This window comes from Simochromis diagramma, unplaced genomic scaffold (genome assembly GCF_900408965.1).
Source record: "Simochromis diagramma unplaced genomic scaffold, fSimDia1.1 OVJJ01000753.1, whole genome shotgun sequence".
NCBI lineage: Eukaryota > Metazoa > Chordata > Actinopteri > Cichliformes > Cichlidae > Simochromis > Simochromis diagramma.
Window position 1 is genome coordinate 9,454,433 of NW_024387523.1, and position 104,166 is coordinate 9,558,598.

At 40.2% G+C, this 104,166-nt stretch overlaps 5 protein-coding genes and 1 long non-coding RNA gene across 13 annotated transcripts; 3 read left to right on the forward strand and 3 right to left on the reverse strand.

Annotated features, from left to right (window-relative positions):
* Positions 1–574: 574 nt before the first annotated feature.
* On the forward strand, positions 575–7,442 carry LOC120727222 (relaxin-3 receptor 1-like). The gene is made up of 2 exons (XM_040021428.1): positions 575–828; positions 2,917–7,442. Exon 2 carries the CDS (start codon positions 3,044–3,046, stop codon positions 4,247–4,249), a length of 1,206 nt encoding a protein of 401 aa, XP_039877362.1. The 5' UTR covers positions 575–828; positions 2,917–3,043; the 3' UTR covers positions 4,250–7,442.
* A 3,865-nt stretch (positions 7,443–11,307) lies between these two features.
* On the reverse strand, positions 11,308–68,081 carry LOC120727218 (ras/Rap GTPase-activating protein SynGAP-like). 8 transcript variants are annotated; one of them, XM_040021421.1, is made up of 20 exons: positions 66,591–68,081; positions 61,114–61,220; positions 50,870–50,958; positions 50,595–50,716; positions 45,776–45,929; positions 44,079–44,177; positions 43,699–43,959; positions 43,267–43,602; positions 39,916–40,060; positions 38,961–39,105; positions 38,338–38,574; positions 34,120–34,321; positions 33,100–33,290; positions 30,836–31,049; positions 29,861–30,439; positions 25,961–26,479; positions 25,706–25,867; positions 22,077–22,288; positions 17,340–17,412; positions 11,308–14,469 (listed from the first exon to the last, which is right to left on the reverse strand). In XM_040021421.1, exons 2-20 carry the CDS (start codon positions 61,214–61,216, stop codon positions 14,443–14,445), a joined length of 3,870 nt encoding a protein of 1,289 aa, XP_039877355.1. In that variant the 5' UTR covers positions 61,217–61,220; positions 66,591–68,081; the 3' UTR covers positions 11,308–14,442. The 8 variants fall into 8 exon arrangements, with proteins under 8 accessions (XP_039877355.1, XP_039877357.1, XP_039877349.1 ...); XM_040021423.1 differs by lacking the exon at positions 61,114–61,220 and having other exon boundaries at positions 66,591–68,080; XM_040021415.1 differs by lacking the exon at positions 66,591–68,081 and having other exon boundaries at positions 61,114–62,919.
* Positions 68,082–76,090: 8,009 nt separating this feature from the next.
* Positions 76,091–81,674, reverse strand: vps72a (vacuolar protein sorting 72 homolog a). The gene is made up of 6 exons (XM_040021429.1): positions 81,315–81,674; positions 78,941–79,093; positions 77,856–77,973; positions 77,475–77,651; positions 76,962–77,106; positions 76,091–76,637 (listed from the first exon to the last, which is right to left on the reverse strand). Exons 1-6 carry the CDS (start codon positions 81,429–81,431, stop codon positions 76,247–76,249), a joined length of 1,101 nt encoding a protein of 366 aa, XP_039877363.1. The 5' UTR covers positions 81,432–81,674; the 3' UTR covers positions 76,091–76,246.
* A 149-nt stretch (positions 81,675–81,823) lies between these two features.
* On the forward strand, positions 81,824–82,339 carry LOC120727224. Its single transcript, XR_005694462.1, has 2 exons — positions 81,824–82,060; positions 82,138–82,339. It is a non-coding gene; the product is annotated as an uncharacterized LOC120727224 (long non-coding RNA).
* A 35-nt stretch (positions 82,340–82,374) lies between these two features.
* On the reverse strand, positions 82,375–88,217 carry LOC120727220 (leucine-rich repeat and immunoglobulin-like domain-containing nogo receptor-interacting protein 1). The gene is made up of 2 exons (XM_040021425.1): positions 87,961–88,217; positions 82,375–84,572 (listed from the first exon to the last, which is right to left on the reverse strand). The coding sequence occupies exon 2, from the start codon at positions 84,562–84,564 to the stop codon at positions 82,735–82,737; it is 1,830 nt and encodes a 609-aa protein (XP_039877359.1). The 5' UTR covers positions 84,565–84,572; positions 87,961–88,217; the 3' UTR covers positions 82,375–82,734.
* Positions 88,218–92,960: 4,743 nt separating this feature from the next.
* Positions 92,961–102,121, forward strand: LOC120726472. Its single transcript, XM_040020073.1, has 15 exons — positions 92,961–93,041; positions 94,212–94,332; positions 94,415–94,537; positions 96,868–97,020; positions 97,107–97,331; positions 97,438–97,603; positions 97,939–98,044; positions 98,124–98,220; positions 99,633–99,863; positions 100,111–100,233; positions 100,301–100,450; positions 100,541–100,762; positions 100,842–101,007; positions 101,085–101,187; positions 101,273–102,121. Exons 2-15 carry the CDS (start codon positions 94,213–94,215, stop codon positions 101,370–101,372), a joined length of 2,085 nt encoding a protein of 694 aa, XP_039876007.1. The 5' UTR covers positions 92,961–93,041; position 94,212; the 3' UTR covers positions 101,373–102,121.
* Positions 102,122–104,166: the final 2,045 nt, after the last annotated feature.

The window sequence follows — 104,166 nt, forward strand, 5'->3', positions numbered from 1 at the left end:
CTTGTGCTCATAATCAATATGTCAAACACATTGTTACCTGTAGCCGCCTGGCAAAGATCCTTAGAGGAAGATTAATCATTCAAAGTTATAGGATTCTGTGGGAGAAATTTACAGGAAAATTGTAGCCTTTGGAGCTAAATCAAGAACTACCGTATGGTCTATATACTGTTGCTTTAGAAAAGAATAGCAAGTAAGAAATGTCTAAATGCTAAAATGTAGTAAAGCAAGAACTGAATAATTGAAATGTTATTACTTTTTTTCTCAAGAAATCTAAATGTGGATTTTATGTTTTATAAAATCAGAAGTTTTTGTAGTAAAATTAATAAATCAATTTACAAATTAAAAGACAGTGTAAGAAAAAAATAATTCAAGTTTATAAGCATGTCTCAGTTCTTGCTTCTTTACTTTACAATCAATGTCTTTTGAAACCAGTCAAAGAACAATTACTCAATAAGTAAGTACTATAAATACTAAAGTGTAAGTGTATCTACTATGATACACTTGCATATATATGCAAGTCGGTGAAGACTCAGTGGTTTATCCTATCATCTTAAAGAATATTCCTTGCTCCAAATTAGCACCTAGAATCAGGGTCATTTATGTCCATTTAGGTATATGTGGAGCTTCTGCAGTGTGACTTCGCGTGGAAGGGACGTTTCTTAGTGTTTCGAACTTTTTAGCTGATTCTGAATATGCAAACTGAAAAACAGAATGGGGTGGAGCTTCATGCACTCAGAGTGGGTTGCATGGACATTCTTGCTGTTGTCTGACACGATGCAACAGAGGCTACAAAAACCTGCTGAAGACCTGCCACCTTTTGATAGTCGGGTAAGATATAATTATGTAAATTTTATTTCTATTTATGAAGTCGTGGGTAGAAACTTTATAACAAGCTAAAGTGGATTATTACCGTAATCAAAGACACAGTCTTTGTGTTTTATTATACCCTTTTCAGTTGCAAGGTAAGCTTGGCACTGTGCCAGTGTTTCTAACTTTTCTTTAAAAGTAAAGTCCTCACAAGAACAGGGAAACGCGTTACATCTGTCTGCTTCTCTCCTGCTTACTCACATCAGCCAGCTGATTACAAATCCCCGTTCACACACGTTAAAGGATGGCTGTGCTGTGGCTTCGGCTATGTTCACATGTAAAACCAACGCTCATGGAGAAAGACCGAAGCTACAGTCACACTGTTAAACGTTAGTTATCGGTAAGGTAACTAACTTTTCCTCGTTTTCGACTTGATAACCTTCCAGTGTTGTGCCAAAAAGTATTTCCCGGCATTTCCCCCCAAAACTTAATGAATTTAAACGCTTGATTGAACAAAAATCTTTCAAACAAATCTCTTATGAATGATGTCGTGTCATTTTGAGCAAGAAGGACCATTCCTATCAAAAAGTGAAAGCTTTTTCTGGGCAAAGTGGCTGTTAGATATTATTTATGTATCCATCAAAAGTCTCACTGACATTAAAAGTTTATTTTTAAAGACAGATTTAGCCAAGAGGGCGACAGAAACTGTAGCAACTAAAACTCACAGTTCAATGATCATATTTTAATCGACAAAAAGCAAATCCAAGTTGATTATAATGTAAGTAAAATCATTTTTTGTATGTATATATATATATATATATATATATATATATATAGCGAACACTTTCATTAATTCTTCACACTATTTACCAATATGATTATCTACCCTGATATAACATATTAGATCGAATGTAACACATAGAAAGATTGGAAATCAGGTGTTGGCAGACAAAAAATGGAAAGAGGAGAATGAAGAGATGTCGTGTAGCAATACACACATTACAAAAAAAGGATAATGTTTTAAAAAGCATAGAAACACGTTGTGTTCGCCCCGCAGCTTGTAAATGGGACAGTTTAAAAGATGGCAGATGTTTTTGTTTTTAAAGTCCCCTGTGGTGAAAAATGTTCTGGTTATCAAGAAAACTTAAAAAAAATAAAATAAACTTATGTTTTTAAAATGTTTAAATGCAAATGTGAAAATATTTATTTTACCCCGTATAACACTGATAGCGATGCTCTGTAATGTTTGCCAACACAGATCACATGCTACAGCCTGTAGATTAGTGTGAAATCAAGCTACACAGAACATACGTTTCTGAACTTGGAAAAAACCCCTGTGCATGCGAGACAGTTTACCTCTGCAGGTTGATGCCATGATTTTTCAAGTGAAAATGTTTTTAGATGATAATGTACTCGTATATATGTCTATGTAATTAAAGTACTCGTACAATTAATTCCTCTAAAGCTATAAGAAATTCACTCTAAAACTAAACAACAACAACAAATTAAATCCAGGAGTGTATTTTAATGTAAAAAAACATTTCGATTCTTATGTTTTCCTTTTCGCTCACAAATAACAGGTCTCCAGGAGATCTGTTGATCTGTTACATAACGAAATGAAAAAAATTACTGCGCTTGAAAAGTTGAAAAGAAATTTTATTAAAAAAATTAGAACTTATTTTTGTTTAAAAAGAAATCCTTGTTCATCCGAGGGGCTTTTCCGGCTTTGACCGTCTCAGGGTCCCAGTATATTCACATATTGAGGTCATCTCATGCTGCAGCTTAAAACTTGTAAAATTCAAAAGAAATATTTCTTCATCAAGCAACACTTGCAACACATCTGTTATCTCCAAGATAACTGATAAGTGATTTACTAATAAATCGAGCACTTATCGGGAATATAAGCAATGTGAATCTATTTGGCTGTTGTCAAAAAGAACTTTTATTTCATACAAGAATAACTGCGCCATTACAAACTAATTCTGGGGCTTTTCTGAACTCTGTGGCTAACACTTTAGTGTAATTTGTTTATCTGACAGAGCTAATCTACTTATTTGCTCATAAACTCCAGCGCCTATTATGCAGTAATAACTTCCTCTTTCCTTGCAGGGACCGATGATTGTCATCTAATAAACAGACTGCCAAGACTTACATTTTTAATTTATTGTAGTTAAAAAGAGGACAAGCGGACACATCTCGCCATCTTCAGGACAAACTTCACCTTCACTTTGACAAAATGTCAAACATTGACTTGCACAGACTTGAGCTCTACAAAAGCATCATGAGCAGTTGCGGTTCAGGCACATTCTGTAACAACTCTGAGCTGATTTTTCAAAATATGAGTATTTACAACTGGCTGGAGTTTCCTAATCCTCCCCACTGGCTAAGGATTGTCATCTCTGTGGTCTACTTTATTGTGGCTACAGCTGGAATACTGGGGAACTTGTTAGTAATGTTTCTCCTCTACTCTACTCACACCATCACCACAGGCAATATCAATTTCTTTGTTTTTAACTTAGCTGTGGCTCAGCTAATGTTTTCGCTGGCGTTACCATTTTGGGCTGTTGATACTGCGCTGGACTATAGCTGGCCCTTTGGCTTGGGCACATGTAAGGCCGTGTCCCTATTCACTGGGCTGAATGTGTTTGCTAGTTGCTTTTTCCTCACAGCTATGAGTTTGACTCGTTACTGCTATGTGGCAACTGCTCTCAAACCAGGCGCTTCCTTCTGCAGCAGATCCTGGACTTTCCCGCTGGCCACAGCTTTTATTTGGGCCGGAGCGCTCATTTTGGCCGTACCCCGAGCTGTGTTCGCAGAACTGAAAAATGTGGGCCTTGGCAACGACACAATATGCCTGCTCCGTTTCCCTGTTACAACATGGCTCGAAGTAAACCACCTCCTGCGAGTTGTGCTGGGATTTCTGCTGCCCTACACCATTATCATCCTCTCCTACCTGCTTCTGATGCGCTTCCTCTGTCGGCATAAACTGAAAGGCGGCAACTCTCGGCGAAAGACTGATATTTCAAAGTCGGTGGCAGTGGTGGTGTTCTCCTTCTGGGCCTGCTGGTTCCCATACAACATCCTCACGGTTTGGAGAGCCCTGATTCATTTTGACGTGGTTGATATCAGCCCCTCGTTCTACTCGGCTCAAGCGTACTTTTTCCCTCTCGCCAACTGTCTGGCTTTCACCAGCAGCTGCTTCAACCCCATCATCTACTGCCTGGTTAGAAAAGAGTACCGTGCGGCTCTCCTTAATGTGCTTTTCAAATTAAGTTTAGCCATTACGTCCAAGGTGCCCTATGGTATAAATTCTGAGGCGGGGTCAGGGCAAGCAGGCCAGCTGGGTATTCCAGTCAACAGCATTTTCAGCCACACGTCCCAAACTGACACGAGGAGATACGTCCCTCTGTCAACACTGCCAACTGTAACCTCCACGCTGTGAGGTCACAGAAACACTTACACCTTTATGAAACACGATGGAACAAGGATGGATGCTTTCCGAGGTTTCAGTGTGCAATATGAAGGTTTCCCATCTAAGATTGTGCAAGATACATATTTGAGATATGCTGTGATACTAAAGCTGCACCGAAGCTTTTGTGTCTGCATGAAGCTTTGTGCTTTAGTCTGTAACACTTTGTAAAAATGTATTCACTAATTCAGTATAAATCTAATTAAAAGAGGTCCTGGTAGAGTGCACGCCCCATGTGTGGGGGCTGGGTCCTTCCCGGCTTCCGCCACCAGACCATTTGCAGCCTGTAACCTGTGTACTGTCTCCCCACTTTCCTGTCATGTAACTATCACTATGTAATTAAGGCAAAAAGGGAGGAGATCCTTCCACTGCCTACATTGCTTTGCCAGGTTGATTGCTTAATCTACTAAAATGAAAACTGCTCAGCTGTATATGCAACTACACTCTCATATACCAAAGGGTTGAGACGTGATTCCTCGCTTAAAATGTCAAGCAACTCTTGCCCTTTTTTAGCATGTAAAACCGCCACCTGCAACAGCTTTCAGCAATCACACGGTAATTGCTCTAAGAATGGCTCTTTCTAGTGTCTTGTCCAATTTCTTTTCACTTGCATCTTCCAGTTGCTTGTACTATTTCTTAAAACACTATACAATAGTTTAAATCTTATGTGTAGATGTATTTGGAACAGTTAGTCAAAATTGTGATTGTGTTGGTTTTACACTGTGCGAGTCATTTGTTTGAATACAAATAAAAAATAAAATCCATCTTAATCTTAAACTCGTGAGTTTGTATTGTGTGTTTGCTCTTCACTCAAGTGGTCCAAATGATGAGGTGGGGAAACGAAATATTGAGCACATCACCAGTTTTCTAGGTTTTCTAATATATTTCTAAATATGAGATTTACATCAAATTCACACCAGTTGTCAGTAACAACCCATCCATTCCACACATGCAAAGAAATCACTCATGGCAGATCTTGTAAGGTGATGGGAGCAGGCTTGTTTTTCCAGCACATCCTATACTCAAAAACTGACACACTACTGACTGTAGTGTGGGGGAATTTGTAGGCCAATCATCTTGGCCATTTTTGCACATTCTGTGATTTGTTTCTGGGTGAAATGTGTATATCCCAGGAGAAATTTGCTCTGTTGTTTTTCAGTTCACCTGTCAAATATGGCTGATTTCTGTGTCTCACTTCCTCACTCTCTCAAAAGAAGGATAAAAATGAATATATGTGATTAGTGGTCATAAAGCAGTCTGACACTGGAGTACGCCACTAGATGGCACTATTGTTTTATCTTTAAAACCAGATGAGGCCCAAACTCACAGCATACTAACATTCACATTTCAGAGGAGGCTGTTATCCAGTGAAAATATAAATTTAGTATTTTTTTAAAAAAATACTTTTTTTCAAAGATAGGAAAATATGTTAATTTACTGTCTTGTCTCTTTAACATGTAACAGGTTAGCTTAATAAAAGTAACGGCCTGTTTTACTAATGAAGAAAAGTGTTGATTAAACAAGTAAGGAATAATGCAGTAATAGTGTTACAGTCACTCTGTGGAAGACAGCAGTTGAACAATGCAGCATGACAACAATGTTTGCAACCATGTGCAGTGTACTTGCTTTCAAAGATGGGGACTAGGTGCATGACCAGTTGCAGACAGTTGGCTCTTTAAAGCAACTTTGGTGTTCAACATGTTGATAAAGGGGGTAGTAAGACCGATTCATGTCTGATATCACTTTGCAATTAAATGGGCCAAATGGGGTCAAGTTGGCATCTACGTGCAATCTGTTTGTGATAATGTGGTGATTAAGTGAGATAAATCTGCAAAAATCAGAAATCTGTTGCCATCTGTCGATGTCTACATAGCGAAATATACCTTTAACAGAAATTCACATTAACTGCTGCCACTCAGAGCCAGACCCTCAAGCTCAAAAGGGGAGCTTGGATTGAAAGTGACTGGACTTGTTTAAGTTAAAGAAGTCTTCGCAAGCTCCTTAGAGTACTATGACCTGGATGACAGAGAACCTGCACAGACATGTCCTCCACAAATAGTGACTTAGTTGTTACAAGATGGCAATTTAAAAGCAAAATGGGGCAACTGTTGTTGGGATTTGGTGCTATATAAATAAAACTGAACTGAATTGAAGTTATTGGAAAACCTTTGTCAATCTGTCTGACAGTGATTTTGGTCAGTCTGAGTTGGACCATGGCCTCACTTCACGATTCCTTGGAAACAAGTTGCCTGACACCAGGTGAAATGTGCAATCGCTAGGCAACCAACACTTTATTTTTTCTCTCAGTTGCGAGGAAGTTACCATCCTTTTTTTGTTTTTACTTTAATGTGACTGAGGCATTAGAGGTGTGGATTTTATTTATTTCAGACTGAGCCTGGCTAGCTGCATTTCTCCTCCTCCTAATTGTCCACTTTCTCCTGATTTACGTTTAACACACAGACACGAGAGTGATTTTAATGTAAGGACAAGAAAGCAGGAGAATACTGAAATATCGAGCTATTCCCTTAAGATGCTACATTGAGTCCATTACCTTCTGCATTTAGCTAATCCTCAAGAATGGCCTCAGAAATCCTCATGGTTTTAATTGTATTTTATAAAGCAAGTTACCCCGATAAGTAGCTTATGCACGAATTATTTCTGTCAGTTTTTAACGATGCATAGAGAAGTCATCATAAAAAAGGGAGATCTCTCGGTGTTTTCACATTTAAATGAGCTTTATTGACATTGAAAAACATGACTCAATTCACCATGAAGGTGTGGGCTTCTGCAGACATATAAGTGTGGCAATAATTAGCATAAATATATTACAAGCCTACGGGACTTGTGAAGGAGTTGCTGAGAGGAAACCGAAAGAGCAGCAGAAGCTGTGAAACTGATTCACCTTCATTTTTTTGCAGGGTACCAGACATTTGGTTATCTGCAGTCCTTTGGCATCATGCAGATCTCTGATGGAGAGCAGCTGACATCCCATTACCCACTCAGCCATTGAAATGACAAGGGAAAATGCTAAGCCAGGTTGTTACTTGAGGGGATGGATTATGATTAGCCTAGTTGTGACAGAAGGAATCTGCGGGTTTGCAGAGGACAAGTTCTGTTGTAGTGCATTTTGACTGAAAATAATTTGGTCTTTATTCCTTTGTAATGACAAAGAAGCTGGCGAAGCTTCTGGCAGTATATCTGAAAGTTTAAAGCATTAAGAGGTATACATTTGGGAGGTATTATAGCAGCTTGAGTAGCATCAGTAAATATAGATCGACTTTGAAGCCAAGCTTGTCAACATTGTAAGATTTTATGACTGTGCTGAATGCGAAACTAAAATGTTGTTATTGTGGTATTGCACCAAATAAAACACTGAACTCTCATTGTAATTATCTTATACTGTGTCATACCACAGCTGCAGGCAGTTGGCTTAGCACAAAGACTGAAAATAAAAAGCAGCAGCTGGGTCTGCCTAGTACCTCCTTCAGCTGAAAAGCTAATTGATATGTTATATTTGTTTAATTCATACAAAAATTCATTTGTAAAATACTATTTTTCATTTTTTTAGAACTTCATTGATTGCCTGGCAGCACCAGTCTTTGTGTTGTATAAAAGAACCCAGTTTTCCCATTAACTGAATAAGTGCGCTTCCTAATTTGTAACACTTTTTCTTTAAAAGAAGCATTTGTTTATTCATTTAGCTCCTTACTTGACTACTTTAGGGCATCAAAACAAGATGAAACCATCTGGAATTTTATCGCCCTCTAAAGATGCCACAAAAAACATGTTTAGCACACACATTCAGCAGCATCCAAAATTATCAGGGGTTTGATATCGTTTTTCTTATGTTTATATTAATTCTCCATTTAACTCTGTGTTTGGACTCTCCTGGTGAAATATTTGGCTCTTTTTAGAAGCAACACGGCTGCTGAGAGTGAACCAAAACAGTAAAGCTGTTCAATAGAGTAGAGCTATTGGTTGATATTCTCTGTGGGCTTGTCCTTCTGGATGACCTCTTTCACATTTCACTTAGACATTTCGCCTGTTTTTACTATGAAATATTGATTGGTACAGCTGTTAAGTTCATTTAGTGAATCTTAATTTTGCTTATTTAAGACAAGAAATGGATTCAGACAGAGGACTGGCACCTCCTCCACAATGAGTGGGAGACTAAGAATGATCTGGGGCTGTGCGTGTGGATTTTTAATCAACTGCTTTACTGAAAAGCTCAGAAAATGTACCCCAGGCTGTCCCCATAAAAGTCTCACAGTGACTTTTCTGTCTTTTTAAATGTGCTTTTATGGTTCTTAGATATTGAATCTTACAATTCTCCAAACTGAGCGCACAGTCAATTTCAGTATACATATCAGACATGAATTCAGGGTTTTTTTATGTAGCACCAAACAACAACAACAGTTGCCTCAATAAATTTTCTAAAGTAAAAACTCTGCAGTTTTGGAGAGAAAACCCCAAAAATCAGACAATCTCCTAGGAGAAACACTTGGTGACAGTGAGAAAGAAAAACTCATCAACAGAAAGAAACTTCTGGTAGAACCAGGTTCAGGGAAAAGAGAAGAGAGAGAGAAAAAAAGCACGGGGAGACTGAATAAAACATCCACAGAGAAGATACCGCTTAATGACATGCAGCAGTGGTATATAAACCACCATGTTTATGAAGTTTTTAGGGTCAAATATCGTAACCTCGTTTTTGTCTAAATTTAGAAGTAGGAAATTAGTGGCCATCCAGGCCTTTACATTTTCAAGACACCATAATTTAATTAACCAATTTGCGTTATCTGCCTTAACAGATAAATAAAATTGGGTATCATCTGACTAGCAAAGAAAATATATGCAACATTCCAGATAATACTGCCTAAGGAAAGTATGCATAATGTAAAAAGGAGTGGTCCCAGCATAGAACCATGTGGAACTCCATGGGCAACTTTCATGTGTTAAGAAGATTCCCCATTAAGGTGGTTGGGATCAATCGTGTTACAGTTCAGTTTAAAAGTAACTTACTCAAGTACTTTAAATAACAGATTCTTGATTAGGGATTTAATAATTTATTTAAATCACTCAGAAAAATCACCTGAAAAATGAATACATTCCCTTTGTTCAAACAAAACAAATCATATCAATCAAGTATACTTACACTAATAATAATAATAATTACAAGCGCAATCATACCTACAATAACTACCATTATAAATAAAACTACCAACATTAAACATCCACCACACAACATCAGGGGACTGGAGGGTATGGCTTATCAATGGGGCATGGCTTATTTCAAAAGAAATGTCAAGTAAATTAAGGTATTACATCCACTAGGCCTAATTCAAGTCAGAAATCCCACTGACTCTATATTTGTGACACATTAGGTCAATTGTGCAGAATAATAGCTGCCAAGAAAAATATTTTGCTTCATTCTAAAATGCTATACATCCATTTTAGAAACATAAATATGTTGATGTTAAGTACCCTTATTTAAAATATACAACATATATAATCTCATTTATTATCATTTATTATCTTGTGTAGCTGCAGCAAAGCGGCAGTTATTCTCCCTTGGGTCAACAAAGGTTCATACGACGTCTAAAATATGTCATGATTATGTAAAGATAAAGCACTTCTTCAGTAGCATCTTATATAATATTCCTCATCAAGTCTTGTTACAGTGGGGCATTTGTCACATTTTTTTTATTTGGACCAAGAAAATAAACTCCTCTTCCTCTTATGTAACAAACGCTAAAAGGGAAGGTGTAAATTAAACTATTTGTAAGAATGAGATGAGAGCAGAGAGCCAGCCCAGATAAAAGCAGAGCGGTTGCTTTAGCGTTAGCACAAACCCCTCATTTAATGCGCTCTTTGAACTTTGTGTTGCTTCGGCGTTGAAATTTGTGGTTCGCTATTCTGTGCGTCAAATCTCTGTGTTCCTCATAACACCTGAGAGTCAAATATTTGGAACACGCTCAATCTCATCCCACGATTCAAAAAACATTAATATGACTGCAATGCTAATGGCACTTAAATACAATAGCAAACAGGACAGACTTTAGAAACGGTCCTGCGATGGCAACGGTTTCATACAGGAAATCCAAAAATAGAATTAAGCAATTAAACAAGCAAAATTATAACTAGTTTGTTAGCAGTAGCTTTAAAATAAAAGGAGGATTTTTAGCTTAATGGAATAAAGTACCCTCTCAGGTAACGTTACGAAACAGAAAAACAACCTTAAATTTCAAAGGGAGATGAGGGGAGGATTTCAGAGGTAGCACACTGTACCACTGCAGCTAATACAGAGAAAGTTTTCAATAATACATGGGTATACCATTTTATATATATATATTATATATATATATATATATATATTCTTTAAAAACATTTTTCGTAGATTATGGATTGCAGCTTCTTGTAAAGTGAAAACAGAAGTGCAGTATAACATTTCAAAATACTGTATTGCAATGCAGGCCAGATAAATAAACGTATATTTCCAAAAGAAGACTGCTTAAAACTGCAATCCAGCATTTGTTGAAAGCACCACTGCTAGTTTGGTTACACAAAGTAGGCGAGCTATTAAGACGAATCTCTTGTCGTATTTCATCTGGAGCAAAAATGAACTTAATCAGCTGTCGTCCCACGAACGCAGCCGCAGCGCTGCAGTTTCTGGATTGCAGCATTAAGAGTTAGAATAATATAAGAATCAAATTCTTTTTTTAAACCACAACTTCAACATGCCTGAAGGCCTACCCTTGATTCGAATACATTTTACATATAAGAATAGATATACATGAAGCTATTTTATACAGTTCTGGTAACATAAACATTTAACTTTGTATCATTGATATTTATCTTGAAATAAAATGTCTTTTTAAAGGCAAAGAGGTTAGGATAAATGATATCAACCATGAAATTTGTAATGTAAATGTTTCTAACATACAGAGTTAACCAACACACTGCTTATTAATTCATCACCTGACTACAAAAAGAAAAAGACATTTAATATACAAAGTTTACAGCTTTTTGTATTGGCATTGTTATTTTGGGCCCTGTGGCACAGACTGTAAGGCAGTCAAATCCTATGCACATATACTACATATCCCTGCTTGTAAACGTCTTATTGTTCAGTTGGTTTCACTGTGTCCTCTCTCGTTTCTCGGATTTCTGACCATTTCTCACTATACTCCCATGTTGTATAATGCAAAAGGCTGAATGCCACACTCTTCTGGAAAAAAGCAGAAGAGTCAGCAGGTTGGATTAAAAAAGATGCCTTCCAATTAGAAAGCCGTGTCAAAGTAGTTTTCTTTTTTTTGTAAATTTTGTTTTTTGTACATCAGTATATCTGACAGCAAACCGACTTGCTCGTCCTTGCATTTAAAAAGCACATGCAGAACTGTTGCACACCTATGCTTCAGAGACATTAAACACAACAGATGAGTAACTCACTACTTGTTATATAAGATTTGCGTCCGGGTGCACGTCTCGTTTTAAGACCATGTTTGTTAAATTTTCTTTATTTATATTTCACTTTTCAAACCAGGGTTACAAAGTGTCAAGCAGCAAAATCAACACAAAAAAAAAACACATTAAAAAAAAGATACACATAAAAAAAAATACCAGGCGTGATAGGCTGGTTTAGGCCAAGTTAGAACCACTACGCTCAATGAAATATTCCTAAAGCCTAAGGTGATGCTTTCAAATGGACATTTTGCATCGCTAAGAGCAAAAAGAAAAACCCAAAATAAATCCAGTTTAATTTGTAAGAGAAGCATCAGCCTAACACTGTTTGATAATCTCATCATGAAAACGGTTGCTGGTTAATTTTGTTAGTTCACTGAATTGCTCATTATTGCAGTTCTACTTGAAAAGAGCACACAGGCAATTAAGGTAACCAATTAAGCTCCTATGAGGTCAGGAAAACTGTGACGAGCTGTGTTAGTGTTATCTTTTCAAGACATTTCTGAAAACATATCATAAACAACAAGAAATTAAGTAGTAACATGACTTAGGATCCGCTGGAAGTTAGCACAACAAACGTCCCAGACCTTTAGGCTGTTTCCATCTTTATTAAACGTGGGGAGAGGTTAACCTTTGGACCATTAAGTTATAGATCACTTTCTTTAAAATGGTAAACTAAGGCATCGGCCTTGGCCAGGGGAGTTAGGTAGTTATTAGGAAGGAAAAACTGTCATGTCTCCAAAACTCCCCAGTCCCAGTTTGTAGCACAAACCATGGGAGTCTTCAAAGACCTGTGTTTCAAAGCAGGATTTAGCCTCATCCAGGTAACTTGAGGCTTTGCCCTGGATTTCATTATTACAAAAGGCGCTAGACTTTTAACCCGTGTACATCACCTTGGCAACTTCTGCTGCTGACCTGCAGTCCAGAGCAGGTTATCTTTGAGATCAGAGATCAACAAATACAAAATCAGTAAAGTATCAACCAATTCACTATTCCTGGAAGATCCCTCAGAGCGCCTATTTGTACTTGTGGACTTTATACTAAATTATATTTTAATATTTGTTGCTCTTAGACCCTTGAACACCAGCTGCAGGAATAAAAGCTAAAACCATCCCGTAAGCAACAATATTGATTTAATGGCGTAACTATCAGATTTCCCTGTGACTCAGTGACAGAGCACTGATACTGCTTCAGATAGGTTCAACTTTCTAAATACAGCAGGTCTTTCCAGCCTCACTGAAAAAAGCACTTAAAGTGTACACACATTCATGCACCGCTTTTAACACTACTCTACAGCGCCTTTCTACTGTTTTGTCTGCAGCAGCTCTGTTGCTTTACATCTGTATTGTGTTTAGCTCTTCATATTTTTCTAATATTACAGTTTTGCTTACTTTTGTAAAATCAGTCGCTCTGCTGCTAGTGGTCTCATGAATGGCTGCTAATGCCACCCCTTTAACGTAAACGTAGCTAAACGGATAAACTCTGGGTGAACTTATTAAGTTGGTAACCACCTTGATGTGACCGCTGAGCCTGACTGCAAATGTTAGGGTAAGTGAAGCCAGATATCCTGGGTATGCTTAACTTGCTCCGTAGCACAGGACTTGGTTCAAGCACAGATGGCATCACTGACAGGATCACTTTCTCTGATCAGCCAAAGCCCCTCCAGACACACCAAGAAGGCTAACTAGTTCTCTCACACTGTATAAAACTGGTGAAGTGCATCTTTAAACCAAATGTTTACATTCTCCCATAATTTTTCTTTAATGCTGCGTTGAAACACTTTGTAGCACTGTTTTGAAATGTTAGATTTACTGTAGTTTATCACAATTATCACTATTAATAATACTATAAAGTTAATTTAAGCTTATTTTTGTAAAGTATTCTCCATTATTGCAAAGATTTTAGTAGCTTTACGAAATAATTTTTCTGTACACTGAAAGTCAAGGCTTTACACTGCGTGCCAGGACAAAGTAAACCAACGAGAAGATTCAGATTGTACTTAAACACTTAAGGTGACTGTAGGACTTGTTTGGCATCTTTTTAGATGGAATGCATGGACTAAAAAGGATGCAAAAAATCATGATAACCACCTTTTCTTTTTTTTTAGTGAAAATACTTTTGCAATGACAATATGTTACTATATGATTTCACCAGAGCCAAATAGTAAAATATGTCTTTGCTTGGGCCCTGCATCAGAGGATAACAGCTGGCAAATGATTCGACGCCTGTCGCTCGTCACAGGCGTCACCATGAAGGGATATTGTGCTTATAAAAAGCCTATTTTACATTTTGTCTGCAGCCACCTTAGCGAGAAGAAACCGTGCTGCGCGTAGGAGGGAACACCGTGAGCACATCTTTATCCCCCAGAGTTTTGCACACCTCTTCTTACTTTTTTCCCGATTAAATAAAGAAACTCAGTAGGTACAGTATTGCCATTGTTGTGGCACTGGCTCATAAGAAGATTCACTTCCCACATTGGTCCTCGTGCTAAGCTGATTGTCAAGTTCTGGTACAGGCTAAGTTTGAATATGTGCAAGATTTTTTTTTTTTTGTCATTATTTATTTAAGAATGTGAGTTGACGCCTCCAGTAGTCCTGCTGGATCCACTGCAGAGCTTTGTCTTGATGGGGGTTGTTAGAGAAGGGTCTGAGTCAGTCTTCTTACACTGAAGTGACCATCATGAACTCTGGTCACTTTGGAACTGGCAGTCAGGATCCATATCCCTGGCTGATAGACTAAAGGGAGAGAAAAAGGGTCAAATTACTACTTTTCTTCATTTAAATCTTCATGAGGGTGGGAAATAGGATTTCCAGCTGAGAGTTAGATGACAAAACTGATACCACACATGTTTGTATAGCATATAAAAAGCTGATTAGCTTTGTTTAGCACAAAGACTGGTAACAGCTACTGTGGTTCTGTCAAAATCTGTTAGCTGGTAGGCAGTAGGTGCTTTCACAGTGCAGAGACTTTTTCAGAGTCGCTGTCAGTCTTTATAACTCAATGTACTCGATTATTATTAGGTCGTTACCACAAAGTAAGTACTTATATTTAATGCACAAGAGTTGCCAAAGCAAAATATAAAATGTTGGTTAGCAATTACCCCTAACTTGCTACTGGCCATCTGCTATAACAAGAGGTTATGTTATGGTATCAGCTGCTCTCAAGTCATTACAGCACTTCAGACCTCCTATTAGTGGTGAGAATGCAAATACAGGGAAAAAGACTTCCAGGCTATTTAGTTCACAGGTTGCACTCCACAGTTGGCAGTCACAGTCAGGTGCAGTACTGTGCAAACACGTCTTGAGCCACCATTCATTTCTTTATATTTTGCTAGAAAAATTGAGAAAAGGTGCAAACTTATTAAACTTATTAAATGGACAGAAACCAAAAACAGAATGTACAGTTCTAATGATCTTTAAAGTCAACACTTGGTAATGACCACCTTCATTTTTCAGCACAGCCTGAACTCTTGTAGTCAGCTATCTTGTAGTTTCTTAAGTAGTCTTCAGGAACTGTTCTCCAGCCTGCGTGAAGGACATTCAAAGATCTTTTTGGGATGTTGGCTGACTTTTGTTCTGTTCATCTTCAAGATGATCTCACATTGCTTCAGTGATGTTGAGGTTCAAGCTCTGTGGAGGCCAGTCAGTGACTGAGGGTGTTTTATTGTTGTTCTATCCAGGTATGAATTTACTGCATTGGCAGTGCTGAAAAATAAAGCCGCTGCCAATCAGATGACTTCCAGATGATATTGCACGGTAGATCAAAATTAGTATTTTTCTGCACTAATGATTCCATCAAATTTGAAAAGATCCCCAACACAACTAGCTGTAGACACAGACTGTTGTACCTCTCTTCTGACCGCCTCTGTAAACATTGATGATTACTTTCAGTCCAGTTCTTGTGTAATTTGGCATACCTCAGTCTTTTCTACCCATTTCCCTTCCTTAAGAATGGCCTCTTGGGTGGCCATCCTTCCATAGACATCATTTCTAATAAGGCTTCAAATGCCTGATGAATCAGCTGAAGGGCCAGATGCATCTCTCAGGTCTTGTCAGGTCTTTGCTGGATTTTTCCTGTTTCTTCAAGACATGACTTACTGTTCATCTGCTGTAGGTAGGTTGTTTTTTTTAGGCCTGACACTTGTTTTTTCCCCCTCCACACTACACATCATGCCAAGATTTCAGCTAATAGCTCTTTTGCAATCACCTTGTTGGTATAAAAATACTGTTTTATGCCCATCAAACTGTGTTTTCATTGGCATTTTTTGTAGATTTAACTGAAGAAATTGGCACAAATTGTGTATGTAAAAAAAAAACCCCATAAAGAACTGAGGGGTGACTCAAGATTTTGCACAAGACTGTAGCCACCAGAGAGGTTTGGACTGAAAGCAACTATTGCAAAACAACCAGCAGAGGTTCCAGACCAACACATAACCTACTCTTCACTTTTAATCTAGAGTAAACCAAAACAATGCAGGGTCAGTTTCATAGATTTTTTTTAGTTTGATATTAGCTTTAATCCAAATCTGCTGTTAATACATCAATGATGAAGCCTCTGAGGTGCATGAAAGACACCTTGGAAAAGGCCAGAGTAGCTTTTTTTCCCCCCAGTTTCCAGTCTTGGTGTTAAGCTAAGCTAACGTTTGCTAGCAGCAGTTTCAAATCTTCTATAAAGATTTTTTTCCATCTAATTCCTTTGAAGAAGGCAGACAAACATGTCTTAAACCATTTGTTTAAATTTCAGTTTCGGTCATGAGGAGGCTCATCGTAATTAGCACAACTCCCCCGATCTGAAGGAATAACATTTCTCAACACATTTATTCTTCTTCAGCGAGTATTTACCCCATGACAGCACTTTGAGCTAAAAGACTAATCCTACTTAGCGCTTAGCCCAAATGAAACTGTTTTACTAGGGTCTAAATTTGGTTGCAAGGTTTGATTGTTTTTCCTCATCACTCACTCACATTTGTTTGAGAAGTCTGGTGTAAAAACATTTACAATCTCACAGCAGGCCCATTGAAGCTTTCTATGTGTGGTCTGTATTTTCGAGAGGCTATTTTTACTGTTTGCTCCTGACACCGAGAGCTTCAAAAGAAGGTGACAGTATATTTTTAAGTACAGCACATTTCGGCACTAACTCAGCAGCCGCGCGCAGCCTCTTCACCTGCGTCACCATTCAGCCCACATGGTGCATTCATGAAACCAAGCCCTGAAGGATTACTGTGATGCTGCTGGTGAGTCACAGTCAAGGTTTTCTAATGATGAATGCGTGTTTTTGTGGTAAATAACATTCGGTTTCTGTGTTGAAGACGTGCTATTCCTTCACATAGACACACTCAGTACATAAACCCCAGGTGTTGATTTTGAGAATCAGCGCCATTCCCCCTTCAGGCGTGTGCAGTAAATGGTAAGATGTGATTTCAGATGTGACATATGTACTTTTGAAAGATGGGGATAAGCGGCGTGTATGACAGCTGCAAACTTTTCCCCTGCACTGGCTTTGCGGCAAATGCTCTGGATGTGATGCAAGAATGAAGCAAAAGTGTTTTAGGACATGACTGGATTAGCGAATAGGGATGATAAAAGAGGTAGACACAGGCACAAACCTGGTCTGTGAGGATTCGAGGCTTAATATCAGGAATGGCACCCCCTCTCAGCTCATCTTCCACAGCCATGAGTCTGACAACAGGGAAATAGAAACAAACATACCGGTTGACAAAAATAGAATAATGAAGCCGGTGTTCTTCATTTTTACTGTAGGATTATGCGGCCATATGATGATATTAAGGTCTTGACATGTTTGTGGGCACATTCAGCTATCCTCAGAGCTGCCTGAAGCTGAATCAGAGCCTCCCGAGGCTCTGATTCAGCTACTGAGGAAGTTCACATTCAACTGCGGAGATAGAGAATTTGTGAAATGAGTGTGTTTAAGACGGTTAAGTGTACACCCATCTTTTCATATGGTTTCAACCCAATGAGATGACATGTTAGCTTTGTGCATTTTGTAAAAATGTAGCTTTCAGAAAGGAATTTATTGTGGTACACCAGCATCTCATTAGTTATAAACTCAACTTCATTCCAAGTAGTATTTGCCCCAAAGCTATCATCTTTGTTATTCTGGCCTGGTTTCCTCCTCCTTTTAATACTTACTACAGTAAAATCAATGAGTGTTAAATAACTTGACACATAACCACACCAGAGGTGTTTACATTGATATTCTAGTTTAATGGGTGTGAAGTTTCTGGCATTAGTTATATTTAAATGTACCACATTTGGGAATTATGCCTAATTTGCTTTCTGTTTGAAGGTTTGAGATTATCTCGACTCTACTCAGCAAGTAAACGGTACCCTGTGGGAACAAAAGTCTGATGCCATTTAACCAATGTGGAGAAAGGAGAAAAACAAAAATAAAACAAGAACAATAATGATGCTTTGTATGCGAGTCACATCTCAAATGGTGGAAAACTGCAAAAACAAAATTAAAGAAAATACTGGCAGCTCCCAGTGCTTCTCCTCAGCCCCCTGGTAGATGCAATTATGATATCAATTTCAAAATCCTACCTTTTTCTTCATCAAACTCACAAGATTATTAGAAAACTTGACCTCTGTCCTTAAATTTGAGAACACTGAGAATCAAACTCAGAATAATAATGAGTTTTAGTAGATGCACCTATGGTATCAGTTTTAAACTCTAATGTCACCTCGTTCTGTAGTTATGGCATTCACCAATACCCCATCAGTCTTTTACTGCTGATATATAGCAGCCGGATAGATGTAGTCATACTAAGTGTTAGCAACATCAGGAAGAAGGAACATGAGAAGCCTGAGAAATACCAAGGGCTGAGAGAGGAGCTTGAGAAGATGTGGAGGGTGAAAGTAACAGTGGTCCTAGTAGTAATCGGAGCACTCGGTGTAGTGACTCCCAAACTGGGCGAGTGGCTCCAGCAGATCCCAGGAACAACATCCGAGATCTCTGTCCAGAAGAGCGCAGTCCTAGGAACAGCTAAGATACTGCGCAGGCCTCTGGTAGAGGATAAAAGCTTGAAAGATACTAGGCCACCCACAGGACAAGTGTGTAATTTTTACATATATGCATATATTTTTTTTTCTTTTTTTAGTACTACACTCTTCATACCCTTTCTTGGACTTATTAAACAGAGCCAGCTGCTGATTGGTGAATAAACCTCCGATTACAGGTTATGCACAGCCAATATGAACGGTCTCCCTCGCTGTTAGTTTTTTTAATTTTCCTGCAGTTTTTGTGACGAATGACACATTAGGTGGGAACGGACCATTAAAGTCTAACCACTCGCACAGATGGGATGTTTTAGTCTAATGCACTAGTGGCACATCTATAATAAATCTGTTTCCTTCGTTCTTTAATGCATTTTGTTTCATGCAGTGCTCCCAAAATTTCAGCCTTGCATACTTGTGAATATACAGCATGTATGTATAAGAGTGGCGTGTACATAGGTGGACTACATCTTATGCAGAAGGTGCAATGTGAAACAGATACGACTCTGCAAGGTGGTGTCAGGGGAGCATCGAATGGCAGTGTGTAGGTTGACACACAATCGAGAAGAGGAAGTGAGTAAAGACAAAGATTAAGTGATGGAAGTTGAAGAAGGAAGAATCCTGCACAGTGTTGGATGAAGAGTACAAAGGTGGTTGACATATTTGATGTGGAGATATCTAGGAGAGAGGGCAGAGCATTTATTGACCAGAGTGGTTAACTCGATTTTAGCACATGAGATGTCTAAGGAATGTAGAAGACATGCACTAGAACCAGTTTTAAAGAACAAGGGCGATGAGAAGAGATGTAATAACTACAGGGGGTGGAATAAAGCTCATGAGCCATAGCATGAAGATATGGGAAAGAGTTGTTGAAGTTAGGCTGAGAGGAGGCTTGGAGTTGGTGGCACTAACTATAAGACAAGTGGTGGAGGTGGAACAGCTGAAGATAAGATTTTCATTGGAAAGGACCAGAATGGACAAGATTGGAAATGACTACTTCAGAAGGATAGCTCGGGTTGAGCTTTCCAAAGAGGCAAGACTGACATGGTTGGACATGTGCAGAGGGAGGATTGTAGATCCATCGGATAAGAGACGCTGAATATGGAGATGCCAGGCAGGAGGAAAAGAGGAAGACCACAGAGGAAGTTCATGGATGTAGCTGAGGAGGACATGCAGAGTGCTGGGATGAGATGGAGGCAGATGTTCCACTGTGGCTAATCCTAATGGGAGCAGCTAAAAGAAGAATACTTGTGATTATGCCATACTGTGCATAAGGCTTGAGTGAACCCTCATTTCTTTATCTTTCGCTTTGAAGGAGGCCGACTTTCTTGATTTTTTAAAAAGTGATCTTTATTCAAGCATAACTGAAACATAGAAACTCAAGGGATGAATGAGTGTTGTGTCTACACATCATAGACAACTTATCAAAGAACCAATTTGAAATGGTTTCTTCAGGAACGTTGTTACTAGCAGTGTGTTCTCATTTTTTTCTGTTGAATTTATGAAAAATGCCAAAGATTGCACCTTTTGAGAGGCATAGAATATTATCGTTGAACCACAATGGTGATTCCTAAAAGAGCTTTGAGGAAAATCTCTCCTTGATATCTCCTTGACAAAAAAAAAAAGAGACGTCAGGCCTAAAAAACATCAACAGCAGATGAACAGTATCTGAAAGTCTCATCCTTAAGACATACGGGGAAAAAAATCCAGCAAAAAACTGACACAGGAAGTGAGAGATGCATCTGGACCTTTGGTCAGTCTATTGTTTGTTCACTCAAGCCTCATCATAAATAATCTGAATAGAAGAGTGGCTGTCAAGAAGCCATTCTTAAGGAAGGTAAGCAGGAAGAAAAGGCTGAGGTATGGCAACAGGTCTTAAGGAGTGATGAATGTAAATTTCAAATTTGAGATAAATGTCTACAGTCATCTATAAATATTCAGAATTTAAGATAGCGTTATTAGAGATCGCATGAAAACTGAGATAGGTAATATTAGTTTTGAGGTGCCATGCAATACTATCTGGACATCATAACAGCAACAGCTTCATTTATTAGCATGACAATGATCCCAAACACACTGCCAATGCAGTAAAAGCCTACCTGGATAGAAAAACACACAGTGGAATGCTATCAGTCATGGATGGGCCTCCCCAGAGCCTGGACCTTAACATTATAAAGCAGTGTGGGATCATGTTGACAGAAAACAGAACAAAAAAAGCAGCCAACATCCAAAGAAGAGCTCTGAATGTCCTTCAAGAAGACTGTAGAACTATTCATGAAGACTACTTAAAGAAAGGACATGAAAGCTGCATCAAGGGGTTCAGGCTGTGTTGAAGAATAAAGGGGCAGGGGGGTTAAAATTATATTAACTCTGTTAATTGCTACATCTATTTACCATTTTTCCAGGCAAAATATAAAGAAATGAGCAGCGCCTCAAAACATTTGCACAGTGCAGTATCCACTGTATGTGCTGTGTAACATGCGTAAAAATAGGTGGATGAATACACAAAAGGTGACGATCAGTTGATTTTACACAAAAATTCCACAGAGTCAAAGCAGAGGGCGTTTGGCTTGGTGTAAAGAGTTTTCAAAAGTAAGTGAGTAAGTAAGAAATACATAGTGAAATCCTCTGAATCCTATAAAAAAAAAAAAAAACCAACAGAAATCTAAAAACTAATGCTAACGCTACGGTTAAGCTAATGCTAACTCTCTCCAATCTTCTCTCTAAACTCTCTACAAGAAAGAAAGAGAACATGTTTCCCAAAATGCTGAACAATGATACATGTGGCATGACGCAAGCTGCATTTCAGTACTTAATGTTTAGTCATAGTTTGTGAAGGTCTTTGAGTTTAGTTTCGAATGGCATTTAATGCTGCTTCCTCCACTCAGCCGAGCGGTGTTATTCTGAGCTTCAGAACAGCTAGAGGCAATTTCTGGAAACCTAGAGAAGCTGGTGACCATCTTTTAACCACCTTTTAGAGCTTCAGTCTACAGCTCGCAGTGCTTTTAAACAAAATGGACTGCTAATGACAGAAGTCTTTATCTGACCAGGTCCAATGAGTGTTGAGTGTAACCCATGCTAAAAGCACCATTTCTGTTTCATCGCACTCCACTTTACAGTTAGATATTTTATTGTGATGTTGGGCATTATTTTGAAACTTAGTGTTGACTTAAAGTTTTGGTTATTTCATGAATTTAATAACAACGTGTGCGAGCCAACTAAAAAAAAATGTATATCAGTGTGATAAATCTCATTAGCGCGATGAAGCCCAGCAGTAACTGGCACAGCCTCACGTCTACCAGCCTGAGCTTGAACGCCACACTAATCACCTGTTGATGATGCCTTTGATTTGAGAGTCCTTCTCCATTTGCTGCTGCTTCAGGCGGCGCTCGCTGTCTTCCAGGCGGTTCTGATACTGCTGCAGGATCTTGTTGGTCTGTTGTTCCTGCGACAGAAGTCGCTGCTCGTATTCTTCAAGTTTGCGATGAGACATCTTCAGTCGCTCCTTTAACGAGTGAATTTCTTCTTCGTATTCTCTAACCTGAAAGAATGAATGAAATAATTGCACTTCACTCATGTCATTATTGGTATTCAGGAAAAAAAAATCCTGAATGATGAGTGATTTTATCCATGGAGACGACACTTTGTTGTTCAGTTCTCTTTTATGCTGAGCAACAAGTGGGATAAATGTGAAGTGGAGTAGTGTTGGGCTTTAATGTGCACCAGTTTCAATCTCTTAAGCACTGCATTGTTTCTAAAATAGGCGCAAGTGTGGGAGTTATTCATTATACAAAATGCTTTCTGCCAATACCCCTGCATAATTGTGTTAAAGCTCCAATCTGGAGGCAAGAGAAGCATGCATATGTATAAAAATCAACTGCACTCTTTTTATATTTAGCCAATCTTCCATTTGAGGTCATCTCCTTGTGCACCTCTGGGCTGCTTCCAGCGTGGCTGCTATTTTTACAAGTCCTGTTCTGACCATTTGTGCATATGTGCGATTTCACAAGGGAACTCAAACTTGTGCACAGAGCAAATATCAAATTCTGCATCAGTCTGATTCAACCGATCCACACAGAAATGAAAGATCCTCACACACCAGTTTGTCTTTTTGTTGATTTTCACTGTGTTGTACAATTTGTACCCTCAGGGCCAATCTGTCAGCGCAGTATCCTAAACATTATGAGGCATCTGAGGGAGAACATTTGGTTGACGACCTCAGCTGTGACAGATGCCAGCATACAACAGTCCTCCCGCATTCATTGACTTTAAAAAAATATTGCATTTTTTGTGATTGTTTTATTTTTTAAACACAGAAACACAATATTCAGTCATCACCATGCTTTATAATAATAATAATAATAATAATAATAATAATAATAATAATAATAATAATAATAATAATAATGGATTGGATAGCGCTTTTCAAGGCACCCAAAGCGCTTTACAATGCCACTATTCATTCACTCTTGCATTCACACACTGGTGGAGGCAGCTACGGTTGTAGCCACAGCTGCCCTGGGGCAGACTAACAGAGGTGAGGCTGCCATATCGTGCCATCGGCCCCTCTGGCCAACACCAGTGGGGAGTAGGGTAAAGCGTCTTGCCCAAGGACACAACGACCAGGACAGAGAGCCCGGCGACCTTCCGGTTACAGATGCGCTTCCCAACCCCCTGAGCCACGGTCGCCCCAAAATTTCTTTATAAGAAATTTGAATCTGCACAGCTGCTTCTTCTAAATTAAACTTCAGTTAAAGGGTCCTGATCAGACACACAATGAAGGAGATCCAACACACATCGCAGATGCACAAGTGGTCAGAATGTGACAGCAGTGATCAAAGTGATTCATGGCTACACAAGGATGACACCTTTACAGCCCTATAAAAAACTAAGTACATCTTTAAAGCTTCTATAGGAACTAAGAGGGTAAGCAGAGGGCAGGTGCTGCTAATCAAATGCACTTGATTAACTAATCTTCAACAACTGTGAGCTCTTCTAGAAAAGCAGAAGTTCTGGCAGTTTGCTGGTCTGGTGCATTCAGGTATTAGTTAACACAATGCCAAAATCTTCCTCCGAGTGGATGTCCCAGCTATTTCATCCCAAGGTCAAATGGCAAAATGCTCAGTGAAATGACAAAAAACCCAAGAGATACATCTCAGACTTTACAGGCCGCAGTTATCCTGTTAGATGTTAAAGTTTATGACAATAAAATTTGAAAACGACTGAACAAGTACGGTTTGTTTGGAAGGGTTGCCAGAAGAAAGCCTGTTTTCTCTAGAAAGAATAAACCACAATACTTTCACAACAAAACCCTTTGGACAGACCAGACCAAAGTGCAGATGTCTGGCCATAATGACCAGCACCACGTTTCGCAGGAACCAAACACCAGCACAAAACACCTCATACCAGCTGTCAAGTATGGTGGTGGAAGGGTGATAATTTGTGCTGGTTTGCAGCCACAGAGCCTAAACACATTGCATTAACTGAGGCTACGTCCACACGTACACGGGTATTTTTGAAAACGGAGATTTTCCGTTTTCGTTTTAAAAAATAATCCCGTCCACACGTAAACGCAGAAATGAAGGAAAACGCTGCTAGGAACATGCCAAAGCAACAGGTGGCGATATATTCCTAACCGTGTAGAAATGTTGGCCAATCAGAAGTCTAGAAGCCTTGGTGGGAAATAGTAAACAAGGATGGAGCATAGAAGCAGAACCGAGTGGTATGTGTGGAGGGACAGTAACTATGTGTGTATATGTAAGCATGTAAAAACTACAGAGAGTACAATTAACAGTAACAGTATTGTAGAAATTCATTTCACCGAAACAATAACGTGGCGCACAGTGTGACGTCAAAAAAGGCGCACACCTTTGACGCTGTGTTTTCTGCGTTTTCTGTTTTTCTCATCCACACGTAAATGCAAAAACTGAGTTTTCAAAAATATCCACCCCGGCCGGAGTTTTTAAAAATCTCCGTTTTCAGTGACCGAAAACGCCGTTTACGTGTGGACGAAAGGTGCAAACGCATAGAAAAATCTGCGTTTTCAAAAATACCCGGGTACGTGTGGACGTAGCCTGTGTCAACCATGAACTCCTCTGTACACCAAAGTATTCTGGAGTCACGTATGAGATTATCTATCTGACAGCTACAGCTTGGCCCACATTGGGTCATGCAGCAGGACAATGATCCCAAACACAGCAAATCTACAACAGAACCAACAGCCAAAAAACGGAAGAATCCAGGTTTGTCAAGCTGAATCAACTGAAGCAATGCTGTAAAGAAACAAACAATCTTAAAATGTGTCAAATGACTGAAATTTCAATAAATGACTACAGTGAGCATATGAGTGTGCTTGGTGTTGGGGACAACACCAAGCACTGGGGACACAGTGACCAGCATTTTATTTGTTGTGTATAAAAGCTGAAGTGGTTTTCAAGGCCAAAATGTTGTTTTCAGGAAGTCCTTCTGAGTCCTTTAGAAAATGTGTTATGAAACAGTATACAACAGCATACAGGTTGTTCAAACAACCTTAAAACTAAGCTTTTATTCCCATAAGCCACACATTGAGCTAGATGTGTACTATAAAAAAAAATGAAAAACAGGGTTACGGGGCTATAGGTAAGGTTAGGGTTATGGGGTTAGAGGCACAATTTGGTGTGACGGTGCTTCCACATCGCAAAACTATGACATCACTACAATGTGATCAGCAATGTCAAACCTGGACAAGCACTGGTTTTGTCAATGATATTAGATCAAACTCTATCAATCTATCCTTATTAAACTCCACAACACCTTAAATTTTCTTTATTTACCAAATGGAAATGAAGATTAACAAACACCCAACACTTCACAGAAAACTATGATGACCCCAGTTTCACACTTTTAGCTTCCAGTAATCAGAACATGTGAGATATGTATATTATTTGAAGAGGTGTAGGGGGGGGGAAAAATTGCTAACCCTTTCCAGCCGTGACTCATCCATACTCTTTGAGTACTCTTTGAGTTGGCCCTCACGGTCCGGCCGCAGGCTCTCGATGTCAGCAGAGAGATGTGGCATGTTGGACACCCAGGCAACCGTCCGCTCATTCAGGGACGGGGTGTTCAAAGTGGACTGAGAACCCTGAAACAAGCACGTATTGGTCTAAGTAGTTAGATTCTGTCCCATGACATTTAACAGTGATTCTTGTGTATATTTTTTTGTTTTGAAACTCACCTGCTTATTGACGACTGGCTTGAGCAGATGCTGCTGTGGCGGCTGCAGCTGTGACTGCTGAGGCTTCTTGGTGCTTTTTGTGGGCGTGTCCGTTGCCTCCTCTGCGCCTGCCGGCGGGACTTGGTTCTCTTTGGCGGAGCTCGTCTGGTACGGGAGCCCAGGAGCCGGACTGTCTGTCACTGACAGCTGCCCGTCCTGCTGCGTCTGCACCGTCGGCTGCTGCGTCTGCTGCTGCTGCTGTTGTGGCTGCTGCTGAGCCTGCCGGGATTTTGGCTGACTGCCGCTCGAGTTTGTTTCAGAAGAGTTAAGGAGGAGGTTTCTGCTCTGAGGACGGACCTTTGGAGGCGTGGAAGTGGCCGGGGTGTTAATGGACCGCTGGGACTTGAGGTGCTGGGCGGCGATGGATGTCTGGCGGACAGGATGGACTGTGGTGGGAGGCGTGGCCAAAGATGCAGGCGTGCCTGTGCCTGTGGGTGTCTGAGATGTGACGCCCATCAGGTGCTGCTGCTGAAGAGACTCCTAAGAGAAGAGGAGAAATAAAGGCAAATAATTAATAATACTCACTCAACCTTTCTGACTTGTTGAACAGAGGTGCATGTGAAAACACAAAAGCAGCTGATTGGACATCAGCCTGTCTTTAACCTTTACTTTGCTCTGTATTTAATGGCTACTACCTCAGTGCCACACATATTAATTGAAACCCAGGGTTTCTGGGTTCGGCCTTCAGGTGAGTATATAACCACCAAAAGCTGATGTTTCGTTCTGACACTGGAGACATAAACACACCCGCCCCAGTTAACCCGAGAGGTGTGGATGGTCATGAATAGCCATTTAGTGTTAAAACATCAGACGTATGCATATGAATAAACAGATAGATGGATAGAACGAAAGGTAATGAATTCATAAAGCACTCTCCTGATTACACCATCTGCATTAATACGCAGGAGGCTTGTGATGTTTGTTCCATTAAAACCCACGCATCAGGACAGAAATAGCTCAACTACATGACACCGTCATTAAACGCTATCATTTTACACAGATGTCATAGTAAACTTGTCACTGTGATGGATCAACAGCCCCAAAAAGCCAAAAAGTTCACTACAAGCCGTTTCATTTACATTTTTTGTAAAATGCGAGAATCTCTAAACTCTATTAAACAAATGGCAGTTTAACTTAATTGCTTCAACTCAAGTTTTCAATCTTACGACACAGACTGATTAATAACTACCCGCGTAGTATCTGCATTTCAACACTTTTTCCTGCCCTATTGACCGACCGCGAGTATCCAGCTAGTGTCGAAATGAGGACACAGTGTGTGATGGATGTCAAGCGCTCTATAAAGTTCAGCAGAGCAGGCGAGTGAATGATACTTCAGTGCGTTGTCTGTAGCCTGTCAAGTACCCTTAGGTTTCTGTCACATTTGCATATCATGCAGCTCAGGAAAGGGCCATTTAAAAAAACAAAACAAAAAAACATTTGAGCTTTATATGCAATCTGACAACCAGTCTCAACACAGCGAAAACAAAAGTGCAAGGAGGACCTAATGGACTCCAACTGCTAATCTGAATTCAGTGACTCAGTCGAGGTGTTAAACTCACACTAAGAATAAATGGCAAGCCTCTAAGTATGTTAGGCAATTTGGCTGGGAATTACAAAAAAAACAACCAAAACAATACAGATCTTTTTTAACAGAGCTTGGCTGTGGCCGTCCTCATCACAACATGCAAAAGACGCAGTAGTGATATTTTAAATCATATATTTAGGGAATTAAAAAAAACAAAAAACTTGTGCAACTGTTCTGAATCACCTCCTGTTGCTCTATATTTGCTAGGAAAGTGGGAAATTGGCGAAGCATTTATTCAAACATGGAAATACATGGAAATGCAATATATGAGGTAAAAATTGCTATATAATTCTAATGAGCTTAAAAGTCAGTGTTCGGTATGACCATGGTTATTCTTTAATGCAGCCTTAACTAATTGACAAAGCTTTATTATAATTTCTTTAAGTAATCGGCATGAATAGTTCTCCAGGTTTCTTGATGGACATTCACGGCTCTTTTTGGATATCTGCTGCCTTTTATTCTGTTTTATGCCAAGATCCATGACTGACAGTGTGCCATTGTGAGTTTTTCTATCCAGGTATGCTTTTACTGCATTGGCAGTGCATTTGGGATCATGCTGAAAAATAAGGCTGGTTTCCAGATAACATTGCATGTCTATCAATTTTAACCAAATCTGCAACACCAGTGGCAGAAATGTAGCCTCAAACCATGACAGAGCCTCCACCATGTTTTACAGATGACTGTAGACCCTCATGGTTGTCACTCCCCTGAGCTCGTCCATATATAATGACGATAACTTGAACCAAAAAATTACAAATTCTTTACTCAATCGGACCTGTTGTCATTGATTTTCAGTCCAGTTGTGTAATCTGGCATACCGAAGTCTTTTCTCCATGTTTCCTTTCTTTAATAATGGCTTCTTCACAGTCACCCTTCCACCGAAACTATTTCTGATGAACAGTAGTTAAACTGAAGGCCCAGATACTTCCTTCAGGTCCTGTGTTAGCTCTCTGCTGGATATTTTCCCCGTTTCTTCAGATACTGTTCATTTTTTGCAAATAATTTTTTAGGCCTACCGCTTCTTTTTCTGTTTTCCTCTTGTTCAGTTTCCTCAGATTTTTTAAGGACGCACTGCACACCAAGCTAAGATATGCCAAGGTTACAGCTAATCAGTCTTTGGGAATCACCTTGTTGTTGCAAAAATATTTTGCTTTTGGGCCTGACAAATTGCGTTATCTTTGGCATTTTTCACTGATTTAAATACAGGGAACAAATGATGTGTCTATAAAAACAAAGTAACAAAATGGCAAAATATAACATTTAAATTATTTTTTTGCTAAGTTATATGTTGTGTGTAGAAAACACTGGTTTATCCCTTGAGTAAGGTGCCTTTTTATGCCTTAATGATTCATAGTTTAGAGTTAAGTGAATCACAAAAACCAAACAAAACACTCCTCCGGTTTCTTTTTCACTCATTTTCAGTTCAGTCCTTGTACCTGACCATTTTCAAAGTCCAAAGAAAGCCTGATGAAGTACCACTCAAGACCATTTTTGAGAAAAAGTGAAAAAAAAAAAAGAAAGTCTGGCTCCTTGGAAGCAAAAATATAAAGAAACAAAGTGTTACTCCAGACATTTGCACATTGCTGTATTACAACACAAAATGATACCCGTTTTAACAAAAATAGCCAGCACAAATGCATTGTTTATGTAACTTTTATAATATATTTTTTTAAATTAATATATTCTTTTAAGAAACAGAGGGGTGCAGTACTATTTAATGCTTTAAATCCACTCTGACATCTCCAAGAAGAGCAGACGCAAAACATGCATGTAAAACAATGAAAACACTGATGACAACAGATAAAGGTGGCATGAAAGGAGGAGGTTGCAAAGTGGCTTGCAAATACAACTGTTGTCAGGCTAAAGCAGCTTAAATAGTAAGTCCTCTAAGAGATTTGCTTCATATGAGATCAGAAAAATCAAAAAGCATCAGATGAGCCACCATATAATCTTTGAAAACTCAAAAAAATCCTCATATTTAAAAATTTTCCAGTCTAATTTTTTTGATGTATAGAAATGGCTGCAAATTCCTAAACAGTTAATGACATACATTTGTTAAATCCCTTGAATTAAAGCCCAAACTCTGGACTTAAATCACGTATTATGGATTATTTAATTTAAAATCCACTGTAGCTGTCTTCAGAAGCAAACTGCAAAAATGTAGTCACTGTCCCTATACTTATGAGCCTAACTGTATATGTTTTGCTGTTATTTATGAAAGCCAAAGAAACATCAAACTTTCTTATTCTATGTGTCAGGAAAAATTAGACTCCTACCTGAACCTGCAGCGACAGCTGGTGCCAGGCATAGTCATTGCTCTGATTCTGCCGGGTGAAATCATCACTGTAGCTGTGTGAGTGGACGATGCTCGGCTGTACCAGACTGCTCTGTGACCGCAGGGCGGACAAGTCCTCGCTGCGAGAGAAAGCACTGTTGCCAAAGGCCGGTGGGTAGTCGTGATGGCCATTCTCAGGCTCAGGGGCGAGGAGAAGAGGAGGGGGAGGCTGGGCCGACTGAGCCGGGGAGTTCTGGGCGGCCAGATGGAATAGTGGGTTCTGGAAAGACAGGGGGAAGTGCATAGCTGCTGCCGCCTGCTGCTGTTGCTGAGAGATGGATTCGGTCGGGCCCCCTACATGACCCATCTGGCTTATTCTCAGACCAGAGCCCGCTGAACCACTCGGCAAATGCCCGCCCATACGAAGAGGACCGCCGAGGTTCCCAAAGCTGTGGCCGAGACCTGCGATGGAGGCCTGAGAGGAGGTGAGCATGTCTCCCACAGAGTTCAGGTTGGAAATGCTGTTCATACGAGAGTCCTGAAGGTCCATCATAGACACACTTTTGTTTACACTGTGGACCTGAGAGACAGAAGAAAACAATACAGCACCAAAGAGAAGCATAGATACTAATAAATAGCTTTTTTTGGCTCATGGCAAAGAAAATATATGCCTATATGTTGTTTTTAGGATGACCATCTGTCAAGACCTATAGATGGGAAAAACAGCTCTGGGACCAATCTGAAGCTCATAGATATGGTTACTAATGTGGACTGTCCCTTTTAAATAACGAACAACCAACCAATTTGTTGTCCGACATGGGACACCACTGACTGTTAACAGGTCTGAATTTCTCAGACTCTAATAGAGTCATTAGCAGTTTGTTGTTTCTCCTGGGTGGTATGAACAAGTGTGGCAGTCTGGCATCCATGAAAAAAAAAGATTTTTGAAATTTATCACACATGCAAGGTGACTGACCCACAGTACCTTCGGATCAGGTTCTGTGATGTCCGAGCTGCTCGTGCAGTACGCAGGGCTTGATCGAGCCAGGGGTGGGCGGGTCACATAGAACACTTCCCTCGACGAGCGAAGGTCGCGTTCAGCGTGCCGCCTCATGTTCAGGTTAGACGTGAGGGATTCTACAGCTGACACTCCAGTAGTGGGGGACGGCAGGCGAGAGATGTCTATTGAACTAAAGAAAAAATTAAACAGACACCTTACCAAAGAGCTCCATCAAGATATTTCTGCTCATTATCTTCGATTATCCCATTTGATTGTCATGTGGCTTTGGCTCAGGTGGTAGAGCAGTTCAGCAGTCCAGCAACTGCAGAGCTGGCAAATTTTTTTCCTTGATACAAAGGAGGTATTTTAATATTGTAACCCCTGTTTGATTTAAACTGATATATATATATATAAATCTGAATAATCAGATAAATAGCTTAAATTTTTTCCAAAGTGTAGCAGTCGAATTTGAAATCTCACATTTGAAACTAAATAAAAGTGAGTTTTTCAGTAGTCAGTGATCCAGCAGGGTAGAATGGGTGACACACAAAATGAACTCTAGAACCATAATTTCCACACCCCATCTGAAGTACAAAAAAAATAAATAAATAAAAACTGTATACGTAGGGAGTATTTATGGGAAAAGTCTTAGTTTTCGATTTTGGCGGACTGATTTTATTTTCCTACTAGACACTAGAGGTCTTGTAGCAAGTCATGCATTACAACTATGAGAGTACAGTATATACTATAGAAAAAAAAAAACAATTATCTAATCCGACGAATGATTTCTGTCAGTGTGATACCTCTTGGGGTTAACGCCGGCAGGTATGTCATTCCTGATGTTGACTTTCCAGGTGTTTCATCACTGTCCTCTTAAATTTGCAATGAGCAGATTTTAAATGAATTTTTACAGTTTTAGTTCTGGTCTCCTCCCTAACAAATAAAATGTTTGGTAAGGTGAATTTAAATGCAGTCATTGTGGAGGATTTTGGGCCCACTGGTTTTTTTTTTTCTGGTTTTTTTTTACGATGCTGCATTGAAGTTTGCAGGCATTTCTTCATGCACGGCTCTTTTAAGGTCTCATCACAGCATTTCAGTCTGATTAAGGTCTGGACTCTCTTAGAGATTCACTGCTCTGCTTAGTGTTCATTGTTATGTTGCATGACCCAATTTCGTTTTCAAATCTAGAATATTTTGGTATACAGACGAGTTCATGGTTGATTCACTGACTGCAAGGTGCCCAGGACATGTGTCCACAGGACAAACCCAAATCATCACCACTCCACTGTCGTGCTTAACAGTTGGTATGAGGTTCTTTTTGCAGAGATGCTGTGTTTGGTTTTCTCCAAATGTGGGGCTGTGCATTACATTTAAACATCTCATTCTGGTCTCATCAGTCAAAAGGACATTTTCTTGTTCTTGCTCAATCTTTTTCTAATTGTACTGTCATGAATTTTAACATTTGACATGCTAACTGAGGCCTGTAGACACTAAGATGTAACTTTTTGTTTTGTTCTTTGTGCAGAGAAACTAAAAATAAGTTTCCAGCATTGCGTTTAACACACACCTGAATGCTCCAGACCAACAAACTTTCATAAAGCTGATCACACTTGCTGATAATCAGTCAATCAGGTACCTTTGATTAGCAGCAGCTGACTGCTACTTACCCTCCTGTGTAAGCAGTAAGGGTGTACTTATTGCACAGTCGTGTGTAAATGTTCTTTTCACATGACTGCACTTTGCGTTTAACAAACACAAAATATGCGCCACAAAATGTAATCACTGTTATTCACGTTAAAGGGCCATTTAGACAGGCAGTCATGGCACAACAGTCTCTTGACAATCTGACAGCGCTAGCATGAATGAAAGCACACAGGGAAAAAAGCTTAGGCAGGAGAGTCTGGGAACAGATGGTGCCCACATTTACTGATTGATAAAATACTTTAAAAGCCTGAAGAGGTGCATTAGCATTAGCATTAGAGGCTCTTAGAAATACACCCGTGTAGTCCTGAGCTAATAAAAACTCTCTTATTATGTATTCTTGGCCTTTTTATGTGTTGTTGCTAATTACACCCTTGTGAAACTGTCTTTATGTGGGTTGAGTGAGCATAATATATATTGTCTTGATAGAGTCACAGCGGGGACTGATCCTGCTGTGGCTTTGTTCCCTTTGGGTGTATGCAAATATATTTTCATGTCCAGAATCGCTGACAAGAAAAAACACAAACACAAGAAGGTACCTGTTTAAGTCACGCATCATAAGACTTTGGAAATCAGAGGACATAAGACGATTGAAGGACGGGCGGGAGAAGAGTCTGTCCTTCGGTCGATCCGGCTGGTGATTTGTCGGCATGTGAAGCTGCGGGTTCCTCAGAGCGACGCTGATGTCGTTCAGCAGTCGAGGCAGGGGTCCAAGTTTGAGTATAGCATCCTGCAGAACGGACAGGTTTTCAAAATCAAGAATAGACAAAAAGCTCAAATGGTTGCAAACAGCAGTTCCCACACTCTTTTTTATTTTCCCGCTGCAGGCTATTTTATTGACCATGTTTTAGCAGCACTGCCAACTGGAAGAAAGATCCAACTGGAAAAAAGACGAGATAAAAAGGTAAAAGGAATTATCTTGTGTATTGATGAGCTAGGTTTTAATTCATTATACTGCTGGTGAAGGCTTGACAGGGAGTGATTTTAAAAAGGGCGCAGAGACAGGAAATTGCCATACAAATATCTTAAAGCTATAATAAATATTTATTAGAGATTCAATGAAACTGACTCATATTCTACTTTATTAAACATGCAGCCAGTCCACACATCACATCAGTCTTTTGGGGGGTTTTAATTGTGTGTTCCAGCTTTCATTTATAACTTGCATCCTTTCACTCAGGGGTCTTATTGACAGCTCCATTCAGCTAGCTAACTATCAGGAAATTGAGCATTGCACAATTCCTGACATGTTTACGGATTCAGAGGGCCACCACAGGGCGAGAGGTGGACAGATGACAAGTCTTGTAGGGCTAACACACAAAGATAGACAACAATTCATGCTCATATTCACACATATGGCCAGTTCACTTAACCCGATGCATGTCTGTGGACTGTGAGAGGAAGTTGGAGTTTAATTATAAAAACCAATTATATCTCAGTTTTTAGAACGCTGATTGCTCTCCTGTGTTTGTCAGAAAACTATGGTTCACTTTCCACTAACAACAACTTTCAAACAGACACTAAATGTTTATTTGAACTCATCGAGTTATTCCACCTACCTTGCTAAGCTGGCCCATGACTTCCCACAGTAAGCTGTGGAGCATGGATAACTCTCTTCCGAGGTCAATGTAGCCCTCGAACCCTCCTGCGTTTCCTCCAGTGTCCAAATTGGAAATCTCATAGAGAAACTGCTGCATGGAGCCCCACTCCATTTCCAGGAACTCATTCATGAAATACATGTATTCCTCCTTGGGTCCAAATCTGCACACACATCACAGGCAACATTTGTAGGACACGTGAAGACAAGAGAAGAATTTGGAAACACGCTGTGCGCTCTGTTAGCGGATCTAAAGCGTAGGGTTTGAGCTGTTACAGTTTTATATGAAATACACTCAAAAGGCTCGTTGACTTTCTTGTTGTTCTGTAATTCTGATATTAGTGAGTGTGTTACAGCACGCTGCACCAAATAATGCGCAAATCACTTAACTCTAATGTTTAAATAAATGCAAATGTTGTATTTTATGTTTGCAACATGTGTCAAAAGAGCCAGGACAGGGGTATGTTTACCACTACATTGCATCACTTTTTCTTATAACGGCACACTGTGAGCATTTGCTAACCATTTTCCTATTCTTGCTTGATGTAGGAATTCAGCTGCTCAGCAAGTCAGAGCTCCTTTGTGGCATTTTTCATTTTGAAATGCATCAAATGTTCTCAGTGGGTGACGAGTCTGGACTGCAATCACCGGTTTTGCAACTGGATTCTTGTACTACAGAGCCATGCTGCTCTAAATGCTCTAATACATGCTTAATGTGTTTTGTCATTGTCTTATTGTAAAAAAAAATAAATTAATAATATTCAAACAAACAAAAACTAGACCTTCCCTAAAAAGATTATATCTGAATGGTAGCATGGGTTTGCTCCCAAAATCTGCATGTAGCATGCAGGAAGCTTTTACAGAAGTGTACTATTTCACCCACATACCATCACGGATGCTGGCTTTTTAACTTTATACCAAAACCAAGACTCTCTCTTTTGGCTTCTTTCATAGTTTCCAAAAAAAAGTTTTTAATCAGACCACATGACAGTTTTCTTCTTTGTCTCATTTATGTTTTCCCTTTAATTGGTGCAGTTAATGACGGATTAAGACACCTCAACATGTGTATCAATAAAGATGTGGTTTAACGACCATTGCAATTGGTTCCGAGTTTTTCCGAGCGTAGCTTCAGTAAGTAAACTGGAAGTTCTGGAAGTGGGCCGGAAACAAGACGGAAACCCCTCCCTTCAGGAAAGAAAAAAAAGGGTTACCCTTAATAGGCAACCAAGCGGGAAAGAGCTAACATGTGTTTGTGGATGCATAGATGTTTAGAGCAGGGGTATCAAACATAAGGCCCGAGGGCCAGAATTGGCCCAGCAAAGACTGAAATCCAGCCCACTGGGCACCAGTGTTGGGAAGGTTACTTTTAAAATGTATTCCATTACAGATTACAGAATACATGCCCCAAAATGTATTCTGTAACGTATTCCGTTACGTTACTCAATGACAGTAACGTGTTCTGAATATTTTGGATTACTCAATATATTATCATGCTTTTTACAACTACGTGAATGTACCATTGCTGTGTGATTTATTACCATTACTGAAGGTCCGCGGCTCCGAACCTTAGTAAAGGGACCTCTGACTAATACAGACTGCTCGTACCTTTCCATTATCCTTTTTTCTCCCTCCTCTTGCTCACAGACACATAACGTGTATGGCAGTCCATTCTCCCTGCAACACGGACTACACTGCCCATGAGGCTACATTCTTTCGAGCTACGTTTGTAGCATTCTGCCTGTTAGCTTAGCACAACAACAACAACAAAGGTGATCTCTCACCCAGGAAACACACAGTTGCGAGAGAGAGAGAGCGTCGCCCTGTAACCATGGCAACCGTAACGCTGCCGCCTGGAACAACAGAACGTAGCTGTCAAACAAAACCCAAACAGTTCTGACCCGCCACAATATGAAACAGGAAAGTACCGCAGTGTAATCCATTTATTTCAACAAAGTAACTGTATTCTAAATACCACCTTTTTAAACGGTAACTGTAACGGAATACAGTTACTCATATTTTGTATTTTAAATACGTAACGGCGGTACATGTATTCCGTTACTCCCCAACACTGCTGGGCACCTATGGAAAATGTCAAGGAAAGCATAAATTTTGGACTTTTACATGTATTTTAATAGGTTTTACAGCTTTATCCACTGATAGAGACCATCCCAGGGTCTCAGAGTGATTTAGTAGAGGTAAAAAATTAAATGAGAGAAAAGTCCAAAAATTTAAATAAAAAATTTCCCGGAGGTCTTTTGTTTTGTTTTGTATTTTACAGTGTGTCCACTTTTTTTTCCTTTTAAGTGATTTTTAAATTTTCTGTTTCATAATTATAGGGCAGTCTGTACTAGAGCTTTTTCTGTAATTTTTCATATTTATTTCTTACATTTTAAGCCCAAACAGGCATACTGATTTATTTTTATTTACTACAGCAGCATCTCGTTATCGTGTAGAAAAACTGAGATGTGCTGTTGAAATTGCAGTGCTTGTTCTTATATCAAGATATATCAGGGATTAAATCTGTAGTTAAACTTCATTACACTGACAGAAAGGGGAGTTTTACTGGTCTTGAATGAAAGTGTGCTGTATGTGGCGCACGATATAAAATGAATTTGACATCCCTGGTTGTTGAGTGTAGTGACAGAATCACACAGTTTTTAATGTTGTATTAGTTGGTAACCTTAAACCTCACAGAAGGAGATTTCCCTTGTTTCTCTGAACCTTTTAAAACATTTTATACAGTAGACATATTAAATACCTAAATTCTTATTTTAACTCAACAAACACTACTGTTAAATGATTTTACTTTGTATCTTATTACAAAAGTGTTCTGATCCAGCTTTGTTTAAACCATGTTGCTAGCATCAAATTTTAATAAGTACAAGAACTGAAGATATTCTGCTTGAGCCGCAAATCACCTGATTTTCAGTACGCTCAGTCCAGACTGGTCAGCCTTACGTATGTCGTATTACGAGCCTGCCTGTTTCATGGATGCACAACAAAGCACAGCAGGCAAATAGTCGCTCACACACCCACAGCCACACGCTATAAGCAGCCAGGTGTCGTTACAGTTTGGCTGTAGCCATTAGCACGTTCTTCACTCTGAGCGAGAAGTTCAGTAAGCAAGTAAACAGCGAGGGATCATCATAAAAATGTTCAAAACAACAAACATAATTACACACCTAATCAAACCCCCGGTGAACTTAGACATCTTAAAGACACTAATTAAGGCAAAGCAGCTAAAGCTAACGCTATCCAGAGCATTAGCTTTAGCTAAGGCAGCCACAAGCTAGCACTCTCGGTATGAGCGAAGGATCAAAGCAGTTTTGAAGAAAATTATGGAGGCAAGTGAGGAGGAGAAAAGGGTGGATTTTTATTGTTATATGAATATGTTGCACACACACTTTAAAAACTTATAACAGGAATCCTAGTGTGCACTTTAAGACACTCCAAATTAATGGCCTGCACTTTTCTGATCAAGTTCACCTGAAAATATTTGTACTGGATTAGTTCATAACTAAGGTCTCTTCAAAGATACTCTTTTATATAAAATGTGACTGGCTACTTTTGATGTTTTATTATATGTACGTGTGGAATTAAAAAGTCAGAGTATGACTGGAAGAAATTACTTTCATTATCTCAGTGTCACCAAAGTGAGTCTCTTTTATCAGAGTGTTGTTTTGATTTTTTTTCTGTAACTTGTTTGACAAAAAAGTGCCCATCCAGAAGGTTAAGTTTAATCAGTTAATTGTTTCAGGTCTGTAACTGTTAGAAGGGATAATTAAGAATAAGCCTGAGTTTCATCTTAAAAGTTATTTTTGGCATAACAGGTGTGACCTTGAGAGCACATCCTAAACAGTTCTTTAAAGCTGTCAAATAAATTACCACTGTGTGCGATTTTGATGTCCTAATCACAGGGGCCTAGTTACGCCAGGGGAATTCGTTATGATGTTCAAGACAATTCTTTGAGTGCAGAGCGGTGGCTCAGAGTTCAACGATGGTGAGTAACAGCTTATAACCTGGCAGTCAAAACTGCAAATCTCTATTTGCGTGATGTCAGTCTGTGACACCCATCCCACCTAGCACAAGTGTCAGACGCCTGCAGATTTAAAACTGAACTGAATCAAATGAGTGTAACGTCACAGCTGGCGTAAGAGGGCAGGTGAATACAGACACTCACTTGCTGAAGCTGGCCAGGTTCTGCATCACCTTGGCTATGAGCGTGAGCGTGCGGGACGTGCGTTCAGCGGGATACTCCTGCATTAAGTTGAACAGGGAGGGTGACATGATGGCTGGGCACATGAAGCGAAGAAACAGAGAGGAGCTGATGAGGCTGTCAGCGAGATCCTCTCTTCCGCGCTCAGCACATCTGGCTCTCCATGAGGCAAAAACTTCTTTCAGCTCCCGGGGAAATATGCTGAAACAAGAACATGATTTTATTTCCCACTGTCAGGGAGAACAGCAAGACAAAATGCTATAGCTTATGCGAAACCCTTGGGAATTCAAGGTCAGGAGACTTAAAACATACAGAAAAGAGCAGTTTTCCTTGCTCAAAACAATGTATTTGTTCAGGGTTTATTTTAATAATTCAGTTTCTTTTCCTCAGTTTAAAAAATGTTTAATATCCTTTTTAACTGACTTCTACTTAATTCTGCAGCTTTCAAGGAAATTGAGAACATGACTCGTCTGGGGAAAATGGACGGCAGACTGAAAGTTTCAGTCCTCTGTTAATTTCAGGCACCAATTAATACGCAATGAGAACAGTTCTGCACATACGGAGCTTTCTGAGGGCACAAGACTGACCAGAGAGAGTTGATAATCTTGCAGAGTAGAAGCTCGCAGCACATTCGAAGGTTGGCTTGATGGTCAGCGAGGACTGATGGTGGGACACGCATGGGGTCCACCTCGCAGTTCTCCTCAGACTCATATAAGGCTCGAATAAAGTCACCTACAAAATGTAGATTACATAGTCTTTACCTTTATAGGAAAAAAAAAACTATATACAAAAAGAAGCTGCAATGACAACTGAACCTGCACACAACTGCACATACTGTACATTTGTTTCCTTTTCCCTAGAAAATGGCACAACTAAAGTAAATAAATGTAAAACTGTGAATATAACACTGCTTTAATAAGGGCTGAATCTTAAAAACATAAATATAAAATATGCATAGTTTTTACTTTACAGATTGTTTTATAAATGCAGAGGAGTATTTCAAGGATTAATAAAAGTGGTGCTGCACGCACACACAGAGATGCACAGCTTAAATTCTCACCATTCTTCATTTAAATAATCAAAAATAGGATGAAAGTGGAGATGTCTAAATGTGTTTGATTTTAGCTAGTTTTTATAAAAAGAAAATCAGCTAGTCTAACTAGACTTGCATTAGTTACACTTGTCTTACACCGGACACACCATTCATTTGTATTTTGAGATGTAAGCTAACAAAAAAGACATTTGCATTTAATGTTGTGCCACAGAAATCCTATTAAAATATAATTTGTCTTTGCTGATGTGACAGACTATTTTTCATAGAGACTGCATTTCTGAAATTGAGCCACGACAAACGGGAGTAATTGTGCATGTCACAAAAACAAGCACAACATCAAACAATGGCACAATCGGTTACACTAAATGCCAGATGCTACTTATGCATGAACTTGGCGTATTTTAGTAAGAAGTAAAAAGGTATTTACTTAGAGCTTCAAGCACACATACCTTCATTCAGTCAGCAGGGCACTGATAAAGCAGCCTTACCTATAGCCTCCTTGAGGTATCTGTGACCTATCAGTTTGAGGTACTCTTCCACGGCCTTTGTAGCGAGTGTGTTTTCCCGAAAGATCAAGTGCTCTCGCTCCATGAATCGATCCACCTCACACATCGCCATGTCTGACAGGAACTCCTGAGAAGAGATTACACTTACAGTGCAGCTGAGTACACATACAGTTAAGTCTATAAGACACTTTTGTTTCATAGTTTTGCCTCTGTACACCACCACAGCAGATCTGAAATCAAACAATCATACTGTGCATGCATTGACCATTAAGCTTTAATTCAAGGAGTTTAACAAAAGTATTGCTTGTCAATTAATGATCTAATTACTTTTTAGGCTCTGAAAATGCCTCATATGCCAATCAGGCATAACATTATGACCACCTGCCTAATATTGTGTTGGTCCCCATTTTACTGTCAAAACTGCCTTAACCCATTGAAGCATGGATTTCGCTAGACCCCTAAAGGTGTGCTGTGAAATCTGGCACCAAGATATTAGCAACAGATCCTTTCAGTCCTTTAGGTAGCGAGATGGGGCCTCCATGGATTGTCCTTGTTTCTCCAGCACACACCCACAGATCTTGGATCTTTTGAGGCTAGGTGAACACCTCAAACCATTCCTGAACCATTGTTGCTTTGTGGCAGGGTGCACATCCTATTGAAAGAGCCATCAAGAAATACCATTTCCTTGAAAGAGTGTACATGGTCTGCAACAATGCTTAGGTAGGCGGTACATCCACGTGGATGGGACGACCCAAGGTTTTCCACCAGAACATTGCCTAAAGCAGGGGTCGGCAACCTGCGGCTCTTTAGTCCTTATACTGCGGCTCCGCGTGGTTTGAGAAAATAAATTACAAGTATTTAGCTGAAGTGTATTTTTTGTATTAGTTCTTTTTAAACTTGTAGTTCTATGGATCCACATTATGTCAGCAGCTCCACCGCGAACTATGTTAAAAACAAACACCGCTCACGCCTCACAGATGACAGCTTACAGTCCTGCGTAAAGATGAAAGTGACTTCACTGTGCGCAGAGGTTCAGGAGCAGAAGTCCCATTGTAAACATATCACGGCAGACCCGACGATGTTTCCATGAACACGCTTTTCAGCATCTCTTTATTGACCACTTTTCACACACGGTTGCTGTACGCATAAAGCCGGCTGTAGCTTTTCAGCTCACAGCCCAACAACACAACAGCAAAGAGAGCACAGACTTTAAGGCGGCGAGGCGTGATTGCGGGTGCCGCTCAGGTGCGTCCGACTCCCATGCAGCGGCACTGCAGACTAAGCCTCGCCACACACATTTACCATGTAAAATAAATATAAGTAAATAAATAAATATTTATGCAGAATTTTGCAAATATTTATTTTTCAATTTTTTAGTAGCAGAGTGCTTTATTCCAATTATTTTTTTTAATTGAGGTCAAGGCTCTGCTATGCTCCAAAAGCCCAAAGGCGATATAAGGGTGGCAGTACACAAGTTTTTCTTTGCTACATGGATCATTTTAGTTCAGCTGGGTGTCTTTCCTTTTTGTTATATTTCTTTATAAGTTCAAAATGCGTTCATTGCATAAATAAAATGTAATTTTCTCTTTAGCACTTCATGGATTTCATAAGCAACACACTTTAGTTGTTCACACAAAGCATAAAGGTAAAAAACAATATATACAGTATCTTCATTTTAGATGTCAAAAAGTATTTGCGGCTCCCAGTGTTTTGTTTTGCGTGGAAACCGGGGCCAAATGGCTCTTTGGGTGTTAAAGGTTGCTGACCCCTGGCCTAAAGCATCACATTGCTTCAGCTGGCCAGGTAAAAGACCACACGCACCTGGTCATACACATGAGGTGAAAGAACACATGATTCATCAGACCAGGGCACGCTCTTCCATTGCTCCGTGGTCGAGTTCTGATGCTAACATGCCCATTGTTGGTGTTTCGACAGTGGACAGGGGTCAGCATGGGTACCCTGACTGGTCTGTGGTTATACAGTGTATCCTAGAAATGTATTATCAGAACCAACATCAACATTAACATTACAAATAACTGACCCTTGGCTGCCCATGAACCTGCCGCTGGTTCATCACTGTTCTTTCTTGGCCCACTTCTGTAGATATTGACCACTGCAGACTAGGAACACCTCACAAGTGCTGCAGCTCTGGAAATGCTCTGACCCACTCATCTAGCCAAAACAGTTTGGCCACAGTTTGTCAAACTTGCTCAAATCCTTATGCTTGCTCATTTTTGCAGCTTCTAACACACGTAACAACTAAAGTAAACAAGCACAGTGTGCTTTGAGGTAGGAGCCAAAAAGGGTGTAGTTTGTGTGTGTGAGCACCCGTGTGTACACCTGTGAGCATGAGCGCGCTTGTATTTAAAAGGTTCCTTCATGTAATGATCTGCTAGAGGGTGTGGGGAGCCACAGCCCCGTCCTCCTGGGCATGAAGCAGGCATGGAGGAGATCAAGACTCCAGACATCCAGAGGCCCCAAGAGCAAAGGAGACCAAGGAAGACCAAGGGAGGGGCAACCGTGCCACTATCCTGGAAAGAGCTGAGGAGAGCCCCAGATGAGGGGTCGCTCAGCAGCCGCGGAGCAGAAGCCAGGGGGGGTTGCAGTGACGCGCCCGTGAGCTCCGCCGGCAGCCAGCTGTGCCTGAGTGACCGAGCCCCAGGGCGAGAGGCCGAGGGCACCCCACCCCCGAAGGAGCCAGAGCGAGCCCCAGGCTCCAGGCCCCGACAAGCAGCCACCAGGAGTGAGCCGGTGGGTACCTGGACGCCCATCCCCGGACACAAAGAACCACCAATGCACCGATGTCTGAGGGCATCTGCCACTGGCAGGGGAAGTGGTGGGGGGAGATAGGCCTCCATACCTTGGAGGGCCTGAGATGTCCCCAGAGAGGTGGCGTCTGATACCCAACCTGACACATAGACACAAACCAACAGGCACACACAGATACAAACATCCATTCCCACCCTCATGCTCTCATATGCACTTACTCAGCACTCACCCAACGTGGAGACAGACATAAATAGACACTGTACACACAAACACACTGTAATATCTGTAATTCCTAAATCGTTCATTTAAATCTTTTTTTATAAAATCCCTTGAATTAAAGCTCAAAGTCTGCAGTCTTGATTGTTGATTGATTTAAAATCCACTGAGCTGTTGTAAAGAGGAAAAAACACAATAAAATGTGCCACTGTCCAGAAACCTTTGGACCTAACCGTACTTCTGTAAAATTCTTGCAAATTAATAAATACAAATCAAACAGAAAAGAGGGAGACAAGAAAATAAATTATTTAAGATACACCAACAAGCCATAATTTGACCTCTCTTTACCTTTGTCTTCCCCGTGCTTTGAAGGATGTGCACCAGTGCAAATGCCACCTCCTCTTTGCTCTTCACACTCAACAGAGGCTCCAGAACCCCACACAGTGTTCGGTAGTTGTTGGTAATGTACTCCGCAAACTCCTTGTACAGCTCCATCGGGAGGATGTTCATTGTCTGGTAGCGAGACTTGATGCGTAGTGAGGCGTTGATAACTTTGGTACTTCCAACACCGCCACTTTTGGCCAGAACACTGGACTGAATCACCGGGTACCACTGCTCAACGAACTGCCTGCCGGTGATGCTGGATATGGGGATGCTAACAAGGCCAATGTATGTGCTTTTTTCCTAGATTTTTAAGAAAAAACATGTTTATTTCACGTATTTATTGCAAATGTTTAGGCGAAAAGCATTAAAAATGACTTCACGAGACACTTCCGTTACCTTGCGTCTTTTTTTGTCCGTTTCCTTGTAGAGGTGCAAACGAAGGCTACGAATGGTAGGCAAATTGTTAAATTCAAAATGCTCGCCCCAGAAGACGGTGTCGGTGCGGGGCTTGCTGGTGGTGCGTGCATACAGCATGTCATCCAGACACAGCTCACAATAATAGCGTTTCTTAGCTGGAAGGTCTCGCGCTTCGATGATCCACAACTTGAGGACATTATCCACCCGTCTGCTGTTATCCTGAAAGTGAAACGAGGAGTTCTGTTACTGCATTATAACAGTCCTTACTTAAAACTGTCTCATAATGTTGCAATGTAGTCGATCCTTTTCAGTGAGAGTGTAATACTAGGATGAAATATAATCTGTTCTACTGAATCTACCTTGTTGGGCTTGACAGCTCGTTGCAGGTTTTCGATCCATTTGTCTCTTTCTGAAGCTGAACGGCAGGCAAAACATTTTGTCCCTGAACTAGTCGTTACCTGTGGATAAAACATATCACTTTTTTGCGTTCATGATCAAGAAAGATTCCTTAGAAAACTATAGTTAACAATGATTTTTATTTTTGATCATCTTTAGTGTTTTTCAATTAACTTAGTTCAGCTCATAGGACTTTTTGTTGGAATCTGTAACAGTATTTGTCATCGAGAAAGGGGCAAAAAACATTGTCAAGTCCACCAGTTGGGCACCCTCTTTCACTGGTGTTCCACTGACAGCGCCATGACACCACTAGAAAGCTCAACTGCAATACCTGGCACCCCAGGTATATGCCCGTTCTGCTTTTACCCCCCATGGCAGACATTTCTTAGCCCAGTTAGAGTCCTTCCTCTTCTTCCAAAGCCTTTTGCTGCTTTGCTCAGTCGCCTCTGAGTGACTTGATAACTTGTTGGAAGGCCTGTCCTTGATCCCCCTCATGCTCTTCAGAAAAGTGGCTCACCTCATGGCCAGAGTGCCTCTGCATCCCACCTCTACAGGGGACACCTGAGTACGCCAGCTGTGTTGTTCTGCCTAGTTACCTCTCAGTGTTTCAGGTTTTTAGCCACATTTCTACACTAAGATTAGCCCAAAGTACATAAAAGTCTCTGCATGCGCACACACTGAGCTCTGCAACATCACAAATGGACTTTTGTGTCATTTTCTTATATTATTTTTTTTTTTTATTTCTCTCTAGTAACAGTTTTATTACATAACAAACTGAAATAAAGACAACTATGTCAATCAGGTTTCACTAATTCTAATTTGGGATTTTGCAAAAACTGCTTATATTTGGCTTTTTAATACATAGCTGCACCCCCACATGGTCTTACTTGCACATTATTAGCAGCTTTATAAACATCTAGAGTGGCCAAGACCATAAGGTAAATAATTTGTGTTCAGGTTCTACACGAAGGTCAGCTGCTATATGCTGATTTCAGGTTTATACGTCTATAATGAAGCAGTCTTTTCTCTGAGTACGTTCTGCTATCTAAGCTGAGGTCTAACATCTAGGCTGTCTGATTTATCCATAAACAGATGCTACATCTTACACAGTCTCCATCACTTTCTAATAGTAAAGTTAGCCCTCGTATCAAAACATATCGATTCTCCTGCAGCTGAACTGGCATGCTGTTGATGGAGAGAAAAACTTGCGCAGATCTGATCATTTCTGACTCACTAATTTGTGCTGCTCTTACATCATATATCGCATCGGGTCACTTGTGAAAAGTATTTGCTACCCATGCTTATAGATCACTTGCAGAACCTTACACTCCATTGGCACATTTTTGCAGCCTCGAGGTACTTAGTCCAGTTAGTAAATCTGGTCCTGTGTCTTCAAATTACTTCTTTTTTTTGTGCTTTTTGGTAACTCCGAACAGACCAAACTCTATCAATTCCCAGTTTCCAATTTTATATAATTAACTCAATTATTAAAGCACTAATTCCATAAACCACTGGGTCACCTCATTTATTTTTCAAGTGAGGTGTGAAGTGGCTTTGTAGTGGCACCTGAATTGCGACATAAATACAGTGAGATAAAACAAATCCAGCAGCAGGGAGGTGAAACCCCGGAGAGGGAAAAGGTTAAACAACCGCAACGCACCTCAAAGCAGTACTCTTGTCCTAAAATGCTAGAATGGACGGGTTTGATTATGGCGTCTTCATCCAAAACTAGGTCCAAAGCCTCTGCGGCACTGCTAGGAGAAAGGAGGGACTCATGGGAGTGGGATTCTTTGAAGCTCTGCATCAAGCGAGTCCTAGAGAAGAAGAGGAAGATATTGACTTACTTTCAGAATTCAGATGTGATTATGGTGGTGTTTTCACACAATATGAGTCACTGTAGCTCAAACATCCTCATGTGTCACTCCTGCAATTTCAACACAATTATTTTAGATGTGATCCTTTTATAATGAGTTTATGGAAAAAGTAAACCACACCAGATTTTCAGTTCTTGCGTTTTCAGTTTGGTGTATTGACTTTGCTCATGTGACTCATAATGTGTATTAGGAAACAGCCTATACCAGCCCAGCTCGTGGTGTCGTCTGAAAATGCAGATATACCTTTAACTAAACTACAGTAACAAAAACTGAATTTAAAGGTCGATATTACAGTCTAGTAATGTAAATTCAAGTGCTGAGAAGCAGCTCAGCAGTGTGCACTCTAGTGCAGGTATAAAAACGCAGGGAGGATTATGGCTTGATCATGGAATAACCTTTGAAGAGGGCAGCTCTGTCAAAGAACAGAAAAAGTGGTGGAACTGAACGCAGAAATGTGAAAGAAGCTGTCTTTAACAGGCAACAGAACTGGGAAAAAATGGAGCAAGGAAAGGGATTTTGTTGCTCACAGTAATGGGAAAAGGAGGAAACCTAAATATAAACTATTGTTTAACTTGCTGTGTGTGTTACCATCTCAACTAGTGAGTGGGCGCCTGTCCTTTTGGTTTAACTGTAGCTTTTCAGGCTGCAGCAAACAGAGACTGAATGAGAACCATTAAATTGATTTGCTGGCAGACAGACATTAGAGATGTAGAGGGCTATGGGCTGCTCTATAGTCACGACTGGAGGCTCAGTTTAGACTGAATGGTTAAAAATTTTATTTTTAAATTCTGTAATTAAAAATAACACTCCTCGCTTTCTAGTTAGACAAGAACTGGAATTAACGGCTGATTCCAAAGATATGGAAATAGATTACCCAAAATGTCAGTCTATTCCTATAATGTTTTCCAAAACTGGCTTTAATGAAAGAAAAAAAAAGGAACATACAGTGTTTATAAAATCTTATTAAGCAAACACCTAGCTGTTCTCCTAACCAACAAAATCCTCGAAGGCTCGGTCATTAACCCTTTATATACTCCATGCAAGAAATAAGAAAAATACAGTGATTTTGAATGTTTTTCAGCTTTAGATGTTCCTGCAGGCCAAAGCAACGTTAACCAGCTAGTGAAAACTGAGATTTAGTCCTGCGATTTTTAAAGGTGTGTGCCTTTATCACCTTTTTTTCCTCTTACATATCGTAGTATTGTGTCACTGTTTGTAGGCTTTTGACTGATAAACATTTCTGTACGGTTAAGGTTATATCGCCACATCAAGTATGTTGTTGTGGCATTTGCATTTTGATGTAGACAGGGATCTTTTAAAAAAGAATGGGGAAAAATAATGTATTTGTGAACAAACCTTAGTCAGAAAGTGATCAAGCAAATTTCTCACAATGGAAGCTTTTCAAAATTAACTTTAAAGTACGATTAGCAAAAAAATATGGGGTCTAATTGCACCAAAAGTATGACTCAGCATGTAGTGGTGCTTTGAATGCACATACTTAGCGCAGCATTAGTTACGCAGGTCACACACATTTCATTTGATAGCTGTTATTGCAGTTACTACACATCTGCAAGCCACTTTACAACCCACCTACATCCCAGCTTTTCCTTTCATGTTGTATCTGGCCTAATCAATGTCATATTTGTAGTAACTGATGCCTGGAGTAGCAGTAACTGGTCCATACAGGAGTCTTGCTGCACATTATATACCCTTATGATGATCCCAGAGCAGAATCACGCTGCTATAAATATAAATTACTGCAACAGGAAGTAACAATCTTCTGACTATCCTGGTCCTGACTGAATGGATAATGATGCAGTAAAAGGAGAAGAGAAATTTAAGGCTGCATTTTAATACTGATCAGAAGAGGAGTGAATCATCATGTTAAGGGAGCTGACGGTGCCATCGCAGAACGCAGGACATGGTAAACCGACTTGGCAGCAAAGGCCGAGCAGCTGCGTTGGAAAGCTAGAGTGTGAAGTTGAATGCTGTGGGTTTATTGCAAAGTCAACTTAACACTACTGAGTGAATTAAGCGTGTGTGGGCAGAACGCGGAGCAGGCTGTGAAGGCAGCTGTCTGAGGCAGCGGTGAACGGCTGTGGTTAGAGGGGAAAGGCAGATCGACCAAGGCAGACTTTAACCCCATCGCCGTTTAGCTCCCGCCACCACCTCCTCCTTCACTGCTGCCCCCACAGAAACTTGCTTTAACATCTGAACCAGCAATCTGAATTTTACAACAGAGGATTTCTACGCGCTTTGCAAAAACGACACACTGATTACTTCCAGGATCGGTCAGCCACACCTGCCCTAAATGCGTCTGTTACAGCATCTCCTGTAGTGAGAGCAAAGTGTAGTGTCAGCATTAGATTTTTACCTTCTCCCTCTCTACATCTTTGTACTTCCCATATGTGCATCGTGACTGGATTGTGTGAGGACTGCATAAAATTTTGATCACAATGCAAGCGAGAATCCATCGGGATGTGACCTCAGTTCAGAATGCAAAACAAGAAAAAGCTGTGGTGAAAGCCTCTAGAGCTGCAAGCTATTGCATCCCGACAAGAAAAATCACACTAGTGTCTCCACTGCAATGCCCAACGGATTTCAACACTACACTCATTTCAGCTCTATTTTCCTGACTTTGTGCTGATGAAAACCAGTGATTCTAATTGTATATATGAGCAGGCTTCTCATACAGACATCTCAATAAAAAATACATGAGTATGAGTACATATTTAAATAAATGTGCATCTAATTAAGCTGCTATTGTTTAATCTTTTTGTGCAGACATAAAACAAACTGAAGTAACAAACCTTTTCCGTGCTGTGATAATACAAGCCTTCACCCCCTATTTATTTTCTGTTCATCTGTAATAAATCGCAGCTCAGAGAGCATCGTTGCAATGATTGGATAGACTGCTCTTCTATTAATATCACTCAAATGAAGATCTTTCGTCACTGGCTGAAACCATCTGTGAAGGTATCGCTAAAGGCAGCGTCCTTCTTTCAACGGGGCTCTGCTTTTGTGGCTGATAAGGAGCTACAGTGGGAGCGAAGGCTGTCATGAGCTCCTCGGAGATTCATACACATTCTGCTTGAGCCACTTGAGGACAAACGTCTCCCTTTAAAAGCACAAAATAGATTTGTGATGAAAGGATTAATGCATATCTCTAATCAGGGTAACACAAATCTTAATGATTGCATGTGAGCGTGACATGTGAGTAATAATCCGAAGCGCAGGTACGGCTGATTTAAAGACACCGTTTAAAGAAACGCCCTAAGAGAAGAAAAGAGCATTTCAATCAGTGATAATGGATTTAATATTATCATGCATAGAGACCTATCATAGAATAGCCAAATAATGATGTCAGCATTGATGTAGCAAGTTCAGTGTTTATACACTTTTTGTCACCATTAAAGTTAAAACAGTCCCTTTTTTACCCATGTTGCCTAAGCTATATTTGGAAGCTTTAAAGCCAGTGTGCAGACCCATTACTTTTTTCTTTTATTGATCTGTTGTCCTCCATAGGCCTTTTTCACAGCAGACATCACAGCTGGAAAAGTGCAAATACAAAAAAATGAAAATTAATAAGTGGCACACTTGAATAGAAGAGAGTCAAAGTTAATCTTACTGGAAATAACACCGACTTCTCCAGCTGTGATAAGTCAGATGTTTGCTGCAAAAAAGACCCTTATAGATTAATCATTTACAGATGAATGGTTCTGGATGAGTGTTCGGACCAGGCGCCTGACAATAAAATGTATTTTCTGTTGGTTAGAGCTTGCTAACATTTTGGCAACTGGTCATTCATACCAGAGTAAGTAGGGCTGTAACAACAAAATCCCTGAGTTTACTGAAATGAATCAGCTTGTCAGTCGGCTTGTAACAGGCAATCTTAACTGATTGCCTCTCTACTCTACTGACATTAGCAACTCAACGAAGAGAAGGAAAAAAAAAACCCCACAGCTTTCAGGAAAAAAGTTAAGAGGTTTTGCCATTGTGATGTGAAGTAGCCACTGAAATAACACACAGTGCACAAAAACAGGATTGTCAGACACCCAAGAAAGAACAGATTCTGATTGCTGATGGTTTAGCTCCCAAGCTCGGTGCATAAATGGACTGTATCCACTATCTTAGTGATGGCTATGATACAATTGAGCTCGTTATAACCAGGACGTTACTAATTCCACACTTGCTGGCGATATCTGCAGTCTAATTTTTCCAGCTTACATCAGCTAGCAGAAAACAATGTAAATGTTTACAGCCTCTGGTTCTTTATATTCAGTTGCGGTTTGTCTGTGTATCTTCTGCGTACTTTAACTTCCTTCAGCTTTCAAATTCATGCTCTAATCTTTTTTTTTTATCTTTTGTTTTTGTCATAAAATCAGTGAAATGGCAAAGCAGTAACTTTCCAGGTTGCCTTTTGTCTCTGGATTACAGACCATTACCGTATCAAAAATTCTCTTTCAAACTGCAGCCTTGGCCTTTTCATTATGAATATTGGATGAACTGTGAGCACATCGTCGCTCTGAGGTAATAATATTTAAAATCTGGAATGGAGAGCAATGGACAGATCACAAACTGGAAATATATATTATGATTACTTACCTTTCTTGGTCAGCACTACGAAACCGGGGCAAAATCATCTGTCTGAAGCTGCTGGTCCGGTCAAGTTTGGGCTGACTTTTTGCCCTCTTGATGGAACCCTTCAACCTTCGATTGAGAAAGCTCTAAAGATTAAAAACAAAAACAGGAGGAAAATAAGTTATGGTTTTACAGTGGGAAGTTTACAGAGGAGCTAGCTACCCTGTGGGGTTTTCTACACAAGCATAAAGCTTACATCACATACTTGAGCGTGCATTGTATGGTTTTATTGTACTTACCGGCTGTCTGAAAGGCTGTGGGGTCGTATTGGGAGGAGTTTCCATGCTTGACTGTCTTGCAGAGGCAAAACTTGCCCTGCGAGATTGGTCTATGAAGAAAAAGTGCCAAACAAAAGCAGCAAGAATAACAGAGTTAAACAAATAAGAAATGGAAAAGACTGAAACCAGCATAACTTGAACACAATAATTATTAAACGCTGAGACTTTGTGGGGATATCAGGGATTGAAACCAGTAAGAATTTTGTAATTTTAAACTTACATCTACTTAGTTCAAGCCATTTAAATTTATCATTTATCATGTCTTTAAATTGGGTTATATTTACATACACATTCAGTTCAATATTTATGTCAACCAATGTTAAGGCAACTCCAGCTAGTACAATCTGGCAGCCAGCTCTGATATAAAGAGTTGGATTATCACATTTTTACTTTTTTCCAGGCTTAAATATTTTATGTATCAACTCTGCCAAAATAGAGGAAATTTGCTAAGAGTTAAGAGATCTCAGTGGAAATTAACTGTGTTGGCAAACTACTGTACTCAAGCACGATAGTGAAATTCTGCATCAGCATGATGCCGTGAAAGCAACTAAAAGAATGATGACTTTGATCCTGTAATAATGAGAAAGAAACAAAACGCAACAAAACATCAGTAAAATCCTGCATAATGCTTGAATCAATCAAGCAGTTATGATTTTAATGATTTTTTTTGTCCTTTCTTAAAACTAATTTTTATCCTTTTATTGTTACATTTTGTTTCATTCTCTCTGAGGTCACAAGACAGTTAGTTTTCCATTAGTTAGAAACGTTTTACTGCTTTCACAACAAACTTCCTACTCATAGCTTGCGTCATTACCTTGCAGCTGCCACTTCAGTCCCATCAAGAAAGGAAAACATCATCAGAAAACACTGACAGAACACACATTATTAGCAGGCCAGATACCAGCACAGAGAAGTTCAAGCTGAAGAACACCAGCAACAAGAACATACATCTACAGCCCCCCGAGAAAAACACAAAAAACAACACAGTGTCTGGAAAAAAACTGCATGCCCAAACAGATATTCGTCATCAGAAGGGAAAACTTTTTATATCTAATGCCAGTGGAAAATGACGCAAAAAAAGAAAAAGAAACCCTGATGTGAGAACTATATTCGGAGGAAGACCCACACTCTGATGAGTCATCTTGAAACCCATGGTCTTGGTTTGACTTTAGGCTAGTAGCAACTGAGTAAACATGGTGATGGATCTATAAAAGTATATGCATCTATCTTTGGGACTTTCTCTGCACGAGTGTGTGTGTGTCTATGTGGTGACCTGGAAGGCAATTCCAGTGCCGAGGAGCGTGAGGGTCACAGAGTACGAATATATCCATCCCACATTATCCCCATCTTTAAATATGAACGACAGAAATCTGAGGTATTCATTAACTGTTCAATTTCCTCAAACACCAAGTTAAAATAGTAACCATGGGAAAAACTGGAACACTGATCTCACGATAACACTCACATAACACAGAATCAATAACCAGTTCGTTGGATTTCATCAGACCGCAAGGCCAAAATGTTTCTGTGTTTGCTGACACGGTCAGATTAAACTGGTCAAATTAAGATGCGTCAACTGTTTCCTTTACTTATGTCCAACTAATACCAGTTTACCGTTAGGACTATATGATATTGGTTTTAGCACCACAAATAAATGCACTCTCTCCAGAGATTATAATTAATGATATAACACCTTACCACCCACCATAAAAAGTGACGCAGCATTAAAAAAAAAAAGAAAAAGCCAGTCAAGGACACAGATCGAGAATCCCAGCTGTGCACAAAAACAGCCAAGCAATGAGGCAATCAAGAACAACCAGACTTTCCAATATTTCCTCTATTTGCTCTTTCTTTTACTGACTGCAGAATCTCAATCAAATTACATCTAGCTAACCTAGCTAGTACCTAGCTGTTCCTGTAACACATTTTCTATAGTTAACATGATAATGTCACCATCTTTAATTCCATTGGCCACTGTAATCATACATAGAAAATCTAATGTCTTGACTGCCCTATCTGTAAGTAAATATCAGGCAATGGCCTATAACTGGTTAGCTTTAGCTAAAAGAAATAAAACAAGGTCGCTCTATTCAAAGGTTACAGGCCATAGCTAGCAAATACTCTGGAACATAAACCTCAATAGAAGCCACAACATTCAGTTTTTAAAATCTAAACAAATTACTTAATCTATATTTTGTTAATCTGATCCCAAATGTACCTTCCCCAACTTCGCTAACATCTCCAAAGCTATTTTAAGGCAGAATAAAGCTAGCATGTTTCCCTCTCTCTGAGTCAAGCAGATGCTAATCACCTCCTGGCTATTGCAACAATCACATCATACATATGATATCACTTTATATATATAGTCTTCAGATATAATAGGCTGCTTGTGTACCTTTATCTTATGTGCAAACCTTTGGGAGCACAATCTATATTTAGCCTTTCCTCATGTCCCCAACAATGAAGGTTTTCTTAAAGTTTTTCTTTAAAAAAAGCAATCACATTTTCAGCTACACACTGTTCAACCTTTCACAAGTGGGAATGAGCCATGTCAAAAGCTACAATACGGCCCTCAAGTGAGCCCAGGTTGTGCAATACGGTCATATTCCTTTTTATATGCATGCATTCTTTTAAGCTAGCTTCAGAGCGTCCATATGTTTCACAGCACATAAGGAAACGTGATCGTGTTTCATGTTCACAGTCGCTCTGCTGTTCTATTTTTGTCTCTGATTGATCTGCTGGAGCATTTTATTTATTTATTTATTTTTCCTTTAGAAGTTACCCATTACCCACGGGAGCCCTTTTTTCTTCCCTTTGCAATGCAGAATCAAGACACTCTGTCATCCTATGATTTCCTCACTCCCAAAGCCTCTAAATAGGCGACTCTCCAGGTTCTATTCTGAATCCCAGCTAATTGTTTGGTATCCATGGAAACAACTCCAAGGGCTTCTACTTGAACTGCAGAAGATACGGGCACACAACTGCACAGTAAAGATGATGAAACACACCAACACGCAGCACAACGCATCTGTTTCTCCCGACAGACGCGTGAGAAAAATGCTCAGACCCGTCGGCCCGACCACGAGGGATGGGCGGGAGCGGAAATCTTCCTCGATCGTTGTGGGGCCGAATCCCAACTCTGCCTTGTGTCTCAGCGCGAGAGCAAATGGATCAAATGACCAAGCAGACAAATATTTAGGTTGTATTTTCACCTGCCACTGAGAAAGTCACTTGCAGCATGCAGTGATCTAAGGAAACGTGACATATCAGAACACATGGATGCGTTCGCATCGGCTATTCTGAATGTAAATTGCTGTCAGGACTGAGTGTGTGGGTGGCAACAGCCTCTAGCTAACTGTGATACAGAGAGAGAAAACAGAAAGAGGAAGACTGTGAGTGGGTGTTGGAGAAACATACTCAACCTTTAGCATGTATATCTCTATTAATACATATCTGGAAACTTTGCTTTTATAGAATCATTTGAATAAAATCATTTTCAGGTAATAATCCCCCCCACCCTCAATCAGGTGTGAAAGCTGATGTATATAATAATGAGTTATCCTTGAAGCTGACTGATCACGACAGCAATTTAACAATTATGATTTTTCTGCAGATGTCTACAAAAAAAAAAAAAAAAAGATCAAAACTCTGTTGATTCCAGAAAACACACTTGTGAAATCTACAAAAAACACTAATAACCCACCAGTTCACCAAATCAGCATTAGCTGAAACAATGATGCCGTCACAACAGGCAACCTCACTAATCCTGCGTCTCATGCCACCTTACATAATAGGACACTTCAAAAAACACTGGACCGTAGCATTACTGGTGCTCAACAAGAGTGAGGGGCTGCAGCCATGCCAGAGCCTCTAATTCTCCACAGAAGGTGATTTGAGGTAAACACTGACATTAGCACGCTTTCACTCATAATGACAATGCTATCTTGTCAGATGTTTGCATCCTAGGATGATAATATTAGCTATAATGAGCACTCTAATTAGACACTAGACAACTGTTTTCCCCTCACTTAATCTGTTTTCTTGCTTTTAGCCTAAATAGAGGATGGGATACACACAGACACACAACTTACTCGCTGCTAATTAGAGCTAACTCCAATATACAGTGAAGCTCGTTAGTTTTAAAGGTATTTGATCATAAACCTTTCCATTTCTGATGATGATACCTGCATGAAAAGTTAAGGGACTGTCAGGGTTTAGTAGTCACTTCCCTTAGATGAGGAAAAAAGAAAATTCAGAGGATCACCAAAGGCAGCTGCCGTAATTACAGTCTGTGGAGCTCAAATCTTCACAGCAATCAGTGTAATGAGAGGCATAGTGCTAGCATGTTAGCTGAAGGCTGGTATCAGATCTGCAGGTACCCTGAGATGAGGTATTCAATCAGTATCAAGCAAAAAACTGAGTCTTTACCTAAAATAATACCATAATTAGTTCTTGGATTTTGGCTGTAATCAAACAAAACAAGAAAAAAAAAAAAGACAGTCCTAAGACTCAACGTGAGCAGGTTTTCACACATATTATAAAAGCTGTTAATAGCCCCTCGCAGTTTTATTCGCTCATAATGTTATTTTAGAGTTTGTGTCTCTGAAGCGCACAACTATGACTCAAAAAGAAAGAAATAAACAAGTAAAAGTATGGCTCAAATTCCCACAGACCATAGCAGAGGAAAATGTAGGTTTCAGGGTTATTTAGTCGAATGTAAACACAATGCAGAAAACATATTGTGCTCGATTTATATAGGTTAAATAAAGTCAATAGGTTTATAAAACGGCGTCCTCTTTGTTATAAAAGTTTTTAAAAATCAGTTCAAGACAATTAAAGTGCTTTTACTTTTAACACTCTGACATAGTACAGTACATAATCGCTTCCGTTTGTTTGTTTGTTAGCAGTCCCCGCAATTTTTTAACTTCACAACAATATACCAGGCCTTAGGGGACACGAGTACCTAGGTTGGCTAAGCTTGACCTTCATTATTAGCACCCAATGAAGGTCACCTTGAAAAAAAGCATTTCTTGAAACCATATCGAGTAATATGTCATATGGAAGGGCTTGGAGAGAGCTGTGCAACACACTTTTTATTTTTTCAATATGACGCAATACGAAGTCACAATATCAGCATAACAGGCCACGGTGAGCATGCTGTAATAAAAACATCATAAAATAGTATAGCTCTTGGCCTTCAGGGAGAGTTGCTCTCTCTCTCCTGCATCTCTATTTTCAAGCAGGATAAAAATCCACATTCATGCTGCTATGTTAGACGGCGTTTGAGGCCTACGTCTTTCCACGATGTCGGCGTCCGGTTTGTCCCAGAGTGACAGTGTTTCCAGTTCACGCGCACCAAATCTCGTTATGTGTGGTCTGAAGCATATGACAACAAGGAGGCTCCGGTGACTCACAGACCAGGCCTGCTGGGGCAGATGTTGTTTTCATGTCATATGGAAGTCTCCGTAATTGCCATATTCCAACGAGTAAATACTGCCATGTCAACAACCAAAGCGTGATTATGCCATGGGAAGTTGCTCTTTTTATGACAGCGCCGAGTACCCATAAGGTAAGCCAAACTGTCAAGGTAGCGGCAGTTAATCCTACCCTAATGGTAATGTGACAATAGGCTCAGCAAACTATGGATTAAGATTTCATCACTGTCTATTAAGTTCAAGTGAATAGAAGTTTTGTACGTTTAATAACTTATAATAACCAAATATATGTTTTACAATGTCTGACAGTTAACCCTTTAGACAGGTCATGACTTTCACTATCATAAGCTCTGAAATGGTCTCTGAATATTGTCTATAATATGATACACAACTTCATAATTCAGTGAAACAGCTGGCTGGTATTTTATTACATGGTGAGCATGCTGATTGGCTGAGGCCTTTCTGTGTGGCGTTTCTATGTTCTCCCTGCGCCTGTGTGGGTGCCTCCTCCCTAAGACGTGCATGACAGGTGAACTTGTGATTCTGTACTGGCCGTAGGTGGGGATGTGAGAGCGTGTGCTTGCCTGTCGTTCTGAGTTAGCCCTTCAGGGAGTATCCTGGCTCTATGACAGCTGGGACAGGCTCCAAGGAAGAAACAGTCTGGATGTCGTTGCATGTCCCGTACATTTATATGCATATTGGATTTTCCAGCTGCATCAGTGATAACCGTCTTTAATCCAGGTTACAGTGAGATTTGCACACATACAAGGATATTCAGTACAGTGCATAAGTCTTGAGCCATCCCTCATTTCTTTACATTTTAACTTTGTCGTGGTTTTTTTAAAGTTTTTCTTTTGACACCTGACCATTTTCAGATGAATTTTTTTTTTGTTTGTTAAGCCACTTAATGCTGACCTATGAATCACTCATGCACAAAAAGGCACCTAACTCAAGAAATGAACCAGTGTTGTGTTGAAACAAACTTAAAAGAACCTATTTTAAATTGTATCTTTACGCACTTTGTTACAATTAGCCTTTTTTTTTTCTTTTTTTTTTTTACACGTCTTAGGCGAATATAAGAAAAGTGTCCAGTTTGACAGCATCAATTTTCACCAACAAGGTGATTCTCAGAGAGCCATTATCTGAAAACTTGGTGTGTGTCAGAATGGTGTGCAGTGTGTCCATAAATCAATTCAGATAACTGGACAAAGAGGACAAAAGAATAACTGTCAGGCCTAAAAAAAAACCCTAATCTCTAGCAGATCTGAGACATAGATCTGGACCTTCCAATTGAGCCATGTACTGTTCACCGAAGCCTCATCAGACATGGTCTCAGTGAAACGATGGCTGTGAAGAATCCATTCTTAAAGAAGGGAAACCAGGAAAAAAGGCTGAGGTGTGCCAAATTTTACAACAACTGGACTGAAAATCCACGAGAACAGGTCTGATGGAGTGGTTCAAATCTACATCAATACAAACAGAAGAGCTCAGAAAAGGCGCAACAATGAGTGTCTACAGTCCTGTGTAAAAAGGTGGAGGCCCTGTCATGGTTTGGGACTGCATTTAAGCCAGCGGTGTTGGGGATCTTATTAAAATTGATGGCACCCAGAAAAGTGCTGTCAGATTTTGATCCAACATGCAGATCAAAATCTCCCCAGAGCCTGAACCTCAGGATTATTGAAGCAGTGTGGGACCATCTTGATTAAGAACAGAACAAAAGGCAGCCAACACACAAAGAAGAGCTTTGAATGTCCTTCAAGAAGCATGAAGAACTATTTCTGAAGACTACTTGAAGAAATTACAGGAAAACTGCCTGAGAGAGTTCAGGCTGTGTTGAAGAATAAAGAAATGCAAAATATAAAAAAATGAGGGTTGGCTCAAGATCTTGTACAGCACTCTAGAACATCGCCAACCTGACTTCACAAAAAAATAATTCTTCCATTTCAATTTCGGTGGTATGATATATAAATTAGTGCTGTCAGCGTTAATCTCGTTAAAATGACGCATTAACGCGGCAAATCTCCGTTAGCGAGTTAACGCGGAATCGCCCCGTGCGTGGGGCTGCACGGGGCATTAACGTCATATTAACAAGATTAACGCTGACAGCACTAATATAAATAAAAATTATACATTTTTTAAAAAATGATCTTATATCGTTACATCAATTATCCTAAAAATATAACGTGAGAAATTTTTATACCACAACGCTTAGAAATTTGTTATGAAAGATTTTAGAGATGTTTTTAAAAATACAAACTTTTTAAAAAATGTATTCAAATGTTCAGCTGGTGAAATGCATCTCCCTCTACATCACAGTTTAGGGCAAGGGTTTGTGATTCTAGTGAGAAAATAACCTTCTAATACAATTATGTCAATTTTTTTTGTTTAAACTAGTAAAACTGGTCAAATATAAACTAAAAAGGATTAAAATCACATTTGAAACATGCAGCCTCATTAAAGTGTGTAATTTAAGAACGAGTCAAAGTGTTGATGTATCTGAGATTCTCTCTGCGCCTGTATGATGAAAGTAAACGCAACTTTGTTCATGATGGCAGAAAAACTTCACTTTGTTTTTTTTAATCACTTCATTACACTCTTGTTTCAAGTGTCAGACTATAGTGTTTAATCCAGTAGTATTTATGGCTTTTCCCAGAAAAAATAGGCAACTGAATAGGCCATGGGCATAAAGGCATTCACTATAATCTATAAGAAGAAATAGAGAAATATAAGAAAACTGCTTGCACGGCTCATTAACACAAGAAGCAAGTGAGAAATGTACTTTAATGTATTTTAATTTATTTTGTGTTCATTTGTATGAACTGACTCTTCAGAGCCAGAGTTTAACATCTAAACGCCAAGTACGACCCATGGTTCATCCACCATTGTGAATTCGAGCAGCGTCACAGGTGCTGAAAAGCAAACGCAGACGGTGTAATGAGTGTAGAAAGTTAAGGCCATTCATTTACAGCAAGCTGTCCAAACAATCATCCTGCATGACTGACAGAAGCAAAACCTCGCAGCATCAACTCCGTGGCTCTTTGACAGCCCGGCAGCCTTGCCCCAGGAGGTTTGACACGGTTTAAGTGTGAGCAGTGATTTACCAAACACAGAATGACACGGGAGATGGCGAGCGCAGAGAGGTACAAACTGCTGGCATTTAGAGAATCAGATACTTAAGTATAAAGTCCTGAAGTGCCCGCTGCATTTAAATTTGAAGTGAGAAAACATTAGGGCTGTTTAAGAGACTTAAAAACCCTTTCGAGCGAAGACCCAAAGATGACGGTCTTACTAGCTCGGTTTCATGAGCCCAGCACGTACACCCAAAAGACCGAGATGCTTTAAATTCAACACGCCTCACAAAAATGTGGACAGCTGGCTTTATTCTAAGTAGAAAAGCGACACCTCTGACTCTTCGGAGCCACTCTGCTTCTAAGTTTAGAAGCAGCACTGTAATCAAGGAGAAGTAAAATGCACAGAAGAGCTGCAGGATGAGAGAGGAGAGGTGGGTGGAGGGGTTGAGGAAGCAGGGGCAGTGTGGGAGCGAGGGAGCCACGGGGAAGAACCTGCGATCGGCTTGAAAACTGGCAGATATTTCTGGAGAAACACTGAGTATTCTGCAGTGTAACCGCTACTTCTGAAGGCCAAGACAGTACTGTATAAAAATGGCCTCTGAGCGGAGGAAGACACAAGAACAGTAACCCGAATAAACAATCTAAAGTTGCTCTCCATCACGTGTGTGTTTTCTGTCTCTCTCCTGCCTTGTTCCTCCCTCTGTGTGTGTGTGTGTGTGTGTGTGTGTGTGTGTGTGTGTGTGTGTGTGTGTGTACTAGCCAAGGGAAGTGTGGCCTAGTTACCATAGGAACATGTTCGCAGCTTGTGCACTGCTCTCTATCCAACTACCTCCGTTTTTGCTAATGTATTTAGAAGCTCTAATGCTATGCTTGTAGATGAGCAGATCCAAATTAAAGAGCTGAGAACGAAGATCAAGAAGCAATGTGGATACCGCTCTTGATATCGACCCCGCTAAGATATTATATTATTTCGTGAAAGCACACATCAAAAATGAGGCAATTCTCAAAAACCATCCCCCCTACAGTCGCCTCTGACCGCCCCTTGTTTGTTTTGTTTCTAACATGTTTTTTTGTAGGCCTTAATGTCGAAAGCAAAGACAACAGCTTTACACACTGCGCCGACTAATAAAATGATTTCTCTCCCCGTCCCTGAAGGGAGAAGAAATGACTGCTTTCATCTGGGGAGGTAAAGGGAGCACAGTGAGGAGGAAGGAGGAATGAATCAAAGCCGAGTAAAAAGGCAAATGGCGCTATCAAACCTAGAGGATGTCAAAATAAAACTCGGAGCGCGGCTCTGACGGTGAGTGACGCTCCAGTGGAGGATCGAGTGGTTTAAAAAAATAAAAAATGAAATCATCAATGTGCTGAGGTACTTTTGTAAATCTTTATAATGTTGAAAAGGATTGGGAAACCATGGCAGAGGAGGGAAAAGGAAAAAAAAAAAAAAAAGCAGGGCGGCACATCTGAGGCTAGTGCATGTTAAACCCTTCATTAACCACTAGCAACAGCAGTGTTGATGCATTTCAGAAAGAACAGAAGACTAAGGGCGAGGAGGGGGGACATAGAAAAACATATATAACAGATAAAAACCTTACTGGACCATGACAGACTGGAGAAGAGGCTAAGAAATGACAATACGCAAAGCTGACGACGGAGAAAAAAAGGAGACTTTGACTGGGTCTCGGCTAAACTGACTCACTTGGGGTTAAAACTCCAGGTCCACCACCACAGCAAGCCTCCGCTTGACCAACCAACCCAAACTGACTCTGATGGGGCAGCCACGTCTTTGAAGATGTGTCCATGCAGCTATATGGCACAGACACAAGTAGAGTTTTCCCTTTAGTTTTTGACATCAGTGAACTAACAATCCCCCAACCCCAAAAAACACAACAATGACAAAAAGTTTTAAAAACAACCAGAGGAAAAAACGTGAACCCGTTATTGTGCCTGAAAATAACGGTAAAGCAACATTAATAGAGAGAATGTGTCAAACTGTACAAATCAAATGAAAGAGAAATGTAATTTTATAGATAGTAGTAAACAGCGCTGAACGTGGAGTTGAAATGACTTTTTACTGTGCAGTAGGTGGAATCGTTCTTCATCTGCATGGTATGAATGTCTTTGAGGTTTCTGTAGATAAAATGTTGCTGTAGACAAACAGCAGCGGGAAATTATCTTTCAGGAAAAAAAGAAAAGAAACAGATGTTTAGCTGTATGACTCAAATGCAGTAATATGAGAGGTACCATCTGGGGCTGCTGTGGAGCATGCGAACACACAAACTTGTCCATGTCATTAAAAAGATATCCGTTTTTGGGCTGCAAAGCACGGCATGAGCTTCTTCTTCATCCACCCCATCAGATCTGCCTTTTTTTTTAGATCTGCAAGCTAAATGTCACGATGCTGCAGAGCCACAAGCAGCTTCCATGATTAATTGATAAGCGTTCCTACAGACATGGATCCCCTCCAGGTGTGGTGGAAGAAATATAAAAATATCCTGCTTTGAATGATGATTTGTTTCTGATATGATTTCTCCAACAAAAAGTTCAAATTCCTGCTTTTAAATTCCCTAAAAGGACATTTACGGTCGCTGCCTCTTTAAAAAAAATCAAGTATCAATGAATATGCTAATGTGCTTTTTTGTTTTGTTTAAAAGGTTAAAAAATACTGGATATTACACATCATATTTTCAGTATTTAACAAATGAAGGCTTCAGATTTTCGCATTATACTCAATTTAAGATGCTTACCGGAGCAGGGTTGACCTCTAAATTACACAGAGAAAGAAGCTTAAACACACAATTTTAGCCGAACCCACCTTAAGTAGATGGATGTGAAAGAAAGAAAAACCCTGAAGCTACACTTTTCTGTACAGTGACAGTTTGTCATCCAAGAGATTAAAAAAAAGTGAGTGGATGGGGTTAGCACACTTTTTTATTTATTTATTTATTTTTATTCCTGGTTCTTAAAATAAAACTCACATTACAGGTGAGATTTTTGCAGTCATTTTGAAAGTTTTAAATGAATATTCTATGACATCAGGAGAGTCCTAATCAGGGCATCTGACTGATTCGTAAAATACAGCTGTATGAAAAGCTAACAAGGGAGACTGCCCACAGAAATCTGAGGTGGGTTATGGCTTTAGTCACACTAGAGCAAAAACAGAATGGCAACCAAAAATAAATCTCTGGTTCTTTAGTGATTGCGTTGCATTTTTTCTACATTCGGCACCCAGTTGCATGCAGTTGCAGTTACTAACGGACCACCGTGCAACAACCTCGATCCCTGTGTGACCACGTTGGATTGCAAGGTGAGGCAACTGGTTTCTGAATAATTTTGATCTGACTGCAATCACTCTCAGATTGTCAGACGTTTGCAGATAATCACCGTCTAATCTATAAGCACAGACCTTTCTCACTCACTGTGTTTATACACCTCTCTGCATTTAATTATCAGTTATTATTAATCTCTGGCTCTCTTCCACAGCACGTCCTCACCGCCAACCGGTCGCAGCAGATGGCCGCCCCTCCCTGAACCTGGTTCTGCTGGAGCTTTCTTCTTGTTAAAAAGGAGTTTTTCCTTCCCACTGTCGCCAAAGCGCTTGCTTATAGGGGATCATATGATTGTTGGGGTTCTCTATGTTTTCTCTGTACTATTTATAGGGTCTACCACACAATATAAAACACTTTAAGGCAACTGCTGTTGTGATTTGGCGCTATATAAATAAAAATGACTTGAATAGATTGGCAATGTGTTGCAATCAATGTGAGTCAGTGTGAGCCGATGAGCATCTGTGCAATAGGGGACAAAACTGGTTGCCAGCTGATTGTTTTTATATAGGAATATATCCAGAACACAATGTTGCTGAGCACCTGTATGAGTTCACAGCTACTTTATGTGTTTCTACATGAATTTCTACATGTCTGTTTCAAATCTTCACCAAGTTAATTACCCCATTATCACAAACAGATTGCATTTAATTGCCAACTTGACCTCATTCAACTGCAAATTGAAAGCAGACTGAGTCCATCTCATTGCTATTTCCTTCCCACCCTTGATGTAACAAAGTCACTTTGAAGACTGGTCGCAGACTGGTCAACGTCTTCAGAGCAACCATTGCAAAGGCAACAATATTGCAGGCGATTGCACACGGTTGCAATAAGTTGTCGTGTCGCAGTTTCCAACTACTGTTTCCCCTAGTGTGACTATAGCATGCCTCCAGTGGCTGTAAGAGAAGAGATTAAGAGGAGAAAAATGTGGGGACAGAGTTGAGGGGCAGTTCTGCGAGAGCAAACTGATGAGTATTATAAGGTATTACGTTGTCAGACTGTGTTAAGTTGGAGGAGAGGCTCAGGATAGGAAAGAATTACCAGAACCACAAAAATATCTCCACTTTTTTCTGTTAGCTGGCTGAAAAAAAGAAGAGGATGAGAAATAAATCCATGGCCTGAGGCAAAAGAAAACAATTTGAGAAAATTGCAGGACAGGATCTCATTGACAAGACTCCCAACTTTTTTTTTTTTTTAGAGAACATTCAGCTAGACTGTCAAAGCCTTGCTGTCCTTGGCAGCAAGAAGAAGCCCCCTCTGTGCATTGTATTGAAGATGGCTGAAGAACAGCAGAATTACGACGGAAACTTGGTACTGGAGCAGAATCAGCTCTTTGCCGGCTGTCGGGCTCCCAGCTGACAACTGTGACAGAGTGGCAAGGAGTCCAGATTCTCAACAGTTCATGAGAAATTGAGAACGATTAATAGACGTCCGTGATTCACGCCTTTCTATTTCAGCTAAACTAACAAAATAATTTCTGGAGGAGATGTAGGAGATAGGCGTTTCTTATGAAGATACCCATTTCATATGGAGGAGGATGAGGAAATCCTGCGAGGGACAATGAGTCAGACTGAGCCAAACTTATCTTGTTCCATCAAGTGTGCAGCCTTAGACATTTCATTAACTGAAGCACTGCGCTCTCCACTACATTATGCTTTTTGGTTAGAATGGGGAACGGTTTAAAAAGAGCCTACTGAGTGCAGAGACGGTGTGACATAATGGACCATGAAGATGGTGGTCATTCACTGTCCCAACATCAATCCGTTGCCAGTAGAGATGGAGGAATACCAGCAATAAATGAAATCACTCATGCGTAGTTTGGCAAATCATCTATTGCTCCCAACTACACATACTGAACCCAGTACAAAGTCCAGTGAAACTGGGACACTTGCTGGCAAAAGCCATTTTGGCCTAATAATAGATATTCACTAACACCAGTGCTGTTATGTAACGAAACGAAACCTTGCCAAAGTTCTTGTTGTCATAGTAAACTGACTACCTGACAGGGCTAAAATAACCCAGTTTAATGATTTTGTTTTTTTCTATCTTTAAAAAAAATAAAGACTGAGCTCTTTAAACTATCATTATGGATAACCTGCATCCTCTCCACAGTCCATGCAGGTGTTCAATGTGCAACACCCACAGATAGCTCATTAAGAAACTACAGGTGTCAGTGAAATTAGTGCAAGCAAAGTCTCGCTGACTCTGAAGTAGCTGACTGCCAAGAGAGAGCAGCAGGTTTGTGCATTCATTAAGATGGAAGTTCCCCTTAAAATAAAGTAAATTAATGAATCTTGTTTTTGTTAGCGTGGGGCACAAAGTGTTGAATGCAGCTGAGATGCATTAGTACTGCAAAAAAAAAAAAAAAAGTGCCTCTGGGGAAAATCTCTAAAAACATGAGCTATGACATTTAAACACTTATGAATAGTTTTTTTTCTACATTACATGTTATGAATGATTTTCTTTCTACCAATCAGGAGGCTTCCTGGGCAAAACTACTGTCATATTTAGTCTTGTTCCCTACAAACAACATAGCAGACACTGAGAAGTTTGTACGTGCAAACCATAGACTGTACACAAAAGATGGACACAGTCTCTGGGTCTGTGACGTGAAGCCAGCAGGGGGAGACTCAGCAAGAACATCTGGTTATATAGAAGTCAATGGGAATAGAACCTTTTGTCTCTCTTGATCTTTGACTACAGTAAATATTTTTCCAATGAGCACACTGGCTCAGTTAAGACTTTTACCTATTAATGAATAAACATGATGTTCTTCTGCTCCAAACAATGCCTCTATTAGAATGGAGGATAAAGCAGCGCATGCTTTAGGGCTTGTGAATGACAAGTTGCTACCAAATTAGCATGGAGCGTTTCTCCAATTTCTCAGCCAGATCCACCGCTCACTCCTCGTGTTCATAACACCAGGGTAGTGATGGCAAAAATGCTCAGCCTGAGGCATCGCGACAGATCACTAACAACCAGGAGGCAACACTGAGCTTTTATATACAGTCTGTGGTGGCACAATAAGTGGGTACTAGGGATACTGACAGCATGTTGCTAATTTAGAAGGTGGTGTACTACATGTAGCGCTTTAGCCTTAGCTTATATTTTGAGTGGTCCCTAACCGCTGCGAATACCAGCGGTTAGGGACCACAACTGCCAATGAATACCTGAAATACGCAAATACTTGAGACCCCCCTCAAAAACACTTAAAAACACCAAACATACCTTAAACTACCGTCTTAATGAAAATAATTGGCGAATATTTTAGATATGCTCTATGAAAGAAATCCACAAATAGGAAAATTTTCTGCGAATTTTCACCAATTCAAACCAGAGGATGAGGGCGGCACGTTTTTTTGGGGGGGGGGGAGGAGGAGTTTACAGTCATTTACTTAAAATCACCTGAACAGCTTTAATATTTTGAGAATAATTTCTAACAATAAACTGAAAAAGCAAAAATACACACATATACAGCACCAGGTTTTGTGTAAAACTCTTTTACATCAGCGTGTGCTGATGTCACACCTTGGCTGAACCCTTCACAGGTCACGCATCCTGTAAAGCATGACCTTAAAAACGAGTTCAGTGAGACAGGCTGAACCAGGACACCTGCCTGCTGTGTGCAGGTCTGCTGAGTTTCACTTCTGTATGAACAGCTGGTGCAGACCCTCCTGTCTTTGCTGTAGATATGCAGGCTGTGAGGTGGGCTAGCATCACCATACCAGCTGTCACTAACACTAGGTGAATACTTCACAGGGAGATCAATGAAATACTGTGCATTCACACAGATCCCTAAGTTCCACAACATGACATTTTCCATCTGTCCACACTTGAGAATAACACTTACCCAAAATTATAGGACTTCCTTAAGAAGAAATCTTAGTTACATCTGTGGATGCAGACTGTATCCGGTGGGCTTTCCAGGGCACTTGGGAGTGGGGGAGCGGGAGGCTGAGGTTGCAGGTTTACTTTCTTTTTGGGATGAAGGTAGAATCAGTTTGTGCAGACCTGAGAGACGGTTTCCAAATGAAAGCCCGATGCTGTCCTCTTTGAGAGAGAGTTGTGTTTTAATCATGAGGCCAACTGGCAGAGCTCCTCTTGTCCCTCACCTGTGCTGCAATGTGTCCATACGTGCCTCTGTCCAGAGCGAAGGCTTCGGGGGGAAACGTGAAGCCGACTGTCATAGGGATCCCTTCAACTTCAGCTCAGTCCACCACTGAAGCCAAATCCTGCCCCTCAGCAGCGGCTCCGGTGTGCGGCTCGGCAGCTCTCATCTGCTTCTCCTCCCTCTCTTCTCCCTCTGCTGCTCCCTGTCCTCCAACTCTATTACAATCCAGAAACTGTGATGTGATAAGAATGCGGCTTCCTCGGCAATAAAGACAATCTCTACTGGGGAGCTTTTTTGTCATCTTAATTGCTTGTCCCGGGCGCATGTGACTCCAAACAGCCCCTGCGTCGCGGTTTTTTCTTTTATTTAATTTTTATTTATTTATTTATTTTTCAAATCTGTGGATAACGTGAACTCCTGTTAACGCATTTGTGTCTACCGATCAACACAGCCAATTATTTCATCATTTGTCGCTTGTATTTACGTTAAAAACGGCGGATTGGTTACGGTTAAAGCCACGGAGGTCTGCGCATCACTTACATTTAAAAGAATGATTATTAAGGTTGATGTCTGTGGGGCTATGCCAACTCTAAGCAGCAGCAACAACCATGGTGCTGCACATTGCGCGCACTAAAAGAAAAAGAAACGCACAGAAGCATTAAAATAAATATCCTGGCGTATTTACAGGCGAGATCACTGAAATGTGTAGCAGCACTGGAACAAAATCTGATTCATGCACATTGTTTCTGGCATGCTCCATGTTTCTAGCTAATCTTGGAAAGCGTCTGTAGATAACCCTGCGTGGCTCAGCGACGTCCCCATAATCCAGAAATTGATTACGAGGAGGAGGAGGAAAAAATGAGGGGGAATCCGGTACCAAATTGACGCGGTGTCCTTTGCGCTCCTGCAGTCCGTCAGCCCCTAATTGTAATTTAACGCCAGTGCGCGTAAAAAGGTGCTCGGTAAACGGAGGAGTCTCTCCCCAGAGGGCGGAGATAGAGCGTAAGATAGGCATACAGCGAAACCACCGCCTCCAGAGGCAGCAGAGTCCGCCCTGCGCTGCACCATCTCTGGAGTTTGCAATCGCCACAAAACTCAACGAAACGATGACGGTCGGCAGCCCACTGTTCCGCCTGTTATCGACGAAAACGGTACGAGTTGGAAAGTTCAGCGGAGTTACTTCTTGAATATGCAGAGTGAGTGTTTGCAGTGGGGCTCACACGAGAGTAGGGATGCTGCACTTCAAGTTTTTGCATCTGAAAATATTTCAATGAACTTATTTTATTTTATTTTTTTTGCTTTAATAACTGCTGTGACGAGTCCTGTAAAAAAAACATTTTACTGAATCGGTGCAGCTCAGAAGGCAAAAAGACTGAGAGAGCCCTCAGGGACTGTGGAAATTAGTTTGTGGTAACTTAATTTCACCTGTGGCATCTGGCGTAAGCACTACAACAACTGACTAGATGATTTGGTGCATTAGTGTCCAATTTTTACAGAAACCCCCCAAAAAGATGTAATTGAACAGCGATTAAACACAACACATTCCTAAATTAACCTGTAACCCAGTGTTAATCTGGCTACTGATGATTAACATAGCACGGAGGTGTCTGCTCAAAGAAGCAACATATTAAAAGGAGAGGTTTGAATTTTAAGAAGCCTTTAACAATGCTCACATGCCAGCTCAGGGACAAAGTTAGAGAGGCGAGGCTGAGATGGTTTGATCATATACAGAGGAGGGATGGTGGATATATTAGTCAAAGGATGTTGAATCTGGAGCTGCCAGGCAGGAGGAAAAGAGGAAGACCTCAAAGGATGTTCATGTAGTGAAGGAGGACATGCAGAGTTAAGATGTTAAGACATCAGGCTAAAATCTAAAATGTAGAGAATCCTGATTACAGCATTATTTTTCCCAAATTTGGAAAGCTTCACAAATAGTCTCAACAAATTATGCAATAGCCTCCACAGGCTGAGTAGCACTCCACAGGACAGGTAAGCTGAGCAGCTCAGTGCCTGTTTATGCCAAATTTTAGGATTCAGTTAGCCAAATAAAGGTGGTATTTTCCAGTGTTTGATTTTTTTTTTTTTTTTTTTTTTAGTAGCTCAGTGTCCAGACAATGGTTCATCACTGAAATGCAGAGGAGTTTTAGCAACTCAATTCAGTCTTTTTTTTCTTCTTCGTGTACAGAGAGTGTAATTTTGGGCTATTTAACTGCTAACCACTGGGCAGCAGAAAGATGGGGACTGGGTGAGGTTTGTTGATTTTGTCCCCAGCTTCTTAAATTTGTATTGACTTGTTTCACATCCAGAAACTTACAATATAGACTCATTAGTTACATCTACTCAACTGCTTGTCAAAGCAAACATCTAATAAGCCAATGACATGGCAGCAATTCAAATCAATTAGGCACACAGACATAGTCAGGATGACCTGTTGAAGTTCAAACTGAGCATCAGAATGAAGAAGAAGAGGTGATTTATATGACTGTGAATGTGGCATAGTTGTTGGTGCAAGACAGGGAGGCCATCTCGCAGAGAAAATCGGAAACCCGGTGAGCGGCAGTTTTCATGGTGAAAATACCTTGTCGAACCCAGAGGTCATGGGAGAATGGCCAGACAGCTTCAAAATGATAGTAAGGCAACAATTACTATCAAGTTAAGCAGAAGAGTGTCTCTAAAGAGAGCTACAGCAGCAGAAGACCCCGGCTCGCACCAGGAGCCACTTGTGCCAGTTAGGTAAATGAAACTGAGGCTACAGTTCACACAAACTCTTCGAAACGGGACAATCAAAGATTAGAAAACCACTTCATGGTTTGATGAGTCTTGATTTGTGTTGCTACATTAAGATGGTAGAATCAGAATTTATGAGCACAATGGGTACGTTCTGCAGGATAACGCAACGTGTCTCAAAACTCAGATTATCCCAAACTGGTTTCTTGAACATGACAATGAGTTCACTGTACTCAGATGGCCTCCACATTCAGTAGTCCAGCCATCAGTCCCGATGGAACAGAAAATTCACATCATGAACATGCAGCTGACAACTCCGCAGCAACTTTGTGATGCTGTCACATCGATATGGAGAACAATCTCTGGGGAATGTTTCCAGGACCTTGTTGGAACTGTGCCATGGAAAGTACTAGCAAGATGTAACAAATAAAGTAACCAGTATATGTTTAAGACAGACATTTATTTTAGAAAAAAGTGAAACTGCCCTGTAAAGACCACCGTGATGTTTTGTTTGCCTTCACAGTAACCAGTAGTCCAAAACAACAGTAACATCAACGTCTGCGTGTGACTCATTTGGATTTTAATAGCCTGTAATGTGGTGTTATTCTGATCACTGGGAAAGGGGAAAAAAAGCCAATCCATCAAACCTCTCCATATAGGTCCAGACATGTGGAGGCAACAATTGTTAGGATTTTTTCCTTTTGAATCTGCGATGTAAACATGTTATATAAATATGTATTGCTAATTGTTAAATCCTGAATGTGTCATAGATCATTTCGTGGGCATATATAAATACTGTGTTACATAAATCCTGAAAAAGAATTTTAACCCAGTTAGGTTTTTTTTTTCCCCCTCTCTACACCACAAGAACGAGGCTGGTGGTAAACTGGGAATACAAAACAACAATAATTATTTTTCCTAATCATAATTAACGTTTGAATGAATCAGCAAAAGTTTGATCGGCTCCAAATACGACAACAAAGATGATGAAACCTTTGCGTTAACATAGACTCGCACAGCAGCACTATGTGAAATATCTCTACATTTTTATTGGGATTTAAAGTGTAATGCATCTGTAGCAAACACAAGACAAGTACAAGAAGCAGGAAACAAAAATCATTGACGCTGCTGAACGTCTATCTCGGGACACACCGTCTTCCAAATTACACTAAAACAACAACCGGGAGGGGAAAAAAAAGCCCTTCGAAGTGGAAGTGACACATCCTTACTCTTTCACTCTCAACCCTTCCTCGATCACTCACATGCACAAACACATCTCCATGGAAACTGTTAAAAGAATAGGTGGTGTGCAAAAAGACTGACAAAGCATAACATATACTAGAACTGGGGCGGTCAGTGTGAAAAACATTTATAGGTGGAGGAAAAAAAGGGAAACTTTTGTAGGATCTAAGCAGAGAGGGTTCATTAAATGGGAAGGAAACACAAAATTAGGCCAGCTGTAATGTATAATAATTACATAATTTAAGTAGCTTGTCCATTTCAGACTGTGTGTTTGATTTAGATGGGGGGGGGGGGCATAAAGCATCGATACACGACAAACAGCAGAAGCCTTCTGAGTAAACACGAACAAATGAAAGTTACTCGGATGTTGCGGATAGCAGAACAGAGACGGTGGGCATTAGAAGAGGGGAGAGGACAAGAGAAGCAGTACAGCAGAGTACAGCACAGTACACCACCTACACTCGTCTCCATGGCAACTACCACACTAGAACGAGTGATAATGCAGTTCCCTCTCTTCCTATTCTGAAAACTGTTCAATTGGTACCATATGCCCTGTGCAGTATGTGGGAGACAAAGCTTTCGCTCTTGCGCTGTTGCAGATGATACGAGGAACGTTTAGAAGTGTTAAACTGCGACGCTGTAAAATAAAATATGAAACAACAACACTAAAGGCTAAAAATCTTAACTGCATAGATTACATCGGTCTATCCACCAGAGACGCTGGCTTAGCCCGACACTGAATTCATCATCATGGTCGCTTTAAGGGATAACTTGTTATTCTTGAATAAATGTGTTAGGTTGTTGTTTTTTTCTTTTCTTCACCAATGTAAGTGGCAGTGTGTGGGCAGACGCCGCTTTCAAAGAGCAAGCATTGAGGTTGATAGAATTGGAAAAAGCACAATAAAATTACTTTTTCTTTTTTTTTTTCCTGTCTCCCCGACTGTGTTGGTTCCTGCTGTTGGTGTTAATGTGAAGTGACATTTTTCGTGCAACGTCATCGTTGAAATTTGCATCCTCAGAAAGTGCTGAATGCAGTTCGGCTCGGGGTGTTACTGCAAAACTTTGTGGCAACAATGCGAATATGACAATGCACAAAGCGTGCACACACATGGTGTGCTTGGTTATGATTTGGGTTTAAGCAGAAAATAACTAGGGACATTACTTCATACACCGAATCCTCGCTCTGCCTTGCTGAATATCCCTCTTGTGGACTGATTTTGTTTTCTCAAAACTGGCTGGTTAACTCCCAAAGCAGCACAGTACAGCTGAAAAACATGAATCAATTTGTTGTGTTTCCTCACATCAGTTTGGAGGGATCTTTTTGTTTTTTGGTTTACTCTCATGATTAATGCAAGGTACAGTAAGTCTGTCAGCTCAGCATATGACAAACACAGGGCGAGTAAGCCTGGCTGTCGGATGGCCTGCTGGGAGAACTTACAGATGGCTGATCTGCTTCTGCTTCCTCACTTTGCATGCGACATTGTTTGCATCTCGACTGAGAGCATCTGAACAATGGAGAAGCTTTTATCTTTTTTGACTCGTTTCTACGGTGACTTGACTCTCTTCGCTCCTCTCTTTGTAAATGTGACATTTTGGTCTTAATGGCAACTTTAAATCAGCATTCATGTGTATGTAAATGACATTTAAGCAATGAATTATTCACTTCAGTAGATCACTGCCTTAATAAATGCACCATCTATCATCAGGTGACGGTAATTTTAAAAAGGTCTCAGTTTACACAAGTGTTTCCGATCAGTTAACACATCCAAGGGGGGGAATATTTGGAAAGGTGACATCCTTGTTCTCATTTCCAATACATACTTATGTGTATGCACAATGTACTTTTATAGGCACTCTTTTTCTTCTTGTTCACTTTATAAACCAATTATTTATTTATTGTTCCCTCAACGTGTTTCATTTTTCCAGCTCTAAGCAGCTTCTTTTGGAGGCTGAGCTTCATTATGTAGATCTATTCAACTGCTCGTTTACAAGTATAAGCCAACCAGTGCATTTAGACATGTAGACAGACATGTCTAGGATTTCTAGAGAGTGGTCCAAAAAGGACAAAATAGCCACATGTTGACGCCAGAGGTCAAAGCAGAATGGTCACACTGTTTTGAATCAATAGGAAGGCAGCAGTAACTCACAACCACTCGTTACATCCAAGGAATGCAGAAGAGCATCTCTGAATGCACGCTGAGGCAGCAGAGGACCACACTAGCTGCCATTTCTTTCAGCTAAAGAACAGGAAACTAAGGCTAGAATTCACACAGCTTAGCAAATTCTAACAAGTCACCAGATCTCGGTCCAACAGAGAACATTTGGGATTTGGTGGAACAGGAGATTCACATCATAGATGTGCAGCCAACAAATCTGCAGTAACTGTGTGATGTTGTCATGTCAACATGGACCAAAATCTCTGAGGAATGTTTCCAGCATCTTGTTGAATCTATGCCAAAAAGAATTAAAAGAAAGAATTAATTATGCCACCCTTTCTACTGTGTAGAAAGGGTGGCAAGCTTCCGCTTCCTGGGAGTCAATATAGAGGGGAACCTTTCCTGGAGTGTGAACACCTCCGAGCTGCTGAAAAAGGCCCAACAGAGACTGTACTTCCTGAGAATTCTCAGGAGGAATAACATCACACAGAGACTGCTGGTGTCCTTCTACAGAGCCACCATTGAGAGTGTTCTAACCTACTGCATATGTATTTGGTACACTAGCTGCACAGGGGCTCAGAGGAAAGCACTCCAAGGGATCATTAACACCGCTCAAAAGATCACTGGCTGCCCTCTCCCCACACTGGAAGTTCTACACAACATCCACTGTTTTAAAAAGGCCCAAAACATCATAAGACACCTCACATCCTGGCCACTCCCTGTTTGAACTGTTGCCCTCAGGCAGACGGTACAGGGCAATCAGCGCAAGGACTAATAGACTCAAACACAGCTGTTATCCAACTGCAATAACAAATCTGAATGCTACAAAAAAAAATGTCCATCACGCCACTCTTGTGTTAATCTATGCACGGTCTGAAGCATGTATGTGGGAATGTATGTGAATGTTTTACTGTTACGTCTTATTAGTATTTTAAGTATTCCATTTTATTTATTGAATTTTATTGATTTATTTATATTTTGATATTGCTAGGGATGATGCAATGATCGGGGAACATTCTTAATTTCGTTGTACCTGTGACAATGACAATAAAGTTTCTGATTCTGATTCTAAAGCAAAGGGGGGGCAGGATGGTGGTGGGGGTCAAACCAGCACTGGCAATGTGTACCAAATAAAGTGTTGTTAGAGTGTGTAATATTAGAACACAGCATTTAATACTTACAGTGGTAGAATTTGGCTCTGTCACGTTATCTAGATAACTAAGGTTCTGCTTTTAGATTATTAAAATTTTGAAACATTTTTATAATGTCATCAGGCGATTAAAGATTTACACATTCTTAACTATCAGTACCTCATAGGTTCACAAGTTACTCTAATGCGTCAGTACAGAAACGAATGAGTTTTGTTGTCAGTGGTTTTCAAACTTACACACAAATGACCCACAGCTCGAGACTGGGAGTAGACAAACCAAGTCTAAGGGGTAGGACACTAGTGTATTCCTAGTGTCAGCTTCAAGCCCAGATAAATGGATGTGTAGCTTTGTGAAGGGCATCTGGTGTAAAATCTACGCCAAATCAAATATGCAGTAATATCCACTGTGGCAACCCCTTTGGAAATAAGAGAGGAGCAGCAATTGTTGCGAAAATGGACTCATTAGGTGATCTGGATGGATGACAAACGTCTTTGCAGAGTTGAGATGAGCTGAAAACAAAGAAGCCTGGTTACTTATGCACCAGAACACAGACTGTTCAGAGATGCTGTGCTCAACATCATCAGGGCGTTTACTGGAAACACAGGTAAGAATCTGCTTGAAACAAACAAGCTTTCCTGCAAAGGCAAAGCATCTGCCTGAACTGACACGAAAGCAGACACTGCAAGATTTGTACCCGAAACTCCAAACGAGATCAGAGACGGCTTCACCAGTCATCGATTCTGCTCCCAGGTGAAGGCTGAATGTAAATCTCCTGTGATACAGCTAAAAAAAAAAAAAAAAAAAAAATTGCTGTTTCTAATAAAATAAATGTGAAACCTTTGATTATCTGAGGCCTTGAAACTTAAATTAATTGTATTTGGGGGGGTTATGAGTGCTGGGCCTATGGGACATTGTGCAGGGTAGTTCGGTGTAGAAGGGGTCAAAGGTTTCACACTAGTCAAGCACTCAGCTGTGTTAAGGGCTTACTCTGTCTCTCTGTGATTACACACAGAGAATAAATATAGAAAACCTAATTTAAGGTCCCAAAGGGATCAGCAAAGCAGTATTGTTCGAGACTGAAGCTCAAGCAATTTTCTGCCATTAACAATTCAGAGAGGAGAAAAAAAAACATTTTATAAAAGCCTCACGATGAACTAGAATATACTCTGAATGCTCGATGAGACAGCCCTGTCTGCATAGAGGCAGATAGAGGAAATAAAATAAAATTTAAACTATCAGACTACACATTAAGAAAGAACCAGGAGATAAATGTGGAAGAAACTGCCTCGCTCTCACCCATAAAAGAGAATATGTTATGCTTGCTTCTGTGTTAAAAATTAAAATGTATAACAGGAGGGAGGATTTAAAGCTTTGATCAATTAAAAGTGTCTCAGTGATTTGTCAGACGCAGACAATCAATTAAACTCCGGGGCCCAGGTTTTCCAAAACAGTCTGATGATTTTTTTAGTTACGGTGCTGGACTGAAAATTAAAAACCAAAACATGACATTTAGTTCTTTGTCTTCTATCACTCAAAAATAAAATAAAAAACAAAAAAAACAAATACTAAACTGTAAATTAAGAAGGGCATTACAGATTAAATGGATTTTAGCCTGGTGAAAACAAAGATGATTTTATGATGATGATGGTCTTATTTTCCCAGTTTTTCCTGTGGTTCCCGCTGTGCAGACGTCCCATTTTTTATTATAAAGCAGAACTCGTTTAACTCTCAATTATTACAAGTTCCCAAAATTTATTTTTTTGATGAGAACATTTGCAAACACAAAAGTAAAAAAAAAACAAATCTAAAACAAACAAACTAAATAAAAAGAACAATCACAGCTGCCACTGTGCAGATGCACGCCTTTTTCAGCTGATTTCCACACACACTTCACAAATAAGACTTTTTACATTTTAAGGCCATGCGGCAGCTGTTTTGGTTCTACTACTGTTTGTTTTTTTTCCTTTTAGCAGCTCAGTGACAGCTCAAACCCAAAATGTCAGTTTTTTCCACTAGACTCCTCGTGAGCTGTAAGGACAGAAATAAAAACAGTGTTTTCGATCATTTCACTGAGAATTTCAAACAGAAACCAATCCTTTATCATCTTTTTGAAACTAATCTATGTAGCAGCCGCACTCTGTTTCATAACCATTTTCTGCCGGGCGCCCTTTGCTGCTGAAGAGTCAAGTACCGTCGACCCTCCTGAAGTGTTCGGAAATCCATGAGCGGCCACGTATTTGCGGTATGCTTCCCGGATGATGCGGAAGGCTCGTGCGTTAGCGTACGGTATATCTGTGACTGGGTCTCGGTACAGCGCGGCCTTGTGGGTAACAGGACAAACCTCCTGGATGGGCACTTGAGGACTCGTCTGGGAGCTTGGCGGGAAGGCGACCTCAAACGCTTCGTCGTCACTGAATGTTATATAAGTGCGGGAGCACAGGCCTCCGGCAGACTGCTGGGAAGGTGTGGTGGGATTCTGCGGTGCAGTCTGGGGAACGTCCTGGTCCAACCTTTGGGAATATGACAAAACCAAGAATATATGTTTTTAAACATAATTATCAGACAGTTGTGCTCATAAGTCTACATGTCCTGGCAGAATTTATGATTTTCGGCCATTTTTCAGAGAATACGAATTATAATACAAAAACTTTTTTTTCCACTCATAGTTAGTGGTTAGGTGAAGCCATTTATTATCAAGCTGTTGTGTTTGCCCTTTTTATATGAAAAGAACGACAGAAAATACCCAACTGACCCCGTTCGGTCAATGTTTAAGCAGCAGATTACTCCAAAACAGAATCAAAAGAAAAACCAGGTAGCATCGAGTTTCTACGTACCCCTCAACATCAACATTTTCTTCTTTAAGGACTGGGTTTGAGACGAGGGGCATAAGGACTGAATGGTAACGGATGGTTGGTCCTTCAAAACGCCGCTTCTTGTGGACTTGTTTCTTCTTGTCTGCCTCCAGACGTTCGTAGTTTTCTGAAGACGTGAAGTAAAAATCAGCAACACTGATGTGTTTTGTTATACCGCACAAACAGCTTTAGGTAAATTATTGGTGGAACTATACTGATTTACATTACAATCACGGGCTCTTCCAATCCTGATTAATAGATAATTATAATGTTCAGCTTACATAACTGGCAACGTGATACTCAGTACTCGCACATCCTGGAGTGCTTAACACGATGCTTTCTGTCTGGTATCATTTCTGTTTTCTATGTTTCTGCTAAGACACACTAATCTCGACATTGGTTCTCTCTTTGCATAACAAGAAAGATAACCAAGAGTCCTGAATTACCCAAAGTTTGTGCAGATATTTAAAGAGTAACTCTCCAACATGTTCTCACCAAGTGATCGAATGTTGATCTCGGCTGTTATTTTCGCCTCAGCCAGCAGCTCTTCCTGGGTGAGGGGTCGGTCACGATGAGCGCCTCGTCGCCTTCGCGGGGCGTCCTGGCGTTCTTGTAAGCGCAGATTCGTCTTTCGTGTATGCTCACTGGTGGACTGTCGGACAGACTTCCGAGCTACACAAGAATTAAGAAATGCAGTGTTAAAAAAAAACAAAAAAAAAAACAGCTGAATAAAACTTTTTAAACATGTTTGTAACTTTCCCACAATATTATGATCCATTCACTGAATGCACACAACTGGGAGGTTTATGCATCCTTCTTTTCAAATAAAAGGAAAACACTATGGAAGCATTAGTAGGAGGTTTAGAGAAATCTTACTCTCTGCAAAATCTTGGAATTCTTGTGGAATCCTCCTTTTTGGCTCCACTTTAGTTTTCTCCGTCTTCTTCTGCTCCTCTGTTCTTTTAGGTTTGGGTTTTGGCACTTTTATTGGTTCCTTGGATTAAACAAAGACAGAGAGCATTTTCAATTCGCATCTGTTTCACTGACATTCAGTTTGAGGAAGAAGATGAAAAACATTAAATGTTATGCTATAACCACACATTAAACATGTTCATGCCAGGAAATAAAAAATATATTAATATTAAAAACAATGAAAACTGTTATGTTAAAGGATTTTTTTTAAATCAGTTTGTTTTTAACATATGTTAATACATGTCATTTGACAACCAGTGGCTTCTGTGGAGCTGCAGAGCAGTTTTAACCTTCGGCTGACTGACTGAGGTCATTTATATGTGTCAGTATGACATTTTTAAATCAAAAATCTTTCCTACAATGATTTTGTCCTTCAGCTCTTCATAGATTTTTAAAGGATTTGGCCCATCTGTGAGCCAAGGATAATGTACTGTTTATTTTTTAACTAGTATTTAGATACCACTTTTCTAATCTCACTGAGTACTCCGATTCACTGCTGCAGAAGCCTTGAGGCAGATACTTAATGCCAATATGATGTGGAAAACAGCGAAACTGACAGAGATAAGAGGCTTAACTCCTTTTACCATAAAAATATAAAACATCATTAATTATATGCTAGAATATCTGGCACAGATAAAGGAAACAGCAAAGGTGTAACAGGCACAAACAGAAACAGAGCCACTTAAAAGAGTATTTCTGTGTAAAATATAATGGGGACATTAGTGGTCCGACTTGGCCATTAGTTGCTAAAAAGCTTGTTCACCTGAGGGATAAGGAGCACATGTGTGCAACTGTACCCATGTGGGGCTGAAGGACAACACAGGGATTAAAAAAAGGTGGTAAATAGTACTTTTCCTTTTCTTTTAAAGGGAAAAACAAATAGTTTCCATCTTTGTTTTTCAAGTCCGCTGCAAAGTGATACATGATGACACAAGGTATTAGGGCAATTAAATTCAGCTTAGCTCAAAGTTTGATTGGTCCTGCAGTACCTTGTAAGCTTTGGTGACAACCCGACTTTTCCTTCGAGGTGCGTCCTCCTCCTGGTCACTGTCCGGCTCATCACCCTCATCGATGTCGAAGTCACTGTCAACCTCGTCCTCTGTGTCTGAATGTTCTCCGTGATACTCATCATCTCCCGATTCCTGAACGACAAACAAATGGAGCAATAAATAGAAATCAGGAAAAGAAAAGAACAACAGAACAAACCATCTGCAAGTAATCCGAGACATACCAGCAAAGACACCAAACACCAAATTTCCTCTGCATTTTTTCTAAGTGTAGTCTTCAGGCCTATTGATTAAAATCTTACACTTTTGTATCTGGCAAGTGTGTAGCAAATGTATGCAAAGTCACATCCCATTAAGAGATTTAGTAATAAACAGATTATTTATTTTTAATAAAGATGTTTCCCCTCATTGTCAAAGCTACATCACAAAACTCAAACAAGCAGCCTTAAGCCCAAACCAGGTGCAAAGATAAATAAAATAACACAAATGCATTATGTGCACTAACAATGTGAATTTTCAAATTTATTAAAATAAATGTGGGTCATTTTGAAACCCAACATCCAACGACAGTAAAGATTTAGAAAGCAGCACAAGACAAAAATATCCCTGAAAACTGAACAGATAAAGGAAGCGTGTGCACACACAGGCACGTTCACAGTGCTTTATCAAAGTCCCAGCAGAGATGACTGAGGCATCTCAGGATCTGTTTGTGATTTTTTTATGAAGCCACTCTTGTCAGAACTGCCAGAGCCGCCGCTGCCAAATCCCCCTACACAAGGTGACCCCTGAACCAGCAGCTGTTTGAAGAAAATTAGCCACACTGTAAATTGAGGAAACAAATTAGCATCTTCAAAAGCAAACCATAATGTGTGAGATTGCTACAGCATCAAATGTTCTGACAAACAATATCACACAACTTTCTTCTCTCTTCAAGCGTGAAGCGGGAAAAGCTGGCATCATCTAGGCTCTGTTTACAGCTGGTGTTCAAACTATAATTGTAAGGCCAGCTCTAAACTAAGTCACGGTCACCATTTCGAATGAACAGTGGCAAGACGCACTCATTTTTAGATGTGTCCTTTTAATTCACCTCATTTCTCTTACAGTTCCAAAACTGTACTCTCAGATCTGAGAACCCCAGCCTTATGAAGAACTTTCTCCATCTATCTTTCCATTTTGTGCTGTTAATCCAGGTCCAGGTCATAGGCGCAGCAGTCTAAGTAGAGAAGCCCCAGACCTCCCTCTACTGGGACTGCTCCAGGGCTACCTCCTGCTAATACACACTCAAAACACCTCCCCTGGGAGGCATCGTATTCCAATTCTTGACCCACCCCAACCGGCTCCTTCTGATATGTAAAGTAGACGCTATACTCAAATCACTGAGCTCCTCATTCTTTCTCTAAAGCCAAGCCCAGACACCATTTGGAGGAAACTGATTTCTGACGCTTGCATTTGCAATCTCGTTCTTACCCACAGCTCGTGGTCATAGCGAGGGTAGGAACACAGATCGACTGGTAAAATCGACAGCTTCGCTTTCACACTCAGTTTTCTCTCTTGTCAAAATCCAAAATCTGATGAGATTGTTTTTCAACATTACTACGGAAATGATGGCAGGAATGGTTACTGTTAAAAATCACAATCAAACACGACTCCCCAATTACCAGTGAGCGTTAATCAACTTTTAAACCACAACCTCAGCCTAGTAGAGAGGAAGTAAGTGCTTTCAGCAATGCACTACTAAATTTATGATACAAGACCCAATAAACCCCAACAAATATAAATAAATAAATACATTTAATCGATCTGCCCTAGCAAGAACATGATAAAACTAAAATAGCTTTTAAAATTGCTGTTTACATGCACATAACCCTTTAGTCAAGAGCTTCCTGACAAACTCTTTAAAAGTATTGAAGTATAATGCAGCGGCCCTGCCATATATGATACTCTCATTAGGATTTAATACTAAAATAAACGTGTGAAGATGTGCTGGCTTGTCTAAAAGGTCCGGATCGTGTAATGCTGTGAGAGTCTGATTTATATCAGTGAGACCCACTCCCAGTCATGTCAGTCTCAAAATAGTGAGAGATGTCTCCTGTACTAGTGCATGGTCAGTAGCCTGGCAGAAACTAAATTCTTCCGTTGTACTAATGTGTAAATAATATAAATAAGTGAGTTGGCTGCGGGCTTCATTGTCGGGCAGCAAATAGGTATGAACCAATTTCCCCAAAATTGAGCATCAGTGTTTCAGGCATTGCGCGCAGGACAATAAACTTTGTTTTTTGCAGGCTCTAGTTATTAACACTGGAGCCGGCTAATGCTAACTCTTTATCGCGCTCTGTTTATCAGTTTGGTTACTCACATCGTTGAAGCCTCCGTAAGTGGTCTTGTAGAACTCATCCTCTTCTTCAGCATCCAGTAGTTTGGACATACGGTTTCCCGCAGTCTTTCTGGGTTCACGGCCAACTGCGAGGCTCATGATTGTGGTTTCAAAATATGCTAATCAATGCTAAGCTACTTAGCTCGTTATGTTACGCTAAAAGATATAGATCGTTTTGCGGGAACCTCTTTGACCTCGTCGTTACTCAGTATATTTGCTTAATTTTATGTTGGTGCCCATATTTTTTTAGACCCTTTTAAATTCAAGGGATACTTTATAATTTTTCTTATAAGAGACGATAAACACTGACAAATGAAATGTACAACTGACCGCTAGCTCTCATTTAGCAAGCAACCATATCCGGGACTGTTGATCTACTTCCGGGCTAGCGGGCGGACTAAAAGTTTATTTTAGTTGTTTGGCTTGACATAGGAAAATATAATCAATTACACAGTTAATGCGAAGCTTCTATTAGAAAATATTTTATTCAAAAATTGTATAACTGTTTCATGAAACCGAGGTCTTCTTTTGCGCCGAGAAACGTATGCGTTGTCATGGCAACTCTGTAATTTTAGCGCACGATAATGACTGCACTACTCAGCAGTCTCTATCTACTGTTAAAGTCATTTATTTATTACGCATTTATTTATTATATTTGTTTATTGTTATATCCACCCCTTACCGTTTTAGTTGTCAGTTAATGCAGCCAGCTCCACTCACCGGTGAAGGTAAGATAAGTATTACGGTCTACTCGCCCACAATGTAGGTACAAAACTGCTTATGGAGATTTTTTTAAACCTTGCAGTTCACATATAGACGCATTAAACCAAGTGCTGTGTGTGCCGCTCCTCACTGGATGCTCCTCACTGGGTGCTGTAAATTTTTAAGTAAGTGCACCAAATTTGTGAAAGCATAATCACTTTAATTTTTCTAAGTTCTTGGATAGAAAAATGTAAAAAAACAAACAAACAACCAACTTGCATTTCACACATTTATTAAATAATAAACAGTGCAGAAATTAATCAAGAAAAGATAACATGCTACAGAAAAGAAGCTGCATAATAAACTGCACATTAACCTTAATATAAGGTTAATACCGCTATTGTTAGATTCTCCATATCTCATCAGTCCAAATAGTCCACCTGAAGTCCAATGTAATTGTTATTTTAAGTTTACTCTTTAATTTATTTTATCCTCATTTCCTTATTTTTTTGTGTTGCAAGATAAACATGATCATGGTTTGTCAGGTCACATTTCTTAAATGCAATTTAAAATATTATTAATTAAGACAACATGCTCATTATTATCAGATTCAAGCAAAAAACTAAATAAATTGAAGCACCTTGCAGTTTATTCACTGATACCTACTAATATCAGGTGAATATATTCTTTGCTTATTGACTCATAACAGCTTCATGGTAAACCTCCCCGTTTCCATATAGCTGCTTGTCCCTCCATTACTGCTCGACATGGCGCTTCGTGGCACATATGCGATTGTGGCTGTGTGTTTTATCTGACCTTTGCCCTTACTCCAGAAGAACATGAAAATGAAACAAACACTCACAGAGCTGAAAAACGAGAGAAACCCTATGGTTGCTGCTATCAGTAGGGTCTTTACATCAAAATTGAGTTTCTGATTTCCGTTCACACCTGGAGCAGCAGATGGAAAGGCAGACCAACCTTTAAGACGAAATGGTTTCTTAGAAGATGATGGAAAGGTTTGGACATGAAGGCTAATGGGCAGGCTGTCGTTTCCCGCTGCGTTTGATGCCACACAGAGATACTTGCCACTATCTTGAGGCTGAGCATAGCGAACCTCCAGCGAGCCATTGGACAGAGCTCGTACTCTGCCGATGGGTGATAAAGATCTTAGCTGTGGGTTTAGCCATCTGACAGATGGCAGAGGGTCACCTTCGGCACTGCAGTGAAACACCACTGTGTGTCCCTGATCTACTTTCATCACCTGAGCTTTGCGGTTAAGAATTCGAGGTGGCCGACAGGTAAGCAAATTCGGCAGCTCGACCTCAGGGAAATCGAGAAAATTCCAGCCCTGCAGCTGGACTGAGGTAATGCAAGTTGGCGGACTTTCACCAAAGTCCATGTATAGTCGCCTTTGCACCACCCAAAGCAAACGGCAGTCACATGCCAGTGGGTTGTTATCAAGCCCCAGAGTTCTTAGGGTGTCCACTGAATAAAAAGCTCCAACCTCAAGTGTGGTAAGATGGTTTCTGGATGCATTCAGCAATCTGAAGTGGGCCAAACCCCTGAATGCTCCGATTTCAATCCTAAGCAGCGATCCCCCAACAAGATGTAACTCTTGGAGCCGGAGCAAGTCTCCGAGAAGGTTTGCATGAATGTAGGTGATGGGGTTAAAAGAAAGGTCAAGGTATACGAGATATACAAGGTGATGTAAGGGGATGTAGGGGAAGGCACTTAGGTTGCCGTGTTTAATGGTTAGTGATGTGAGGTTTAAGCCAAAGAGACTGTTCCCTGACAAACTCTCCAGCCAGGGGCAATGAGAAATGACAAGTTCCTTTAGGTGGACTAGGTGGCGGAAAGAGTAGTTTGGCAGCGTAGTGAGGCCCAGTCGGTGAAAACTAAGGCTTCTCAGCACGCTAAGTTGTGTGAGCGCTTCCATTGGCATAGCAGTAAGGTTGCAGCCATCAAGGTGCAGCTCCTGCAGACTGATTAGTCCTGTAAAAGCTTGATGAGAGACATAAACCAAGTCATTATCTGCAGCTTTCATGAACCGCAGGGAAGTTAATTCACTGAAAGTAAAGTCGAGGAAAACAAGAAGCTGATTGCTGCTTACATCCAGTAACTGGAGGTTTGTTAAGCCAGCAAACGCTCCCACTGGGATAATCTTCAGGTGATTGCGACAAAGGCGCAGAGTTCTCAGACTCTGCAAGCCCAGAAAGGCTTCCACTTCAATTATTACCAAAAGATTGTCACTTAAATCCAAGTCCGACAGCTGTGTCAACGTGTGGAACTGCTGACGCACCAAAGTCTTAAGCGTGTTGTGGGTTAAGTTTAGCAGCCTGGCTTCCTGTGAGAGACCATCAGGAACTCTGGTAAGTTGGCCACCAGAGCAGTTCACTTCCAGCACCGTAGCATTACAGTGGCAGGATGGCGGACACAGCCAACGCGTCTCAGATGTCAGTGCCACCCCTGCTGCCAACAGGTAGAGAGCTCCCCAGCACAGCCGTTGGTGGACGGCGCTCCTCTCGAACATCTGGTGACCTGTGTGCACGAGTGAGGGGATAGATAAAGTGAATCACAGGTGAAAGGAGTCACGGGTCTTTCTGTATACATTTCTTTACTCGTAAATGATTATTTTTGTATCACCACTGCCAGTTAGGAATAGAGCAAAGAGGAATTGGGTGTCAACTTGTCAGATGGATGGTGGCAGAGATCCCTTGATGGGGTTAAACTAACTTTATCCCATGCCAGTCTGACTTTAAATCTGTTTAAACTCTACATACAATACACTTTAATTTACAAAACCTGTTTAACACAAGCGATGAATGTGGCAGATGTTCATTTGATCCTCATTCTTTGATTTACTCTCTAAAACTCCCGAGGCCCTTTGAGATCTATGTGCCTGGAGAATTTACACCAAAAAGGAAAGTATTAAAGTGCCCCACTTCAGTGGAAGGAGACAAAGCTTCCCCACTCTCATAATTCCATGGCTAAAAGATTTAACGTTGTTCCTACACAACATTAAGTATAGTGTCAGGCGGACTCCAACAGTTTTTGTGTTTTTGTTGTTTGTGTGTGTGTGTGTTTTTAATAAAACTTGATATTCAGCTCTTTCTCTGCTCATCTCCATTCCAGCTCCCTCTCTAGAAGATTAACTAAATGGCTCTAATTAGGATAAACAGCAAATGTGAATATTTGATTCAGTCACGATGCTGAAAGAAGCCACTTATCCTCAGTTATGTGGCAATATGGTTGCCAAGCACTTATTAATTTGCTTGTCTAAGCGTTTTAGACACCACCACCGTCGTCTCCCCCCCCCCCTTCCCCCAAATATGAAGAGAACACAATTAATACGATTTGTGGTCTTCTATGGAAAAAATGATCTCTCCTGCATGATCATGCATTTTGACTAGATAAGCCAAAAAAGATGAATGTGAAGAAAAAGATTTATAATTTTAAATCCAGGCCATAATAACATTAAACAAAGACCTTTAATGTATATAGAAAAATAACAATTTCTTACACGTGGCAAAAGTTTGTTGAATCATAACTAAACCCACTATTTAATAATGTGATCCTTTTGCTTGACAAACAGGAGGTGTATATGGAAACAGCTCGTACCCCTGAAGCCTTGTAAGGTGATATTTTGTCGTTTATTTCACACAAGATTTAAAAAATATACCTTACAGGACCTCATGTGTTCTGATAGAGTTTCCTTTATTTGTAGACCTACAAATATTGGGAAATGTGCTTTTGACTGACTTTAAGTGTTAATAATTTCAGCTCATATAATACCTTTCATTCATCAGTTTCATCATTTTTCTCCTTTATCCTCACTGATGTGACATTTAAGCCAGATTCACATCTGAAGTGCTCTCCAAAATCATCCGTCTGAAACCTCGACACCTGAGCGATTCACTGAGGGAGGCTGGGAGTTGAAAATTTGAGCTCATTATTTTGTTACAGTTCTCAAAGCTCAGGGACAAACCTCCACACTGTGGATTAGTTTAAGAAACACATTCCCCTCTAATGTGAACAACCAACGACAAAATAAAGATATTAAATTAAGGTTTTAACTTCTCCGTGAACCGATACTGCAGTTCATTCAACAGAATCCATCTCTGTATGAGATTATCGCTTCACCGCTTCTCCTTTATCTGTTGAGTGTTACCAGACAAAAGTTGCATCACGCTGACCTGAATTGCCCCTTCCAGGTTGCTCGTGCAAAAGCACGGTGCACATCTCCTCTAAGAGGCTGCAGTCCTGTGGATAATTTTATTTCAGCTTCAAAGCTCTACTCGGAATAAATTAGACCCAGAAAAACAAGAGCAGATTGCACGCTCACTGTTTTTGTTTGATTTCTGTGGATAGAGGGAGAAAGAGTAAACCGGCACCACATGAGGCATCACGTACGAGAGTTATCTGTAGTTCCTCGGTTACATGCCTCTCTGGGCAAGATTATAATGTGAGAGTAGCGCATACTCCCTGGCCAGTATTACAATGACTATTTTAGATTTTTAAATTATTATTATTGTTATTATTGTGCACATTCTTCAGTTTCTACAAATGATGGAACTCATTTAAGGTTTATTATTTACAAAGATTGTAAAGAAGGACTGGTGAAAGCTGATTAGAAGGTGGCTGTACTTTACGTCAGTGTCTTTTTAATTTTTTTTGGCAAAGGTTTAGTAAAGTTCAGAGCCGCTGAATTATGGATCACAAATAATTCTGATTATTTATAATTTTCTTTAAGATGTTTGTAACAGAAAGTCTCGCGAAGCTTTCACAAAACACAGAAAATACAATAGTCTGCTGTGCAAAGGTTGTCAATCAGACATTACATAATTGAAGACAGTAGCAAACATAGTGCCAGTAGTTATGGAAAACAAAGGTCATGATCTTATTATTCCTAGAACTGTGATCACATAACAGAGACATGCATGACTGGAAGGACGCCTATTACAGCTACTAAAAATTTTTCAATCTCAAATCATCATAAGCTCGTTTTATGTATTTTTATTTTACTTTGCCACATCCGCCAGTAGGTGGCGGAAAAAGCAAAAGCATTTCGGTGCCTAGAGGAAACACTGTCCACAGGCTTGGTGCATAAGTACTGCCAAGGTAGTGTCTTAATGTGTTGCCAGTAAACACATAATGGTGGCTCTGTGGTTGAACATGTGAACATGTAAACAGATGTATTCCTGTTAAACTTGGGTTGCACGCCGGATATATACGACGAACGTTGCAGCTCATCAGAAAATGTGCGACTTGCTGAAATGTGCTGTTTGGATTCCCAAGAGCACGAGAAAGAGAGAGAGATAAAAAAGCAACACCTTCAAGTGTGAAGCCACCCTCTGTTTTGGCAGCTCGGCTCACACGTTGTTGTGCTGAGCTGCACAGAGCGTGGCACATGTAAGAGAAGAGATGGTGTGAAAGAAAGAACGATGTCCATTATGTTTGTGACATCTCTCACAAAAGTGGCTGCAGATAAGCAAGTACTCGTACGTGCTGGACCTAAAAAGGTTCATTTGCCGCACTGATTTTCACATTCCCGCTGATAATGATCCTGATTTTACCCTTGTCACCTTTGCTTTCTTAGAATTTCCTCAGTCATTTTCCACATGATACATCCATATAAAGACGCCACAGTGGAGTGCATGCATCTACTTTTCAGGTAATTTTACATCAGCACTGGTGTCTGCGTGGATCTTGGGAGCGGAGTCTGATTGCTGGTGGTGACGGCAGCTCCCGGTGGCATTGAATCACGGAGGAGTACTCCTCCTGAATTCCTCTGGGAGGGCACATGCTTGAGAGTGAGAATAGTTTACAGGTGTGCCTTGGCAGTTTCAAAAACTCAGGATGGTGGTGCAAAAAAGGGAGTTGCAGTAGTTTGTAAAGAAATCAAAGGAAAAGCAAGCAGCCAACTCACCTTCTCTTCAGACTGATGGGTTCATCATTGTAATAGCTCCATTTTTACATGCAAATGACTTTTCTTGTGCTCTTTGTTTGTTCTTTTTTTTTTATTGTTCTGTTTTATATTGTTCTACTTTTATACCAATAGAAGAAAACAGAACTAAAAAAAACCCAAAGTAGATGTGCCAGTCTCTCAGTTCCTCCTTACGTCAGTGCTGATCAAAAATCCAATCCAAATGTACCAAGAAACTTCCCGGAGCAATCAAACACATCACCAAAAAAAAAAGCTTCATGCTCCCATTCCTCAAACTGAAACTCTGAGGGAAGCGCGATGCGGTAGCTCAGTCCTCCTGTTGTTCCGCTGTCCTCATGGCAACAACAACCTGGCTGCAGACGCGCGGGCGCTTGGTGCATGCTGGGGGATTATATGCACTAGCTCCTGGACTCCATCCAACACAGTGCACTGGATGACGGGAGGCAGGCACAGGTCAGCCAAATGCAGAGATTTATGTGTAACACCAGATGGGGATGAATTTCAGCACTCACACTTGGAAATAAAGGAATATCTTTTTAACTCTTTTGCCCCATCGGAGGCTTCTTAAAAGTTTGATTAAGACATTAACCACAAGTTCCTCTGTGGTTATAACACTGTGGCTGTTCATCCAGTTTAAAACTAATGTAAGACTCCTGAAAAAGGAGGGACATTAGGAAAGGTGGGATTTCTAACAGTTGATTGGTCAAGGTCCATGAGACGGTGTAATGACCATGCTTTCTTTTCCACATCAGACTCAGTTTGCCCACAGCTGTTCCCTGTATCACACTATATCATTCTAGCAGGTGGGAAATGTAAATGTACAGCTTAGTATTAAAATTTAATGCAAGTTTGACTCAAAAACTCAGCAAATCAACCAAACCTTGTATGGCCACTCTTAGAAAATCAGGTTTATTGTAACAAGCAGGACTGTAACTGCTGCTGTTACTAAACTGCAACCTTGAGCTTTGTGTTTTAAGTTGTTGTCTTGACAACTGGAGACAATTTTGTATGTTAATGTAAAGCGGGAAAAGCAGACCTTTCAAAGAAAGCAGGCTACAAAAGTATGAATAAGGTGCCCATTCATGTAATTTCCCATTCATTCATACAGTGGACTGATGTTTGCGTGCTGCTTCGAACACAAGGATTATTTTTTTTCTCACATGTGGAGTTAAGGCCATGAGGCACAATGTTGTTTCTGTGTGGCAGCAGTGCTAGATGTTACATACCGTGGTGGCAATACTTAACCGAGGTTTTCATTTTCCTTAAATTCCAATTAAAATCTAAGAGTAAAATTTAAATTTTAATGTTTTTTTCTGGTATTTGACTTAGTTCAGAACGTCTCGTGATATTACAGCTTAAAATCCAGAAGAAACTGTGTAACTGTTTATCTCTCACTGCCTTTTATGTTTATGTTGGCCAATTTTTTGGCCTTAGAATATGTAGAAAAAACTAGTTGAATTTTATTTTTGATTTTTGGTGAGACTTTGAATCCAAAGTCAAAGGTCTGTGTTTTTATTTCCATACATTGCTTGCTTGTATGTCAGTAAAGATTTTCATCTTGAATGTTTCATTGATCAAGTTCCCACATTAAGTGTTTCCTAATTCATTTATTTTATTTATTACTTGACCTCTAATAATTATCCCAGGGGGTATATAAGTCGTTTTTTGAAGTAACCCGTGTAGGGTTAGAGAAGTGTTTAGTGTGATCTGGAACAACAGAGTCATTTCTGTTTATAAGTGTGGTAGAAGCTAAATTTTGGGACCAGGCGGGAAAGTACGAAGAACTAGTGTAGCAATATCATCATCACAGTAAACAACTGTTTCATGTCCAAAACAGAAAAAGCTCTGCAGAGACTTTAAGCAGCTAAATGCATTTATTGAACCAATAATTAAGACTAATCAACACTTGCATGGTTAGATTTAATAAACTATTTATAGTCTCACTATAATTATAAAAATCCTGTTTTTCAATGGTCCGTTCAATTACATAACAAGCTGTTCTGCATTGTTTAGGAGTGGCTAGACTGAAAACGAGAAGTGACACAGGTTCTCGAGCAGCCAGAGAAGCAGATTCAAAATTCTTATCATTATTTGGTGTTAACTATTAGAGGTGGACTATAACATGTTCCCTGATTTAAACTTGCTAAAGAGGCAAGATGATTCGACTGTTTTCCTTTCCCTTCTGTAACTGAATAAATCTCCTTTAATCGACTGTAAACTGGGAAAACATAACAGGTGTAAATGATTTTCTGCATTTTGAGTTTTAGTTGGTAACAGCCACCTACGCTGCCCTCACTCTTAATTGTACTTTGCAAAGAACTTGCTGAAATATGAAAGCACTCCCGCCGGATTCAGCGAAAGCCAACAAAACGATCAGGTGTTTGAGTCGGGGGTTGAATTCCCTCTCCGCTCAGCTGCATGATTGTGAGATGTAATGATGCAAAACATGCACAATCACCAACGAAGAAGAGCTTGTGCTGAGTCAGGAACTTACCATCTGCTACCTTAAGGAACCTGCATTCATCAGCAAATCTCCGTCCAACCGGGCATTCAGGAAGAGGCCGGATCAGAGATGGAGACCAAAAATAGCAAAGGCCACCTCAGATCTCCACGTTGCATAATGTCCTTCTGTCCAGTTCTCTTCATATAGTTTCGTCATTCCAGCTCTCCGCTGTGCAGACCGCATGCCTTTGGGTTTTTACAATATTGTACAGAAAGCTGACAGGAAATGAGAGCGAAGACGGCTAAAGACTTGGTGACCAGCAGATCACGGTATATAGCCACAGTCTCCAAACCACTAATCCCTCTTCTCTTGGTTTACTATCCACTTATTCACGTTGCAGTCGATGATGATCAGCACACACATCTGTTCTTTACATTCTGATCCGTTTGTCTTCTTAAGAGGATTTTGTGGCACGCTATTTATTTACCAACAATTGTATAATCATCAACAGCATCAGCTCGCATCTGCTAATAACACTTTAATCGGTCAATGCACAAAAATAAGCAGAGCACACTAACATATAAAAAAAAAATTCTATATGGATTTCTTTTTCCTTTTTATGTTTGTTTTAAATTGTGGTCTCACATTGACCCCTTTTTGCATCTCTGAAAATGCACTTAAAATGCCTCTTAGGTAGTGGACACCTTAGACCCAAGAACCATGAAAAACATATCTATAATGTGTTGTTCAAGATGTAATAAGGACTAAATGTGTTTGTGGCTCAGGAGGCAGAAAGAGGCAGAGTCTTCTACTAATCTGAAGGTTTGATCCTTGGCTCTTCTCGTCTATATGTCGAAGTGTGCTCGATGTTGTACCCTGGGCTGCCCTTGATGCCTATATAAAAGTGAGTGTATGAATCTTAAACAAGGTGGTTAGGTATAGAAAAAAATGATGATGGATGAATGTGGGTGTGACTGGGTGAATGAAGCATTTTGGCTGCTCAGAGTAGGAAAGCACTGTGCAAGTATTGGCCGGCTTCATTTTTCCATGTGTTCCTGTCAGCTATGTTATAACATTGACGGGCTGCGCAGTCTGTTGTAAACAGACGTATATTTCATATTTTAAGAACATATCTACATATACAGTGTACATATTATGGGCTGTTTTCAGTGGTTCATCCCTAGGGTGTATGAAGGGTGTGATCTGTGATCACCTTTGGATTAAAACACAACAATCTGAATGTGCAGCAAAGAGGATATTTGTGATTCTCACCTAACTAACCGAAAGTTTATTTACCCAACTAAAGCTCAAAGTGTATGGGACAGTTATTCCAGCTTCAGTAATTTACTTTTTCTTGTATGGCTTCTGGACATTCAAAAGTCAGCAACAGGATCACCTCACAGAAGAAGCATAAGCAGCCTGAAATGGAGAAGCTCAGGTTGGGTGGGTTGCAAAGTGTCTTGCAGAGGCAACTACTTGCAAGCTAAAATGGATCAAATAGCATGCCCCATGAGATCTGACAGCAGGATGTGCAGCAGGGAATTCACTGATCGGCTGATCCATCAGTCTTTCTTGCTGGGATTGATTCCCCAACCTGTCAGAGCTAAGAATCCACAGCTTTATTTACATACAACTTTACCAAGTACACTCAAGAAGTAAATACAACAAGCATGAGAGGAAAAGGAGAACCTGTCATCTTCTTGCGGTTATTTGTGGTAGTCTTACAACTCTTCTCTCTTTTGTATCCCAGTAGTTGTTAGAAAAAGTCACATTTTAGATGAATGGCTGCTGCATATCAGAGTAGAGAAGCTGCTCCTCTGCACTGAAAGGACCAGTATACTTTTTGGAGACCCGCACAGATACAGCACAGACCACATCAGATTGAATGACTGGATTATGGTGCATCCGGTGGTTGTTTCCACTTGTATACAAAAACAAGACGGGAGGAAGTTCACGTCAAATTCAAGAATAAAAGAAAAACATTTGAACAAGAATAATCAAGAGTTCTGGCTCGACGTTCAGAACAAGAATCCAGAAAGAAAGAGCATTTTTTAATACGCTTCTTTTAGTTTTCTACAACTTCACAGCATGTTTGAAGGCAAAGAGCCCTGATGATTAAACTGCAGCTTTCGAAACAGACTCGCTCTGACCCTGTGTAATTCGATTTAAATTAGCATCATTAGGCAGTAAATCTGGATTTTGCTTTTGGTTGTGGCAGAATAATAAATTAAGCTCATGTGCCCTTTTCCTCATTTCAGCTAACAGCTACCGTACGTCAAAATATGATTCAAAGTCGTGATTAATTATAAAAAATCTCCCTGAACTACAAAATCAGTTTCATTTCTAACAGTTTATTCTGAAACGTTTTCATTTCGCACGTATTTCCCTCCACACGCAGGGGTATTTTCATCATTTAACTTTCACCATGTGCAACTCTCATACGGGAAGCCTAGTTTGTGTGGTTGCAGCTGGTCGTAAATTAGATTCACATGACGAGGCAGTGAGCAGATGCATAAAAGCTCGCATCAGGAAATAAAACTTCCTCTTTTTAGGCGTGAAGATCTAAGCGTGCTCAAACCGGGTGAACTTGTCTTTCTGGGCGAAGTCATTCTGCAACAAGGTGAGTGTGACTCTTTTCTTTTTACACGTCTTGTTAAATTAATGGCTTGTTTAAGGTTATGGATGTAAGCGAATAATCATATGGTGTCGGAAAAGATTTACTGAGAAAGAAGCTGGGAGATTACAGTAAGAGATTACGGCTTGAACTTCTCTGTTTTGCGATGGAGTAATCTTCAGACGTCTGCTCTGTAGCTTAGAATCATGTTTACAGGCTCTTCTGCTTTTGTTTACAGACTGTGTTTCATTGCAAATGCAGTGTTGTGGTTTTGTGCACTGAATGCTAATCATGCTTAACCCTTTCACGCATAGTGGTCACTACAGTGGACAGCTATTCAAAGGCTGATTTCTTGTATTTGTGTCAGTGTTGATGGTATACTTGCACATAAAGCACTACATCGGGCACTGATGTGCCACTCCTTACCCTGCCACCCACTGGTCGTTTAATGCTACTATAGATGTATAGATGTTTCATTGTAATTTTTGTTATCTCACCCTTTCATGCATGAATTATGACAACCTCAATCAGGATTTTTATTCATCTTTTCATGCCTAAAGATGCCTAAAAATCCTGATTGAGGTTGTCATACTTCATGCATGAAAGAGTTACTATGTTTGCGTGACCATTTTCAGGCTCAGTGGTGACGGAAACCTGGAGTTTATCATTCTGTGTTTGAGTTGTATACATTCCCGCACTGTTTATACTGGGACTCTCTTGTAGAGTTTTGTAAACCTGAGCCGAGATCTTCTCAGAGCTCTGACTTTTCACATCTTTCAGTTTAAAGGAAAATACTTTTACTGCATTATTCCTAAACATTATCATTATCAACATTTTTAGACCAAAAGTAACCTCAGGTGCACACCAAATCACAGAAAGTTAGATACTGAAATTTCAAAATGCAATCCAAGTTGCCTAAGTTGAAGGCAGCAAGTTTTTGTTGTTCAAATTTAGATCATGAGGAAATGATTGAGATGTAAACTGAAGGGGGTAGGGCTAAATAAGTATATACTTTTGCCTACTCCTTTTCAAACAACTGCATGGAATGATATTATGAAATGTTGGTGAATCTATATGTTTGAAATAAAAATAAACTGAACTGAACTGAACCACTGAAGTGATTAGCTGATTAAACAAGGATTACATCTGCTTTTCTTTTTTCCCCTTCCTTTTCAGTATGCACACTTTGTGTGCCGTGTTGCTTTTGGCCTTCGTGGTCCTCGCCTGTTCTTCGCCCGCTGTGAACAAATTGTGGGAAGAGTGGAAAACCAAACATGGAAAAGTTTATGATAATCAGGTAGGACTTAAACCGACATTTTGTCTTTGTTACCACATATTCTGGCAAGGTTTGAATGAGACAGCGCGGATTTGTGTTTCAGACCGAGATCGACTTCAGGAGGGCAGTATGGGAGAAGAACGTGCACTTGGTGTTGAGACACAATCAGGAAGCCTCGGCAGGGAAGCACAGCTTCACGCTGGGACTGAACCACCTGGCTGACATGGTAGGATGCTGCTGCTGAGAAGACAGGATGTCTAAACTTTCTAAATCTAGATAACAATCTGTTATTGTGCAGTTGTTCATTAGTAACATTAAAACAGCTTCAAGGCTCATGGATAGAATTGCATTAAATTATCTAAAACTATCTGCAGTCAGGAGTGACCACAGGAAAAATATCTGAGTGCTGAACAAAGCTGTAGCGACAGTAGAAGACAGAAGAGGAACAAACAATTGCAGGATCGGTGCACTTGGTTTGGCATTACCATGAATTCTATGTAAAGTAGAAGTGAGATCTACTACAGAATAGGCGCTCATACGATTGTGGTAGTAACTGCTGACTTTAACCACAGCTGGTTTCATACAGTGACTGTAAACAACATTCAGAAACTTCATTGTCATCATTTGTCTTCTCATCCAGACAAAAACCATCCATCTTAGTCTGATTTTACTGGTCCTTCTCAGTCTGAGTCTGCTCTGCAGTGGTCCGCATACCCTGCAGTGTCTACACTCAGTTTGCAGCATTTAGTGGCAAAACCACTACAACAAACATGTGCTGTACAGCTGGAATCGGTCAGAATAATAACAGTAATTTGTCTAGTTATTATTAAGATTTTTGTTCCCCGTATTTCCCTGCACAGGAAAATCTCTGGGTTATATTTTAATCTCAGTATATTGAGGGGCACATTTTGAACATATTTGAATATCAAGTTTTTAAAATATGTTTTAATATTAGGGAGTTGAGTTGCCTCCAGTCTATATTATGACTATTATGGCCTTGCAGCCACACTTTGAGCCACATATCGAGTATAAAGTCGAAAATCTCTACACAGACGGGATTGGTGTCTCTCTCTCCCTCCTTGTCTGTCTCACTCATGTATTAACCAATATGTAACTATTACACAAATCACACTCCCAAATCATTGTATAGTTATGCTGATGATGGCAGAAATTTTGACAACAAGAAGAAAAATCAACCAAACTGAAAACATTTAGCAATTCTGTTAAACTGAACAGCACGAATTGCAGCGCCAGACTGGAGCGATCACTCACAGGAGCGTATCTGAGAGACCTCTGGTGGATACAAACATTTTAACACCGTGTAAACATAACCATATGTTTGCCATCAGAACCTCAAGTGCATTCATACACATTGATCTTTTGCTGGTGCAAGATGGACGTGAATGACCACCACTGTTAATCTGCGGATAAAACTGCATCCCCGCGGGCTTAATTTAAACCCTAACCTATAGAGCGGCTCTAATCTCCCTTCATACAATCAGATTAATTTAATCCAGTATGGGCTGGGCCAGCCTGGACAATCAAGATGCTTATTTTTATGTACATAAGGACCCTTGTGTAATGCTGGAAATATATAACAGAATATAGAATAAGGGTTGCAAACTGGTTGGTTCTGTGCCGTTCTGGTTCAGGTTGGACTTGCATAAACTATTAAATGAAATACTTTGCTTATGTGCAAATGTCTGACAACCTTGCATTTTATGTGGACTTTGTATTTTAAATAAAAGGATCTCAAGAAAAAGGTTCCATCAAATATTTTGCACATTGAAAGACCACAAACACAAAGTGCAAAAACCTTAAAATATTAGAGCAACATGTCAGTGTTACAGTGTTGATTTCTTGTTCCTGCATGGATAATATTTTAAATGAATGAATGGATTGTAAATATTAAAAAACAAGTGCAGAAACAAGAGAGGAATTGTATTCTAAGTTAGAGGGGTTTTATTTTTGATTAAAAATCCAGGAAGCCCGAGCGGTAAAGCCTGGATGGGCGTGGCGTGTTGGCTCTCTGCAGGAAACTGGCAGAAATGTTTGGGACACATGCAAGCTTTTGGCCCGCTGTCAGAGGACAGAGTGCTGCAGTTGCCTGGGTGAATAATGTGAGGCAGCTGAAATACACTCACATGTAAGGAGAAAGATTCTGTTTTTAAAGCTGCTGTGAGAGATAAAATGACACAGAGCCATATCTGCTACAGCTGGACCGTTCACCTTTTGTATTTTATGCTCTTCGTCAAAGACAGAGGTGATAGTTGGAAGGGCAAGGAGGGCAAACACACAGCCAGCATCTCCATTAGAGATTTGTTAATGCCAAGTGCAAAATTCACAGTGGATGGGAACAGAATGAATTGACTGAGTGGAGCTGTTTCAATGCTTCAGCTTGCTTTTCAGTCGATGATGGGTTTTAAACACATTCGCAAACCGAGATCGGTGCTGTGTTTATACATTCAGTGTCAAGTGAAAAGAATGCTGTTGCGCAGAGGTGATATTTAATGGTGTTTTCATTTTATTTACCGCTGCCATTTCTTTGCCCCCAAGACAGCCGAGGAAATCAATGAGAATCTGAACGGCTTGAAGCTGGAGGAGACCGTTAATTTCACAAATGGCACTTTTAAGGACGCGAGTGACTCACCGTTACCTGCGAATGTGGACTGGAGGAAAGAGGGCCTGGTGGGTCCTGTCAGAAACCAGGTGAGATCGGGTGTTGTAAGAAAAGGAAAATCATTAACGTGATCCCGTGACAAAAGTGACACTTTGTACTGTTTTTATTTTCTAAGGGTTTGTGTGGGTCATGCTGGGCCTTCAGCTCTTTGGGAGCTCTTGAGGGCCAGCTGAAGAAGCGCACTGGTACACTTGTTTCACTGAGTCCGCAGAACTTGGTGGATTGCAGCACTCAGGACGGAAACCTGGGTTGCAGAGGAGGCTACATCACGAAAGCCTACAGCTACGTCATTCGCAACGGAGGCGTTGACTCGGAGAGCTTTTATCCCTACGAACACAAGGTCATCCTCGACACGCACAAAGAGAACTGTAGGAAAGAGGGTGGACAAACACAGAAAGACTGACAGTGCTTCTGTCTTTTCATAAATGTCTCGTTTCTCTTTGCAGAATGGGAAATGCCGCTATTCTGTCCAGGGACGGGCTGGCTACTGTTCCAAATTCAGCGTCCTTCCAGAAGGAGATGAGAAGATGCTGCAGAAAGTTTTGGCATCAGTGGGGCCGATCTCCGTGGCCGTGAATGCCATGCTGGAATCTTTTCATATGTACAGTGGAGGTGAGGAGGCTAAAAGCTTCACGGTGCAGGAGATTCTAGTGAATTTTACTTTATTTGCTGGTCTCTGATCCAGACAAAAGGCTTCAATCCCAGAGGGATAACTCCTCTTGATTTTCGTTAAGTGGCTTAAATAGAATCATGCATTCATTCACTTGAAACTGGTGGAGCCCCCTCAGGGAGGTCATACATCTCCTACTTTCATTGCAAAGTTTTCACATTACCGCTGCTATAATTTTAGGTTTGTCAGCCCTTGGGAGGCCCTTAGCACTGACCGGCTGTACCACATATTTTTTACCTTATGTATTTTTTTTAACTTACACGCCTGCATTTATTAGGTTTATACAACGTACCAAGCTGCAACCCAAAGCTGATCAATCATGCTGTGTTGCTCGTGGGCTATGGCACAGATGCAGGACAAGACTACTGGCTGGTGAAAAATAGGTAAACGTACCTCCGATTGTTAACCTGTAAAATATTTCCGATATTTTGAACCTAGATGTGAATGTTTTTGTCTTTTCAGCTGGGGAACTGCATGGGGAGAAGGAGGCTACATTCGGCTTGCCCGGAACAAGAATAATCTCTGCGGCATCGCCAGCTTTCCAGTCTACCCTACAGTGTGAAAATATGGCCCACTAACTCAACTTAGTTTATTTAAATTATTATTAAAGACCAGTCAGTGTCACTGTGTTTTATTTCACATCAGCGCTAAAGATGCTGAAAGTCCAACCAACTGAAATAACTTTTCATCTGATAAAAAAAACAAACAATATCACTGTACTTTAAATGTCTGACTACATACTCACACATGTCTGAGACTGAAATACTTCAGCTCTCATTCAGTAGTGTTGTTTCTACATTGTACTCTATGTATTTATTTACTTTCTGCATGTTAAACCTCACAGATTTAATAATAGTGACAACGACAAGTGAAAAAATTGAAAGATTCATAACATTTTGTGCCATGTTAAAATACTTTATGCACATTCGCTTATTTGTACATTTCTAAGCACAAATTTACACTCAAGAACAATAAAGATTTTGTCAACTGATCAGTTTTAATTAGAGTTGGAAGTAGAAGTAGTACTAAAGTAGAATTTTGGGGTATCTGAACTTTGCTTGACTATTTTTTTTCCTGAAAACTTATTGCTTTTACTCCCTGCATTTGTTAATCAAATAAGGACCGCTCGGTGTTATCTTTTAAACTGGAAATGTGAAGCTTAGATGTAAGTCCACATGCTTTTAAATCAGTACGTGGCTGGTGCACAGTATACAGACAGCATAAACGGTATACAGTCAGTGTAGAGAACGGGCATCAGCCAGGACAACTCATGAAACATCTGCTCACATCTGGTTGAATTCAGGTGTGTACATCTGCAAAGAGCAACTGGTCAGCTGATCACAGCCTGTACTTTAAAGAAAATCTACTGAAGTTCTCAGTAAAAAGTGAGTTGTGATTCTCTTCCCCACACTGAGCCATTACAACTGATTTTAGTTCCCCCACCCTTTGATTCCACTTTAACCTCAGACTGGACTCCTTTTCCCATTTAGAGGCAAAGAAAATGGAGCTTTTTTTTTCTTCTTTTTCTCTCATCCTGTTCTACATAAATGATTCAAGCTGTTATTATCAAGCTGATATTATTTTATCGTTATATTAATACATTAATATAGCACAATGTTCAGTAAGCTTGTATAAAAATAGCCAGTAAGAATCTCCTCCAACGAACTACTTCTTATTTTTAGTACATTTCAGAGCCGATACTTTTTCCACTTTCAGTTCAGTGAAAAAGTTGAATCACTACTTTAACTTTTACTAGAGTATTTTTCAACACTAGTGCACTGTGGCCATGAAGGGTTGGACATGGCAGGCATTCACTGCTTTTTACCAAGTACCTGAGTAAATCAGTGAATGCAGGTTTGATGGGGTTTTTTTCAAGTTTGTCAAATAATCTGAACTGCATATAATTTATGTGGATGGCTCATAAGACACCTCCTCTCAGTGCTAACATACTTCAGCTGACTTTAAATGTAAATTGATACCACCTGTAAACTCTGCTGCTGCAGTCCACTTAAAAGCAGGAGCCACACTGCAGGCTGTTTGCTGTGGTTGGAACCCGTCTTCTTCTTTTCCCAGATTCTGAAAATGTTTCAGCGCCTGCTTTTCACTGTCTTGTGTGGATTTGCAGTGGCCGATATCAGTTCGCAAACAGATCGACACTGGGAGCTATGGAAGAAAACGCATAAGAAAGTATATTCTCACCAGGTAAAACAAAGGTGGAAAAATACCAAGGTGCTGAATCCTGTAACTTTAACAGGAATGTTTCATGTCTTCATCTATATAAGTGTTTAGCTGGGTTTGGTTTAAGCATATAGGTCTGTTTAAGCTTGATTTTAGAACAAGAACCCACCTCGTGTTTCATTAACATCAAGCTGTTTGGATGTCTGAACTCTGGCTTAGTTACTGTGCACATATATGCCACAGAAGATTTGGTGTAACATTTGTGTTCCAGATTGAGGAGTTGGGACGCAGACTGATTTGGGAAATGAACTTGAAACTGATTAATCTTCACAACCTGGAAGCCTCACTGAATTTGCACACTTACGAACTGGCAATCAACCACCTCGGAGACATGGTGAGCATTCTCCTCAAACTTTACATCACTTGATGGTGAATGGTGTGTAATTTCTCCACGCTTGCAGACCCCCGTGGAGATCGCTGGCACTCTCATGGGCACTAGGGTACCATCTGACCTGGAGATGGTTGCTGCGAGCTTCATAAAAGTCAATGCTTCTCTACCAGCTTCAGTGGACTGGAGGGATAAAGGCTTGGTAACTCCAGTCAAAAAGCAGGTGAGGTCCTAGCTGGTCCCCTCAGATATCCACACATGTAACAGGAAACCTCTACATTTTTAATCATGTCACGAGTAACCTTTCTTTTAGGGTTCTTGTGGCGCTTGTTGGGCTTTCAGTGCGGCTGGAGCTCTTGAGGGGCAACTTAAAAAGTCTACAGGCATTTTGAGATCTCTCAGCGCTCAAAACCTGATTGACTGCACCACAGATTATGGCAACCGGGGGTGCAATGGTGGCTTAATAGTACCTGCCTTCAAGTATGTTGTTAACCAAGGCATTGCTTCTGAAGATGCTTACCCCTATATCGGAAAGGTGAGTCAAGCTTCCACTTGCAGGTAGACTGTGATTAAACCTAGATGTTTCTCATGTTAAAGAGTCTACTACTTTTCAGCATAATCAGTGCAAGTACAACCCACTGTATCGGGCTGCTAACTGCTCAGGGTATTGCTGCTTACCAAGAGGGGATGAGTTTGCTCTGAAGGAGGCAGTGGCTCTTGTGGGGCCCATCGCTGTTGCAGTTGATGCTTCCAGGCCACAGTTTCGCTTCTACCATCGTGGTTGGTTACTTTATTAAAATGATGCACAGATTGAATCTTAGTCAGAGTTCCTATATTTGCCCTCCTGTAACCAACAGGCGTGTACATGGACAACACGTGTACCCAGAAAGTGAACCATGGCGTGCTGGTTGTGGGTTACGGCAGAGAGAAAGGACAGGACTTCTGGCTCGTCAAAAACAGGTTGTTCTGAGTCACTGGTTGATGGACTGGGTTTCTTTGTTTCCTTTAATTTAGAGTTTCATGACAGCAGCTGCTTTATTTGTAGCTGGGGTGTACAGTTTGGAGAAGAAGGCTACATCAAGATGGCTCGGAACCGAAACAACCAGTGTGGCATCGCTCACCATGCTTGTTTTCCTTTTGTTTGATTAAGTTGGGTCTTTGTTTTATATTTGTGGTGTTGTTTTTTGTTGTTTTTTGTTGTTGTTTTTTTTATGTTTAAATAAACTGGATCACTGACATCTTAACATGTTGGAAACTTTATGAATTTGCTATAAATTTAAATCTGAATTTGTTCACTTCTATGGATCTACATTATACAACACTGGTCAACCCAGGGTCTCCCTGCCCTTTAGTAATTAAGGCTGGGAATTTGCTATATAAATGCCAGCTGACAGTTCCCAGTCTCATTTTATTTCAATTTGTCAAATTGTATAAATGTGGCATTTAAAGAAACTGTTTTGTGGCTTGAGGCAAGTTTAAATGGGCTCTTTAGATCCACAATCCTCTTGACTCTCATGAGCAGCCCCTGCTGCACCTATGACTCAACTGCAGCCAGTTTCTGTAAAACAGGGCTCCATTAAACTGCAGGTTTAGAAAAGGTACAACAGGACTCCTGAGTTCAGATGTTGAACCTGCACCAGCAGCAGTGACATCAAACGTACCCCATCAGTGATTCATGGGCCCCAGCCAATGTTTTTCTTCAATTAGACACACAAACTAGTTCTAAATCATCATGGAGAGCATTGCTCCCAACTGGAAAATGAAAAAGTATCAATCACAATACCGCTTTGGCCTCCAGGTATCTGGTATTATGAGGATAATGCTGCGCTTAATTCAAGTGTCTGAACCCACAGCTGTTGTCTCCTTCCTGTTGGATTGCTCTGCTCTGTGGGTTCTTTATATCTGTTTGCCTAACGATCTCTCTCTTTTCATAACTCTGCTGTATTTGATCATCATTCAAAATATCTGCAGAGGTCTCTTTTAGTTTTTACAGCCTGAGCTGCTGGAAGCTTTGCAATCTGAATATAAGCTGAAATATATGCAACTGATGCAGAATTTATATTTTTTAACAGTTTAACACTGTTCAGTATTTGTTTTATATTGGATTTTGACTTGGTATCACATTTTTGGGGGCACCTTTTCACTAATTGTACTTAACCCTTTTTCTATATTTATGGCTTAATCTTTTCTACTTTTCTCAATTTCTTTTGATGTATCCTTATAGGCCATTTTGAACATTCATTTCTGATGTTTTGCCTTTTAAATGTCATTTAAAATGGCTTATTGCAAAATTAGTTTTATTAATCTTACCAGCAAAACAAAATACATGTTTACAATAATGAAAACATCAAGATGTAATTTTAAAATCTCTTATTTCACTATATTTTGCTTCTTAGGAGACACTGTTTTTAAAGTGGTCTTGAGCCCTATCAACCACAGATGAACAATATCTGAAAACCATGTCTAATACCGGACACGCCTGAGAGATGCTCCATCTATGTTCACTGAAGCCTCATTAGAAATGGTGTCCATAGAAGGGTGGCTGTGAAGAAGCCATTCTTAAGGAAGGGAAATGGGGAGAAAAGGCTGGGGCACGCCACATTACACAAGAACTGAAATGAAAGAGGAAATTCTTTAGGTTTAAATCAATATGTGCCGAGGTCGTCACTGTATATGACAGTGTGTGTATACAGCCAGCTATGAAACACAGTGACGGCTCTGTCGTGGTTTCCGTCAAAGGTTTTGGAGATCTAGTCAAATTTGATGGAATTTACGTCATCTGTAAAGTGTCTGATTGACAGTGACTATCCATACCTGGATAGAAAAACGCACAGTGGAACACAATCATGGATTGTCCTTGTTTTTACTGTACTTAAATGCATGTTTGCACATTTCAATAAATCCCATTTCCCACTTTTCCAGCAAAATACAGAGAAGCAAGGGGTGACTCAAGACTCGGCACAGGACTGTACATTGAAAGTACAAAGAGAAACGTCTAAATGAAGTGAAAATTATCTGATGGTGTGAAATGGAGTACAGGACACTGGTTTTCTTTCTTCAAGTTTTATTTCCATTATGATTTTATTCAAAGAACTGGATAAATAGCACAAAAGTGCAAAACCCAGCATAATGGACAACTCTCACATAAAATAAATACAGCACCTTTTCAGCATCACTAAAATATTCTCAATATCCAGAAGTAATAAATACTGAATTTACCAAGATGTTCAGTCTTGATTTACAAAACACAAAGACAACACACAATAAAGTTTTGTGTCATACCAAACTTTTTTTGGAACTGTTTCCGTAATCTTTTTGTTTCACAATTTGCATACTTGCACATACAAACATCTACAGTTTCTACACACAGTACACTGAATCTTGAATTGAACTCACATTTAGAGTAGAACTTTTTTATCAGATAATAAAACAGCTCAGAGTCAAACTAAAGAAAGCAAACAGAAACGCCATCGCTCCAACTACAGTGATGGATCCTTGCAGTTCTCTGCAGATGCGGGAGGTGTTTCTCCCGCACTTTTTAAAAGACTGCCGTCATTAAGGGGAAGTCGTATCAGGCTGGTGTTTGCTTTATTTTGACCGCACCCAATATCACTGCCTTCCTTTATGGATAAAACTCAAATCAGCAACTCTTTTTATAGTTTATACATGTATATCTATATATATATATATTTATTTATATTTATATGTATATAGAATGAAATTCTACACGTAGCAACATTAATCCGTAAACTTTTACAGTTTGGACAGGAGCTTCAAGTTGACAGAGGGCGCTCTTTTGATGAGTTTAAACCCGTGGTCCTTTTGAGTTTGACTTGATTACTTAAACCTCCCCCTTTAATACAGACTCACATAAACAAACAAGTTTATGTCAAATTACACTTTTCATGCACTTCACATTGAAAGTGTCCTTCCCTTTCC

Coding starts and splice junctions, on each gene's coding strand:
- LOC120727218 (XM_040021415.1), bottom strand. CDS start 61,267: ATGTCAAAAACTAAAGGGAAAACTCTACTTGTGTCTGTGCCATATAGC. Junction 50,959..61,113: donor ACCTGGAGTTTTAACCCCAA/GTGAGTCAGTTT, acceptor TTTTCTTCATAG/ACCAATCTCGCAGGGCAAGT. Junction 40,061..43,266: donor AAAGCACGGGGAAGACAAAG/GTAAAGAGAGGT, acceptor ATCTCTTCTCAG/GAGTTCCTGTCAGACATGGC.
- vps72a (XM_040021429.1), bottom strand. CDS start 81,431: ATGAGCCTCGCAGTTGGCCGTGAACCCAGAAAGACTGCGGGAAACCGT. Junction 77,974..78,940: donor TTGTCACCAAAGCTTACAAG/GTACTGCAGGAC, acceptor GTTTAATCCAAG/GAACCAATAAAAGTGCCAAA. Junction 76,638..76,961: donor GAAAATGTTGATGTTGAGGG/GTACGTAGAAAC, acceptor ATATTCCCAAAG/GTTGGACCAGGACGTTCCCC.
- LOC120727222 (XM_040021428.1), top strand. CDS start 3,044: ATGTCAAACATTGACTTGCACAGACTTGAGCTCTACAAAAGCATCATG.
- LOC120726472 (XM_040020073.1), top strand. CDS start 94,213: ATGCACACTTTGTGTGCCGTGTTGCTTTTGGCCTTCGTGGTCCTCGCC. Junction 98,045..98,123: donor TACTGGCTGGTGAAAAATAG/GTAAACGTACCT, acceptor TTGTCTTTTCAG/CTGGGGAACTGCATGGGGAG. Junction 99,864..100,110: donor AGAAAGTATATTCTCACCAG/GTAAAACAAAGG, acceptor TTTGTGTTCCAG/ATTGAGGAGTTGGGACGCAG.
- LOC120727220 (XM_040021425.1), bottom strand. CDS start 84,564: ATGTTCGAGAGGAGCGCCGTCCACCAACGGCTGTGCTGGGGAGCTCTC.